Here is a 138,677-nt window from a genome sequence, read left to right as displayed (position 1 = left end):
CTGGGGGTAGGAAATGTCACCCAGCTGTAAACTTCTTAGGGACTTGTGAACTGTCTTTTAGGAATGTTGCTTTCTTTTTTTGTCAGTTATGTAGAAAAAAATTGTATGACTGAAGCTTCATTTAGATTGAATCACCTGCCGGGCGTGGTGGCGCACGCCTTTAATCCCAGCACTCGGGAGGCAGAGGCAGGCGGATCTTTGTGAGTTCGAGGCCAGCCTGGGCTACCAAGTGAGCTCCAGGAAAGGCGCAAAGCTACACAGAGAAACCCTGTCTCGAAAAAACCAAAAAAAAAAAAAAAAAAAAAAATAGATTGAATCACCTGATGTTAAAAATGTTTAGAATTTATGTGAGGGGAAGAAATAAGTTTTAAACATCTCTGTCACTGACTTTATCAGTGAAGGTGGTTTTCTTTCCTAATTGTAAAAATGTAGTAACAATTCAGTTACCATAAAATACCAAATTTTGTGACTTCATAGACTGTTCTCTGTTATTAAATCCCTTTTGTGAGCTTAAGTAGGAGATATAAAAGTAAGGAGATTTAAATTATAATTAGTCCCTAAGGAAAAAATTAAAATAGCTATCGAAGAAAAAAAATGTGATACGCTTTGGTACTCAGGGTATTTAATGAATCATCTGTGAGTCTGCTACAGAAGTTTTCCCCTTAAAACTAACAGAGGAGTTGAAATCCCTTTTACAGAGCTGGGAGGGAGTGCACATCTGTATCCAGGATCTGGACCATGCGTGCATCAGAAGAAACCATACTGGGACTGAAGAGATGGCTCAGTGTTTAAGGACACTTACTGCTCTTGCAGAGAAGCCTGGCTTGGCTCCCAGCACCCATATGAGATGGTTCACAAAGGCCTGTAATTCTAGTTCCAGGGAACCCAACACCCTCTCTACTCTCTGGGAACCTCCAGGCATGTGGTGCACATAAATTCACATAGACACACATATGTACATAAAAGAAATAAATCTTAAAAAAAAAAGTGCATTTGTAGTACTGCTGTAAGAAAAACAAGACAGGTTTGCTCCCCACGCAGCCCAGTGAGTTCATCTTCTGGTCTGATGCTTGGTCAGGTGCCTCTTCCTGCCTGGTCAGCATCTCTGGTCCTAGAGGCGCTCCTCTCAGTGGGGTCGCTTGTTTGTAAGTTAGTGCTGAGCAGAAATCTCTTACTTGGGAGCCATTGTATAAAATATTGATCAACACTTTCAAATTCCCATTAAAAGTTTTTTCTCTAAGGGTTTTCACCTCCATTTCCAGTTTTCAAAGGGAAATGCCAGTTTTTCCTTAGAAATATAAGTGGGTACAGCAGGAACTAGCAAACTGATTATATCGTAACTTGTGTGTGGACAGATAATGATTTGCAATCTGTAGGCCATCCCAGGTATTGGCGGTGTGTGACTTCCCAGTCACCATTGTCTCTCACAATACAATATACTCCTTGTCAGCAACTATAGTATTACTAGATTTCGGTTAAATTAAGGTGATCATCAAAAGCCCAACATTGGCAAACTTCCTCCTCATCTTAGAATAATACAGACATTTCTTAAGAGTTGATGCTTAATTAGAATCTAAATTCTGAGAGAAAAATGCTAGAAAATACACTTATGAAATTGTTTTCAAGTCGTAAATTTTAAATTTTAAACAATATAACTGATAATTATAGAAACAGTTCAGAAAACAATTATCTGTCAATTGAGAGACAGATGTATGTACACTTGGGTATTTGTACTGTAATTTTATAGTAAATACCTGCATTATACTTTTGTTAGATAATGGAAACGTTTTAATTCAGAAATTCTTAACAGTAAAGTGTGTGAACAAAAGTGTTTTGTAAATGCTTAGGATTCTACAAATGATCATTGTTATTCTCATGTATATTTGTAAGATCGTGTCCATTCATAAATACATCATATAAAAGACTTTCTCAGAGTAAATTTGTATTTCAGTATTTTTGTCTATTGTAAAAATATTATCTACTTGTATTTTGTAATGTTTATCTTTAATATATCCTTGTGTTTATTGTAGTAAATTGGAAAAAATGCTGAAAAATCCTAATTTGCTTAAATCAATTTTTCTTTATGTAATTTAAAACCACGTAAATTGAGTAGTTGCAAATTATGTTAACGGTCACCAGAAAGTATCTTGAGTCCTAGAAAATTAACTTTTTAAAGCTGCCCAATTGACTTTTAATTACTTATCTTTCTTATATTTTAACTTCCTTTATTACTTATCTTTCTGTGCTAATTCTTGATAAATAGTGGTGGTAAGGCCTGGTTAAAAGAAATAGTTTTAGGGTATAATTAGTATATTAAAAGGGATGTATCAGCCATCTTGGTGTCATACCATATTCATTCTGTCCTCCCATAATTGGCAGTGTTTCTTTTGGTAGGTGATGCTTATGTGCACCTCTAAGTTATGTGTATGTGTTCATATATAGACTGTATGGTTGTGTACATACATCACAAATACCCAGTGATTTTTGCAGTTTCATTGTCAGAAATAGATGATTAAAAATTAGTTGATCGTGTTCTATTCAATTGCAGAAGACTAAATGTGAACATTTCTGGAGTACTCTTTGTTGTTGAGGCATGATCTCTGTAGCCTGTGCTAGCCTCAAACTCTGGGCAACTCTGCCTTCTGAGTGCTGCAGGCACAAATGGAAGCCAGTAGCAGCTTTCTAGAACAATGATTTCATCTGGAAGCACAGATCTGGTCATGAGGATCTGTGTAACAGCAGTGTTAAGGGCCAGAAAGCAAACTGCTGGTAGAGAAGTCCACAAGAGCCTGTTGAGGTCATCTCAGCTGGAAGAACTTGAAGGTGTGTTTGTGGATCAGCAGAAGATTACACTTGGGTTTTGTGTGCATTTTTTCATGAACTTGAACCCTTTTCCAGCTCTTCTCCATGTGTGTGAAAAGGTGGCCTGAGTTCCTCCTCCTCTTCTCTGTCGTCCCCACTGACTACTAACAGATGAACTGAATTTTCCGTAGCTGTTTTCGTAGACGATTGGGATCCAGGTGTTGACTCCATTGCAATCAGGTTTAAAAATACATAAATGCTCAGGGAGGATGTGAGCTTGTCACTGCTGCCTGTTTGGGGTGTGTGCAAAGTGCTGTCTCGTAAATACTATTCCGTTGACAACTCTAGACTAAAATTCGTTCAGAAGCTTCACACATGGCCGTAGTTGAACATACGGTCTACTTAGGATGACAGTGCTTCGTGAGCTGATACATTCTCTGGTGAGTAGGAACTGTGTGTGTATCTGCCGTCAGACTCCCATTTGGAAAGACAAAGGCTGTCTTTGTACTTTTGTCCATATCCAACCCAGGTGTGTGCCACCTTTTCCTGATCTGACAGTAGATTTTAAAATCACTTAGAGCCCCTGCACTGAGAGAGGAAGGAAGCTGAGTTATCTGTATGTTCCTGTAACATCTCTGGATGTAGATGTGAAAAGGATACATTCTCCAGACTTTTATGTGGCACCACGTGATAAGATCATGTCAAGGGTTTCCTGTGGACTGCCTTGTTTCCTAGTCAGTCCGAGACACCACTAGTTAACATGATTGGCCTTGCTAGCCTTAGTTGTGTTAGCTGAGTACGCCCGAGTCCAGCCTCCAGGAGGTGGGGGCTAGAGGAGCAGGAGAGTTCAAGGACAGCCATGGCTCCATAGTCAGCTTGAGGCCAGACTTTGCCACATGAAATCTCATGTCAGAAATAATCATGGAATGTTTGACATTATGTAGAAAGCTGGAATCCTATCACTTCACCCATTATTTTTGTTAGGTAAATAACAATTCACTACACCACATAACCAGAATGAAGCAGTTTGGCTGATCTGTAAGACAGTAGATGGGACTCTATTCTTACAGCCACATCTAATGCCAGGCATCAGACACCACTCCCAAGAGTGTAAACTGGTAATGCCAGAGATGCTTTCAAAATATTTTAGACATTTTAAAGCATTGTATTTTAAGCAGGCTGGAGAGATGATTCGGCAGTTAGGAGCACCAGCCCTTCTGCTCCTGCAGGGATCTGGGGGTAGGTCCAAGCACCTTCATGGTGGCTCACAAGCGTCTGTAACTCAGGTCCTGGGGTTCCAATACCCTCTGGCCTCCACAGGCACCAGGCACACATACAGTGCACATACATTATGTGCAAACACTCGTAGTACAGACCATTCATGCACATCAAAATAAATGAAAACTTAAAATAGTGTACATGAACCTTTTTACATTTTTGTGATTACCTTAAATATTAAGCTTACATCATGCTAAAGGTGATCCTGAGTTTTAAAAAGTGAAGTCATAACTATGTATCTTTCCAAAGAAGTTTTGTTGGAATGTTTGTGCCTTAAGCTCCCCAGTGCACTTAAGTCTGAGAGAACTGGGCATGCATAAACTGCACATTTGCCTCCTATGCAGTAATGCGTGTCTTTTTTTTTTTTTTTTTCCAGTTTTGTTATTGAAACCGGGTTGGTTTTACCTTTTGAGTCAGGGTCCTCTACAGCTCAGACTGGCCTAGAACCCTGTTTTTGCTAAAGATGCTCTTAAACTCCAGTTGTTCTTTATCTCCCAAGTTCTTGGATTGGGTTCTTGTCTGTGGATTGGTTGGTCGGTCGGTTGATTTAATGTAGCCCCAGCTGGCCTGGAACTCAGTGCATGGCCAGGCTGGCCTTGAGCAGCGGCAATCCTCCTGCCTCTGTCCACCACACCCATCTGTCCTGAAGTGTGTTTGTGAGTTCCAAGTGTGTTTGTTGTTGCTTGGCAGAAAGAATGTTAAATGAGATTGTTGCTTGGTTTACATTTTTAACTCTGGGTACCTAGGTGCTTTTAAAATTCTCAGATAAACACCCATTATGTTCTCATAAAGGTCATTTGAAATATCTAATAGTGAAGAAACTATGTGTAGTTATTTGTTATGTCCTTATATTAGTCATTAGTTCTGCTCTAGACTTTTTTTTTCTTGAGAAAGCACTTCCTCTTCCTTGTCACCCCCTGCAGTGTGAATTTCCAGAGCTCGCTAGGTAAGGCGTTCAGAACTGAACAACCAACCGTAATGTGCTTTACTGTAAAGCCACACGCCTATTGCTTTCAGTTTGAATCTTCACAATGACAAAAGGATGTTTTCTGTGTTCTTCTCGGTTCCGTTGTAGTACATTAATGCTTATGTTTTTGTTTAATGGCACTTCTTCCATAGTTTAAATTTTTAAAAGTTGTATCTAATGTCTTTTAAATATTACTTGACTATATGGTTGCATTAAATTTTGTTTACCAAAAACCTGATTTGTTTTGTTTCAATATACCCAAGTGATTGTGTAAGAAAGGACCAGGGGAAAATCAGACGTTTATATTCACCTTAATAATCATAAAATAAGTGAGGACACAAACAGTAAACTAAAGTAGTGATCTGAGGGAAGGAGATGGTGGCCAACAAGAATGCCAAAGTTGATGTGTTGAGCGCGGTCCCCAATGTAGCGGTGTTAAGCTGTTCATAGGAAGCAGAGCTGGGTTTAATAAAGACATGTTAATACAGCCTACCTAGGAGGCTTAAGAGAAAGGCATTCAGACAGCAGAACACAGACCCACCCAAGGGCATGGGTGTTGACTTAACAGTCAGCCTAGTACCATGGGGGTGGGGGGCAGGAAGGGTACTGGATCCCCTAGAACTTGAGTTACAGATGTGAGCCTGCAGGGAACCAACTCCCAACCCTTGAGTGGTAGAATTTTTCAGAAATGAAGGCTTCTAGCCTGTCCCAGTATTCCTCTCCTTTGCCATCTGAAGCCATGAAGCTCGTTCATGTGGGAGGGTCCTTATGCTTGTTTGCCCATTCGTACTAAAGGAAATACTGTAAACTGTTTGGAACACTGGCTCTCGAGAGTTGTACCGAGGGACCGGCTGCTTTGTGGGCAGAATCCTGCCTGACTTCTTTGAGATCATTTTCCCTCTTACCTGTTGACAGGACATATTTTCCATTCTTGGGGCATTCTCATTAAAAACCCAATCTCCTGGGGCATGATGGTACAGGCCTTAAATCCCACTTGGGAGGCAAAGGCAGGTGAATCTCTGTGTAAGTTCAAGACCAGACTACACTACATATCTAGCTTCCAACCACCCAAGGCTACACATTGAGATCCTGTCTCCAAAAAAAATGATATATGTGTGTACATATGCATACATACATACACACATATGTGTGTATACATATATATATACATACATACACATATGTGTGTGGTGTATGTGTGTGTGTGTGTGTGTGTGTGTGTGTGTGTGTATCAGTAATTTTTGAGTATCAGAGATTGTCCCAAAATTATGTTCTGTTTTCCACCCTTATGGGGGGAAAAAGGAGAAAATGGTAGTTTGTGTGGGGAAACCAAGGACCACTGACAATAAAAACATCTCATGCAGAATTGGAAGTCCAGCCAGGGTGTGAGGCGAGAACACTTGTTCCTCCTAAGTGGAGGACGAGTTCTTCAGGTATTTGGATTAGAGCAGCCTTAATAACTCGATATCAGCTATCTGAGGATGACACCATTTCTTAGAAGCTGGATAAATGGGGAAAGATTGCTTTTACTTTTTTAATGTTTTTAAGTTAGTTTGACCTTCTGTACATGTTTATTAACTGTTTGGATAAGGTAAAAGAAGCTTTCCCAAATTTTTTAAGTTGTAACAAAGGCAATTTTTAAAAATAAAGTTTTGAATCTTTTTTTTTTTTTAAATGGAGCCTAGTGAAAGGCAGATAATTATGTGTCACTGCCCTTGTTAGGGATTGAATGGGTCGGTTCTCACAAGAACAGGTTTATGTTTAACTCTCTCAGTCCATCTCTGGCTTTCTGTGATTCTCAGCTCTCATTCACTCCCCACCATGACACCATCTATGCTATAATCAAGACAGAGCCCCCCCATCCCCCACCCATAAGGGCTAACTGGTCTTCAACCTTTAAAGCCTTGAGCAGAATAAGACTTACTCTGTGTAAGCTACCCAACCAGTTAAGTCTAAATTACCTATCCAGTGTCCAACAAGCGCTGAGCGGGGAGGCACACAGCTTCAATCGCAGCACCCAGAGGCAGAGGCAGGCAGGCAGATTTCTATGAGTTCCAGGCAATACATAAATAAACTAGAACTATAGCGTGGCCCAGCTATACCACTCCTAAGCATATGCCCAGAGGACTCTGTGCCCTGCCACAAATACTCCCACATCCGTGTGCACTGCAGCTCTGCCCACAAAAGCCAGAGTTGTGGGGGGGCGGGGGGGCAATCAAAAACGGAGCACAGCAGTGGACCCCAGATGCTGCAACACTGTCCTGCCAAAGGACATGCACACGATGTCATAGTAGCATGACTGTCCAGGAGTCATCACCTGCTTCTGAGGCCCACCGTAATGGAGGGAATACCCACTTGGTGCTTTAAATCTGGTAAAAAGCTGGTGGTGCCAGACATGGGGGTGCACGCCCTTAATCCTATCATTCGGGAGGCAAAGCCAGGCGGATCTCTGTGGCTTCAAGGCCAGCCTGGTGTACATAGCTAGTTCCAAACCAGCCAGAGTTACATGATGAGACCCTGTCTTTAAAATAAATAGTCTGAGCCAGGGTAGAGGGGGAGTGGCACATGCCTTTAATCCCAGCACTCGGGAGGCAGAGCCAGGTGGATCTCTGTGAGTTCGAGGCCCAGCCTGGGCTACAAAGTGAGTTCCAGGACAGGCACCAAAACTACACAGAGGAACCCTGTCTCGAAAAACACACATAAATAAATAAATAAATAATAGTCTGCAGTGTTTGGGTGGAATATTCTCTAGATATTCAAGTTGGTGCTTTCAATTAATTTATTTCTGGGGTTTGTTGGGAAGACATTAATTGGTGAGCGTATAGTATTAAAGTCACCGCCTGCTGCTGTACTGGGATTATAATGCAACTTCACATTAAAAAGTACTTGGCTGAGCATGATGGCACACACCTTCACCCCAGCACTTGGGAGGCATGGAGACCTCTGACTTTCAAGTCAGCCTTGTCTTCATAGCGAGTTCCAGGTCAGGGCTACATAGTGAGGCACTTTCTCAGGAAAAAAAAAAAGAGAGAGAGAGAGAAAAGAAGGGGGTGGGGGGCGAGATAAGGATGAAAACAGAAAAGTGGGAGAAGTAAAAGGAGTAAATGAGATACAGGTTAGTAGTAAGGAGTGGCTTTAGGTCAAAAGACATGGAACTGGGTGATGATGAAAAGCAAAACCCTCGAGATAAAATGCACAAGTCAGAAATGAAGAGCGCCTATGGAATGGATTGCTGGCGCAGCTGCTCAGGTAGCAGGTCAAGTTCTCAGATCCTTCTGTTTTTAGCCGACTCCACCTGGGGCTGTGTAGGGAAGGGGTGAGCGGGAGCAGTGGTCTGGGCAGCTCCTGTGTTGGGTGGGTTCTGGTTTGTGAGGAGGGGATGTTGCATGGGCCCTTGTGATTAATTCCCTCAGACTCATCAACTCCACCGTGGCCTGTTCTGGTCCTGAAGGTCCAGAGTACGTGGAAGTTCCCCTTCCCCTCGTCCTCACCTGTTGTTTGTTTACTCTCTTTACTCTTCCTCTCTCCTTCCTAGATCTTCCTCTCCTCCCAGATTTCTCCTTCTATTCTCTCTGCCTGCCAGCCACACCTACCCTTTCTCCTGCCTTGCTATTGGCTGTTCAGTTCTTTACCAGATGATCCTGTTTTAGACAAAGTAACACAGCTTCACAGAGTTAAACAAATGCAACATAAACAAAAGTCACACACCTTAAAACAATATTCCCCAACATTTCCCCCTTTTTGTCTAAATAAAAATAAAGGTTTTAATTTTAACATAGTAGCTAACTACATACAACAAAAATAATTAACAAGTAGGAATTGCATTTACAATATTCTGTCCATTTGTAGTTAGCATATTCAAAGAAAATAATGCATTATTTATCCTATTTTAGTGAATCCAAAGTTCCACACCTAACTTACTATCATAATTAAGAAAAACTGCAACTATAACTATCTAATCTTCAACTCCCTCAAAGACCCAGAAGGATGTAATATTATCTGTAATATTATCTAACAACAGAGACATTTGGCTGCCTATGTAACCTAAAGTTCCTCTGCAACGTTGGGGCATTCAGCCTATAGGCCTAGAGTATCTGGCAGACTTTTTAATGAAGCAGGAAATTTGAAGGACTATCTTGCCTTTTATTGGCAAAATTTATCAGTCACTTTCCTCTGTGTCCTGCAGAATATCTGGCAGACTCTTCTGTGAATCAGTAATTTTGAAGGACTGTTCTGCCTTGTTTTGGCAAAGCCCAACAGTCTTTTTTTTTTTTTTTCCCCTATGTGTCCTGCACATCCAGTCTGGACAGCACATAGTCAAGCAGTCAAAGGCTAGAATAGTTTCTTTGCCCAGTGGCTAACCTTGCCAGAATAGAAGCAAACTCTATAAGGAGTTTCTTCAATGCCCATTGTCTTCTCTGAAGTAGATTGGTGCTGCCAGGAGCAGATGTATCTCATTGTCATAAAAAAAAAAAAAAAAAAAAAAAACTTTAAATTGACAAAACATTTTAAATGCCATATTCTATAGGTCTTTGGAGTATTTGAAGACCATCTATCTAAAATATATCCATTTGACCTAGAAAACATATCTAACATATATCTATAGATTTGATTATTTTTTTAATTATTTATTTATTTCAATGCAAATTGGTGTTCTGCCCACATATATGTCTGTGTAAGGGTGTTGGATCTCCTGGAACTAGAATTACAGATAGTTTTGAGATGCAATGTGGGCACTGGGAATTTAACCTGGGTCTTTGGAAGAGCAGCCAGTGCTCTTAACCGCTGAGCCATCTCTCCAACCCCTATAAATTTCTTTTTTTTTTTTTTTTTTTTTTTTTTTTTTTTTGGTTTTTCGAGACAGGGTTTCTCTGTATAGCTTTGCGCCTTTCCTGGAACTCACTTGGTAGCCCAGGCTGGCCTCGAACTCACAGAGATCCGCCTGCCTCTGCCTCCCGAGTGCTGGGATTAAAGGCGTGCGCCACCACCGCCCGGCTATAAATTTCATTCTTATAAATAACTACTGACCTGTGTTTCTTGATTGTCCTATATAGTTTATAATAATAGCTTTCAAAAACTAGAACTTTACATTTTTAAATGAACTGCATAGGTATAATACCTTAAACAAGAGTAGAAACACATATACAATATATTGTAACAAAAATAACCTTAAATTTTTATCAATATAAAAAATTCTCTAGGGGCTGGAGAGATAGCTCAGAGGTTAAGAGCACTGACTGCTCTTCCAGAGGTCCTGAGTTCAAGTCCCAGCAACCACATGGTGGCTCACAACCATCTGTAATGAGATCTGGTGCCCTCTTCTGGTGTGCAGGCTGAACATTGTATACAAGATAAATAAATCTAAAAAAAAAAAAAAAAAAAAAAAAAAAAAGCCAGGCAGTGGTGGCGCACGCCTTTAAAAAAAAAAAATTCTCTAAACAAGAGTAGAAACATATACAGTATACTATAACAAAAATTACCTTAAATCTGTATCAATATACAAAAGTCCTTTAAGCAAGAGTAGAAACATATATACAGTACAATAAAACTAACTTTAAATTTGTATCAATATACTATATTTCCCTAAATGATAACAAACATCCATAACCCATCAAATAACGAAAAGCCTCCCACATCCCTCTTGGGAATGTGGGCATCATTTTCTCCATACTGTTTCCTGCTGTCTATGGATGCACACCAGTTTCTTACGTCTGTTTACTTTATTTCTCTATAACAAACTTCTGTCTACGCAGCTCCAGTTCCATCCTGACACTCAGTTCCTTCTGTCCCTTCTTTTCCTGTCCTCTCATAGTTTTAGTAAGCTCCTATGCTTTCGATCTCATCTTCGTCTTCAGTTCCTCTGTCCATGCTCATTTCTTCTCTTCCTACTCTCTTGACCTGACCCAATCCTTATTCTCTACAAAAGATCTGCCTTGTTCGCCTCTCCTCCGGCCATGAGACTCTGCCCTACCATCTACAGAAACTCAGCCTTGTTCTCTTTTCCACTGGCCACACAACTCTGCTCAGACCAGGAATTCTGCTCCAGTCTTTACTGCACCTGGTTATGTAAAAAGCCCTGTTGTCCTGAGTCAATAGCTCTGCAATGGCTCTAGGCCTGAAGGCAAGGGATGGTCTGAGCTTCATTAGCACAGGAAACAAAGCTATGCATCTACAGACCACCTGTCTCCTAGGCCCTGCAGGGGTGTTACCTAGTCAATCAGAAGTAGGTCTGAGAAGCTTAAACTGTTTGTCATATGGTGTAGTAGTATATGAGCTCACAAGAAAATCATAGCAAGAAACAGCTGAATATTAAAAGCTGAATAACACCAAATATTCCTTGATAAATGGCTTCCCTCTAGAAAAATTCCTTGACCTTTCTAGGTATAGCTTTAATATGTACAGCTGAATCTCTATAATGTATTCTTGCGGCTTGCAGAAATTAATGGTAAAACAGAATGTATTGTTGTTCTATGGATTTACTTCTGAAAGTAAAACTTGCCATAAATTAGAAATAGATTTTCTAAAAAAGACTCATTTTTGTATGATGGTAACAAAATTTTAAAGAACATATACTTCTGTGCCATGTGTGTGCATGGTGCTCATAGACACTGAGTATGTTGGATCCCCTGAAACTTGAGCTGTGGGTGGTTATGAGCAACCATGTGGATACTGCAAAAGCAGCAAGTGCTCTCAACCACTGAGCCAGCCCCCCAACGCCACCAGTCTTTGGGTATTTTCCATCCATGGTGTATGTGTATCAGTGTCTTTGTAAAATCAGCACATTTTCACACACACACACACACACACACACACACACACACACACACACACACACACAAAAAAAAAAAATCTTCTGCCTCACAAGTACACAGCCTGGATATGCAGGCCGTTTCTAAACCCCCCAGCTTACTTTTCCTGCCAACAAGAACCTGACCAAGACAGGTTAGAGGTCTCTGGAGCCCCTGCTGTGCCCTGGGCCTTCCAACCTGCTGCATGCTTATATCACTCATATACACGCTGTCCAGGCAAAGTGGAGAGAGGCCTCTGGACTCTCCACCCAGGGCATAACTTCTGCCCTGAGTACACAGTTGCTGATGAAGCCAAGGCATTTCACAACAACAATTGTAACCCTGACTAAGACACCTTCCTATATACCAAAGACAGACATAGTAAGAAACAAATCAGGGAAATCCCACTCATCATAGCCTCAAAAGTCAACTAAGCAACTAAACAAACAACAACAAAAATCACATATATGCGTGGAAGTAACCTCTGTAGTGAAAATTTTAAAATCCTGAAGAGAGGAAGACACTAGAATATAGAAAGTCCTACATGCTTGTGTATCAGAAAAATTGATATGGTGAATGTTAGACCCCAAAATCTAGGGTCTTGAGTGGATGCCCCAAGAACCCAGACTCCAGTCCAGTTGATGCAACAGCACGAGGATTTTATTGAAGCGACTGTACAGTCGGGCAAACTTTTGTCCTGAGAGCAAGAGTCGCATCTTACTGCAGCCCCATGGGGGCTTTTAAAGGAAAAACCCACAAAAGCCATAAGATTACAATTTCCATACAATTTCGTTTCACAAGATCATGGCCTGATCACAGAGTGGGTACAGTCACGTCCGCATGTACATTCTTCCCGAAACCTCAAGGTGGGTATCAGGGCGGGAGTGGAGTTTACACAAAGGTCACAGTGGTCCTTCCTGGGACACCTGCAACTATTCCAGTCACAGTTGAGCACATGTCTTAACAGAAATCTTTTTACATTGTTACATTGTGGCAGAGGTGGTTGAATAATGGCTGAGTCAGGTTGCCCTTGGAACTAGTTTTTTTTTTTTTTTTTCAGTTTCTTATTCTCCTGGGGCTTGGGTGGGGGGGTGTAAGCCTGAAGGGTTACGGTCTTTCAGTGAACATGGTCATCTATCTTAGGATCTTTTTACTGTGATAAAACACAATGACCAAAAGGAAGTTGGGGAGGAGAGGGTTTATTTTAGCTTACCCCACATCACAGTCCAATCACTGAGAGAAGACAAGGCAGGTACCTGAGTCAATCATGGTGGTGCAGCCTTTAATCCCAGCACTATACAGGCAGAAGCTGGAGGATCTTTGTGAGTCAGGGGTCAGCCTGGTCTACATATAGAGTTCCAAGACAGCCAGAACTAAACAGAGACCTTCTCTTTGAAAAAAAGAAAGAAAGAAAAAGGACAGGTGCGTACAGACAAGAACTAATGCAGAGGCCATGAAGGGGTGCTGCTTCTGGCTTACTCCCAAAGGCTTGTTCAGCCTGCTTCTTACATCACCCTGCAGAACCACCAGTCCAGGAATGGCACCACCCACAGTGAGCTGGGCCCTCCTACATCAATCATCAGGAAAATGCATGATGGGTGTAGCCTGAAGTTTCTGTGGTCCCACCCAGCCCTGCGGGCCAATAGCCACTTATAAAACAATCACTGAGAGGCTTATATTAATTACCAACTGTATGGCCTATGGCAGTCTTCTTGCGAGCTAGCTCTTTCAACTTAAATTAACCCATTTCTATCTAACTATGTAAGGCCACGCGTTCCGTGGTTTTCCCTGCGTCCCATTACATGTTGCTCTTTGGACGGTTCGGTGTTTCCCTCCATTCTCCTTTCTCCTCTCACTATCTCTTGGATTTTCCCGCCTGGCTCCATCCTGCCCTGCCATAGGCCAATGCAGCTTTATTTACTAACCAATGGGAACAGCATGTATTCACAGCATATCCCACAGCCGATAGGCTTGCCCATAGACCAATCTGGTAGGGGCATTTTTTTTCTTCAATTAAGGGTCCCTCTTCGAAAATGACTCTAGCTTGTATCAAGTTGACATAAAACTAGCCAGCACACCATCCTACCAAAAACAACAAGTTCAATGCCAATAAAAAATTCCAGTGACGGGAGCTGGAGAGACAGCTCACCAGTTAAGAGCACTGGCTGCTCTTCCAAAGGACCCAGGTTCAATTCCCAGCACCCACAGTGTAGCTCACAACTGTCTGTAATTCCAGTTCCAGAGGATCTGGCACCCTCACACAGACATACATGCAGGCAAAACACCAGTGCACATGAAATAAAAATAAACTAAAAAATGATTACAGTGACATTCTTCAAAGAAATAGAAAAATAAAAAATAGAAAGTGTAGATAGATGCACAGATCCCAAGGACCCTGCAGATCCCAAGGAATACTTGGTCAGTAGAATAGATCAGAAGTTAGGTTATGCAACTAGGACCGCCTGGTTCTTTACAAAAAGGAGAAGTACAGCCTGGAGAAGACGCCATCGTCAGTGAATGGTACCAACTGGGTGTCCACATGTCCAAAAGTGAAACTAGATCCTGTCTCTGAGCCTGCAAATGATCAACTCCAAATGAGTTAAGGACCTCAACATATAACCTGAAATTCTGAAATAGCTCAAGGAAAAAGCAGGAAGTGCAGACAAAATATTAGCATCAGTAAGGACTTCCCGACTAGGACTCCAGTCCTCAGGAAATACCATCACCTGGCAAAGGGGACCTAGGAGTTCGACTTCCTGCACAGCAAGATGAGTGAAAGGGCATCTACATAATGGGAGAAAACAGAAATCTAATCAAGGGTTAATATTTAGAATGTAAAAAGAATTAAAAAACCTAAACATCAAAACGACAATTAAAAAAAAAAAACTAACCAAGAACTGTGCTTTGGGAATGAATAGAGGGCTCTCAAAACAAGAAATACTAACAGCTAATAAACACTTTAGAAGGTGTTCCACATCATTAGCTAACAGGGAAATGCAATTCAAACAACTTTGAGGACCTATGAGATGGCCTGGTGGTAAAAGGTGCTTGCTGCAAAACCTGAAGAACCAAGTTCAATCCCCGGGACCACAAATTATACAAGGAGAGAACTGGCTCTGGCAAGTTATTCTCTGACCTCCATGCATGTGCAGTGGTATGCATACACCTAGAATAAACACATAAATAAATAGAACCACTTTGAGTCTCTCAACCCAGTCAGAATGGATAATATGAAAATGTCAGATTACAGCAGATGTTGGTGAGGTTGTGGGGGAAGGGAAATATGTCTTCACTGTCAGTGGGAATGCAAACTGGTACAACCACTACAGAAATCAGTGTTGGGATTTCTCAAAAAGTTAGAACTAGGACTAGAACTACCATATGGCCCGGCTGCACCACTCCTGGGCATACCCAAAGGACTCTAGATCCTACCAGAGAGAGAGCTGTACATCCATCTTTATTGCTGCACTGTTCCCAATAACAAGGAAATGGCATCAGCCCAGATGTCCATCAACAGAATAATGAAAACGTGGTTGATATACACAGTGGAATTTCATCCAGCTGTCAAGAAAAATAAAACTATAAAGTCTGAAGATAACTGGATAGAACTAGAAAAAAATTATACTAAGTGAGTGAGGTAACTCAGATCCCAAAAGACAGATACTGTGTGTTCTCTCTTACATGTGAATTTGGCTTTGATCTTTAAATTTGTATGTTTAACTTGGGGTACCTATAGAGGCCAGAACACTGAAATGGGCTCATTCCAGGGGAGTTAGGGAGCTAGTAGAACATAAATGATATGTAAGCAGAGATGGGGTAAATTCTTGGAGTGAAAAGGGTTTTTTGTTTTGTTTCAAGACAAGGTTTCTGTGTTGTCCTGGCTGTCCTGGAACTCATTCTGTAGACCAGGCTGGCCTCAAACTCACAGAGATCTGCCTGCCTCTGCCTCCCAAGAGCTGGGATTAAAGGTGTGCACCATCACCACTCAGACCCTATTGCTGAATATACTATACACTTTGGATACTAGATATAGAGAAATCGAGGTTTTTGACTGAGCTGAAAGTTTCCTCCCTGCTGGCCAGTTTTCATATTCCAGTGCTGGAATGTGCTCTGCAGGACACTGGGAGAAAAAGGCACTGATGGCCTTAGGTGTCTATGAACCTTAGAACTCATACTACCAACCTGCCAGGAAAGATGTGCCTACTGGATCAGGAGTGGCATGATTGTCACAGGAGTGTGTTAGCCAGGGTTTGATAAAGGAACAGAACTGAGGGGTGTGTGTGTGTGTAAGAGATTCATTAGAGTGGCTTATAAGCTGTGGTCTGGGTATCTCAATAATGCCTGTCTCCCGACACAAAGGCCAAGAATCTGGTGGTTATTCAGTCCCCAGGAATGGATATTTTAGCAGTCCCAATCTGGTGCTGAAGCACCAGAGGATTCTTAAAGAGCTGAGGGCCGGACTGGAGAGATGGCTCAGAGGTTAAGAGCATTGGCTGTTCTTCCAGAGGACCTGAGTTCAGTTCCCAGCAACCACATGGTGCTCTCTTCTGGCCTGCAGGCTGAACACTCACTGTATACATAATAAATAAATCTTTAAAAAAAAAAAAAGAGCTGAGGGCCTTTAGACTATGTTAGAATCTCAAAGAAGTAGGTTCGAATACCAGTGAAGGAATGCCTTAGTACAGGCCTAATATACACTAAGAATGTCCTCAGTAACAGGACAGGTAAACTTGTCAGTGAAAGTAAGGGCAAGCAGCAAAAGACAAAAGCTTCCTTCTTCTGTGTCCTTGTATATGGTCTGCCACCGGGTGCAGCCCAGATCTAGGGTGGGTCTTCCCACCTCAAATAGTCCAACTAAGAAAATCCTTCATCTGCGTGGCCAGCTGCTTGGGTTTTAGTTGATTCCAGATATGGTCAAGTTGACAACCAAGGCTTGCCATTACAGGGGGTAGCCGAATGATTTTGGATTGGCAGAAGGAAAGGGACCTGGTACTGTAAAGCCAGTCAAAAAACCATGGCTGGAGAGGATATAAGCCCTACGGGGGGAACTTCCTGTTGTGTAGCTGAATTGACAAGGCACTGAATGGCCTTCTAAACATTCGTGTTTATACTCACAAACGACACAGGCTTAATCAGAGAAACGTGTCTCGCAGTGAACAGCGGGGAACGCAGAATCACGGCTGTTCCAGGTGCTGAGCGTGCAGGGGGGACAGAGCACTCAGTCCGAAGGGGACACTCAGACCACTCCCTCCACAGCTCAGGTAGCATCACAGGAGAATGCAAGAGCCAGAAGGCAGGGAGAAGGGCCACACAACGCTCTTTTCAGAAAAAAATACGGATGCCTCTTGTTGTTTGGGTCCTCAGACCACCATGTATCTGAGGACTATCCTGAATCCCGATCCTACTGCCTCTGCCTTCCAAGTGCTGGGGTTATAGGCGTGCACTACGACATTCTCTCCAAAATCTGGGTTTCTGACGTGCCATCTGCAAGCAATCAAGAGCAGCAGCTCCATCACAGACTCCCCCCTCTCCCAATCACTGTTGGGACTTCTGTACTGGGCAGCTTTCCAACTAGACCAACGCAAGTGGGCTTCTAGCTTCCCAGCGCTGAGATATTTCTATGTGCTTGCCTTGGAGTTTGACCAAAGTGTGAATTAACTCCAACATACTCATCCTGTCCCTACCTTAACCTTTTTCTCCATGTCTCAGTCACTGTTCTATTGCTGTGAACAGACACCATGACCAAGGCAACTTACAGAAGAAAGCATTTATTTATGGGCTTGCAGGGTTGGGGATTTAGCTCAGTGGCAGAGTGCTTGCCTAGCAAGCACAAGGCCCTGGGTTCAGTCCTCAGCTAAAAACAGAAAACAAAACAAAACAATTATCTACTTGCTTATAGTTTCAGGGGGTAAGTCCATGACGGTCACATCGAGAGGCAAAGCAAAAAGCAGGACAGACTGGCACTGGAGCAGTAGCTGAGAGCTTACATCTTATTCAAAAGTTGGAGGCAGAGAGAAAGGGACTGAGCCTGGCCTGGGCTTTTGAAACCTCAAAGCCCACACTCAGTGACACACCTCCTTCAAACAAGGCCACACCTCCTAATCCTTTCCAGAACAGTTCCACCAAGTAGTGACCAAGCACTCCAATATGAGCCAATGGGAGCCATTCTCATTCAAATTTCATGAAATTAATTGATGTCATGGTGCTAAGGATTAAACCTAGGACCTCACACAAGCATTCAGTTGCATACACCTACCCTATGAACCGAATTTTTATCTTCCAAGTGCCTATTCATTTCATGCTCAAGGAAGCGTTTCTTGGCCTAAATTTAGATTAGATCCAGTTTCCCTGTCAAATGATAATTCTGCTGAGGCTGCTGCACGTGCTTATAACCCTAGCATTTGGGGGGCTAGACAGCATGAGTGTGAGCTGAGTGTGAGCTCAAGGCCAACCTGGCTACAAAGCAAGATCCTGTCTCAAAGGATAAAATGATACTTATTAGGGTGTAAATTTTATCAGGGCTAATTCTGCTTTGTGTACTTCTGTATCCTCAGTGCACAATTAACGTGCCTGGAACAGAGTTTCAGAACAATAGAAAAGCAATAAACATTCTTGAGAAAATAGTTAATCTAATTTCACTCCTGATAAACTTTAAAATCAGAAGGTCAGGGTAAGATAAAATGTCTCTAATTTTTTTGTCACTGTTCACAGTTTTTTTTGTTTGTGTTTTGTTTGTTTTTTCAAGACAGGGTTTCAGTATGTAACAGTCCTGGCTGTCCTGGAACTAGGCTGGCTTCGAACCCACAGATCTACCTGCCTCTGCCTCCCAAGAGCTGGGGTTAAAGGTAAGTGCCACGGCTGCCGCGCATTCACAGTTTTTGAGTTTATGTGTCTTGAGTGGACTTATTTTAAGACAGGTGTCATTATTTAGCTCTGGCTATCCTGGAACTCATTATGTAGACCAGGCTGGCTGGCCTTGAACTCAAGAGATCCACCCGCCTCTGCCTCCCAAATGCTGGGATCAAAGGTGTAGGCCACGACCCTGGCCCATGACTGGACTTGTTACTAAGGATATAGGAATAATTCTTAAAATATTTCATATTAAACATAAAATGCATAAAAAGATTGAGAACATTTACGTAAAATATAATACAACTCAGTACCCAGCTCATGTGGCAAATATGTACCTATCAGTGAGGAAGAGCTGGGGAGGGCAGAGGCACCTCCCGGGACAGCCGAGAGGGTGCTGTCGGCAGAAGTAACAGGAAGGTTTGGGTGGGGGGCACAGGAGAAGATGGCCGCTCTCAAGCCACTTTAGAGGGGAAACCCAGGCCGATGGCGATGGCTTTCACTCATTCGCTGCTGCGGTCCACATCAAGTTTTCAACATTTCCAAACCTTCCCTCCTCACTGGTTTCCTTTCCTTGTCGATTTCAGCCTACCCAGTATCTGGGGGGGCAACACACCCCCAGTTTTTGCCATCTAGTAAAATAGGTTCCTAATGATTAATTCCTTCCTCCTGTCTCTGCTTCTCTCTCTCTCTCTCCCTCTCTCCTTCCCTCTCTCTCTCCTCTCTCTCCCCCCTCTCCTCCCTCTCTCTCTCCTCTCTCTCCCCCCTCTCCTCCCTCTCTCTCTCCTCTCTCTCCCCCCTCTCCTCCCTCTCTCTCTCCTCTCTCTCCCCCCTCTCCTCCCTCTCTCTCTCCTCTCCTCTCTCTCCCCCCTCTTCTCCCTCTCTCTCTCCTCTCTCTGTCTCTCTTTTATGGTGCTGGACCCACGGCATTGCCCTGAGCAATTTTCACTTGGAGGCCGGGTCTTGCATTCACGGTGTCGCTAGGCCGGCTTTGCAGTTGCGACGCTCCTGCCGCAGCCCCCAGACTCCACGCACGCCCCACCATGCCAGGCTCCTGCTGCTCCGGACACCCCCGTCCCTGAGCCCAGCGGAGTTGCAAGATGGTACCACGCTGGCCCGTACGGTCACCATAGTTACTATTGCCATGACTACGAGAGAACCCGTCGTCTCCCAAACTTTCAGCGTGGGGACCGCGGAGGACGAGCTCACGACCGGGGGATCGGTCCTCTCGGGGTGCGACGTAGCCCGGGGTCAGAGTTCAGGGGGGCAGCTCCCGCCGCCCGCCGGGGCCGCGCCGGCCCGGGCCCCGCCCCCCGCCGCGCGCGCCCGCGCCGTGCCGCGCCGCCCCCCGAGCTGACGTGCGGGGCGGAGCCGCGCGGCCGGCGGGCGGGCGGGCGAACGGGCGGACAGACGGGCTGCTGCTGTGTCGTGAGCTTCCGCGCGGGCGGGTCCCGGGCCTCGCGCGGCGGCTCCACGAGCTCAGGCCCTTCGCGCCTTCCCTCCGCGTGGCGGGTGGTGGTGGTGGTGGTTCCGGGTCCCCCGCGGGGCCGCGCTGCGGCCGGACGCACCAGGAAGGGTGAGTGTCGGCGCGGGCGCGCGCCGCGCCGCGTGCGGAGCATTGTCTGGCGCGGGCACGTGCGCCCCTCCCCCCTCCCGCGCCGCGGGCGCGCGCGGCCGGGCGCCCCCCCTCCCCGGGGTCCGCGGGGGTGCGAGGTCCGGCGTGGGGAGGGTCCTTCCCGCCGCGCAGCCTCAGAACGGGGCTCCCGTGCAGCCGCGGCGGCTGAGCCTGCGCGGTGACCTGCGGGTGGTCCCGAGACGAGGTCGCCTCGGCAAGTTTGGATTTGCCCGGAGGAATCCGCCGTGCGTGGCTGAGGGAGGTCTGAGGGGCGTCTGCCCGAGGGCGGGCGACGGGGCTGGGTCGCGGTGGAGGCTTCGGAAAGTGAGGACTCGACCGGGACGGCTCGGTGGGCTGCAGCCAGATTGCAGAAGACAATAAGGCTTGGAGCTCTTCTCCATTATGCATGCATTTATGTTAAACAGAGAAAGGCTATGTCCTGTCTGCAGCTCGCTCACATCTTAACTAGTTTTGATCTTGCTAGTCTTTTCTTTATCTAGGCACACTTCTTAATTACTGAAGTAACCCACTTTTAAAGTTCCATTTTCTCATTAACGTAAAATATAACGCAATACTACATATATTCAGCAGTATCGTTGCCCTTAAAAAACGTAGCAAGTATTCATCCTGGAAAAAAATTAAAAATGAAGTCAGGGAAAAAAGAAGAAAGTTTCAGTGTCCAGAAATAATTACTATGGGTGTATATATTTGTTTGTGTAGGCTTTTGCAGAGGTAGGACCAAAACAGAACAGGTGAGGGGGTGGGTGCCTTAACTGTTGTACTTTTTGTTGTTGGTTTGAGACGGGGTTTTCTCTGTGTAGTCCTGGCTGTCCCGGAACTCGCTCTGTAGACCAGGCTGGCTTTGAACTCAGAGAGTCACTTGCCTCTGCCTCCTTAGTACTGGGACTAAAGGCTTGCGCCACCACACCCCGCTGACTTTTACTTTTTATGGGAAGCTTGTGTAAAGGTTTTGGAAGATCGTAGCGCAGTCCAACCGCCACATGGAAGAGGTAAACAGTGCTAGCGGGGAGTCAAGGATGCAGCCGCCGGTGGTAGCCTGGACTGGGTCCTTGGCCGTGGAAGTGGGCAGAGTGAAAAGACAAGATACTTTGGAGATAGAATTAACAAGACTTGGAAATGGATTGGTAAGGGAAAGGGGGAGGTCCCCTGTGGCCCAGGTTGGCCTTGAACTCTTTTCTTTAGCCTTCTCAACTGCTAAGAGCCTGGACTTGCAGGCACCACATGCTGAGGGCTGCTTTTTGATTTGTCTTTTCTTTTTAGGGTGTGTGTGTGTGTTTGGTTATTTTGCTTTTGTTTTGAAATAGGGTCTTGTGTAGCTCAGGCAGACTTCAAACTCAATATGTAGCCCAGGTTGGCCTTGAACTCTGGATCGTTCTGCCCCAGCACACCCCTCTAGTGCTAGGATTAGAGGCTTTTGCCAACGTCCTCTGCATTCCTTTTTTTAATTGCTGTTTTGAGCAGCGGAAGAGACAGATAACCATACCTTTTATTGAGATTATAGATCGATAACCGAACCATTTATTGAGATGGGCGATCTTGAGTTCTATTTTGAATGAAATAAATGTGAGGTACTTATTTGTTGCATGGTCAGTCTGTTGAGAAAACAGTTTGCATGTGACAGTATAAAACTCACAGTTAAAAGATTAATCAAAGGACAGAGAAGAAACAAAATTGTATTTCCTCTCTGGAAACCAAGAGGGCTTTTAAGTTCCTAGAGTAGGAATTGATTGTTTTGGACTGGTAAGATGGTCTTAGTTCCATGGGCAGGACCCACTAGAGAATGGACTCCCCTAAGTTGTTCTCTGACGTCCACCTGATGCTGCTTACCCAGACATGCCTGCAGACACACTTTCCCCTGAGGTTTATCCCCAGCCCTTTTAGGTTACTGGTGTATTTTCACATTTTTTTTGAACATTTAATTTTAAGTGTATGAGTGTTTTTGCCTTCATGTTTGCCTGTACCACAATCACGATACATGCACAGAGGCCAGAAGAGCGAGCGTGTCAGAGCCTCTGGAACTGGAGGTACAGACTGTTATGAGCCACCATTCGAATCAGACCTGGATGGGTTCTGTGAAAGAACAACCAATGCTCTTAGTCACTGAGCCGTCTCTCCATCGTCCTGTTCTGTCAGGAGGACGTTGTCTTCATGCTTGGAGATGAAACCCCAGGGCTTTTTGTGTGCTAGGCAGTCACAAGGCTGAAGTACGCCTCCAGCCTTTTTATTTTTTTGTTTTCTGATTCCTTGTTAAATGTTCTTTAGCGATTATACTCGGCTTGGGAATAGCACTGAAACTTTGTACAGTTTTCCACAGTTTTAAGTGCTGTGTGCTGTGTATCACTTGGCACGCTCTAGTTTGCTGTGCACTGTTTTGGGTTGGTATGTTAGTTATTTGGAACAGGAGCCTTGAGTTCACATAGCCAACGGTAGCCGTCAATGCCTGCCTGGCGCTTCTGCATACGGGATGGGATACAGGTATGTCACCATGCCCAGCTATAAAGGTTTTTCACTATAGACTATAAGAAGAGCCAGACTTGGTGGTGCAGGTCTGTAACCCCAGCTACTTGTGGGCTTAAAGCAGAGGGATCCCGGAGCTGGAGAGGTAGCTCAGCAATTTGAGAGCACTTGCTGCTCTTGAAGAAGTCCCGAGGTAGTTAGTTCCCAGCACCATGTCAGGCTGCTCACAACTGTCTGTAACTCCAGCTCCGAGAGATCCTGTACTTTTTCAGACCTCCAGGGGTACCTGTATGCATATGTACATACATACAGCTTACATGTGTACACATAAATAAAAAATCTTTTTAAGTCTGGAGAAATGGCTCAGTGGTTAAGAACACTTGCTGCGAGCCGGGCGGTGGTGGCGCACGCCTTTAATCCCAGCACTCGGGAGGCAGAGCCAGGCGGATCTCTGTGAGTTCGAGGCCAGCCTGGGCTACCAAGTGAGTTCCAGGAGAGGTGCAAAGCTACACAGAGAAACCCTGTCTCGAAAAACCAAAAAAAAAAAAAAAAAGAACACTTGCTGCTTCTTTCCAGCACCCACATGGTTCCCTACAACCAACCCTTAACTCCAAGTTCAGGGGACCCAGTGCCTTCTTTGGGCCTCTGTGGGTATGAGGCACACATGCATTACACTTACCTACATGCATATACATTTTTAAAAAACAAAATAACAACAACAAAAACCTTAAAAGAATCCCCATGTAGATTTTTTTTTAAAGCAGAAGATCACTAGCTCAAAGCTACAGAGTAAGTTCATGGTCAGCCTAAGCAGCTTAAGCAAAACCATGTCTCAGAGTAAAGTACTAAGTCCGGTGGTGCAGGGATGGGTGGGGGATGTAGAGCTCTGTAGTACAGCGGTTGTATAGCGTATGTGAAGCTCTAGGTCGTGAACGTGCCTAATTGTGTGTGCACATGTAGAGAATTAAGACTTACATCATAGCTCTGTGAATACAGCCCACCTAGGATATAGCTCACCCTCACTTGGGAAAATTTCATTTCCTCTCTGGGATATTCTCAGAAATACTTGGACTGACTATTCTCATTCAACCATGCATTTAAAAAATATTTTTTTTTACTTATTGTGTGTGTGAATGTATGCATGTGGGTGCACACCTGTGTACACCTGTAGGCCAGAAGAGTACGTCAGATCCCTCAGAGCTAGAGTTACAGGTATTTGTGGGACACCTAGGTTATGTGTGTGCTGGGGTCCAAATATGACTCCTGGTCCTAATGGTTATGCAGGAAATGATCCACATCTCCCCAGCCTGCCATTATGGGGTTTTCTTTTCTAGATTTTTTTTTTTTTGAGATTTATTTTTCATGTGTATGAGCATTTGTTGCTCTGTGTGTACCACATGAGTTCCTGGTGCCCATGGAGGTCAGAAGAGGACATTGGATTCCTCTGGAGTTAATTAGGGATGGTGTGAGCCATCGTGTGGGTTCTGGGACTCAATCCTCGGACTTCTCCAAGAACAAGTGCTCTTAACCACTGAGCCAGCTCTCCCGCCCTCCACTGTGGACTTTGGATTTTCTTAGCTGTTGGTTGCCTCTTCTTTAAATTAATTGGCCACTGTGTCTTTAATGCACTCCCTCTTGTCAGTCTGCATACTACTGCCAGTTGGAGGATGGGGTGAGCAGACTTCTCCCTTGCAGACAAACAAGAATGTGTGATTGGTTGTTTTCACACCCTCCAGTCTGTGTGGTAAGGAAAACAGCAGGAGGTGGAGCTTGGGGACAGTGCTGTACCAGGTTCTGGGTTTGCAGTATAACGAGAGAAAAAAGTTGGCTTTTGTTGTTGTTGTTGTTGTTAGTGGTGGTGAGTTTGTGTGGACTTAGAAATTGTATTCATGTGTTTTGAGGGGTTGGAGGTGGGGCAGGTTCATATGCTGTAGCCTGGCCGGCCTAGAGTTCCCTGAGTATGACAGGCAGGCCTCGAACCCTTGACACTCCTTTCTCTCTCCCCGCCTCCCCAGTGCTGAGGTTCAATTGTGAGTCATGACGCCCACCCGGCTCTAGGGGAGAGAGAGAGGGTGGTGGAGGCAGGGTCTGGCTATGCAGCTCAGCCTGGCTTTGAACTCAGGATCCTCACAGTCAGCCTGCCCTATCCCTCTCAGTGCTAGGCTTGGACTCATATGCCACTAGAGTCAACACGGGACCTTGAACCCTTGCTTTGCTTGTCTTGGCATTACATAAATACTCACCCAGGTTTTGGCTAGGCATTGCATGCCTGTAACTGTTTAGGTTAAAACAGGAGGATTGTAAGTTCAAGGTCTGCCTGACCTACAGGGGAGTTTATAAGGCTGGGCTTTACAACATGGGTGAGTTGGATTTTCCTTTGATTCTTGAAGGATGAAGAGTGTTGGAGTCAAATGAAAAGGTCAAGGTAAGATCTGAATCCATTGGAAGGTGGATTGTGTGTTTAGGCACGGGAACGTTAATACTGCAGCGTTAGAATTAGTTTTCACTAGGCAAGGCCTGTGCATGAGAAGAGTGGGTAGAGAGGGAACTGCCAGCTACAGAGTGGTAAAAGAACGCCTGGGCCCAGGGTAGTTGGGTGTGGATGGTCACACCTGTCACCTCAGCACTTGGAAGGCTGGGACGGGCTTCTCACTGCGGGGGTGGGGGTGGGTCTCTCAATTTTATTGTTGTTGTTTTTGATTTTGTTTTGTTTTGTGTTTTTTTAAAGACACGGCCCCACCATGTATCCCTTGCTATCCTGACTCTAGACCAGGTTAGCTTGAACTCAGAGCTGTGTCCGCCTCTGCCTCAGAAGATTAAAGGCTTGTGCCTCCAGGCTCTCTAGTTGTGTTTTTAAGATGGAACACGATAACGATTTGCAAATGTTATAAAGGAACTATGAATGTTACTATGTTTGCTGAGTGAGTTTCTACCTTGGCTGGTAGTTTAGTTAGTGTTGGACCCCAAAATCTGGGGGTCTCGAGTGGACACCCCAAGAACCCAGACTCCAGTCCAGTTGATGCAATAGCAAGAGGTTTTTATTTAAGCTTCTATATAGAAGGGCAAACTCTGCTCCTAAGAGCAAGAGCCGCATCTTACTGCAGCCCCATGATGGCTTTTAAAGGAAAAACCCACAAAACCCACAAGATTACAATTCCCATACAATTTCGTTTCACAGATCATGGTCTGATCACAGTGATCACAGAGGGGGTACAGTTACGTAAAGAGGTACATTCTTCCTGAAACCTCAAGGGGGGTATCAAGGCAGGAGTGGAGTTTACACACAGGTCACGGTGGTCCTTCCTGGAACACCTGCAACTATCCCAGTCACAGTTGAGCACATCTCTTAACAGAAATCTCTTTACATTGTTATATGGTTGCAGGGGAGATTGAACAATGGCTAAGTCAGGTTGCCCTTGGAACTAGAATTTTAGTTTCTCATTTCCTGGTGCTTAAAGTTTCTCTTTTCCTGACGTTTGGGGGTGTAAGCCTGAAGGGCTAGGGTCTTTCAGTTAGCTTTTTGTTGTTGTTGTTGTTTTTCGAGACAGGGTTTCTCTGTGTAGTTTTGGTGCCTGTCCTGGATCTCGCTCTGTAGACCAGGCTGGCCTCGAACTCTGCCTCCCGAGTGCTGGGATTAAAGGCGTGCGTCACCACCGCCCAGCTTAGTTAGCTGCTTTTGAGCAGTTTATTGAATATTTTCATACATTTTGGAGAACGAGTGTGGGGGAAGATATTAGATGAGGTGCTCAGGGAAGACCTTCTCAGATGAGGTGGGTGTTTGAGCTTGGATCTGATAAACGCTAACCCAGAGGATGAACTTCTCAGGCAGAGGGAACCAGAAATACTGAAGTCCAGAACATTTGAGAATATTTGAGGGACAGAGAAGGGCAGCAAGCCTGGATCTGAGATCAAGGATAGAAAGGGGCCAAGACGGGGGTGGAGAGATGGCTCAGAGGTTAAGAACACTGACTGCTCTTCCAGCTTCCAGAGGTCCTGAGTTCAATTCCCAGCACCCACATGGTGGCTCATAGCCATCTGTAATGAGATCTGGTGCCTTCTTCTGTGTACATAGTAAATAAATAAATCTTTAAAAAAAAAAAAGAAAAGAAAGGGGCCAAGACATGGAAGTTTGCAGATCATGTCACAGCATGTGAATTGACCCTCAAGTGTTGTAGGAAGCCATTAACGTGAGGCAAACAGGTAGTGACGTGGTAAGAAAAATCTTTTATAATGCCTTTCTTATTTTTTTTATTTATTTTTTTTTTGGTTTTTCAAGACAGAGTTTCTCTGTGTAGCTTTGTACCTTTCCTGGAACTCCTTTGGAGACTAGGCTGGCCTCGAACTCACAGAGATCCGTCTGCCTCTGCCTCCCGAGTGCTGGGATTAAAGGCGTGCGCCACCACCGCCCGGCTTATAATGCCTTTCTTAACAGGTATAGTTTGCATACAGTGAAACACAGATTTTTAAGTGTACAGTTGGCTGACTTTTCATGTAACTTACACTCTTACTAATATATAAGACACGGTCACCTGAAAGAGCCCTTATTCTCTCCAAGTCAGTCACCACCAGCCACATCCTGGCTGCATTCAAGTTTCTCTGATCAGCCTGTGAGTTCTAGGACAGCCAGGGCTCACAGAGAAACCCTGTATTGGGGGAAAAAAAAAAGAAAAGAAATTTCTTTTCTGACCACGCATGTATTTGTCCGTTGAGGGATTTAAGAAAGAGAATCCTTCAGTGTGTACCCTTGTTCCGTTCCTTTCTCTTGCCGTAAAGACTGAGAGTCATCTTTGTTGCTTGGGTCAGTATTGATTGGCACCCACCCCAGTTTTCCATTCGGTGTGGATGCCTGGAGTGGGCCGTAGATTTCTTGTTGCGATACTTACCACAGGAGTGCCGGTTGTCTTGTTCACAGGGCCTGAAGAACGTGGAAAGGAGGACGTAGGAGCATTGAATCACTGCCTGGGGCTTAGGAAAGTCCTGCTTTCCTAAGACCATCCCATCCCCACATCGCATTAGTTCCAAGATTGACATGCCCTCATGAATATAAAATTACTGACAAAATACTTGGTGTCGTCTATGGTGGAACTTTCCAGGAGCTTAATGTATCAGATTTTATTCACTCTTTGCCCTCACAATTGGCTGCGTTTCATGCGAGATGGCAGGATTCTGTATGGGTTTTAGGGTTCTGGGTGTTCCTGAAATGAGTTTCCAGTAATGGACTTGGTGTGGTAGGCTAGACCTTGAATCTCATCACTTGGGAGGCAGGCAGGTCTCTGAGAATCGAGGCTGGCCTGGTCTACTTAAAGAGTTCCTGTCTCAACAAATAAATAAGTGACCTGTGTGGTAGTGTTATGTAATTAATACATTTTCATTTTTGTTTGTTTAGCTTTGGGTTTCAACGCAGGATCTGGCTGTGCGTCTCTTCATGGCCTAGAGCTCACACTGTAGATAAAGCTGGCCATGAACTTACAGCGGTCCTCTGCCTCCTACGTCTGGGATTACAGGCATGCGCCATTCTGCCCTGCACTTTTTATATTCTAAAGTGTAGACCACTAAATGAATGTTACCATTGTCAGAACTCACTTGTTCCCGTTATTGAAATGAACAGGATAGGGTTAAGTGGTAATGTTTGTTTCATTGTATTGTTTATGAAAAGAATTATTTTTATATTTATTTTTTGAGTTTAAATTGGCAACATTTGCTTTCTATGGTGATGTTGTTTTGGTGAGATTGAAAACTAAGTTGGGGGCCAGGGATGTGTGATAACACACTTAGCCTGCCATGTGAGGCCAGGGCTTGACTCTTTGGAGGTATAGATGACAGAAACGGTTTTGTTTTGGTCCCAGCATTTCATTTATTTGTGTATTTGATTTTGGTTCAGTAAATCCACTTCCACAGACAAACGAGGAGAATGAAAGATTTACATCTCCATCTTAGTATTCCTTCCAGTTTCAACTGATTGAAAGTTTAGGATTAGTAAACACTTTGTTTCTGAGTTGAGCTGACTCGTATCTAAGAACTGTGGGTCTTATGCCTTTAATCCCAGCACTCAGGACGCCAAGGCAGGCAGATTTCAGAGTCCCGGGGCCATCTAGGGCTACATAGTGAGACCTTGCTCAAAAACAAAACAAAGCAAAAACCTGCTTGAATGTCCTTTCCATAAATCCATAATGTAAAAGAAGAACAATACTTAATTACACAATTGTACTCCCATGTAAGGGAATATGCCTCCACAAGTGTGCCTAGCCTTAGCTGTAACTTACTACAGTATTTACAGTTTTTGCTAGACAGAAACAGACCTGAATTATTCTAAAAACTGCAGGATAATTGCTAACTCTTAATGTTTAGCTGAAACTTAAATATACTTTAAAATGAATGTGGAAAGCTTCATTCCAAGGTTTTGGGGGTTTTGTTTGTTGTCGTTTTGTTTTGTTTTTTTGAGACAGGGTTTCTCTGTGTAGCTCTGCCTGTCTTGGATCTCGCTCTATAGACCAGGCTGGCCTCAAACTCAGAGATCCACCTGGCTCTGCCTCCCGAATGCTGGGATTAGAGGTGTGGGCACCACTGCCCGGCTCATTTCAAGTTCTCAGTTTAGCAAATTCCCTGGGTGTAAATGCACTCACTGGTGGGTTCTTCCTTACCAGTCTTCTCTTGGATTGTTCACGTCTTCCTTCTCACCTCAGTTTGTGCAGCAAAGGTGTGGTTTTACCTTATCCTTCGAGAGAGAAGAAAACAACAGTGGTTTGTTTTTGGGGAACTTCCCTGTCCTCTTCACACGGCTTTCTAGGGAGGATTATTTTTGTGATCATTTGGGAAGCGGGAGGACACTAAACACTATGAGCAGGTGAAGATGATACTCTGCCTGGACTTGTCCTCACAGAGAATGCCATGGGCTTTTGGCACACTTCCAGGAGTTAGGTGACCATTGAGGAAATGGTATGGTACAGGAACAGGTTTGAAGATCTGCTGGGATTTACTGACCTCTGTGAGTAGATTTTTGGGTCTTGTTTGGTCTTATTTGTAAGAAATTAGTGACTGGAGAGACTGTTGAACAGTTAGAGTACTGGCTGTTTTTCTAGGGGACCTGGGTTCAGTTTCCAGCACCCACATGGCAGGCAGCCTGTTAACTCCAGGTCCCGAGGATCCAGAGCCTCTGGCTTCTGTCGGCACCTGCACTCATGTGGCTATCCTCCTCCCCACCACGTTTATATGTAATAAAAGTAGATTAGGCATCTTGATTTTTTTTTTTTAAGGTTTGTGTTTTTTTCTTTATATCACCAAAGATACTCTCAGATTGACTAAACTAATCACAAACCAAAGACTTTCTGACTATATGTCTGTCTTTTGAGGCAGGTTCTCAGGGAGTCCAGGCTGGCCTTGAACTCATTGTGTAGCCCAGAATGGCTCTTCTTCACCTGAGTACTGTGATTGCAAGTGTCTGCTGTCTGCTGGTTTGTTTGAATGGACTGCTGGAGGTTGAACCCAGAGCTTCATGCACGCTGGGCAAGCACCCTGCCCCTCCCTAGCCCCTCTTTTTACTAACTTTGAAAAAGTAATAAAAAAAATTCCAGACCTTCCAAAAGTACTTCTGTTCTAAATTACAGCAGGTAACTCATGGTTGTGAAGGAACTTTACATGGTAGGACGTTCATACATGCAGCATGCTTTTTGAATATTTCAAAATTTGGTGTTATTACCCAAGACAGCAATTCTATAAAATACAAATTGTTATCCAGGGTTTATGTATCTGTCATATAATGACTCACTCTGGTCTGGATCAGGTGACTGTCTCTGGAATAAGCTAATTCAGTGCTCTGGGGCACCTCTCTCGGTCTTCTGTTTACTCTGATTTTATTGTTATCTTATGTGCATGAGTGTTTTGTCTGCACGTCTCTGCACTATTTGGGTCCCAGGTGCCAGCAGAGGCCAGAAGGCCTCAGATCCTCGGGACCTGGAGCTACAGACAGTGCAAGCCACCATGTAGGAGCTGGAATGAGACTCAGGTCCTGTGGACCAGCAAGCAGGGCCCTTATCTGCTGAGCCATCTCTCCAGCCCCTCACGGTGTTTGAATCTTAGGTTTGCCCCCAACTTGATAATGTAGCTGAGGCTGGCGTTGAAGTCCTCCACTCCCAGGTGCTGTAATTAGATGCACCACAGCAGACCACAGCAGGCCTTCTGTGTTTTGTTTTGCTCTTCCTGTAAGGACTAAATGAAGAGCTAAGGTGCTTTTAAATTGATGTTTTTGTCTTACCTTTAAATGAACACGGCATTTAAAAAATAGTTTTTGAGTGGAAAAAAGAACTGGGTAAATTTTACTGTCTTGTATTTTAAGGCATTTTCATACAAAATAAGTAGTTTCGAGTTAACAGTTTACTTTTGTTAGGTCTTAGATTGGGGTGGACAGTTCAAGAGGACACTGAGAGGGATTACTGGGGAATAAGGAGTTTATTTGAAAGGTTATCAACACCATGGACAGACAGACAGGGAGTTCAGGCCCCAGCATCGGAGAGTCTCTCTCACATGGTAAAGGAGGGAGGCACGTGGACTTTATTTTTTTAGGTTTAGTGTTGTTTTATGTGTGTGAGCGTTTGCCTGCATGTGTGTTTGTGCAGTGCCTGTGGAGGCCGGAGGAGGACGTTGACCCCTCTGGAACTGGAGTTAGAGACTGGTCAGCCACCACGTGGGTGCAGGTGCTGGGACTCGAAGCCTGGTCTTCTGGAAGAACAGCTAGCTCCCTTAGCCACTGAGCCTGTCTCCTGCACCATCTTACGCTTTTCGGGATGCATGTTGGTTCCTGGCAGGAAGCAAGGGACAGGGTGGGGAACAGGGGGGGACCCTTCTGCTGTCAACTCACCTCCCAGGTGAGATGTGGCACAGGGAGTCTGCTGGCTGGGGCTCAGCAGTGTCCCAGGCGGGTACCTGTCAGTACCTGTGAGACCCGAGCAGTCTGGATTCCAGCCTCATGTTCTTAAGATCCTTATGGGTTTTAAGCCCCCTCCCCTTATTTTTTCTCTTTTGATTCAGAGTCTTATTGTGTTGCCTGGGCTGGCCTTGATCTGGTGATCCACCTCCTTAGTGTTAGGTATATGGATATATTCCACCACACTTGCCTTGGTTTAAAACAGACACCCCAAGAAACAGTGTGTGTTTGGCTCAGTTCATCTTAGTGGTAGAGCACACGATTGGGACACGTTTGGGACTCAGGAATCAGTAGGGATCCACGTGTTCTGCACTTCCTGTCCCCTTTGCCTTGCTCTGCCATTGAGTTCCACCCCACCCCCACCCCCACCCCCCGCACACACACCTGTTTTCTTATTTGTTCATTAGTGATTCAAAATGCCCACTCATGCTGCCAACTGAGTCATTGAAATGTCTAGTGCAAATTAAGACTGGATTTGCACACTCAGAACGATCGGATCTTAAAGACTGGGGGAAAGCACAGCAGTGCGAAGTCGCAGTACTGAGTTGTTTGTGTTGGTTAGGTTAAGTGAGATGGTAGTATTTTGGATATACTAGGTTAGATAAGATCAACTACTTTTACCTATTTTTCTTAAAATGTGGCTACTAAATAATTTAAAAATCTTTATGTGACTGCTACTACGTTTCTGTTGAACAGTACAATATTTCTTAAGCTGGCTCATGTTTTGAAACAATTTAGAAGAGGAACACTGTCCAGCAGATGTTATATCACAGTGCTAGGACCATCCCTGTCTGTGCCGCCCGCTCCAGCAGTGACTAGCTTCCGGTGGCTGTTGAGCACAGGGAATGTCAAAACTGCACTGTGGGAAAAACAACAACAACTAAATTTTGTATTATATTTAATTTTGTTTATTTATGAATGTGTTTAATTTGTGTGTGTGTGTCATCTGTGAACCACATGCGTGCCTGGTGCCTGTGGAGGTCAGAAGAGGGAGTCAGATCCTCTGAAACAGGAGTTTCAGATGGCTGTGAGCTGCCGTCGGCGCTGGGAATCCAACCCAGGTCCCCTGGAAGAGCAGCCAGTGCTCTTAACTGCAGAGCCATCTCCAACCCACTTTATTTAAATTTAATCAAGTTAGTGGTTTTTTTTTGGGGGGGGGGGGGGCGGGTTGAGACAGGGTTTCCCTGTGTAGTTTTGGTGCCTGTCCTGGATCTCTTAATCAATTTAGTTTTAAATTTAAGTAGCCACATGTAGGCTAATATATGAAACATTTGTGGGATTGTTTATTCAAGCATTTATATGGAAGGCTGGCTTATTTACCCATACTGCAAAGTTGTTGAGTAGTTTTATAAGTCCACAGTTGTGTTTATTATAAATAATACTAAAAGATCAGGGATTATTTGAGTAACTGCCATAGCAGGCGCTGTAGAAGTATCAGAGGTGGGGTTTGCATATTGGAATGAGCCCTGAATTATACTGTTCATGCTTTGAAATATGCTTAAAGCTTTGTGAATTACATAGCACTGTAAGCTTAACATTGCTTTTATCACAGTTTGGTTTATTATTTATATATATGACACTTCTGTGAAAGGTAGACTCTTTTTTTTTTTTTTTTTTTTTTTTTTTTTAAGATTTATTTATTTATTATGTATACAGAAGAGGGCACCAGATCTCATTACAGATGGTTGTGAGCCACCACGTGGGTGCTGGGATTTGAACTCAGGACCTCTGGAAGAGCATTCAGTGCTCTTAACCTCTGAGCCATCTCTCCAGCCCCAGGTAGACTCTTTTTGAAAAGTGTCAACAGGGCCAGTCATGGTGGCATATGCCTTTAATCCCAGCACTTGGGAGACAGTGGCAGAGGCATGAAGTACCCTGAGATCAAGGTCAGCCTGTTCTACATTGAGATTCAGGACAGCTAAGGATACATAGACCCTATTTCAAAATAAAGTAAAATAAAAAACAAAGGAAGAAAAAAAGAATTGTGAGCAATGGATCAATGTGCAACTTTGTTAAAGAATTTTTCTCTTGAAAGGGAAATCTGGGCTTTTTTTTTTTTTTTTTTTTTTTTTTTTTTGGGTTTTTCGAGACAGGGTTTCTCTGTGTAGCTTTGGTACCTGTCCCAGATCTCGCTCTGTAGTCCAGGATGGCCTCGAACTCACAGAGATCCGCCTGGCTCTGCCTCCCGAGTGCTGGGATTAAAGGCGTGCGCCACCACCGCCCGGCTGAAATCTGGGCTTTTTAACAAATAACTGTGCTGATAATATTTTTAGAAACTTAATGTTAGATTTAATGTTGGCTGAGTATATACAAACACCAAGAGTTGATTGAGCATCCCTAACCAGAAGATCTAAAATTCATAAGGTTGAAACATTTCTGGATTCAAGCTTTTCAGACCAGGCATGTTTAGCCTGCATGTGCACAGGCTTATAAGTACCAGTATTTTGTAGTGTTTATTTATTAATGCCTTTGTGTATGTACATAAACATTTATACATGCCAGTATTTCACAGTACTATTAATGTGTTTGTTATTGCTTCGCAGTGAAGAATTGAATGTCACCATGTCTGGAATCAAGCGAACCATTAAAGAAACCGACCCTGATTATGAGGATGTGTCTGTGGCCCTTCCAAATAAGCGGCATAAAGCAATTGAGAGTTCAGGTAGACATTGAGTTGCTTTGAGACCCAACTCGCTGACATTTGCCTATGCACAGGATTTACAGAATCTACGTGAATATGTCATCGTAAACAAGCTGAAGGATATGTGAGGGCTAGCCTACTGTACACCATGCAGTACACCATGTGCCACACACAAGGAGGGGGTCCGGCAGGAGCATGTCAACTAGTCTGGAGGGAAAGCAAGCTGTACGTCTTAGCTGTTTGTTGCATATGCCTTAAAATCAGAGTTTCGGCATCTGGAGAGACGGCTTAGTGGTTGAGTGCATACCTCTCTGTGTTTTTTTTTTTTTTTTTTTTTTTAATTTACCCCCTTTGGGTTTTTTGAGACAAGGTCTTTATTATGTAGCCCTGGCTGTCCTGGAACTCACTCTGTAGACCAGGCTGGCCTCGAACTCACAGAGATTGACCTGCCTCTGCCTCCCAAGTGTTGTGATTAAAATTGTGAACTGCTACACCTGATCTTAAGATATTCATTCATTCATTCATTCATTCATTCATTCATTCATTCATTCATTCACTTATTTGTTTGTTTGTTTGTTTGTTTATTTATTTAGAGACAGGGTTTCTCTGTATAGCCCTGGCTGTCCTGGAACTCAATCTCTAGACCAGGATGGCCTTGAACTCAGAGATATGCCTCTGCCTCCCCAGTGCTGGGATAAAAGGTGTGCACCACTGCCCCACTCATTTCTTGGCTTTTTAAAAAATGTTTCATGTATATGGTGTTGTGCTTGCATGTATGTCTGTGTGCCATGCACATGCATTGCCTTTGCATACCAAAGGAGGGTATTGGAGCCCCTGAAACTGGAGTTACAGGAGATGGAGATTGTTAGCTGCCATGTGGGTGCTAGGAATCAAGCTCGGGTCCTCTGCAAAAGTAGTCAGTGCTTTTAACTGCTGAGCCATCGTTCCAGCTCCAAGCTCCTTAAGAGGACCCAAGTTTGGTTCCAGCATCCATGTTGGGTGGCTCACACAACAGCCTATAACTCCAGCTTAGGGAAGTCGATGCCCTCTTTGGCCTCTATGGGCATCTGCACTCACACATAGAAACACATAATTAAAAATAAAATAAATATTTAAAAATAATAATACAAAATCAAAGTTTTTGATGTCTATTATATGGCATAACCACATGAGGTGATTGTAGGTGATACATAGGTGAAGGTTTTTAATAGCTTCATATTTTCATGTATATAGAAATAATAATTATCAGGTTGTCTCATGGGTACTGTTGCTTAAATAGGTAAGACATTAAAGTATTAAATGTGCTCATTAAATGTTTCACTTGTGTGTTAGCTGTCAAATGTCAAAGGAGGAGAGGACTCTTGCCTTGTTTGCAGAAGTTTTAGTCCAAGGGTGGCCGCCGTAGCCCCGGGCCTGATGTCAGGCACAGAGCATGACGTCATTCTTGTAGTAGTGGAGGCTGTTGACTGTCGATAGTTTAGAAGCTGAAAGAGAAAGAGGAGTAAGCCACAGGGCCTTAGGATAAGATATATCCTTCAAGGCATGGACTTCCTTCCTCCAACTAGGCCACACCTAGACTTGCTAAAACCTCCCAATATCGCTGTCAGCTGGGGACCAAGCTTTGAGCACATGGACTCTTGGAAACACTTTCGAACTAGATGTAATAGCAATCTTGAGGGTCATACATGAATCATGGGAATTTGGAAAACACTGATCTAGTCTGACCCTGCTGGTAGCTGCTATGGGAGATTTAAGGTTCAGAAATATTATTATGTAATCTGTTGAAAAGCAAATTGTCAATTATATTAATATTTTGACTCATGATTTATCTCTCTTAATCCGACATAAAAAATTGTGTATATATATTGGAGACTGGAGAGATGGCTCAGCAGTTAAGAGCGTTTGTTGCTCTTCCAGAGGAATAGAGTTCTATTCCAAGCACTTATATTGGGCAACTCATAACCTCCTATAAGTCCAGCTCCAGAGTATCGGACACCCTTTTCTGGCCTCCACAGAGCAAGGGGGAGGGTAGGGGGAGAGACACACACACACAGAACAAATAAAAGTATCTTTTTATTAACTATATTTAAGACCTATCACGTATTTTTTTTTTTTTTTGGCTTACCTCTTGCTTCCCCATTCTACGTAGTTTCGTGCAGATGAAAAGGAACATATTTTTCTTTCAGAACCATTTAAGAACAGATTATACAGCTGTGTACTTCTGTGTGTTTGCTAAAGATACTGTTCCATGAACCCAAAGCAGTTTCTGTCCCTTGCGTTTCTATAACTGCCGATTTAAATCAAGCTAGCTACTGATTAATTTGGTGTCCTTGTGCTCTTTATGTAGCTCGAGATGCAGCTGTGCAGAAAATTGAGACTATTATTAAGGAGCAATTTGCTCTTGAAATGAAGAATAAGGAACATGAGATCGACGTCATTGACCAGGTATAATAATGATAAATTGAAAAAACTGAATTTATGGAGGGAAAAGAGTATTTGAAAAAGTTTCAAAAACTTTCCCATTGCTGGGCATGATGGCACACATCTTTAATCCTGGCACTCCAGAGGCAGAGACAGATGGATCTCTGAGTTCTAGGACAACTTGGTCTCCATACTGAGTTCCAGGACAGCCAAGACTGCATATTGAGACCCTGTCTCGAAACAAACAGAAAGTTACCCTGCTGAGGGCTGAGCACAGACCTGTAATTCCAGGGCGTGGGAGATGGGGACAGGAGGATTATACCTTTAAGGTCATCCTTAGCTGCATAGGGAGCTTGAAGCCAGCCTGGGGTACATGAGTCTTTTTCTCAAAAAAAACAAAACAAAGAAATGAGATTGGATAAAAGATAAGTTCTACTCGAACTTCTGTCCCTAAGATAGTTCTTTTGGATAGTGTTCTCAGTGTTTGATTCTTAATGAATATGTTAGTGAGTGCACACACACACCATGTGTGTCACTGTTTTTGTTTGTCATTTTTTAAGACGTTACTGATTAGGGAAGCACACACTGTCTCCATTCCCATTGTGCTTTGAGATAGAAGCAGAGACTCCAGGGCTTTGCTTATACACATCAGCACTCAAGTCACTGAGCTGCATCTCCAGCCCTTACCTTTGCCAGTTTAGTTAGGAGAAAGTAGTTAGTTATTGATGGGGTTCGAGACGCTGAGTTCCTGCTTCAGTTGTTTGCCTTTATTTTGCGGATTTTAAGTCATCATTACTTTTCTGTGTAAACTCTCACTTGTTTTTAGCGACTGATTGAAGCCCGAAGGATGATGGACAAGCTCCGCGCCTGCATTGTAGCAAACTATTACGCTTCTGCCGGTCTTCTGAAGGTTTCTGAGGTAAGTGTTCCTCATGCTCCAGTCTTTTCTAAGCCTCCATTTTCCTTGTCTCGGGACTTCGGGTCAGTTTGGATTCCCTACCATTTCTTACCTTGACCTTTGGAATTGAATGAGCCTGCCCGTAGATGATCAGCATTGTGTTAACCGTGGTCCTGTCCTGTCCCTGCAGGTTGCTAGTGTTATACTAGGCTATTCAGATCCAGGTGGGAGACAGACCTCACTGCCTGGGAGACCTCCCTGTAGCTCTCCCTCTCTCTTCCTCTTTGCCTCACTCAGCATGTTTTCCAAATGCTACTTCTCTTTGTTCTGTTTGTTTGTTTTTCCAGACTGGGTTTCTCTGTGTACCCCTGTCTTGGAACTCACTCTGTAGAAAAGACTGGCCTCAAATTCAGAGATTCGTCTGCCTCTGTCTCTGGAGTGCTGGGATTAAAGGCTTGTTCCACCAATGCCTGACCCAAATGCTACTTCATAATGAATAGTTTTTCAGTATAAGAGAAATACAAATAAATATGTTTGCATACCATGTAGATTCATCAGTTTAAAATTACATTGTTTTCTTTCTTCTAAAACATTTAAAAGTAAGTTCTAGACATTGTAACATTTCAATGCTCACTATAAAACTTTTTTTTCCTGGTAGCTGTGTATTAAGCTCAGTGAAACACACACACACACACACACACACACACACACACACACACACACACACACACACACACACAAAATTGGAGATTATAATGTATAAGCAAAAGATCAGTAAGATAAAAAAATGTCCAAATAAGCTGGACAGTAGTGTCATATGCCTTTAATCCTAGCACTAAAGAGACAGCTGAGTTCGAGGCCAACCTGTTCTACAGAGTGAGTTTCATGACAGTCACAGGGAAACCCTATGGGGAAGGGCGGGGCAAGCAAAGCATTATCCCTTAGGTGTCTCCCTGGAGTTTTCTCTGTCTAAGGTTCCTTTAAGGATCTTAGTTCTGGGCTGGGGTTGACTTCAGTCTGGTGTGACTTGTTTTAAATTGATTACATCTACAAAGACCCTTGTTGACTCTCCTCTTCTTGTGCATTCGTTAGCCTGTGACTGACCCCAGGGTCTCACATGTGATAGGAATCTGCAATTCAGCAATACCCACAGTCCCTCAGGCTATTTCTGAATAAAGCCACAGAGTCTGGGTGGATATGAATTTGTGGAAGTTGTACTATCCGGTCCAGCAAAAATTCTGATGTTGTGGATTAAATAGCTTAGTATTGGCTTACCATGATAGCTGCTGGGCTTGAAAAACTGGTTAGTGTTTTGTTGATTTACCATTAGCAGTGAGAATCTGGTGTTTGATAGTCTAGAAATGTACAGATTTTATCTCCTGATGTTCTGATCAAGATGTACTAAGGGCTGGGCTGGAGAGATGGTTCAGTTGGTTTTTATTGGGTTCAGTTCCTAGCATCTACACAGTGGCTTGCAAGTCAATAATATCACTTTTAGGGCATCCAGCACCCTCTTTTGTCCTCTGCAACTACCAGGCGTTCACATGGTGCACACGTGTGCATGCAGGCAAAACACTCATATAAATAAAATAAATAAGTAATTCTTTCAAAGTTAAAAAAAACCAACCAAGCATTCAAGGACTTTTTTTTTTTAATTATCTTAAATTTGGAGCACACATTCACAGCTCTGAAAAACCCTGTTACTGAATTAATCAGCACTGTTTCTTATTTTAAAACATTAGTGTCCACACCAGATCTGGTTTGTTTTGTTTTGTTTTTATTGATAATTATGTAGCTTTGTGGTGTGTGCGCGCGCGCGCGCCTTGGATTGAAATCTTTTTTTTTTTTTTTTTTGGTTTTTTCGAGACAGGGTTTCTCTGTGTAGCTTTGTGCCTTTCCTGGATCTCGCTCTGTAGACCAGGCTAGCCTCAAACTCACAAAGATCCGCCTGCCTCTGCCTCCCGTGTGCTGGAACTAAAGGCATGCACCACCACCACCCGGTGAAATCTTGCTATATAGCTCATACTGGCTTAGAAATTACAATCCTCCTGCCTCTTCCTCCCAAGTACTGGGATTATAGGTAGGGCCACCATGCCCTACCTATAATCATGTTGTTTTGTTTTGTTTTTAAGTAATTCATTTTGTAAATTGTGTGTGCTTGTGTCTGGGTGTGTACACATGAGTGCAGGTGGCCATCCCTCTGATGAATTTCCTTGGAGCTAGAGTTGTAAGCTGTCTACATGAGAGCTGGAAGAACACCCAGTAACACCATTTTAAAACAGCTGAACTTAGGCCTCCGTACTAGCCTGAGGGAAAACATTGCATGCTGTTGATTTTAAAGCTTCTAACATTGATTTTTTACTCCTGTGTGGGTGTCACTTTTACATTGTACACTTTCATCTTTGTTTTGAGCTAGAGTCTCACTAAATAAACCAGGCTGACCTTGAACTCAAGGAGATGTTCTCCCCGACTTAGATTCCAAAGGTTCTGGGATTATAAATACAACCACAAGGCCTGGCTCTGTGTACTTTTTATTTTATAAAATTTTTCTATTTTTATTATTATTTCTTTTTTCGTTTTTTAAGACAGGGTTTCTCTGTTTAACAGCCTTGGCAGTCTTGGAAACTCACTCTGTAGAATAAGCTGACCTTGGACTCAGAGAAATCTTCCTGCCTCTGCCTCCCATGCACTGTGACTAAAGATGTGCGACACCACCGCCCTGCCTGTACTTTTTAAATTAAATCTTGCTGGGGATGGTGGCACATATCTTGAACTCCTGAGCTTCTTGCTTCCACCTCCTGGATGCCAGGATTACAGGCACGCTCCTCCATGCTGCATTTATGTGGTGCTAGCTTCGAGCATGCTAAACTCTCAGCCGAGCTACATTATTTAAGTCTTTCAAATGTTTTCTTGTCATGTAGCCCAGAGTGTTCCAGATTTTCCTGTCTCAGCCCCCTGAGTGATGTTTTCACAGGTATGTGCCACCACCACACCTGGCTCATTGTTGGCTTTTGGTGTTAGAATTTTTGTATTATTATTTGTTGCTCTAGTTTTTGTATTGTTGATACAGGCTAGTTATAAGAATTTATGGATATGGGGCAGCACACGCCTTTAATCCCAGCACTCAGGAGGCAGAGCCAGGCGGATCTCTGTGAGTTCGAGGCCATCCTGGACTACAGAGCGAGATCTGGGACAGGTACCAAAGCTACACAGAGAAACCCTGTCTCGGAAAAAAAAAAATTATGATATGGAGAGAATTTCTTTATTTTTTGGTGTGAGTCTAGCCTTTAATGACTGAGGCAGCTCTCCAGCCTGGATTCGGAGAGATTTTTGAAGACTTGATAACATGATCTTAACATCACTTGGAGTTTTCAGGAGTTCAATTTTTCACCAGTTTTGATGGATTTGACTAAGTTTGCTTCTTTCATTTTTCTAGGGATTGAAGACGTTTGATACGATGGCTTTTAACCACCCTGCTATCAAGAAATTTTTGGAATCACCTTCTAGGTCGTCATCTCCTACCAACCAGAGATCAGAAACACCATCTGCCAATCATTCTGAAAGTGACTCACTGTCTCAACAAAATGACTTCCTGTCTGACAAAGACAATAACAGCAACATGGATGTGGAGGAAAGACTCTCCAGCACGGTGGAGCAGAGATCCAGCCGGAACACGGGAAGGGTATAGCGCTGGAAGGGAGCGGGCTGGGCTCCAGGGGAGAAAGGACCTACCGCTTACTAAGTGTGGCACATTTCTCGTTCTTCTCTGGGGACTCTAGGACATTAGTTGTCTGATTTTTTTTTTCTTTCTTTTCTTTTTTTTTTTTTAATAGCAGAGAAATGAATCTTTGGTCCTTTGAGATGGGGTTTTTGTCTGTAGCCTGGTCTGGGGCAGGCTGGCTGAAAACTTGTGGCATCTCTTGCCTCAGCTCCCAAGTAGTGATGTTAAAAGATCAAATCATTGTATAGGGTTGACTAAGAAACTGAGTCCTTTTTTTTTTTAGCATCTTACACTATAGCCAGGCTGGTCTCAAACTAACAGAACCCTCCTTCCCTGGCCTTGTGAGTGCTGGGTTACAGGTGTGAACCATCATACCCAGCTGAGTGTACGTGGTTGTCGTTCTGGGGTGTGTGTGTGTGTGTGTTTTGACATTCTGACTTTAGAGCGTAGTGCTCCAGAGTGCAGCAGAGCTATGGAGGTCCTTCATAGAGATGGAAAAGAACCCTTATGAGTTGCAGTTCCCTATTCGATGATGGTCTGAGTAGTGGCGGGTGCAGTTTGACATACAAAAACTAAAATACACAGCTCTTTCCTTGACAGAGATTTGCTGGGAGGCCCTGGCTGGCCAGGCACTGATTATGTAGACCAAGCTGGTCTGGAACTTGTAGTGATCCCCCTGCCTCTGCCTCCGAGTGCTGGAATCACAGGCCTGCGCTCCACTGTGCCCAACTATGATAGTATGACTGCATAGATTGAAGCCGCTCTGTTCCTTGGTGTTTGTATTTATGTATAGACTCACTATTAAGTCAGACCAGCCATTTCCCAGCCACCGCTTCTGTCATAGAGGCAATCTTCAGTTGTTTTCTCTATATTCAGTCATCCGTATTTGGTTTATTTTTCATAAAAGTGGTTTTTATTGTAAATTTGTTTGTCCGTCATTGAACAAAGTAGAACAGAAAGAAAGGCCTTTTCTAAATTAACCCAGCTTGACACCTTATCATCAGAACTCCTAGCGTTTGGATTTCCTTGTGTTTGGCCAGTATTCTTTCTCCTACCTTTACCTTTGAAGTGCTGGAGACAGAACCCAAGGCTTGGTACAAGCCAGAGAAGCACTCTGCCAACTGAGCTACATCCCTAGACTCACTAAATTCTTTTTCTGAAAAAGAGAAAAGCAGACCAGAGAGATGCTCAGAGGTTTAGAGTGCTGGCTGCTTTTCCAGAGGACCTGAGTTTGGTTCCAGCCTCACGTGTCAGCTCACAGCCATCATGACGCTAGTCACCAGGGATCCTACACCCTCTTGTGGCCTCCGTGGGCACCAGGCACACATGGTGAATAAACACACATGCAAGCAAAAACATTCATAAACTAAAACATAAATTTAGCAAACAAAAATCTGAAACATCCACTCTGCCCGGTGTGGTGACTGAGGCCCATATTCCCAGCACTTGGGGGAGCAGATGAGAGCTATATAGTGGGCCCCAGGCCTGCTGGGCTATAGAAGACCTGTTTTCTAAAAGACAAAGCACTCTGAGTTATTTTATTCAGACCTTCGTTATGTCAGCACCCTCTTGAATGTTGCTTAAATGGATACAAATGTCGATTGTCGTTCCTTTCAGGACACTTCGAGTGTTAATGCCTCCCACAAAAGGGAACTGCGGAACGCCGACCTCACAGGAGATGAGACTTCTCGGCTTTTTGTGAAGAAAACCATAGTAGTAGGCAACGTGTCCAAGTGAGTATCCGTGAAATATCCCCGTCAGCGACTCACTTAAACATGAGTATTTCACTACTTCTTTCCTGTGGTATTACAGTGGGGAGAAAGCTCGGGAATTCTTTCTTCCAGGCTCTTGTTTTAAAAGTAAATGGTGGTCCAGAGGCATTCTCAGGGGAATCTTGCACCTTAGTTAGCAAAATCAGAAACAGAACTGAGAAGTTTCCATCTTACAGTTTCCCTGATCTAGTGATACTCTGTCTTGGACCACATCTGTGACTATCCCTGGTGATAAATAGGTGTTAACAGGGTAATATCCTTTTTACACTTAGCTTTACCTATTTATTTTTACTTAATGTATTTGAGTTGCCTGTGTGTATGTGTTCCACATGAATGCCTGGTTCCTGCTGAGGCCAGAAGAATGTGTCAGATCCCCAAGACTGGAGTCACAGAGTTGTGAGCGGCCGTGTGGGTGCTGGGAGCCAGCCTGGGTTCTCTGGAAGAGCAGCCTGTGCTTTTAACCATGAGCTATCTCCCATCCCCTGCTTATTTATTTTTGAGCCAGTGTCTCACCATTTTGCTAAGCTGGCCTCAAGTTCACGGTCATCCTGCCTCTGCTTCCTGCGTAGCTCATGTTCAAACACACACCACCGTGCCCAGTTGGTTCTTACACTTGTGAAATTTGTGAAGGTATTACTTAGGTATTTGTTTGGTTTTGTTTTTATATTTTGTTTGGCTTTCCTTGTGAAACAGGGCGTCACTAGCCTAGAACTCACTGTGTAGACAAGGCTAGGTTAGAACTCTAGGGATCTGCTGTGTCTGGCTCCGGAATGCTGCGGGGAAAGGTGTGCATTGCTGTGGTTTGAGAGCCACTGAGGCAGGAAGGTTTCATCACTGCCTTCTACTCTGGCTTTCAAAGACATGTTCCCCCATCTCATAATCTCAGCATTTCATACTTATCTGTCATTGTCCCCCCAAAACTGAAACCAAATTCTTTTTTCTGAAAACCCATGTACTTTTGTGAAATGGAGTGATTTAGGAGGCTAAAGAGAAGGCTCAATGGTTAAGAACACTGGATGCTCTTCCAGAGGACTCAGGTTCAATGCCCAGTCGCCATGTGACCACTCACACCTATTTGTAACTAGTTCTAGGGGATACAGCATCCTCTTCTTTCCTCTGCAGGTACTGCACACATGTGATGCACAGACAGACATGCGGTCAAAGCAGCCGTACACATAAATAATAAAATTTAAAGATGGAATGATTTAAGTGTGATAGCATTTTGTAATTTGATTTTTTTTTCCTGTGGTTTGTCTGTGCTCTCTAGTGGCAGTGAGGACTGCAGAACAGTGTCACTCCATCCCACAAAGTCACTTTGTGTGTAAAGGTTAGGATGCAGTGTGTTTAACATCCAGCCAGTTCAAGGACTGCCAGGTCCTTCTCAGTCTACCACTCCTGTGGTGACAAAAACTGTAACTTGTCTGTCATGGTGGTAGTGTTCCCAGAGATTTCTGGGTCCCCCTTGACCTGACCTATTCGTGAAAACGAACTGGCTGTTTGAATCCTCTGTGCTGGTTCCTCGTGCTGGAACCATTTTCTGGAGAGAGCATTTGAAAGTGTAAGTCCGTTCATGTTAGCCAGTTTTCAAGCCCAGGACAGAAAACATGAACCTCCTTACTCAGGCTGCGGAAGCCTGAGAGTCTGCCTAGCAACCCCAGAGTGATCTCTGGGGTTTGTCCAGAGGCTGACGAGGGGCAGGAGCGGGTACACTCGCTCACATCTGTCTCTGGGTGGGATGTCGCTGGGGAAGGCTCCACATTCCTCGGCCTGAACAAAGCCAGCCACACACTGAGGAAAGTGGCAGCTTCTGCCGAAGCCCGTTTGCCATAAACACTTCCTCGCCCTGGCATCACAGTGGGAAGAGGCCTCAAGGAACAGTTTTCCCAAACCTCAGTCATTTCAAAAGGAAATCATGTTCCTAATGAGACTGTATCTTAATGTGTCTACCAACCAGTCTTGGATTTAGAGTAAAATTGTACTTGGCAAAAATTTCTGATATGATCTGTTGCATAAATATTTATTGTCAAGTGTGTAAGTTTGGGGAAACCTTTTAAAATCTTTGTTGTTGTTTGTTTGTTTTTGTTTTTCCAGACAAGGTTTCTCTTTGTAGCCCTGGCTATCCTAGAACTCACTCTGTAGATCAGGCTGGTCTCGAACTCAGAGATCCCCTTGCCTCTTCAGTACTGGGGTCAAAGGTGTGCACCACCACTGCCCAGCTTGGAGAAACCTTTCTTAAGACTGTGTGGACACCTTGTGGAATTAGTCTCTCTTTCCACGTTTACATGGACTCCTGGGATTAAGCTCCGGTCACCAAGCTTAAATGGCAAGTGCTGTACCTGCCAAGCTACCTTTCAGGCTCTAAAGCCAAATTTTTGATGATTTAATTTTAAGATTAATCAGAGTTTAGCAAGGTTATCGACTGTGGTATCATTACACAGTAGTCAGTACTTACATGACAGTTGTTCTTATGTGATAGGAAACATTTAAAAACCACGTTTATATTAGCAATCAGAACGTGCTCAGTCAATCAAACAAAAGACGTGCCAGCCCTTCAAGAAGAACTTTTATGCTTTATGAGAAGAAGTAGAGCAGCGTGTCAGGTGACAGATGAGGAGGCCCAGTACTGCAGATACCGCCTCCCCCCCCCCCTCCCCAATTGAAGCTGATCTGCAGATATTCCAGTGCAGTCTCAGCCAGGCTCACGGAATTCAGAAACTAGTGCTTCCCTCATGGAAGAGCAGAGTGCCAAGACTGGACAGAGCACCTATGAAGCTTCGACGCTTGTCCCTGGTGTCACTAAAGATGATTGGGGGTCTAGATGTCGGGCCATGTCCATGCTTGTCACCAGAGGGGTGCCCCATTCAGTGGTGAAGAGGTAAAGCCCACCAAGGGGAACGAGGCTTTCTGTGCCGTGGTCATGTCGTCAGTGTGCCGTGGTCACGTCGGGGATGGATAGTTGGGGTGTTTAGGGGAGAAGACAGTGGCAAGGAGGGTCCCACACTGCCTACCTGAAACCTGAGACGCCTGAAGCTCCCTAAATGCCAGTTTATTTCCACCTCAGGTACCCACTTAATAAGAAAACAAGTGTGGCCGGGCAGTGGTGGCGCATACCTTTAATCCCAGCACTCGGGAGGCAGAGGCAGGTGGATCTCTGAGTTCAAGGCCAGCCTGGTCTGCAGAGCAAGTTCCAGAATAGCCAGAATGCCAGAGCTGTTACATAGAGAAACCCTGTCTTGGGGGAAAAATGTGATTGATCTCTTTTAATTTGGGATTGATAATCAGAAAACAAACTTTAAGGGCATGGGGTCTGGGGAGGGCTTTAGAAAAAGTAAAGACTGAGACTGGTTAGGTGTGATTTGCCATTTATTACTGCTGGGATTTTAAACTTGTTTTAAGCAGGACCTCATTAGTAGTAGTTGTTAGGATTTTTTTTTAATGTGTATGTGTATTTTGCCTTCACGTATGTATGTGCACCACATGTGTGCCTGGTCCCTATGGAGCTCAGAAGAGGCCTCAGAACAGACAGCTGTGAGCCACGCTGTGGGTACTGGGATTCGAACCTGGATCCTCTGGAAGATCAGCCAGTGATCTTAATTGCTGAGCAATTTTAGGTTATTTTTAGTTTATTACTACTGTTGTTGTGTGGGTATGTGCATCATTTGTGTGTGTATGAACTTGCACACCATGGCACATGTGTGCAGGTCAGGACTCCTTTTTAAGGGATCTTGGGATCAAATTCAGATCGTCAGAATTTTGTGGCAAGTGCCTTCATCCACTGAGCCATCTCACCAGCACAAATGATGAGACTTTTGGAGGAAGACAGTGATCTATCTCTTTCTTCTCCAGGTACATACCTCCAGATAAGCGGGAAGAAAATGACCAGTCAACCCATAAGTGGATGGTGTATGTCCGAGGGTCCCGTCGGGAACCCAGCATTAATCACTTTGTCAAGAAAGTTTGGTTTTTCCTTCATCCGAGCTATAAACCAAATGACCTTGTGGAAGTTAGGTGAGCATGCCTAAGATATACTGAATTCAAGAAAAATGATTAACTTTGTAACATGCCTTAGAAATGTTTGTAGTGTTATTAACTTGCTCAGTCCCTGCTCCTGGCCATTAAGTGGCTTTAGTTGTGGTTTCCTCTGCAATGTTTCACTAACTGGGCCTGTTGTCTCCTGTCATATTGTCACTGCACTGTGTTAGTAGCCTTGAAGCACTGGTGTATATAAAAAAAAATGTTACTGATAATTAACTAGAGTACAGTAATTTAACATTACAGAAATGTTTCAAGTTCCTCATAATTTGACTGTCTCAGATGTAATCCAGTGATAATCTTATGTACGTAGATTTACCTAGTACAGCTCAGAGAGATGGAGTGGTTGTATGTAGTGATGTGAAATTATTCAGATGCATTATTGTAGATGCATTCTGTACATCTTTATATGTTAGCATCTCCTAAACACCCTGACTATACTGTGGTTTATATACTGTGGTCAGTGAAATTCCTGTGTGGTACAGAACATTCTATTCATTCTTAACTCCTAAAACATGACCCTGCTAAACTTCTTAAAGTGACAGACAGATTCTCTCTCTCTCTCTCTCTCTCTCTCTCTCTCTCTCTCTCTCTCTCTCTCTCTCTCTCTCTCTCTGTCACACACACACACACACACACACTTTGGTGTTGGGTCTAGGAAAGAGTGCCTTCCTTTTCATATCTGTAGTTTCTGGATCATTCTTCCTCCTGCCTTAAAAACAACTCAGTCCAGAGCCAGCTGGTGGCGCACGCCTTTCATCCCAGCACTCGGGAGGCAGAGGCAGATGGTGTACAGACTGAGTTCGAGGTTGGCAAAGGCTAAACAGAAAAACCCTGTCTCAAAAAAAACCAAAAAGCCCTGAACACCCGAGTCCTCCTGCAGCCCGCCTGGCCTGGCCTGCCTTCATCATGGTTGTCTATTGATTCCCACAGCAGCTCCTCTTTGAAATCCACCCTTAGAACCTGTTCTACTGATGTTGTAAGTAGAACCTTTTTGAAAAGTTTTATTCATTCTTTTCTCATACAATACATCCCAACCACAGCTTTCCCTCCCTCTAGCCCTCCCCCCACCCATCTCCCCTCTCCTCCAGATCCACCCCACCCCCATCTCCCTACAGAAAAGAGCAGGCCTCCCAGGGACATCAGTCAAACACTGCATAACAAGTCGCAGTTAGACCAGACACAAACCCTCACTCAAGGCTGGGTGAGGCAACCCAGTGGGAGGAAAAGTGCCCCAAGGGCAGGCAGAAGAGTCAGAGACATCCCAACCTCCACTCTCAGGAGTCCCCCAAACCCCAAGCCAGTAACCGTAATATCTATGCAGAGGACCCAGCACAGCCCTGCAGGCCCTGAGATCGCTACTTCTGACTCTGTAGTCCCAGGGTGTCTTGAGCCCCTCCGGCTCCCATGCTTCCTCCTCCCTTCCTTCCATGGGGTTCACCGAACTCTGAGGAGAGGGGCCTGATGGAGACCTCCAACCTAGGCTCCCTGATTGCCTAATGTTTGGCTGTGGGTCTCTGCAACTGTGCCAATCAGCTGCTGGAGGAAGCCTTTCTTATGACAACTGGACAGGGCACCCATCTATGAGTATAGCAGAACATCATTAGGAATCTTTGTGTGTGTGTGTGTGTGTCTGCCTGTCGGGTGTGGGGGTGTGTGTGTGTCACGGTTGGTTTATCCCAGGTCTGTGGACTCTCCAGCTTCCAGGTCCTGGCAGTGTTGGTCATGGGGTCCCTCGGGGGGCGTGGGCCTCAAATTAAACCAGTCCTTGGTTGGCCACTCCACGGTTCTGTGCCCCCATCGCCCCAGCACTTCTTGCAGGCGGGACAGATTGTAGGCTGAAGGTTTTGTGGCTGGGTTGGTGCCACAGTCCACCATTGGGAGCCTTGCCTGCTTACAGAAGATGGCTGGTTCAAGTTCTGTATCCCTTATCACTACGAGTTCTCACTAGGGTCACCCTCATAGGTTCCGGGGAGTTGACACTGCCCTAGATTTCTACATCAATCCCCCTAGACCCCTCCCAATTCCAATTTTTTTCTACCATACTTCCTCCCTGTACCCCCCACCTGATCCCTTTTATTTCCATCCCTGCCCACTCCCCCAGTCTACCTGAAAAATTTATTCTATTTTCCCTTCCCTGGGAGATCCACGCACAGTCCCCAAAGCCCTCCTTGTTACTTAGCATCTCTGGGTCTGTGGATTGTAGCATGGTTATCATTCACTTAACAACTAATAGCCACTTATGAGTACATACCATGTTTGTCTTTTTGGATCTGAGTTACTTCACTCAGGATGATTTTTTTTTTTCCCCTAGTTGCATCCATTTGCCTGTGAATTTCATCATTTTTTTTCTTTTCTTTTTTTTTAAGTCACTGGGTCCATTGTGTAAATGCACCACATTTTCTTCATCCATTCTTCAGTTGAGGGACATCTAGGTTTTTCCAGTTTCTGCCTGTTATGAATAAAGCTTTGATGAACATAGTTGAACAAGTGTCCTTGTGGTAGGATGGTGTGTAGTTTAGGTAGATGCTCAAGAGTGGTATAGCTGGATCTTGAGGTAGATAATTCCCAATTTTCTGAGGAACCACCGTATTGATTTCCATAGTGGAAGTACAAGTTTGCACTCCCACCAGCAATGGAGGTGTGTTCTCCTTGCTCCACATCCTCACTAGCATGAGCTGTCGCTTGTGGTTTTGATCTCAGCCATTCTGACAGGTGTAAGATGAAATAGTTTTGATTTGCATTTTTCTAGGGGCTAAGAATGTTGAACGTTTCTTTAAATGTTTCTCAGCCATTTGAGTTTCCTTTATTAAGAATTCTCTATTTAGACCTGTACCCCATTTTTAATGGGATTATTTGGTCTATTGATGTCTATAGTTTCTTGAGTTCTTTTGTATTTGGTATACTCTGTCAGACATGGAGTTGGTGAAAATCTTCTCCCATTCTGTGGGCTGTGTCTTTGTCCTGTTGACAGTGTCCTTTGACTTACCAAAGCTCTTCAGTTCCACAAGGTCCCATTGATTAAGTGTTCTTAGTACCTGTGCTGTCAGTGTTCTGTTCAGGAAGTTGTCTATGGTGCCAACGTGTTCAAGGCTATTCCCCGCTTTCTCTTCTATTAGGTTCAGTGTATCTGATCTTACATTGAGGTCTTTGATCTGCCTGTCCTGAATCTCGCTCTGTAGACCAGGCTGGCCTTGAACTCACAGAGATCCGCCTGGCTTGGACTTGAGTTTTGTGCAGGGTGATAAATAGGGATCTATTTGCATTCTTCTACATGGAGACATCTGGTTAGACCAGCACCATTTGTTGAAGATACTATTTTTTCCCCATTGTGTATTTCTGGCTTCTTTGTCAAAAATCAGGTGCCATAGGTGTGTGGATTTATATCTGGGCTGTTGTTCCATTGAACAACTATCTATTTTTATGCCAGTACCATGTGATTTTTATTAATGCAGCTCTGAATAGAGCTTGAAATCAGGGATGGTGATACCTCCGGAGGTTCTGCTATTGTTCAGGATTGTTTTAGCTATCTTGGGTTTTTTGTTTTTCCATATGAGGTTAAGTATTGTCCTTTCAAGTTCTGTGAAGAATTATGTTGGAATTTGATGGAGACTATGTTGAACCTGTAGATTGCTTTTGGTAGGATGGCCATTTATACTTTGTTAATCCTTCCGACCCCAGAGCATGGGAGATCTTTCCATTTTCTGGTGTCGTCTACAGTTTCCTTCTTCAAAGACTTGAAGTTTTTGTTATACAAGTCTTTGACTTGCTTGGTTAGAGTTATCCCAAGATATTTTATAGTATTTGTGGCTATCGTGAAGGCCATTGATTCTCTGACTGTTTTTCTGCCCATTTATCATTTATCATTTGTATATAGGAGGGCTATTGATTTTTTTTTTTTGAGTTAATTTTGTATTCAGGCACTTGCTGAAGGTGTTTATCAGCTGTAGGGGTAGAATTTCTGGGTCACTTATGTAGACTATTGTATCATCTGCAAGTAATGATACTTTGACTTCTTCTTTCCAGTTTGTATCCCCTTGGTCTCCTTCAGTTGTCTTATTGCTCTAGCTAGAACTTCGAGTACTACATTGAATAGCTATGGAGAGAGTGGACAACCTTGGCTTGTTCCTTTTTTAGTGGAATTGCTTTGAGTTTCTCTCCATTTAAATTGATGTTGGCTATGGGTTTGCTGTATGTTACCTTTATTAGGTTTAGGTATGTTCATTGTATCCCTAAGCTCTCCAAGACTTATCATGAAGGGGTGTTGGATTTTGTCAAAAGCTTGTTTGGCATCTAATGAGATGATCATGTGAGGTTTTTTTATCCTTCAATTTGTTTATATGGTGGATTACATTGGCTGATTTTCTTTTGTATGTTGAACCATCCCTGTGTCTCTGGGATGAAGCCTACTTGGTCATGGTGGATGATATTTTTGATATGTTCTCGGATCCAGTTTGCAAGTATTTTATGTTCATAAGGAAAATTGGTCTGTAATTCTTTTTCTTTGTTGTGTCTTTGTGTGGTTTAAGTATCACTGTGACTGTGGCCTCATAAAATGAATATGGCAGAGTTCCTTCTGTTTACATGGAATAATTTGATGCTCTTCTTTGAACATCTGGTAGAATTCTGCATTAGAACTGTCTGGCTTGGGCTTTTTTTGGTTGGAACTTTTAATGACTGCTTCTGTTTTCTTAGGGATTGTGTTAGTTTGGGTTTCTATTACTGTGAAGAGACACCATGACCACGACAACTCTTACAATAAGGAAAACATTTAATTGAGGGGGCTTGCTTAAATTTTCAGAGGTTCAGTCCATTATCACGGTGGGGAGCACAGTGAAATGCAGGCAGACATGGTGCTACAGGAGTAGCTGAGAGTCCTACATCTTGCCGGCAATGGGAAGTTGACTGAGACATTGGGCGGTATCCTGAGCATAGGACTCCTCAAACCCCACACCCTGCAGTGGGCCATACCCACTCCAACAAAGCCACACCTATGAGATAATGGGGGCCGGTTTCATTCAAACTACCACATTCCACTCCCTGGCCTCCATGAGTTTGTAACAATATCATGCAAAATGGATTTAGTCTAACTTCAAAAGTTGTCATAGTCTATATCAGTCTCAGTAATGTTCAAAGTCTCTTCTGAGAGTCATACAGTCTCCTAACTGTAATCACTTGTAAAAATCAAATACAAGGGCTGGAGAGATGGCTCAGAGGTTAAGAGCACCGACTGCTCCTCCAGAGGTCCTGAGTTCAAGTCCCAGCAACCACATGGTGGCTCACAACCATCTGTAATGAGATCTGGCGCTCTCTTCTGTATACATAATAAATAAATCTTTAAAAAAAAAATCAAACACAAAAGCAAATCACATACTTCCTACATATAATGTCATTTTATATTTATATATATATAATGTATATATGTATATTATATATATAATAATGTAATAGAATATAAATTGCCATTCCAAAAGGGAGGAAAGGGATCATAGTGAGGAAATACTGGATCAAAGAAAGACCAAAAACCAGCTGGGCAAACTCCAAACTCCGTATCTCCATGTCTGATGTCAGAATGCTCTTCAGATCTCCAACTCTTCTTTTGGTTTTACTGGTGTTGGATTATTTATTTTCTGTGTTTTCATGGGTGTTCTTGACCTCGTTGGGTTGGGGTTTTCCTTCTAATACTTTCTGTAGGGCTGGATTTGTAGATATTGTTTAACTTTGACATTATCATGGAATATCTTGTTTTCTCCCTCTATGGTGATTGAAAGTTTTGTTGGGTATAGTAGTCTGGGATGGCATCTCTTGCCTCTTAAATATCCAGGACATCTGTCTAGGACCTTCTGGTTTTTAGAGTCTCCATTAGAAGTGGGGTATAATTCCCATAGGTCTGCCTTTATATGCTACTTGCTGTTGTTCCTTTTTTTAAAAAAAAAATTTATGTGTATCAGTGTGATTGTGTGCTGTGTGTATGTGGGTACCCATGGAGGCCAGAAGGAGGCATTGGATCCCCTGGAGCTGGACTATAGGCAGTTATGAGCCACCAAACATGGGTTCTGGGAAATAAACTCAAATCTGGAAGAGCAGTGAGTGCTCTCTTAACTGCTAATCCATCTTTCCAGCCCTTGATTATCACCTTTTAAATGACTTTAAATCTCTTACCTGCCAGAGTTAGTATAATGATTTCCTGATGTAAATGAGATCTAATGTAAAATTACCTTTATTTTCTTGACATGTATCACTGAGTAGAAGCTTAGTGTTCTAGTTAGGTTTCTGTATACAATTAATGTTGTTAACTGTGGCTACCAGTCTGGCTTATTTCACTTAGCAGTGTTTTCCAATTTCATCCATAGCGCCAGTTACAGAATCTCCATCTTTTCTTTCAAAGGCTAAGTAACACACACATGCATACTCACCTGCTCATACACGTGCACATATGTACACACCCAAACCCTCACACATGCACACTCACACTCACATAATACAGATGCACACTCACATGCACACAGACTCATTCTCACATGCACACACACTCATACTCTCACACATGCACAAACACAGGTACACACGCGTGCATGCACATGCACACACTCTAAATGTCTGAGAGACAGAAAAGAGAAAAGCAAGCCCACAGGAAGTGGGAGCAGGCTATAAAATCTTAAAGTACACTTCCTACCCACTTCCTCCAGCAACTTCCACCTTCTCGAGGTTCCACAACCTTCCTGAACAGAGCCACCAGGGAGCCACGTGTTCGAGCATGTGAGTCTAGGGAGACGTTTCATGTTCAAACCACAACAGTGACTTTAATTAGGAGATAGACAAGTTTAAGGGCTGGGATGTAGCTCGGGGAGAGAGCATGCATAATGTAGGCGAGATCCAATTCCCAGAACAGCGGGATGGATTTGCTGGTCATGATGGCTAATGCCTATAGTACAGCACTTGGGAGACTAAGACTGGAGTGTCGCTGTCAGCTTTGACTATATATCGATCGAGCCACTGTGTCAGGAAGAGGGAGGTGCTCTTTACCCCCCTCCCCCTTTTCAGCATCCAGATTAACAAAAAATTCTATCTCATACAGTGAAATTAAGTTAATTGTGTTAGGGAAATTTGGGATTTATTTTTCCTGTGTGAATATGTTGTGTGCATGCACACGTGTGTTGTGGTACCCACAGAAGTCAGATGTGAGTGTGATCCCTTGGAGCTGGACCTGCATGTGTTTGTGAGCTACCTGATGTAGGGACCGGACTGAATTCTGGTCCGCTGATAGAGGGTAAGTTTCCTTGGCCACTGAGCTGTCTCTCCAGCCTCTAGGTAAATTATTTAAGAGGGGTAACATTGCTCATTGTGAGCAAGACGCAAAGACCCTTGCCAGGAAACCCTGGCCACCTGAGTTTGCTCCTAGAACCCTGTCGTGGGCAAGGAAAGGAGTGGCTCCACAGACACAACATTTGTTTATAGGAGTAATGTGAGTCGGTCAAACATGGTAATCATTTCTTATTGGTAAACTTCTAATTTACTAAAGTAGATAGATTGCAAATTCTTTACACAAAGTTCTTAATATCCAGTATGCAAAATAATAACTGCTTTATCTCTCCATTCACTCATTGGGCATTGATAATACTTGGAATTTACAAAATGCTACTTCCCTACACATTGCGATTTAAAAATGCCATAATATGCAATATTGTATTTACTGAGAAATCTCAGGTGATCTGATCATGAGAAGCTGCAGTCACTGGGCAGGAGGTAATGGTCCAAGGGAAGAATCTCACTAAACTCACTTTCACAGAAATCCTACTGTGCACTTCTGAAGTGTCTTGTTAAAAGTAAACAGACTCTGTTTTGTGCAATTTAAGGTTTCGTTACTAAAGCAGACACTGGCAGTGGTGTGTAGTCTGATCCCTGTCATTTTGACTATACCTAGAAGGGCACTGTGAAACATCTATCTAGGTAGTTTTTCCTAAAGCAAGTCTTCCTTTATTAACTACAATGGTGGCACACACCTTTAATCCTAGCATTCAAGAGGCAGAGGCAGGTGGAGCTCTTGAGTTTGGGGCCAGTCTGGTCTACAAGAACAAGTGGTAGGACAACCAGAGCTATATAGAAACCCTGTCTCAAAAATAAAATACTGGAGAAATCATTTGCTCTGATGAGTTTTACCTCTGTTTTTCAGCAAGTGATGTATACAAGTTGGTTATTACACTTAATAATTTACATGCATGTCTTCCTTACTAGAATTTGAGCTTGCTTCCTCCCCCCCCCCCCCCCCCATTTTAGATAGAGTTTTTGATCCACTTGCTTCTCTCCCAACTGCTGAGGTGACTGGCTGCATTGCCGTGCCTGGTCTGTGTGGTGCTGGGGCTCAAGCCCGGGGTTTCATGCATGCCGAGCAAGCACCGTACCCACAGCCCTGTCAGCGCCCCGGATTCAGGCTTCGCTTTATTTTTGAGACATAGATTCACTGTGTGGTTGTAACTGGCCTAGAACTCCGAGATCCACCTGCCTCTGCCTCTGCCTCTGGAGTGCTGGAATTAAAGACCCCCCAGGCTTGACTTGGAGCTCCCTAAAGTTTGCGACCTCTTACTAACAGTAGCAACCCCAGAGTCTGACATGATTCCTAGAATAGTCAATACTCAGCTCATGTTGGATGGCAGAATGAGTTACTGAGGTTGTGGGGTGGACCATTCCATTGTAAGTAACTCTGCTTGCCTGGAATTTTTAAATTACACTGAGTAGAAACCTAAATTTCCATGAGTTTTTTTTTCTTTTCAGGGTGTAGGGTTGAGACAGGGTCTTACTGTGTAGACCAAATTGGCCTCTCAATGTGAAGCAGTCCTCCTGACTCAGCCTCCCATTGCTGGGACTGCCGGTGTGCACGTCTCCCTGCTGAAAAGTCCGTTCTCCTGTGCCTTTGATAGGACATAATGCTTCTTCTCTAGCAGATTTCAGATATTCCAGGGAGACTCGTGAGTCTCTTGTGACCTCCAGGATACACTTATTTCAGATATCATTTGTACGACTGTGTTGTTGGTGCTCCTGTCACTAGGCTGGTCCCTGACACACTCCAGCCTAGCTGTCATTTATTCGACTGTGTTGTGCTCCCTGTCACTAGGCTGTGGCCCTGACACACTCCAGCATATCTGTATCCTCTTAAAATATTCTTCTGAGACCTAACATACCATTCCGGATATGGTATTGTGTAAAGCAGGGTAAAAAGAGTTAGCCTGTGTTTTGAACTTAGTATGTTCTCTGTGGGACCTCAAAGCTTGCTAGTGCCTGGTTTCAGGATTACCTTGATGTATATTAATTTGATCAAATTTGATGCAGCTACTGGGGAACTTAAATTTTTTTTTTAAATCAAAGCACACATATATTTCTCATGATCACTGAATCTCCTCATCATTGTACATTACCTGGTGAAGAATACAGGTATTTTCTTCTATAGAAACCACCTTTTTCATACTTGGTTTACTTGTCATGATTACCCTTGACCAACTTCCTAAGAGCTGTGATAGTAAGCGTTATTCATCAGCCAGTCACTAAGTGTGAGCTGGACTCTGGACTTTGTGCAGAGATGACAAAAAGTGCTCACTGTCCCTGCCTTTGGGAGTTACGTGGACTGCCCCTAGCCTTGGTGCACGTGAGACTACAGTGGGCTAGTGTGGCCCCAGCCTGACAGCACTGCACACCTGTGGTCTTGTGCATCCGGAGGAGGACCGGGCAGTGACGTCCGCCACCATGGGCACCTGCACTAGCGCGGTGGTGGGAACATGGGCTCTGTAGCTTAGGGCTGGAGTTTGGGTCCTGGTTTTATTGCTTGCTGCTGTGTGGCCTTGCAAGTTAGTTGTGCAGTTGAACTGTGCCTCTAGATGGTGCTTGGTGAGGTTGTAAACATTGGCAAACTTAATAGATCCAAAAGGTTTAGGGCAGCATTTGTGTTATGGAAATACTCTGAACGTTTGCCACAATCTCCATGGAAATCAGACATGTCCACCCTGGGAAGAGCTTGGAGAAACATTTTAGTTCTTTTGAAGGTCTTCCATGTAGAGGAATGATTTATTTATTCTTTGTGATTCCATATCTAGAACTTTAATGCAGCAGGTAGACCTAGTTGGCATTGAACTCACAATCTGCCTCCCCAGTGCGTCATTTACAGGTATGAGCCGTACCCAGCTGAAACCTTCAGTAAGAGTCACTAGAAGTGGCTGAAAGACTGGCTGGCCACTGCTTGTGACTTTTCCCTGGTCATTGATAGGTTTCAACAGAATGACTGTAAACCTGTAGTGCCTAGGATTAAACCCGTGGAGGAGAGAGCAGATGTAAGGCAGAGACAAAACCAGGCTCAGAGCGTTGTCTGTGTGTACACCAGCTTTCCCCGTAGAAGTTCTGCTGGTTTGGGCAAACACTTCCCAGCCTAGTGGATGGCTAGTTTTGCTGTAGTCCAGGACAGGGAGCAGCTACATAAAGTGGAGTTACTCTGACTCAGAGTAACTGACCTCGTTGTATTATCATCAGTTATTTTCTCTACTTTGCAGGCTGCTCTTAAATTCAGAATATTTCCTGTCTCAGACTCAGTTAATCTGGATCTGCCTGTTAATTCCCATGTTAGGCTCCTCTCGAGCTGTGTTCTGAGACTCTGACCTAACTGACCTAATTCATGTCTCAGTTTTCCAAAAGCACATCCCAGGGAATGTGCCTTTTCCTGCCCAATCTCAGCACCTTGTTACACTAATTCTAACTCAAAGATTCACAGACATTTTCAGTTTTCCTGCCTGTTAACTTAAGCTGTATAGACTGAATACTTCAAGATCTCTCAATTAAAGTTTCTGAATTTTTTTATTATGGAGAATTTTACACATACACAAAAGCAGAGTATCATGAACCTTCACATACCCAAAGTGATTAGTAACAGTTTGCCAGCCTCCTCCATTCATTTCCCTTTATCCTTTCTTCATAAATTATATTGTGACTGAATATTCTTTAGTCCAGTTAGCATTCAAACACACACTCCTGCATTCTGAGATCGCAGCTGCTATGTAGGGAAGATGATATTGTGAGCAACTTGCTTGCTTTTTATGAAGTCCTTTTAGCAGTTAGCACCAATTAAAAAGTTAAATGACGCTTTTAGATTGAACATTATTATGATTTATTTTGGTTTGGGATGTACATCTCACCTCCTGTGCCTGTCAGATGCCAAGCAGGATTTCTGACTCTGTAGTGTAACATTTTTACTCTCGTTCCACTGAAGAAAATGACTTTGGATCATACAGTCTGTACCTCTTAGCTGTAATCATTTAGTAATATAGACTTGAATTACAGTTTTATTATTTAGCATTTGTGTGTGTGTGTGTGTGTGTGTGTGAGAGAGAGAGAGAGAGAGAGGAGAGAGGAGAGAGAAACTCAGCATAAACTCAGCATTGATATGGTAACTCACAAAGAAACCTAGCTGATTATTGGAAAGACATGAATTTCTGTTTTGTCTCTTAGAAAAGCTCCTTTGGAATGTGAGTGTAAACACAGGTAAATCTGTAAAATTTCTGCTTCTCCCTAGAGAGCCCCCTTTTCATCTGACTAGAAGAGGCTGGGGTGAGTTTCCCGTGAGAGTGCAAGTTCACTTTAAGGACAGCCAGAACAAGCGGATAGATATCATACACAATCTGAAGGTACTGTAGCAGAGCATTGCTCCTGGGAAGCACAGTGTCTCTTTTCTTTACCTGCTTAAAGTAGTAGCGTTTATTTCCTGAGGGCCGTGGCTGCAGATGGTGGAAGCAGGGTAATCCCTGAGCATATGATGCTCACCCCTGCAGCGCTTTCTCCCCAAAGCTGGGGAGGTGAACTAACTCCGAGGAAACAAGACTTCACCCCTTCCTTCCCTCCTTCCTTCCCTCCCTCCTTCCTTCCTTCCTTCCTTCCTTCCTTCCTTCCTTCCTTCCTTCCTTCCTTCCTTCCTTCCTTCCTCCCTCCCTCCCTCCCTCCCTCCCTCCCTCCCTCCCTCCCTCCCTCCCTCCCTCCCTCCTTATTGAGACAGGGTTTCTCTGTGTAGCCCTGGCTGTCCTGGAACTCACTCTGTAGACCAAGGCTGACCTTGAACTCAGAGATCCGCCTTCCTCTGCTTCCTGAGTGCTGGGATTAAGGGCACATGCCACCACCACCCAGCAAGACTTCAGTTAATGTGATGCTTGAGACCCTGTTAATCTAGACTTTATTTTTGTATGTGAGGCAAATACTTTGTGATGTTCGATCCCTAACACTGCAGATATAAGCATCACACAAAATACATAGAGATTAGGAGGAGTGAACATGTTTGGGACAAAAATTAATAAGGTTGTAATAGTTTTGAATTGAATATCCTTCACTGGTCTACACGTGTGGCTTGTTATAGAGCCATTATAATTCATATTTATTGAATATTTCCTGTACAAGGAGAAAACTACCTTTATAGTCCATGAAAAGCAGAACATAAAATAGCATGCAGTAAAGGCCGAGTCAGGTACACGCCCTAGATTCAATCCCCAGCACCAATTAAAAATAAGTAAAAATTTTTAGAGTTATGATGTTAGTGGTAGAGCACTTGACCATCATGTGCAAGAAATTCTTAGCTAACACCACATATAAAAAGAAGGATCATCCATGATTTTTAAATGTTAAAAGAAAATAATACCAAAATGTTATATCTTTAAATATTTCTTTGGCCATTGTATGAAACTGTTCCAGTTGGAAGACAAATCATTTTTAAAGTTCCTCTTAGCAGCCGGGTGTGGTAGCACTAGGGAGACAGAGACAGGCAGAGCTCTGTGGGGCAGCCTGCTCTATAGAATGAGTTCCAGGACAGCTAGGAATGTTACAGAGAGAACCCTGTCTCTCGAAACCAATCAGTCGACCAATTAATAAATAATAAATAAGGTCCCTCTTTCCCCAAGTCCCCCTTCCTTTGTGGTAATCATCGGTGGTTCCCAAAAGGGAACTAATAAAATTGAATGCATCGGTGGAGTTTTCTTTTTCATGACCTTTGTTGTATGCATGGACCTCTCTCAGCCCAGACCTGTAGGAACTTTCCTTCTATTGAGGATAGACGGCACTGTTTGTTTCTTTGAGGTTAGAGAAGATGGAAGGCAGCATTAAGAGCAAGAGGGGGCTTGGACCAGAAGGGCAGTTTCTTGGGGAAAGGTCTAAAATAGTTTTTGCTTTTTTTAAACATACTCATTTTTATTTTGCATGTCTGCGTGTATGTATATATACCACATGCCTGCCTGGTGTCCAGAGACCAGAGAGGGCATCTGATCCCCTGAAACTGGAGTCACAGAGAGTTGCAAGCCGCCATGTAGGTGCAGAGAACAGAACCCAGGTCCTCTGCAGGAGCAGCCGGTACTCTGACCATTGAGCTGTCTCTCCAGCCCCAGTCTGTGCTTTCTTTTGGTCACTGCACATACTGTTTTATTTGGGAGTGGACCCAGCCCTAATTCATCAAATAAAGGGCTTGTTTACATAGTTCTTACCTATTACATTTTTTTTTTTCCAGTTCTCAGTGGAAGATTATTTGCGACACAGTTTTTTGGTTGTTTTGTTTGTTCATGTTTGAAACAGGTTGTCACTCTGTAGATCAGACTGGCCTATAACTCACAGAAATAACTGCCTACCTCTACCTCTGAGTGCTGGGATTAAAAGGTTTATACCACCACATCCGGTCATAAAACACAGTACTTTAAAATGATAGTAAAGTACATTTAAAAAGATTGATTATTTTTAAATATGTGTGTGTATGTGCAGAGGTGCATATTCATGCAGGTGTCCTTGGAAGCCAGAGACACTGGATGTCCCTGGAGCTGGAGTTAAAGTGGTTGGGAGCTGCCTCACATGAGTGCTGGAAATCAAACTCGGGGGTCCTCTGCAAGAATAGTATACAGTCTTAACTGCAGAGACCCTTCTGCTTAGCAACTTGCCTTGGAACATGATTGTATTATTTTGTTGCATGTTAGTCTGGTCTCAGACTCCACTGAGGAAATAGGGCAGAGTCTGGTCTTCCCTGGAACCCGCCCCCCAGCACTGGGGAGCCTGGAACAGATCCACAGACCTACTATTCTCAGTAGGGCATTTGTCAGTAGCTGTGAGAAAGTGGCTTGATTGGTTCTTAGCTTAAGTGTAACAGTACAGATCGTAGAGAGACTTATTTCTATCTCCAGGGGACAGAAACATGGATGTAACCTAAAGTTGCCCTGTAGTCTTGGCTAAAAGCTGAAATATTAAAGCTGTAGACGTCAGGATCCAGACAGACCAGTTTTGCTGTGTAGGCCACAGAACCTGCAGCTTTCCCCTCTGCGGGTCCCATAGGCACCCGACTGAGACATTGTGACTCTAGCTAGCAGGCCGCCATGATCTCACACCTGGAGAGGTGGGTTTCTGTCAGAGCACATGTTGGCGGCTGTACGTCTCTTGTGTTCCACTTCCTGTCTCCAGTCTAGAATCGGCCCTGGTAAAGACTTGTGCTGGGAAGCCACTCCCCTCCCCACAGAGATAAAAGGAAAGGCTGTCACCTCTACCCCGTGGGCCCGGGTTCCTCTCTCCAGAGCCCCACCATGCTTCTGTCTGTTTCAGGCTGGGATGGCCAGAGCCGCCGTCCATGCTGTCTGTCTGTCTGTCCGTCCGTCCGTCTGTCCATGGCATCAACAACTCTTAGTGATAAACTTCTGTCTGGGTGTCCCCTTGAAGCCACACCCGAAACCTCTCACCAGCATTACTTGTGTTTTTGTTTTTAATCTCCATAGCACCAAAATATGGCGGGCCATGTTGCCTCGCCTACGTGGGCTACTACACAGCTCCCCCGGTTTGCGCTCCTGTCTCTTAGAAACCCTTAACACCCACGCTTACTGCCCTATCCAGCCTCACCTGTTCCTGGTTAGCTTTTGATTTTTTTTTTTTTTTAACTGTTTTTCCTTTTAGTCTTATGGTACAGTGTTTATACTGATAAGGTGTTAATTTTTTTATTGTGGGGATATAAAGTTGAAATGCTACAATAATAAGAATTACAGTGTAATTATAATTGAATTATAATACTAACTTTTGTTAGTGACTTCATCCCCTTAGTTTATATTCCTTGCTTTAAAAATAAATATTTTGTGGTGCTGTTGTATCTGAAGTATTTAATGTTGGCTGTGCCGCTCACATTTTCATTCATAGTTTTCGGTCGTGCGTCGTAACCACACGCCGTGGAGTGGCATCATGGCATTGCGTGTGCATTTCTGTGGCCTGTCATTTGGAATATTTTCACACCGCTTTTATAAACTGACATTAGTGCCACATAATACCTTAAAACTGGACGTGGTGTGATTTGGTAAAGCATTCTTTATTGATCTGTGTTTATAGATAAGGCTGGGAATTTGGCTTTACTCAGATTTCCCCCAGGATATTGAGGATCGGGTTGCAGTGAAGAGGCGTTAGGTAGATCTGTAACCTCGGTCAGGCTCATGAGCAATGAAATCTGACGTGTCCCTTTGTCTTTGAATAGCTGGATAGGACCTACACTGGCTTACAGACCCTGGGTGCGGAGACGGTAGGTACCGCCCTCAGCCTTGTTTGCGGGGGAGGTAGGGGGAGGTGGTGGTGGGGTGTGTGTGGGTGTGTGTGTGTGTGTGTGTACACGTGTGCGCGATGTGCGTGTGCACTGTGCTCAGCTTACATGTGTGATACAGGATCTCATCCTGTGACCTAGGCTCACCTCAAATCCAAACTTCCTGCCTCAGCCTCTAGAGTGCTAGGGTTACAGGTATTTGCCACCACCCCAGCTGACTTACTGTTTTTATTTAACAGAAAAAGGATGAGTATTGGTCTTTTTTTAAGTTGGATTTTTGCTGCCACCCCACCCATTATTTTTTCCTTTTTTCTAATTGTGGTTTAAAACATGACAAAACTTTTAAGATCTGAACCATTTTAGCATATAGCTCAATGACATGAAAATATGTTCAGGGTGATACCAGCCATCCCCTGAACTTTTCTCCTCTTAGAAGTCCATACCTATTAAGTCACCCCACGACTTGACTCTGTCTCTGTGAACTTGCCTCCGTCACATGATTAGAATCATAGAGCATTTGGCTTCCTGTAACTGCCTGATTGCAGTTCGTGTATCCTCAGGGTTCGTCCATGTTGTAAAATTTATTTTTATTTTTTTATTTGTATGAGTGTTTTACCTGCATGTATGTGTATCCACCTCATGTGTGCCTAGTGGCCATGGAAATCAGGAAAGGATGTCAGATCCCCTGGAGCTAGAGTTAAGGATAGTTGTGAGTCACTATGTGGGTGCTGGGAGCTGAACCCAGGTCCTCTGCAAGAGTGACAAGTGCTCTTTTATTTATTTAAGATTTACTTTTAATCATGTATATATATTGTATCTGAGTGTATGCCACGTGTGTGGGTGTGCCCAAAAGGACCAGAAGATTTCAGCTCTTGGAGCTGAAGTTAATGGGCCCTGGGAATCGAACTCAGGTCCTCTAGAAGAGTAAATACATGCTGTAAGCCACTGAGTCATCTTTCCAGCCCCTACAGAGTTTTAAATTTTTATTTGTATATGTGAGTGTTTTGCCTTCATGTATATGCACCCCGTGTGTACAGTGCCCACAAAGGCCAGAAAAGGGCATCGGATCCCTTGGAACTGGACTTACACACAGTAGTTAACTAACATGTTGAGAGCTGGGAATTGATAGGCCAGCTAAATCTTAACTGTTTAGAGAAGTGCACTTTATGATAGCAGAAGATATTAATTAAGTACCTTCTGTATGCTTTCACTGGTCCAAATATTAGGAGTAAAGAGATGAGTAAGATTTTTTGTTTTGTTTTGTTTTTTGTTTTTTGAGACAGGATTTTCTGTGTAGTTTTGGTGCCTGTCCTGGGTCTTGCTCTGTAGACCAGGCTGGCCTCGAACTCACAGAGATCCACCTGGCTCTGCCTCCCAAGTCCTGGGATTAAAGGCATGCGCCACCACTGCCTGAGTAAGATAATTTTTTTTTTTTTTTTTTTTTTTTGGTTTTTCGAGACAGGGTTTCTCTGTGTAGCTTTGCGCCTTTCCTGGAGCTCACTTGGTAGCCCAGGCTGGCCTCGAACTCACAGAGATCCGCCTGCCTCCGCCTCCCGAGTGCTGGGATTAAAGGCGTGCGCCACCAACGATGTTTTTGAGCATAAGGACAGCAGTCCAGTCTGTTTTCTGTTGCTCTGCTAAAGACCATGACCAAAATGACATGAGGAGGACAGGACTTAGTTCATCTTACAGCTCCCAGGTCATAGCCCATCACTGAAGAAAGTCAGGGCAGGAATTCAAGCAGAGGCCATGGAGGAGTGCTGCTAATTGGCTTGTTCTCCGTAGTGTGCTCAGCCTGTTTTCTTACGTAACTCAGAACTACCAGCCCAGGGGTGGTACTGCCCACAGAGGGCTGGACCCTTTCACATCAATTATTAAGACAATGGTCCACAGGCCTGTCCACAGGCCAGTCTGATGGAAACATTTTCTCAGTTGTGGTTCTTCTTCCCACATGACCCTGGATTGTGTCAGATTACAAAAACTAACCAGCATGGACAGTAACCACTAAACACAGAGGCATAAGACAGTTTCAACTACAGATAAGTGCTGTGAAGAAGAGTGGCTGGTGATTGGGGTCTTACGTGGGTACGTCACAGTGGGTAGGAAAGGTCTTCCTGAGGGGACATTTGACACGTGCTGGTGGGAAGGATGTTGTGAGAAACAATAAAGGGAAAGGAAGGGACTCCACTCTGTGGATTGACATGGCCTGTTGAGATGTGGTTAGAGATTCGTCCCTTAGGGCACGGTTTTCTGAAACGGAACTCGAGCTCTGTAGCACTGATGATGGACGACTCATAAGCCTACTTGTTGCCCAACTGTGTAGGTGGTGGATGTTGAGCTTCATCGGCATTCTCTTGGCGAAGACTACATTTATCCTCAGTCATCTGAGTCAGACATATCTGACGCTCCTCCATCTTTGACCATTCCAGCCCCAGTGAAAGCGTCCCCCGTGGCACGGTCCCCGGAGCCAGCGTCCGCTGCCCCTGTGGGAGAAGGTAATGAATGCAGTGTTCTTGCTTGAGGGAGTCACTTTCTGGGTGTTTTTCTCATGTGTGGATGACACCAGATTTCTGCTTTCAGCAGCGTGAAGTCAGTGGAAAAACACTGTTCTCATAAATGAGCATGCTGCCTCAAGCACAGAGCTCTAGTGTGAAAATAGCTAAACTTCTGCTCTTCTTGGAAACAAGTTTTTCCTCAATTTCTGTATTTTATAAAGGTGAAAAGGCCCCAAAGTCATTGGATTTTTATCCTCTTCAAACATTTTACTTTATGTGTTTAAGTGTTTTGGCTGTGTGTGTGTCTGTGTACCACATGCATGCCCAGTGCCCGTGGAAGCCAGAAGAGGGCATCAGATCCCCTAGAACAGGATGGAGTTCCAGATGGTTGTGAGCCACATGTGGGTGCTAGAAATCAAACCCAGGTCCTCTGGGCAGCCAGTGCTCTTTACAGTTAAGCCATCTCTCCCATCCCTATATTTTTATCCTTTGCTGAAGACTTTCTGGCTCAGATTCTGATTGTGTGACGAGGAGACTTTAATATCAAATATTTAATCCTATATTTTAAAAAAAAAACAAAAATCATTCACCATCAACTAATGTATTTTGACTGTGGCATTTTCTTTTTATCATTTTATAAGACTAAATGTATTAATGTTTGTTCTTTATATATAAATATTTTATCTCTAAATTGTGTTGTTTCCCCCACACACACACAGGGCTTCTCTGTGTAGCTTTGTACCTTTCCTGGAACTCACTCTGTAGACCAGGCTGGCCTCGAACTCACAAAGATCCACCTGCCTCTGCCTCCCTAGTGCTGGGATTAAAGGCGTGTGCCTCCACCTCCCAGCTAAACTGTTATTTTATTGTGATACTATTTTAGTTTTTATATAAAATTTCAACTTAATTTCTCTTTAGATTTCCATTGTATCCTCTATGGATATCATTACATTAAATGAATTGTTGTTTTTGTTTGGTTTGGTTTTTTTAGTTTTTCCTCTCCTCTGGTCTTTAAATTCATACTATAAAACATGAGACAATGGACTTGTATTCTTTTGTATTATGTAGCTCCTGGTTAATGCATTTTCCAGTTTCCTTGTATTAATTGCTTTCTCCTCCTTGTGACCAACTAACCCCACAAACAGCGGCTTACGGGAGGTAGAGTTGATTTTGGCTCACAGGTCAGAGGAATACAATCCACCGCGGCAGGACAAGGATAGCAGTGGGAACAGCTTGGTGCACGCCGCCCAGAAGCACAAAGGAGGCATGCCAGGCCCTTCTCCTTTTCCTTTTGTTCAGCCTTAACCCCGGGCTGTTAGATTGTGTAACTGGCGTATGGAGTGGGGGTGGCGGCTCAGTTCAACCTTTCTGAGGAGGGTAGAGTAGCTGGCTCGGTCGGTCGGTAAGATGCGTGCCGTGCAAACACAAGGACCTGAGTTCGGATGCCTAGCCAATATAAAAGCTAGTGCGGCAGTGTTATCTGTGATCCTGCACTTCAGTGAGAGAGTTCCTCAAAAGATACGGTGGAAAGCAACCAAAGAAGCCCCCCCCCCCCCCCCCCCCCCCGCATCAACCACGCTTGTGTGTACACACACACACACACACGTTCACTCGTGGTCAACTTGATGCCCAGATGCATCAGTTTTAGATTGTTTTATTTTATGTGTATGAGTGTATGTATGTATGTATGTGCACCACGTGTGTGCCTGGTCCCCTCGGAGTTCAGAAGAAAGTATTAGATCCCCTAGAACAGAAGTTATAGATGATTGTGAACCAGGATGCAAGTGCTGGGTACTTAATCTGGGTTGTCTATAAGAGCAGTGAGTGCTGGTAACTGCTAAGTCTCCTCTCCAGCTCCAGCACAGGAGTTTTGAACCGTAACCTTATATCCCTGTTACTCAAAGGCTTATACTCATCTCAGAATGAAAATGCAAGCATGCTCAGAGTATTTCTTAGGATTATTCTTGTTTATGTGTGTGTCTGTGTGTCTGTGTGTCTGCGTGTCTGTGTGTCTGCCACGTGAGCACAGGAGCCTGCTGACACCGGAAGACAGTTTCAGATCCCCTAACAGGAGCTGTGCGCTACCCAGTGGGGGTGTTGGTCTTTTGCAAGAGTAGCAAGTACTCATAACCCTTGAGTGTCCCTCTAAATAAATCTCTGACGTTTTAACAGTTCTGACATTGCTCAAAAACCCAAATTCAGAGTCTCCTGTAAAATTCGAGGCAGTCTCTTAACTGAACCCTGTATAATCAAAAAAGAAGTTATGTATACTTCTAGTATACAGCCATACAAAGGGAACATTCTCACTCCAAAAGGAAGGAATAATGGCCTAGCAAGGAAAGACTGAACCAAAGCAAACACTAAATCCTGCAGCTCCATGTCTGTCATCTGGGCTCCAACAGCCTTGGGTCCGGCCATCCTTGCCCTGTGTCCCCTGACCCTATACCTCTTGGAATTTGCATGGTTGTAAAAATCAGTGCTATGTGGCTACTGCCTGATTTTGCTACCAGTTTATAGCCTGACGTCTCTGGGCCACAGCTCCAGCAGCCTGTGTGGCCTTGAGCAGGAGCCCTGCAAGGCGTTGTCTTTGCAAGTCTTGAGTTTTGCAGTGAGTTTTTCCCTTCAGCTCTCCATGGGTGGAGTCCTGTGTTCTAGGCTGCATTCCTGTCATCAGGTGCAAGAATGAGCTTGCTCCTTCAGGGCGTCAGTCAGCCTCCTCGGTAATGGCCACTGCCTTGAGAGCGCCTGTTCTGTGTGCCCTGTTTACAACTTTAACTGAGCTCAGACACCGAATGAACACAGCCATGGAACGGCCTGAAGGCTGTGCTGCCTTACGGATTCCGCCACCGAACAACTTAGTCTTCCAGGTTCAACCTCACTCACACAACAGGGCAGGGACAGAAAGCAGCCAGGGGTTTTCGTTGGTGGTAGTTTTCGTTTTGGATGTGTGTGGTTTGCTTACTGCAGTATAACACAAAAGACTTCTAATCTAGTTCTCAACAGAGTCCTTAGTCCCCTCTGAAGCCCTGTGAACACAGTCTTCATGCCTGTCATCATCCTGGGTCTCTGTAGCCCACCAGAATTGCCTGTTACACTGTGCTTACCCGAGCCTCACTAGTCACAGATCCAAACTCTTTCACATCCCTCCTAAATGCTAGTCCCAAAGGCCTGTGAACCACATAGTCAGGTTCATCACAGTGACCTACTCCTGGTACACGGTACTCCCAGAACTAATTATTTCTATTAACTGCTTGTCACTGACCAGGGAATGCTACCACTCACTTTCAGAGTTGAGTCTTCTCAGTTAAACACTGGAAATTCCCACAGATACACAGGTGTGTCTTAGTGACTCCAGATCTAGCCAGGTTGTCAAAAAAGATCAGCTATCCCATCCCTAAGATAAATGTCTTACTAAGCAGGAGTCTAAGCACAGGATTTATTTTCTACCGAAAACATATAAAGGAATAATCTTTATTTTATAGCAGCAATTGATCTAGATGGTTTTGAGCTAACACTGAATAGTGGAGTAACAGTTCTGTTCTCTTCCCACAGCCGCAAGGTGTTTCAGAGTAATTGATTTCATCATTTGTCACTAAATTTCAAGCAGGATTCCCAGACAACCCTGAAGCTGAGAGGCACACGACGTTTTACTCTTTGCCGTCTTCGTTGGAAAGAACACCCACCAAGGTGACAGCAGCCCAGAAAGTGACCTTTTGTTCGCACGGCAATTCCGCCTTCCAGCCCATCGCGTCAAGCTGCAAAATCGTGCCGCAGAGCCAGGCGCCCAATCCCGAGTCACCTGGGAAGTCCTTCCAGCCCATCACCATGAGCTGTAAGATTGTCTCAGGTACGCAGTGTGGGTGATGCTCACTGGGTGTTACAATATTTCTCTTGTTGTTTTGGGGTCTCAGACTGGCCTGGAAGTTAGTATACTAGCACAGGCTGGCTTTGAACTCGGGGTGTTCCTCCTGGCTTAGCCTTGCAGACACTGAGATTACAGGTGAGAGCCACCGTTCCCAGCTCAGGTGCGTCCACACAGTCATGTGTATCAGAGCAGCGTTAACCCTGTTGGTTGGCAAAGCTGTCACAAAGAAAAACACAGCTCATTATATATGCGGAGAGAATTTCTGAACAGGGTGAAGAAACAAGGCCCGAGATAGTCCACTGATTTCCTGGTCAAAGTGTGCTCTGCTGTGTGGCTGGGGTTAAGATTGGAATTGAGTTTGCAGAGTCGGTAGAAACCAGAGTAACAAGTGGTAGAATAGTTAGAACCTTTGACTTCAGTTTAAGGGTTGAGTTGGTGTGGAATTGGATTATCTTTTACTTTTCTCTAACCATGCTAGCAAATGGTTCATCTTAGGAACAGTCATTCTGAGCTGTGCTGAGGGCCTTTGTCTAGTGACAGTTTCACTTTCGTGCTAACTCAAGGACTAATGGGAACATCCTTAGGTTGGCTGTACTTTAGGAAGGGACAGTTGAAAACATCTAAGTAGGGAACACTTCTGATTAATTTTGTTTTATGTGTGTGATGCTCTTGGCTGCATGTTTGTGTGCACCATGTGTGTGCCAGTGGAGGCCCAGAGAACGCATTAGCCCCTGGGATTGGAGTTGCAGGCCATTGTGAAACACCATGTATAGACGGGGAACTGAACCCGGGTCTTCTGCAAGAGCAGCCAGTGCTTTTAATTGCTGAGCCGTCTCTCCAGCTCCTCTGTATAAATTTAAAAAAAAAAAAAAAGGAAATGGGAATATTTGCTGCTGTACACGGACAGCTCAGCAAAAATATAATGTGAATCTTTACAGTCAGCAGTGGGTAACAAACCTGTAATTTTATCTGCAGAGTAGGCTGTATGAATTGGTTTGAGGTGTGCAGAAATTTACAGGTGACAGCTTTGAGGTAGGTGATTAAGGGTGTTCAGCAGTACGTGAGTAAAGTTTGAGAATATTCTTTGGGATTCTGTGACATAGTCTTGATAGAGATTTCTGTCTCTGGTAAGTTTCACATTTTCCTATTAAAAATATATTCCAAATCAAAGCACAAAATTCCTCAGTCTAGCTATTCACTTACCAATTGCGGTGTCTTTGAATATGCAATATTCTATGTAGCTCTTCATCTAGGGTGAGGCCCTGTGCAATTCTCCCCACCCATGTTGGCAGATCAACTGTTTTTTTTTTTTGTTTTGTTTTGTTTTGTTTTGTTTCCCCTGGGCCCTGTTTAAGTAGCTGTATTGTTGAAATTTTGTAGCCTAAGCTAATGACTAACTGAAATCTTATTTTAAGTATTCTTCCATGTCTCTGAACCAGTAATGCATGTGTGTTTATATTTTGTTTGTGTGCATGTCGTTATGATCATTTACCAAAACCAAAATACTAGTTGTAAACAATCTCATAAAATGAGTATCCACCTTAAATGCTGAACAAAATATTTGAATCTTCCTTGATAGTGTTTGTTTGTTCTCTGGGTCAGTTGGACTCAGTGACTTAATCCCTTATAAAATAAAACTTGAAGATTTTAGCTAGCTGTGGTGGCTCACGCTTTAATCCCAGAGGCAGGCGGATCTCTCTGAGTTCAAGGCCAGCCTGGTCCACAAAGTGAGTTCCAGGTCGGCCAGAGAAACCCTGTCTCATAAAACAAACACACACTTAAAGATTTCTGTGAAGAATCCCTCATTCCTTCCCCATGTGATGCTTTTGTTCAGGAAAAGAGAGAAAGAAGCCCTTTGCTAGGGACAGACCCCGAGCAGATTCCGACTCCTACAGCAGACAGGGAAAACGGAGGACTGAAAGAGAACTGGAGAGGATTCTGTCAGTGACACAAGGGAGAAGCTTTCTAGATTTCTTTCCTCCATCTCAACAGAAACCCTCTGACTCCTGAGTGCTGTGATTAAGACATACGCTGCCACACCCGGCCTGCTCTTTCGACCTCTGTGTGCACACCAGAGGGTCTTGTTACAATGTAGGTTTATTTTCTATAGGCGTTAAGGATGGGCCCAGAGAATATATCCTTTCTTTTTGAGACAGAGTCTCAGGTGTCTCTGACTGGCCTGGAACTCAATATACAGAGCAAGCTAGCTCTAAATGCAAAGATCTCTCTGCCTCGGCCTCCTAAGTGCTGGATCAAGGCATAGGATACCACACCTGGCCTTAGAATCCATTTCTTTTTTTCTTTCTTATTTTTTATGTGTAGGGGTGTTCTGCCTGAATGTATGTCTGTGATTCACATGTCAGCAGTGCTTTGGAGGCCAGAAGAGAGCTTTAGATTCCCTGGAACTGAAGCTACTGGCAGTTAGTTGTGAGCTGCCGTGTGGGTGCTGAGAAGTGAACCCAGTTCCTCTAGTGATCTTAACCGCTCAGCCATCTCTCCAGCCCCAGAGTCGGTTTCTAATTACCTGCTCAATTAGCTGATCTGGTCATGATTCCAAGTACACAGTACAAGGCAGCAGGACCTGGCCTCGGCTACACTGGCAGCCCAGCCCCTAAAGTGCCTGTTCTCTCGTCTGACTTGCTACCCTTGTCTTGTCGTCCTCCTACTTAAACTATATGTGCACTTTGTCTCTCTCCTTTCTTTAATTAACAAAGGTTCTCCGATATCAACTCCAAGTCCATCACCATTGCCTCGCACCCCAACTTCCACTCCGGTTCATGTGAAGCAAGGCACTACCAGCTCTGGTATAAACAACCCTCACGTTATTGTGGATAAACCTGTACAGGTTATTGGAGCCTCCGCTCAGAATACAGGTATGTATAAGCAATATTCATGCAGTCTAAAGGATTAATCTTTCATTAATGATAAAATCCTCCCATGAGCCCTCCACCCATAAGTAAGTGTGTATAAAAGGAACCTCATACTGTTTCTCTGAGGAAGAGTCTCTGTGTATGAAAGTTCAATGTTTAGTTCGATTAGAAGCCTTTTCTGCAGTCACCACCCTGTCCTGCAGTCCTGCACGGCTACCTGGTGTCTGCAGTCACCACACTGTCCTGCAGTCCAGCACGGCTGCCTGGTGTCTGTAGTCACCACCCTGTCCCTGCAGTCCAGCACAACTGCCTGGTGTCTGTCACAGTCACCACCCTGTCCTGCAGTCCTGCACGGCTGCCTGGTGTCTGTCACAGTCACCACCCTGTCCTGCAGCCCAGCACGGCTGCCTGGTGTCTGCAGTCACCACCCTGTCCCTGCAGTCCTGCACGGGTGCCTGGTGTCTGCAGTCACCACCTTGTCCTGCAGTCCTGCATGGCTGCCTGGTGTCTGTCAGGGTTTCTGGTTCTGATTTTGGTTTTTAATACTCTTTTACTAACACTGTATCCATTTCCTTCATTTAATCCATGTTTACACATGTGCTCTCAAAGTGGGATCTTCCCCTACTCAGGGAAATAGTGAAAAGAGAAATAACAAAATGAATGGTGGTAAGGTAACCAGGCTGGTCCCCACCCCTCACCGCTCCCATGTGTTAGAATGAACACATTTCCATGTGTACCGGGCTTTTCCACATAGGCACTTTGTTGTGAAAATTAGCAATTTAGAGTCGTTTACATGTCGAACTCATTTGAGAAGTATTGCTTTCAGCACATTTGGGTATGCTGAGCAGATGTCTTTGGAGTTAACATATTAGTGTTAAGAATCAGCCACAACTTTGAAGAGGCAAATTTGGTAGGTGAAATAACTTACTGAAAATCACTTTAGGTGTTAACTTAGTATTTACTGTTGATAACTGAAGAACATTGTGTGGCTGTGGGATAATGTCACAGGGCAGCATCTGGAGACAGGTGCAGCAGAAGCTGGCACTCACTGGAGTGCATGCATGTTGGGGCAGCATCTGGAGACAGGTGCAGCAGAAGCTGGCACTCACTGGAATGTGTGCATGTTGGCTCTTTGTTAAGTGACCTGCCCCCTCTGTTGCACTGTCCCTTCTCCGATAGGGAGCAGAGTGGTGTACACATGTCCCCGCTTCTTCATTTTGTCCTTACGAGCTTCTTACAGCTTTCCAGGCTGGGCATGTGATCAGCTTGTAGGGATGAAGTGTGTGTGTGTGTGTGTGTGTGTGTGTGTGTGTGTGTGTGTGTGTGTGTGTGTGCGCGCGCACATGTTTTTGGACTTTTAGAGTTTTGAATTTTTAACCCTTAGAAATGAAAAGTAAGTAATTGAAAACAGGGAAGGGTGGTGGAAAATGATTTTAAAATTACATTTTGTAAACTTTGTTGATACATAATTTTCAAATCTCTCTTGCTTATCAGGAAGTCCTACAAGCAAGCTCCCAGTGGCCTCCCAGGTTCCCCAAGGAACAGGGTCCCCTGTTCCTAAAATTCACGGAAGTAGTTTCTTAACGTCTACAGTCAAGGTAAACTCTTCCTGCTCTGTTGCACTTCGCAGACTCCAAAGGCATACTTGCCGATGACAGTGTTTGATCTGGAAGATCATTTCCTCACTTAGTTCCTTCTGGTGTAAAAGACCATTCTCAGCACGTCCATCAAATGATCTCCCAGTATCAAATTGGAAGCTCAGTGTGGGGATGAGGTGGCCGTACTTATTTTGTGAAGGAGACAGTTTTATTAAAAATACTTCTTTAGAAGTTGAAGAGAAATGGCTCAGCTACTCAGAGCGCTTCCTGCTCTTGCAGAGGACCTGAGTTCAGGTCCCGGCACCTACCTGGCAGCCCACAACGACCTGTAACTCCAGCTTCAAGGGATCCAGTGCCTACTTCTAGCCCCTGTGGGCACTGCGTGCGCGTGCGCGCGCACGCGCGCGTGCGCGCGCGCACACACACACACACACACATGCATGCACACACGTACACACACACACACGCGCGCGCGCGCAGACACACACACACACACACACACACACACACACACACACACACACACACACACACAGATGCTTTTCTGCCAGCATGTTTCCTGGTGGTACAAGGAGCAAACCTTGTCTTCTTTGCACACAGTAGCCTGATAGTTATTTATTTAAAAGTAACTCTTAATCTCTTCAGAGTAGACAGTAGTTCAGAGTTTGACCTTTCTGGACTGTGATCTGACTTCTTACTTGGCTCCTATTTGCTCAGGATGGCTGTCTTAAGCAGAAGCCACGGAGATGACTCCTGTCTGAATGGCTCTGAGAATCTCTTCCTGGCGCACCCAACCCAGCATTCTTCTTACGTAGATAGTTGACAGCCATCCTGGATAGTCCTGACCAAATGAGGTTTTCCTGCAGTAACTTCCTGAAGTTCTACTGTTTATTTCTTAATACTTAATATTTAATCAGACACTCACGGCTTAGGTAGGACTCTGACATTCGTCAGGGCATTTGCTGAGTAGTCCAGGCGAGACTTGAACTAGCAACCCTCCTTTGTCGGCCTCCTGAGTGCTGAGATATTACAGGCACTCAGGTGGGAATGCGTGCCTCACTTTTTATTTGAAGGGAGTCACCGTGACTGCACAGGAGCTTGGAAGATCCATGAACATTGTGGGGTTTTGTTTTCTTTGTCTTTGGTTGTTGGTGTTGGGGTATGGTGGGTTTGCATTACATTGTTTCAGCCTGTCCTATAATCAGTGTGTTTACACACAGCAGGAGGACTCTTGACTTGATCTGAGTTAGTTTTCCACTCTGAAGGCCCAGAGCCACTGTGTTGATCCTGTTCTATAGTGAACGGCTGGAATATCTGGAACAGTTTGTTTAGCCTATTGTATAACCAGTGTTTTTACACAGCAGGAGGACTCTTTATTTGCATCCATGCCGCCTCTTTGCCCAATCGGCAGTCACCCGAAAGTGCAGAGCCCCAAAGCTGTGACTGGAGGACTCGGAGCTTTCACTAAGGTGAGTGTGTGCCACGGCGTTGCCCCGGAGCCTCGGGTGGTTTTCCACGCTTCTGTAGCAGGCCTTAGTTCTGAGGAATGCCTCCGCTCTAATGCTGCCCCCGTCCTAGCAGCGCAGCGCAACGGGACTTGGGGGTCACGGGCTGTCTTGGTCTCCCTGCTGCCCTCTATGACAAGTGACAGAAGCAGCGCAGGGTGCAGCTGAGGTCCTGCTTGGCCCTTCATAGCTGTTAAGGACGCTGTTAAAGCCTATTTACCTTTCTCCTGGAGCATCCTGCAGTGCCAAGTTTCATTCATTAACGTCACTGCAGAGAGACTAGATTCAAAGATTAACAGTAGATCCTTCCTCCTCCTCCCCGACTCGGAAACTTACTCAGTGTCATTGTTTGTTGCAAGGTGATCATCAAACAGGAACCTGGGGAAGCCCCTCATGTGTCCACCACAGGAACTGCCAGCCAGTCACCATTCCCTCAGTATGTGACCGTGAAAGGGGGTCACATGATAGCTGTGTCCCCTCAAAAACAGGTCATAAGTGCCGGAGAAGGGACGACTCAGCCACCAAAGATTCCGCCCTCCAAGGTTTGTATGGCTTTGGGGTGAGGGTGGGGTGTGAAGGTACAAATGTAGGTTATTTATCTAAATAGGTGACAGGTACCAAAATGATGTAGAGTTCCTGATCCCATACAAACCTGTTAGCCCAGTTGGAAAAGACCCAGTCACATACATCTGTACTGTCTCTCCTTGACACGAGTGGGTGCGTTTAAACAGAAGCCCCAGGAACAGTCTAAGAGGCATAGGGACATGGAACCTCTCTCCAGCATCAAAGTAGCAGGCCTTGTGGGCTGTGTATTTGATTCCAGTGTTAGTGGGAGCGCTGTTTTGACCCGTTCATTCCTGGTCAGATCTGGAGCGCTGCGCTTCACACCTCGAATGTCCAGGCCCTGTGATTTGTTTTGTTTTGAGATGACCTCAGACTCAAGGCCACCCTCATACCTCAGTATCCCAAATGCTAGGATTACAAGTGTGTGCCATTTGGTTCATTCCTTCATTTTGTTGATAACTTAGAAGTACCAGAGAGTGTATAAGGAATTGTGAGGTAGCACATAATCCGTCTTCTTCCACACCAGTTACATAGCGAGTCTATTGAGTGCTTATGTACCAGTCCGTATGTACACATTCCTTGTAGTTCTCCGGCTACACCTGCAAGGCAGGTGCTTTTCACTCCCATTTTACAATGTGGAAACCATGAGTTTGAGGGGCGTGGAACCTTCCTGTAGACTATACGAGCAGATAGCATACAGCTAGTGAGCGGTAGGAGGCTTGAAACTCAGGTCTTTTGGCCCCAAATGCACCGTGCCAGAGCTGGTGAGATTGATAAGCTGTTTTCTGTAACCTAAGCATGCTTTGGAACACAGAGTTAACTTAGCCTGGTGTTTTGGCATGTGTGCTCTGGAACTGTTGGGAATGTTTGTGGGTGTTTACATTTCAGCTTCAAAGCCTGGCCTGTCTAGGAGTGTGAATTGTTTTGAGATGAATACTCTAAAATGGAAGATGGTATTGCATAATTTGGGTTAGTTTAGATAAGTAGGTCTCTCTGGGGATAGAGATGAAAATTCAGAAAATTACAGGTTGTTTTTAAATCTTAGGAATCTGTAAGGTTTCCAAAACTTACCTCATCAGACAGTTCATCTTCTGATTTAAAACAGCAATTCCTCATCTGTCTCAAACTTACTGAGTCAGAATTTCCCCCAAGGGCCTGGGAATCAGGTTTTTCATAAGCTGCCCAAAGGTTCAGGTGCCCTGGCTGGTTAGGAACTGCCGCAGCATTGCCCTGGCCTCTGGGTGAGCTCTGCCACTGTCAACAACAGAGGTCGAACCCGGGGCCTCACACGTTAGACAAGGATTTATTCTCCAGCTGAGCTCAGCTTTCTTTTTACTTTTTCTCTTGGGGTCGGGCCAGTCCTGTAGCCAGACAGACCCGAGGTCCTTCTGTCTCAGCCCTGGAGTCACTGGGCGGGCATTCTGTACCACCCGTGCATCTGTGGCTTAACTTCCTGTTCAGCCTTGGCTCACACCTTCTTTTTTTATGAACACAGGTAGATCTTTTGCCTAAGTGTGTATCTATGGTATCATGTTCATGCCATGCCTCAGAGACCAGAAGAGGGTATCAGATTCCCCCAGGGCTAGAGTTACAGACAGCTATGAGCCAACGTTGGGGTGGGGGTGGGGGTAGGGGCTGGGAATCAAACCCTGTGCTCTTAGCTGCTGAGATCTCTCTAGCTCCTTACAAGTTATTTAAAATATATTCTGCTTCATAAAGGGGTATAGGTTTTTTCCCCCTTTTACATTTATTTATATGTCTAGGGACACAGATGTGAGAAAGTCAGAGGACTACTTGCTTAATTCTCTCCATCTTGTGGGTCCCAGGGATCAAAGTCAGATGATCAGGCTTGGTAGATGTTACAGAGGAAACACAGCCTTGACAGAGCAGGGACCAAGGACTGGAACTCACTCTGTAGAGCAGACTGGCCACAGACTCCAGAGATCCTCTTCCCTCTGCCTTCCCCATCCTGGGATTGAGGATGTGAATCACCAAGGCCAAGCCAAGGAGTGACTTGTTTTGTTTTGTTTTTCCAGACAAGGTTTCCTTGTGTAGCTTTGGCTGTCCTCGAAATAGCTCTATAGACCAGGATAGCCTCAGAACTCACAGAGATCTGCCTGCCTCTGCCTCTTGAGTGCTGAGATTAAAATTGTGCACCACCACCCAGCCCAAGGAGTGGCTTTTAAGGAAACAGTTCTACTAAAATAAAGGAACTAGAAGTAATTTAAAATATTCAAGGCATATTAAACAGCTGACTGAGACTCTAGATTGCCGTCTAGTATGCTTTATGTTGTAGGGTATAAAGCCAGCCCCTCTGTGGAGTGTAACACTGACACTCAGGACAGCCACAGCCTCCCATGGTTCACTATCCCATTCTCCAGTGGTTGTACCAGAAACTAAACAACCAGCAAATGACTTCACCTTTCAAAGAGTCCGTGGTAAAGAACACTGGTTCCTCTTCTCAGCACCCACACGGTGCCTAACATCATCAGTTCCAGAGGATCCGGCGCCTTCTCTGACCTCAGTGGGCCTTGCACTACTGTGGTACACAGATGTACGTGCAGGGAAAACACCCCTACACATACAATAAGAATAAATCTTTTTAAAGAATAATTTACACTTAAAAATGGAATGAAGTGGGAGTACACACACCTTTAAAAATGTTTTTAGAGCTACTGCAAATCTTGTGTTTGTGTAGCTGAAGTTTCCTCTGGTCCTGCCCAGCTCCCCAGACCCTGTAGCTGCTTATAAAATAATCACTCAGAAGCTTATATCAATTAAAACTGCTCGGCCATTAGCTCAGGCCTATCACTGACTAGCTCTTACATTTAAACTCTGCCCATTTTTGTTAATTTATATGTTGCCACATGTTCCATGGCTTTACCTGTGTGCTATTACATGCTGCTCCCTGGATGGCAGGCTGGCGTCTCCCCTGACTCAGCCTTCCTCTTCCCAGAATTTCTCCTTGTCTGCTTATCCCTCCTATACTTCCTGTCTGGCTACTAGCCAATCAGCTTTTTACTTATCAACCAATCAGAGCAACACATTCACAGCATACAGACCATCCCACAGCATATTTGGGCTTAGGAGATGGCTCAGTAGTTAAGAGAGCACTTGCTACTCTTCTAGAGGACCCAAGTTCGTTTTCTAGCACCCACATCAAGCGACTCACAACCACCTGTAACTCCAGCTCCAGGGAATTGGATGTGATTTTCTGCTCTCCTCAGATACCAGCACACACATGGAGCACAGGCAGGCAGGCAGACAGACAGACAGACAGACAGACAGGCATGCGCATATACATAAACGAATGAAAGTGAACATTTTAAAAACTCACGTGATCGATGAAAGTATCCCTGTGGACTGTACAGGTGGAGGACGGGAAGTGGAGAGCACTGGCTGGTTAGCATGATAGGTAGGCGTCGGCAGAGGCTTGGCGCTCCTCAGCTCCAGTCTGCCGGCTGCAGGTAGGTCTGTAGTTTCTTGGTGAGCCGTTTCAGCCATGTGGCGGCACACACCTTTAATCCCAACGCTAGGAGACCAAGGCGGGTGGCCCTGAGTTGGAGGCCAGCCTGGTCCACACGGTGAGGCCTTGTCTTAAACAAGAACAGGAGAAAGGGTCTGCCCGTGTTTCCACATTGCCTCACGGTTACCGTTCTTCAGGTGATAGAAGTGAGTTCATGTTAGCTGGACATCTTATACATTTACTCTCTCTTTATGATTCTGTGAGGTAAATATTGCCATTACTTAAGCTAATTTTAAAGTTCAAGGAAGTTAAATGATTTACCCAGTTGCCAACTTGGAACTGAACCAGGAAAACAAGTCTGTCTGGTTGCTCTGTACTTAACAGTGCTTGATTAGGGGACCATTGTCACACTAACCATAGCACCCAAACTCATGGCAAATGTGTTTTTATTTCACAGTCTTTGAAAAGAAACAAGTGGTTTAGTAGACTGTAATGAAAGAGAGCTCATTTGTCTGTTGCTTATTTTATTCTGCCGCTTGAGTGATTGTTTTATTTTGTTGTTGTTTTTTTTTTTTCCTTTTTGGTCCTGCCGGTGCATCTCCAAATGACAGCCCTGAGATTGTAAACATGTGCCACTGTTTCTTAAAAAGGGGGTGGGGGGGACGGGAGTGGCTGGAGAGATGCTCTTCCAGAAGACCCACATTTAATTCCAGGCATCCACACAGCAGCTCACAGCTGTAACTAGTGCCAGGAGACCAGTGCCCTCTTCTGGCCTCTGTGGGAATCACGCGTGCATGCAGGCAAAACACCCATACACATCAAATAAAATTTTCACTAAGTCCGAGAATTTCATACAGTGCAATTTTAACATGTTCATGTCAACTCCTTCCATAATCACGTTCTCCTCCTTACCCACGTGTCTTAGTTTTTTGTGTTTTTTTTTTAATTGCTGTGGTAATATACTGTGATCAGCATGGTGGGGAACAGGCCAGCAGGCGTGAGTATGGAGCGGTAGCTGAGAGCCTACATGTGACCGTAGCGTAAGGCAGAGGACGCCGCTAACCGGGAGTAGAGCTGGCTTTGACACCTCAAAGCCCATACCCGGTGACACTCTCACAGGGCCGCACCTCCTAATCCTTCCCAGTTTTACCAACTGAAAACCACGTGGTCAAATAGATGAGCCTGTGAGTGCCCTTCTCACGCCAACCACCATACCACCCAGCTTGGAGTAGGGTGTCCTCTCCCACCATCACGTCCAGTGTGTGTTGCTCAGCTAGCCGTGGGAGTGAGGCCCCGTTGGCCAACAACTCAAAGGGTAATCCATTCCTGCTGCTGGGGACTTTATTAGCTAGTATGAGGCATCTAGTCGGGTTTGGTGCCTCCGTGGTAGGGTAGCTGTTGGACCTGTGTGTGTTTTAGGAAGCTGCTGCAGTGGTGGTTTGCAGAGGCTTTCTCAGAAGACCTTCAGTGTTAGATATCCTTCCCCGTAGTTTCTTCTCTCCCCACCCTCACATCTCACATCCCAGTTTAACCCTTCCTGGTCCATTATTCCCATTTAATCCTTTATACCTCTGTTCTATCTCCCCTCCCTCGGTGCTCTCGTCTGGTGCTCTACACTGTTCAGCCGTCCTGACATCCTGCCCGCCATTCTTATTTTTTTTTAATTGTGTGTGTGTGGTGTGTGTGTGTGTGTGTGTGTGTGTGTGTGTGTGTGTGTGTGTGTCTCTCTCTGTGGTGTGGGTCTCTATGGTGTGGTGTATATGGGGTGTGTGTGTTGCAGGCAGTATGTCCAAGTGAGTACAGGTGCTGGTGGAGGCAGGGGCCTTGGATCCCCCTGGAGCTGGTGTTCCTGGCAGTTAGGAGCTGCCTTCCTGGGTGCAGTGACCTGAACTTGGTCCTCTGAATGAACAGTACATGGTCTTGGCCTCCGAGTTGTCTTTCCAGCTCCTCTTACTTTTTAATGATTCAAAAAACTCACTGAAATATTGAAAATATTATTAGTATCTACTTCTCTCTCTCTCTCTTTCAGATATAAAGTAGTTGAATACCCTCTGCCCCATGTTAGCATATGCATATTTACTTTAGGGTGGCCTTTTTTCCTCCAAATGAAGTCCATTTTGTTCTTCCTAGAAATAATTCCACCCACGCTTTTTAAATCTTTATTTTGTTTATGTGTCTGGATGTTCTGCCTGCCTGTGTGTCTGCCTAGCCTGTGCTTGCTTGTGCCTGTGGAGGCCAGAAGGAGGGGTCACACCTCCCGCAGCTAGAGTTACAAGGATGTCAGCTGCCCAGCGTGGGTGCTGGGAACTGAACTCGGGTCCTCTACAAGAGCACACTCTTAACCTCTGAGCCAGCTGTCCAGGCCCTGCTTTTGAAGAGCGGGCCTCACGTAGCCCAGGCTGACCTCCAGCTCCTAATTCTCCTGCTTCCACCCCCTGAGTGCTGGAATTGTAGATGAGCGCCAGCACACACAGCCTGCAGCCAGGCTTTTAAACCTCTGGTGGGTGAAAAGTACTGACTTTCTCTATTTTGCCTTAGAAAGCGGGGACCATTGGGATGCTTGTTAGGTAAAGACGCCAGAATCCAAACCTTATGAGGCCCACATGTGGGAGAGCTAACGTGGAAGTTGTCTTCCAGTCCTCTGACCTCCACATGTTAACTATGATTTATTGTTGTGTGTGTGCATGTGGGCACACACGTGGCACAGTGTGCGTGAGTACCCAGCTTTGGAGTTGGTTCTCTGATTCCACCTGTGTGGGCTCCAGGGATCAAACTCAGCTCAGCAAGATTTTGATTCGGTCAAGCCCTTTACCCACTGGAGCGCCTCACCAGCCCTAATTGTCTCTTCTAATGTAACACTTTCCTGCTTATTCTCTTAGAACAAGCTGCTTGTTGTGTTTTTAATTGAAAAGAAATTACTTTTAGAAACAGTTACAATTTAATTTACTTGGATTCTGAAATTTTTTTTTTTTAAAGTAGGGCTGGAGATGTCACTCAGGTGGCAAGAGTATTTGCCTACCATGCACAAAACCCTGGGTTCAATACCCAGCATCAGATAAATTGGACATGATGGCACAACCCTGTAATCCCAGCCCACAGGAAGTAGAACAAGAGGATCAGAATTTCCAGGTCACCCTCAACTTTGAGGCTGACCTGGGATACTTGGAACCCAGCTTTAAAAAGTTCTTTTTTCAATCACATATTTTTGTTTAAATGTTTCCTTTCTATTTTTTTTTTTTAACCACATGTTCATCTTCAGGGAGGGAAAGATGAGGGAAGATAAAATGGTTCCTTTTCCCAGAATCCGGTGGAAAGCTAGCACTTTAAGGAAAAGAGAGGGCACTCAGATGGACAGAGTCCAGAGCTTACAGAATAATCTGAGTGCGGTAGAGTTTGAATTCAAGAGGAAGTTTATTGCAGTTTTTATCATGTGAAGTTTGAAAGCACCTGCCTGTCCAGCAGCAGAGGACGCTTATGTAGACTGTGGTATTCCTGTTCTGGTCTGTACTTGATCAGCTGAAGATGGTTTGAAATATAACACTGGAAAACGCTTGTGTTACCTATTAATGTTGCAAGACTATGTACAGTGTGATCCCAATTCTAATTAAAGTCAACATTAGAAGGAATTAGAAATGAATACATTGGGAATATTTTATTTCTGGATGAGAATTGGGTTTTGTATTTATCTTGCCTAAGTTTGTGTATATATAAAGTTTTCCTATTATGGTGAAGTTTCGGGACGTCACTAAGCTTCTGTTTCATGGCAATACTCAAACCATGAGAGACACTTTTCTCCTGTGTCCAGGCACCCTTGTTTGGGACAGTTAGATTTTTGTGTGACACCACCACCCCACTCCCTCACCCCCCACCAGCCCAGCCCCCAGCCCCCAGCCCCTGCTGTTACTTTGTTCTTGCTGGAGCAGAGTGGCTGACCCCAGAGAACCCCCCAGGCCTGTGCGAAGTAATACTATTGGACTGTCTTTTGTCTCCAACAGGTTGTTGGCGTCCCTGTTGGCTCTACCTTACCTTCCACAGTGAAGCAGGCTGTGGCAATCAGTAGTGGCCAAATCCTTGTCGCCAAGGCCGGCTCTTCTGTCACCAAAGCAGTCGGTCCAAAGCAAGTTGTGACCCAAGGAGTTGCCAAAGCAATCGTGAGTGGAGGCGGCGGGACCATTGTTGCTCAGCCGGTGCAGACCTTAACCAAGACTCCGGTCCCAGCTGCTGGGCCACAGAAGAGTGGATCCCAGGGCTCAGGTAATTGATAGAATTCCGGACCTTTCAGTGCATCACCGTACGGAATTAAATGATTCGGTGTGCTGTTGGTTCTGATTAGGAAAGACTCAGAGGTGGTACTGTTGGTTTCTTCTCATGGAATTCTTTTGGGGGGGTGGTAGGCAGGGGTGAAGACAGGATTTCTTTGTGTAGTCCTGGCTGTCCTGGAACTCTCTCTGTGTAGACTAGGCTGGCCTCGAACTCACAGAGATCTACTGTGTGGGTGAGGAGAATCGAATCCAGGCTATCAGGAAGAGCAGTCAGAGCTCTCAACAGCCAAATCCTGGGATTAAAGGCCTGCACCACCGCGCCTGGCTAGCATGGACTCTTTTATATAGAGATATATAAGTAGCTGAAGTTTTATTTTATGTATGTACTGTAGACGTCTGTGCACGTGCAGTAAAAACCAAAGGTTGCATGGTTCGGGTCTAAAGTCATTTGCAGCCATTCATGTCCCACGATGAGCTGTGCTTCAGACATTCAACCCTGGCACGACCACGTGTTGACAACATCTGAAATGTAACGCTAGTGAACGCTACCAAGCAGAAGTTTGAATACCTTGAATAAGCTTTAGCCCTTGATGTTTCTGAGAGGCATAAAAACAAAATGCCTAAGACATTCCATGTTTACATTGGAGACCTTTTCTTTTGTTTTTAAGGATTATTTATTTTTATTTTATGTGTAAGGATGTTTTACCTGCATGTATATAAAAGTTGATACTTGAAAGCTTTATACAGTCAGTAAGGAAACCTTGTTTTCCTTATGTGGCCACAGTACCTAGCAAGTAGTTAGCATCAGTAAGTATTTGTTAAATGATGTCTACAAATACTTCTCTGGCCACGATGTTTGGGTCTGTTTCTGCTGGTGTTGTGGTAACTGCCCTCTGCTGGTTCCTGTCACTGTTCACATAGGAGTCATGCATGGTACCATTAGTGACAGTGAAAAGTGTCTTCTTCTCTAACAGAAGTCTCGCCAATAAAACTTGTTTTCAGTTCAAAAAAATAATAGGGGGATTATTTATTTTTATTTTATGTGTATGAGTATTTTGTCTACATAATGTCTGTAAACTGTGTACTTGAAGTGTCCTCAGTATTCGGAAGAGGAAGTCAAATTCCCTGGACCAGGCGTTAGAGATGGTTGTGAGCCACTGTGTGGGTGCTGAGAATTGAACCCAGGCCATCAAGAAGAGCAGTCAGTGCTACCGATGATGCATCTCTCCAGCCCCTAAAACAAGTGCACAACAGCCTGGCTTGTTGGTTCATACTTTCAACCCCAGCATGTGGGAGAATCCTGAGTTTCAATCTAGCCTGTTCTCTGTAGTGAGACCTTCTCTTTAAAAAGCAGAGGAGGAAGCAAAGATAGATTAGAAGAAATGGTCAGGACTGGGGAAATGGGCTCATTGCCATGCAAAATTAAGATAAAGACCTGGCCTGTTTATATACATCATTAATTTGTGGAAAGCTTTTCTAGTATGTAAATTATTTTTAGTTTAAAACATCTAGGAAATGAACTATGTTTACTCTTGGTTAGTGTTTTTAAAATGTGTATGTTATTGCTCCATGTTTTGATTTTAGACTATTACCCATAGTTGATTGTCTTCTTGTTTCTCCTCCCCTTGCCTCCTTTTCCTTTTAGTAATGGCAACATTGCAGCTACCAGCCACTAACTTGGCCAACCTGGCAAATTTGCCTCCGGGCACTAAACTGTACCTTACCACGAACAGCAAGAACCCCTCAGGAAAAGGGAAGCTGCTGCTAATTCCTCAAGGAGCCATCCTGCGAGCTACCAACAATGCCAGTTAGTCCATCTTTCCGTCACTTGGTCCCCGGACCTCTGCATGGGTTCGTCTTGTCCAGTGGAGGGGCAGTTCTTAACTGAACTGGAAGGATTTCTGTAATTCTGCTTGATGGTGTGATGGAAGAATTGCCCAAGCGGATTTTAAACATGCACATATTTTAACTAGAAAGTGTGTTTAAGTAGTCATAGTCCTAGGCGGTGACCCTGTTATTTGGGTGTTGTGTTGGAGTTTGGAATCAGATGGGATGTGGAGAGGTCTGGCTACCCAGGCTGTGTTGGGGAAGAGCTGGGAAAGGATCCATCTGCTTGCAGTGGCTGCTGGGTGGTTTTCTGAAGCAGATGTGCTAGGGTAGGAACCCGCTGTCCCTTGACTAGTTTTTAGATGTATTGATAGGTTTGGAGGTGGAATGAGAATTCCCGGTTCAATCTTAAGTGTGTTTCTAAAGCCCCAAGGAAACCAGGTGGTTTATTTAGTTACGTAAAACTTTACTTTGACAATGGCGGTGTGGGTGGTGTTGAAAGGTACATATTCCCCTCTGAATTGAAGTGTAATGTTACAGCAGCCTGGCTCCCTTGTGTGTTGACAAACTGCCTTAAATACGCACAATCCTGGCAGGCCTGGTCAGTGCTTAGATGGGAGAAGTGATGACCCAGTGTACTGTGTGAACCACTTGCCATTTCTGTAGTGGGCCATTGCCACTTACTCTGGTATGTTCTCCTCACACCTTAGTACAGTGTCTACATAAGGAAAAGCCAGCCTCAGTACTCCACAGTTGAAGCAGGACGCACCTCTGGTTTACACTGTCCTCGGGGTCACAGACTATTGAGAAGGATTGTGCTCGCTGTAATCGAGGTGGGGGAGTTTGTATGCTTAGAGTCCTGGGGATCTTACCTGTTACCAACATGGAAGGAAAAGAAAATCCATTGGCTTTGGAGTGAGATCTGAAAGAAAATTGGGAACATAGAGCCAAAGATGGATAATTCGATTTAAAACACTAGTCCAGAAAACATTAGCGTCAGGCTCTCATCTTACACCGCTAAATCAGATGCTGTCAAGGACATTCGTCATTGTAGTCAGAGTGGAAGTACAAGTTAAGTGTCCTCTATCTGGAATGCCTGGGACCAGAGTTTGCAGTTTTGGGAATATTTACATAGACTTTAGAAATCATCTAAAATCCAGAGAAATCTGAAATCTAATATGCTCCATAATCAAGAACTTGGAATGTCACTTAAGTATCCAAAATTTCCCGAATTTAAGTTTCCAGACTACAGGTGCTCACTCAGGGTGTAAATGGATTCAGTCTGGTCTTTAAACTCTGGGGAGTTTTCCTCACTCGGCACAGGAGAAGCAGGTCCCGGAGGAACGGCAGCGTGGGCAAAGCGTCTGCGCGCATCTGTTTCCTGTCGAGCTACTTCCGGTGATGTTCCTGTCCCTCCTTGTGCTTGCAGACCTCCAGTCTGGCTCGGCTGCTGCTGGTGGCGGTGGCAGCAGCAGTGCTGGTGCAGGAGGGGGAGGCGGTGGAGGTGGCGGTGGCGGCGCAGCAGGAGGAGCCCCAGGCACCACTGGCCCAGGAGGGGTGTCCCAGCACCTGACTTACACATCCTACATCCTCAAGCAAACTCCCCAGGTCTGGGAAGTTTACCTGATCTTGTCAACTATTTGATTACCCGATAAATGCCTTTAATTATTGTTGATTTCCCTTTACCACTCTAGGGTCAGGGGTCAGTACCAACATTTTAGCCATGTTATAAATCTATATTATTTTGAGCTTATTTTGTTTTGCAAGGTGAAAAAGATAGATTCAGAAAGATTTAACTAATTGATGTAAGACCTTCCTGCTAAGCTAATGGTAGAGTTTGGATTTGAACCCACATCTTTCTGTCCCAAAGAAAGATTCTGCTATGCTAATTGCCCCTACCCATCTGTAACAAAATAGACAGTATTAATGAACAGTTGAAATTCTGCTCTTAGAGAGGAAAGCCAGAGTCAGCATCAGGCTGTGGTGTTTGGGTTGGATTCAGTGAGGAACAGCTCCATCCCTTCTTTTTCCTTGTTGCTGAAGTCTTGTCCAGACATTGTCATTGAGAAAGATGGGAACAAATCCAGTTGCATTTTTAAACCCATTCAGCAACTGTGCTGTGTTCGAGTAGGGTAGACTTCCTGGTGACACTCAGTTGGCTTCCATTTCAGGTGCTTTGAGTTGTAGAAGGCAGCCGAGACATTGCAGACTGTCGTCGGAGGTGGCCAAGTTCAGTGTATCTCAGTGAATTCTTTTCTCCCAACTTAGGGTACATTCTTAGTTGGCCAACCATCACCCCAGACACCCGGAAAACAACTGACTACTGCATCAGTGGTTCAAGGAACACTGGGAGTCAGCTCACCCTCTGCGCAGGGACAGCAGACACTGAAAGTCATCTCTGGACAGAAAACCACCCTGTTTACACAGGTAAAGACATACACACCTAACACATGGCAATTATGCCATTTAATCTGTTTTTCTTTACACAAACTTTGGGAAATCCTAATGGAGCTAAGGTTACGTAGGCAACTGAGCAAACCGTTCAGAAAAAAACGAGAATAAACCTCAGGTTTAGGAGTGTCTAATTAGAATGGGGAAAATCAAGGCCGAGGGTTGTTCAGATATGTGAGTGATACAGCCTGGGACAGCTGACAGAAGGTAAATTCGGTGGTAGAGGTCAAAGGAGAAGCTCCGCCAGCTACGCAGGCCACGCTTTAGGAGAGGACGGCCATCCGCTTCCATCGAAGACACGGATTGCTTAACTTGAAGATTTCTGTGGAAGGGATTTCATGTGAAAGACCCCGACTAGTGAACGTGATGATCTCAGCCATCACACCAATAGTAAATGTGGTAGATTAGGGACACACTGTCCACAGCGTTCTTTAATGTGAACCAAAGAGACAATGCCAGGATTCTGCCTGGGTGCAGGACTTTATAATCCTCCATGAGAGGCTGTAACCGCAGGAGCAGAGACGTGTGGAGCAGCTGGAGGCTCCTTCCTCAGGACGTGGTGCTGGGTCCTTGCTTTGTCCTTTATGCTGGTAGAAGACTTCCACCTTTCAAGTTTATCACGTCGTTTCTGCTGTCACACCGTTTGTGTACTTCCGGAGCAAGCCACACTTGATTTTCATGTTTCATCCCTTAGCAATATATTTGCAGGGCTTAATTTGATAGACTTTGTTTAGCATTTTTCAAAAGACATTGATCAGTGGTTATTATTATCTGTCTGGTTTGCTCAACTGTTATTTTAATTTATTTAACAGAGCTGCCATTCAGGTTGTTTCTTCTTGAAGTTTTAGGGGTTTGTTTGGTTTGGTTTTCATAATTACTTGTTCATTAAGTAGCCTTTGAACACAGTCAGTTGACTGTATTTATTTTTTCTCTCATTGCCATAATTTTGATACTGGGAAGAATGGGGAAATGTGGTGGATTGTGTGTAGTTCACTGTTGTTAATTTGTGCACTTATTTCTTGCTGTGACAGAATGGCCACAAGTGCAGCGTAAGGAAGGGAAGGAGGGAGAGGGCTTTATTTTAGCTCACAGTTCTGGAGTACAGTCCACCTCGGTAGGAAGTCACAGCAGCCAGAGGGGACACCACTGGTTGTGTTGCCTCCCAGGTCAGGAAGCAGAGACATGAATAAATGCTGGTGTTCCGGTCACTTGCTCTTTCTTATGCAGCCTGGGACCCCAGCCCAGGGGATGGTATCACTCACATTTGAAGTAGGTTATCTCACCTCAGCATCATTTAAATCCGTCATAAACATTCCCAGCGGTTTGTTTCCATGGTAACTAAATCCCATCAAGTTGACAATCAAGATTGACCACATTATGAAACAAATTTTTTAGGGATCAAAGCAAAGATCTGCAATGAAGATTGAGTGGCGTAAATACTTATTCATCAAACTGTATGATGGCAGAAATGTGTAAGGTACAAAAACCAGTAGCTGTATAAAGGGAACTTAAGGGGCTGGAGAGATGGCTCAGCAGTTAAGAGCTTGGCTGTTCTTGCAGGGGACCTGGGTTTTGTTCTCGGCACCCACATGGAAGCTTCCAACTGTCTCTCAGCCCAGGTCAGGGGATCCAGTTCCCTCTCCTGGCTTCCATGGGCACTGCATGTACGTGGTACACATCTGTACGTGACAGGCAGAACATTCAGACACATAAATAAAAATAAATATTTAATAAAATAAAGGGAACTTAGACTTATGGAAGGGGAAACTTGCTTTTCTTTTTTTTAGACTAGGCTAACCTTGAACTCACAGAGATCCTCCTGCTTCTGCCTCCTGAGTGCTGGAATTAAAGGCGTACACCACCATGCCTAGCTTGTGGGGGAACCTGTTAAGATGTCTCAGAATTTAGGCGATCAATTGGATAAATCTTATTATTCAGTTTGAGGGGCTGAGGTTATGTGTGGCTCAGTGTTAGAACCTTGCCTGGCATACCCAGAACCCGAGTTCGATCCTCAGCACCCAACCTAAAAGTGATAATAATTGTACTTACTGAGGAGTTGAGCTAGGTGCGCTGTTTGTGGCATTTCTGTAATGCTGGCACATGGGAGAGGAAGGCAGGAAGACAGTGAGCTCATGACTAACCGTACATAGTTAGCCACTTGGTCCAAAAAAAGAAGCTGAGTTGGTGTGTGTGGCATTTATTAGTGGTTTCTGTTTCACTTTTGTAAGAAGTTAAGGTGCTGGATGCTCAGTCACATGAAACATGACTGAGTCAGTGGCCTCTATATTCTTGTTTTAAGGAATTCAAAGAGGGAAATTTGTAGGCCACAGAGGGTAAGTTTTTCGAAAGAAGTATTTTGTTAGACTGGATGTGATGACACGTGTGTTTAATCACAGATCTTTGTGAGTTTGAAGCCATCTAGGGCTAAAAGAGAGACTGTCTCCCCAAGAAGAATGAATGAATGAAGGAATGAATGAAGGAATGCATGCATGCATGCTGGCGCTGTGTCTGTCCCAGAGCACCATTAGCTTACCTGAGTGAATCTTGCCCTACCCAGGTTTAATTTCTCCTATTTAAAGCCTCCATGTGGGGCTGGGGAGGTGGGTAAGAGCATGCAACCAGGAGAACTCGAGTTCAAATCCCCAGCACCCATGTAAAAAGAGGTAGAGACACTTAGCGTAGCAACCTGTTCAGTCCTCAGCCCATGTGCACAGCTGCCCCCACCCAAAACAATAGCAATTAAAATTATTTTTACATTGGGTGTGGCCGTGCAGACATCACCCCAGTGCTGGGGTGGGGGGTACGGGCAGACGCTGGGGAATCACTGGGTGCTGGCCACTAGCTTAGCTCCAGGGTCAGTGAGAGACCCTATCTCTAGGAACACCTGAGGTCCTCCTCCAGCCTCCTCATGTGCATAAGCATGTGCACATGCTCACATATATGCACATACATCAGTCACATCACACACAAGTAAACCACAGTACTCCATGAGGTTTAAGGAAACTTTGACTCAGTTATTTTGAAAACAGGGCCTGCTAGCTCTGAAGACACTAGTTACAGAGAACGATCTGCAAACGCACTCGTTTATTTGTTCCATTTTAGCGTAAGGGACCTCAGAGGTCGTAGAGTTCATCCAGCTCGTTGGAAGGTTCCTTCGGACCTCCCACAGTGCTGCGGGGCAAGGCTTGCGGAAGTACGTTTAGTGCAGATGGGGAACAAGGTGTGCACTGTTGTCTCCTGGCCTTCTGACTGCTGCAGGCAGCCGCTGCGGGGCAGGCCTCGCTGGTGAAGTTACCTGACAACACGCTCAAGTCTGTGCCGGCGGCGGCGGTGGCGACTGCGGCGTCACAGCTTGCCAAGCCTGGGACCACGATGCTGCGAGTGGCAGGAGGGGTGATCACAGCGGCACCGTCCCCCGCGGTGACCTTCTCCACGAACGGTGCTGCACACCAGGTGAGGAGGGCACGGGAGCCGGGGGTCCATCGGGTGAGGACACGGGAGCCGGGGGTCCATCGGGTGGGGACACGGGAGCCGGGGGGCCGTCGGGTGGGGACACGGGAGCCGGGGGGCCGTCGGGTGGGGACACGGGAGCCGGGGGGCCGTCGGGTGAGGGCGCGGGAGCCGGGGGTCCATCGGGTGGGGAGGGCCCAGCAGCAGAGCTGCGGTGAGAGAGAGAGAGAGGGAGGCGGGGAGAGAGGGAGAGAGAGACCTCAGATGTTGGTCCTTTTTAAAATTGCAGTGTAGAATTCACATAGCATGAAAGGTACTGAGTCTAATACGTAGTTCAGTGGTTTTTATTCTATCTTCAGGGCTGGCTAACTTTCATCGTCTAGTTCCAGAACATGTTCATTGTCCCCAAAGCTACCCCGAACCAATCCCCTTTCCCTCCATCCCTACACAAAACACTGAGCTTCCACTTCTGTGTTGTTTTTTATTTTAGGTGTGTGTTTGTGGTGGGGTGGGGAAGGGGGGGGGGCGTTAGGGATCCAAGGCAGCTTGGAGGAGTCTGTTCTCTCCCTCCACCGTGGGATCCTGGCATCAACCTCCAGTTGTTACTCATGAGCCATCTTGACCGCCCAAATCTTTCTAAATGGATTTTCCTGTTTGGAGATTTTTTTTTTTTCTTTTTTTTTCGAGACAGGGTTTCTCTGTGTAGCTTTGCGACTTTCCTGGAACTCACTTGGTAGCCCAGGCTGGCCTCGAACTCACAGAGATCCGCCTGGCTCTGCCTCCCGAGTGCTGGGATTAAAGGCGTGCGCCACCACCGCCCGGCATGGAGATTTTTATAGAAATGCAGCAACACATGTGGCCTTCCATATCTGTCTGCTTCTGTTCAGTGTGTTTTGACACAGTCTCTCTGTAGCTCAGGCTGGCCCTTGCCTCTGCCTCACGGAGTTACAGGCATGCACCACCACACCCATCCACATAACATTTTCAAGGTTTATCTTTATTCTAACATTTATCAATCTTCCATTTTTTGTATCTGAATAATGCTTAGATTTATGGATATCTGTTTTTTTTTTGTCCATCACTTAATGGAGCATCTGTATTTCCTACTGTTGACTGTTAGGGACGCGTCTATAAACATGTATGTACACATTTCGTTTTTCCTGTTTACAGAGCTAGGAGTAGACTTGCTGGCTTGTATAGTGACTCCTAATTTGAGGAGCTGACAAAGTAGATGTGCCGTTCCTTGTTCCTGCCAGCTAACTAGAAGAGTTACACTTCCTATGTCCTTTATGTGTGATGTGTGGACGAATGTGCTCTCTTGTGTGCAGGTTGGTTCTCTCCCCTGTGGGTTCTGGGACTTGAACTCAGGTCAGCAGGCTCGTGTGGCAAGCACCTTTACCCACCAGGCCATCTGAGCAGCCCACGCTCTCTCGGGAGCATCCTGGGAACCACGGACAGCATTTCTTTGGATGACGTCCTGGTTACTTGTTTTCTGTCGTTGCTTCTGTGACGCCATGTCTAAGAAGCTGGGGCTAATCTACGGTCCTCCTCTCTTAATTGGGTCCATCTTGAGTTGACTCTAGTTGGTGGTGTCAGATTTTAGAACCAAGCTTCGTTCCTTATGTGTAAAGACCTAGCTGATCCGACATGACTTGTCGGGAGATTTGTTTTCCCTTTAAACTATTCTCAAGCCTCTGGTAGACCCTTCTCTGTGCCTGATCATGGCTGTGCCGCTCTACCTAGCAGCCCTTGTATGCCGTATGCTCCATGCCGCTTTCTCTGCATGTTCCCTGTCTGGTACAAAGAAGTCCTTTGTCTGCTGTGGCTCTTAGAGGGGCCTGCAGTGTACAGTCGTCCTAGCAGGAGCTTCTCGCAGCATCCTCCCTTTTAAGTCTCCATGGTACTGTCAGCCTCCCTCTCGCTTGTTTTAATAAAGCTCATTTTATTCCATTTATACATTCTGAAAACATGCCCTGCTTTTTTGGTATTGAATGGCCTTTCATAAAGTTATATAAGGCTGGCTAGATGGCTCAGCAGGTAAAGGCTGTGTGGGTGAGCAAGGCTGGAAGCCTGAGTTGGATCCCGAGGTAAAGGAGAAAGCCAGCTTGTTTTCTGTTCTCCACATGCTCACACGCACACACACACATACACTCTAATAATAATTCTTATGATTAAAAAAAGTGTATCTCATCTAGTGAACCTTTTTTTATTTAATAACTGCAAAACTAATTTTCCTGGCCTGTGAAATGTAAAAATAGAGTAACTGCTAAATCAGAGAAACCATCCTCTGTGTGTGTAAGTGTGAGATTACAGCCATGTGCCACACCCAGTTTATGCCATGTGAGCAATCAGAACTGGGGCTTTGTGCACAGTAGGTAAGTGTTCTGACCTACATCAGTTGAGAACACTTGCTGCTCTTCCAGGGGACCTGAGTTCAGTACCCAGCACCCATACAAGGGGCTCACAACCATCCGTAACTACTTCTAGGGGATCTGATGCCCTCTCTTGAATTCTGCAGGCACCTGCACAAGCATGACACATGAATACACACACACACACACACACAAAATACATGTAAAAAAATTCTTAAACTATTCTTTTTAAAATAGCATGACATGGGCAAGGAGGAAGTTTAGCTTTAGGGGCGTCTGCCAGCAACCTGAATTTAATTCTCAGGACCCGCATGGTGGGAAGAGAGAACTGACTCCTACAGGTTGTCCTCTCGGACCTTCGCCAGTGCCGCGGTACACGTGCCTACATATGTAAACAGGCATCTTTTATAAACAAGATAGCATGACATTTAGTAGGTGGTGGTGGTTACAGAGTTGCTGTTTGTTAGTGTGCTGTGTGTGAGCCAGTGCTCTGTGTAAGTTACATGCTCTCTTCCTAATTCCCCTGACTCCACGTGTTTCTCTATGACTGAACAGTCGGAAGGGTCAGTGCCTGTTTCATCCTCTGTCGGCTCTATAATCAAAACTCCCGGGCAGCCACAAGTGTGTGTAAGCCAGGCCACCGTGGGCACGTGCAAGGGCACAGCTCCCTCGGTCAGCGCAGCATCCCTGGTGTCCACACCAAGCTCCATCTCTGGGAAAGCCACGGTGTCGGGTAAGTGACATTCCTTCCGTTAGACAGAACGTGTTTGGAAGGTATTCATGTTGGTACTACATGTCATTAAATAATCCAGAAATAGTTCCAGATAGCTACATTTAACGTGGGGGTGAGAGGGTGACCGGACAACTTGAAGGGTTGGTTCTTAGGTCGTCGGGCTTGGCAGCAGGCACCCTTACTCTCTCTGTAGTCCTGGCTGTCCTGGACCCATGTAGACCAGGTTGGCCCAAACTTACAGAAATCTTCCCGCCTCTGCCTCCTGGCGGCTGGGATTAAAGGCATGCTCCACTGCTCCCATCACTGAGACAAGCCTTCTGAGGTACTTCCTTTTCCTCTTCCCTACATTCCAAGTCCTGGCTCAAAAAAAAAGGCTTTTCGCCCTCGCATGGGCCCCAGAAGGTTCAGGAAGCCAGGCCTGCGGTGTGTACATTCTCTTCTGTAAACACTGACATAATGAAAAACAAATGCTGAGGTGATTCATCAAAAGGGTTGCAGGCGGCGACACCAGGCACTGGGTTAGACTGTTCAGTCAGAAACTCTGTCCTCTTACAGCCCTCCAGCTGCTTAGCGTACAGTATTTGGATAAAAATAGAAATTTGGAAACTAAAACGCCAGGGCGTTGTTTTCCCCAGAGGACACGTCTGGGCAGCAATTGCTGTTTGGAGGCTTTTGCTCCCCTCTGCACCTTTCTGTTAGCTTTGCAGAATTTTGTTCTCTTCTGTGTGTTTGCGGAATTCTCTTTCCTGTTTCTTGTTTTTTTGGTTTAGGGCAAGGACACTTGAAAAATAAATGATTTTATTATATCAGAGTTTCATTGTAAAATCTCCACTGTCCATTGCCCCCTGCACCAGACTGTTTTTTTAACTAAAGGGTGATTGTCCTGGGAACTTCCTTGTGGGAGAAACCCAGAGTGGCAGAGAGGGCAGGAGCTTGAAGGAAGTGTCTGATCTTTGCTCGGCTTTGTCTTCCCACTCACTGCAGGATTGTTGAAGATTCATTCCGGTCAGTCCAGTCCCCAGCAGGCTGTCCTGACAATCCCCAGTCAGCTCAAGCCACTGGGCATCAACACCTCCGGGGGCGTGCAGACCGTCCTGATGCCTGTGAATAAAGGTGCGTCCCACCCTCGAGCCCCCACAGCTCGTCTCAGAGGACTCCTCCTCCTGCCAGGTCCGGAGGTCTCGGCTTTGTACATATATATATATATATATATATATATATATATATATATATATATACACACATATACATATACATATACATATACATATACATATACATATACATATACATATACATATACATATATATATATATATATATATATATATATATATATATATATATATGAGCTGTCAGTTAGCCCTTAAATTACATTGTGCGTGCGTGCATGCAGCCAGGCCATTGCAGTGCCTGGTGACCAGCATCTGTGTGCCCTGAGCCATCTTGCTACCCATTTTTAAAGATAAGTCAAAAGGGAACACTTTGTGAGAGTTGGGTTATTGTTTTCTTAGTTTCCTGATGTGCCCTCCCCCCCCTCCCGTGACCATAGTGGAGGATGTAGCTCAGTTACCCTGCCATTAGCAGACAGCACAGCTAAGCATGGGCGCTAGGTCCTTTATCAGTTTCCGTCTTGCAAGGAAGCCACGGGTTGGGGAGTAGGGCCGTGGGACTCTGTCTTCTGGACACACCATAGCCTTGCACTCAGGAACTTGCAGTCACTGTGGCTGCCTACACAGGGCTGGGTCTGTCAACATTCAGTCATGGATTGGAGAGTGCCTCATAAGCCCAGCCCTTGCAGGGGGAGGGAGCACTGATTAGCAGTTGATGGCTACCGGAGACGGGGAGTTGTGTCTTGTGGTTCAACCACTGGGGAATTGCCCATGCTCCAGTAGATAGATAGCTCCACACCAGTGTCTGTGTGTGCAGTGCTGGCTAGACTCTGGGTCTCAAAACAAAAAGATGAGATAGTGGGAGGCCTTGCTGGAAGAAAGGGGAGCGGGTGGGGATGTAAAGTCGTGGAGAAGGGGCAGTGAGTGTGACTGGAGTGTATGATACACATGGATAAGGTTGTTGAAGACAAGTACTAATTTCTGTCACTATTCTATCTCCCTTTTCTGTCTTAGTGGTTCAGTCCTTTTCTACCAGCAAATTCCCTACCGTCCTGCCCATCGGTGTCCCAAATCCAGCTCCCCCCAGCTCTGCTCCAGTAGCTATAGCAAAAGGTATGTGGGACTTCACAGTGTGCGTCTCTGTCCCAGAATTTCATGCAGGACGTCCTATAGTCTGAATGTTTTGAATTTCAGCATCTGTTGTCAGCCGCTTGACAAATACACGACAAATAAATAAATACTTATGTCATAGACTGAGGGAAATAGACATTGAGGGGCATCAGGCATCATTTTGCCCTCCAGTTTATAACCAGGTTGAGGAAAGGTGCATAAATAGCAAACTGGTTGCTAAGTGTTTTTTTTTTTTTTGTTGTTGTTGTTGTTTTGTTTTGTTTTTTGAGACAGGGTTTCTCTGTGTAGCTTTGCGCCTTTCCTGGAACTCACTTGGTGGCCCAGGCTGGCCTCGAACTCACAGAGATCCGCCTGGCTCTGCCTCCCGAGTGCTGGGATTAAAGGCGTGCGCCACCACCGCCTGGCTGCTAAGTGTAAGATCTAGAAAGTGATTGCCGACATACTGCGGTCCAGGATGTCTGGTCAGGGCTCTTGGGGACAGGATTTTGTGGGGGTTTTCTTATTGTTTGTTTGTGTCGTTGGTTGGTTGGTGGTTGATTTTTTTGAGACAGGGTTTCTCTGTGTTGCCCTGGCTGTCCTAGAACTCACTCTGTAGACCAGGCTGGCCTCGAACTCACAGAGATAGGCCTGCCTCTGTCTCTCAAGTGCTGGGAGTAAAGGCGTGCATCACCTCCACCTTGACTGGGGACAGACTTTCTTGGGCATGTATAAACCGGACTTTTGAAGAGTAGAGAGCCCTTCGACTGTAAGGAGGTTAAGGGGTGTGCTGGATTAAGGGAATAGTAGAGATAAGACTTGAAGGGCTAATTTATGGAAATTGACCACTTGGGGATGCTTTGGGGCAGCATAGTTGTGAGGAAGGAGCTTTAGTAGGGAGCAGACTGAGCTAGCAGAGCATCTTAAGACTTTAAGAATAGATGATTAGAAGGTGGAATACAGTGGATCAGAGCAAACCTTCATCATCTATAGCACCTCTAGCAATGACAGGCTCCATGTGTTCTGGTACCTGCTGTTATGTGCATATAACACTATCACTAATTCTTAGATCAGTCCTTCAGGATAGCTGTCATGCCCTGGATTGTGTTCAGAGATGCATACACTTCCCAAATCCAGAAAGCAGTGAAGTTGAAATTTGTGCTAGGCTGCTTTTCAGGCATTCTGGGATCCCATTGTCTTAGGAGGTGGATTTGTGATTTGCTAAATGCTTGCTTAAAGCAGAGTGTAGCTGACAGGGATCCAGGACCTGATTTTGTTAATAAGTCTTTATTGCCCCGAGTTTGGTTCCTTTAGAGACCGTGTGACTCACAAAGCCTCCAGTAATTAAGGATTATCCTGTGTAGCTATGAAAGCATTGATACCACTCTGCACCGATTGATGATCATTTAATTTCAGGCCAGGACAGATCATCTCTTAGTTTTGGTTTTTATTACATTAACTAACTATATGTGTGCACACTTACATACACACACTGGTGTGCATATCGAAGTTTATGGACAACTTGTTGGGGTTGTTTCTCTGCTCCCACCATGTGAATCCCAGGAACGGAACTCAGGCTTGGCAGCAAGCACCTTTGCCCACTGAGCCCTCTCGCCAGCCCTCTGTTTTGATTTTAAGCAAAGTAAAATGTGCCGTGAAGTGCAGAGATAATAAACGTGCCATCTGATGGTCAGTAAATATAAAGAATGTACCATCCGAGACAGGGAGATATCCATGGCCCTTATCCTTTTTTTTTTCCAACCCTTACTCAGTTTCCAGCCTCTGGTCAGCCAGTATTGTAATTTCTGTCACTGTAGGTTGTTTCTGTTTGAAACGGATAAAATGAAAGCATACACATCTTCTGGGCTTGATTTTCTTCATCGCTTTTGAGGTTTGTTTATATTGTTTATGAAAACCGCTGAGCAGTATGGTGATATTTTATTTGTACTGAAATGTGATTTTATTTGTATGTTAATAAATAAAGTTGCCTGGGGGTCAGAGCTAATAACAAGCCATCGCAGAAGCTGGGCGGGCGGTGGTAGTGCACTTCTTTAATCCCAGCACTTGGGAGGCAGAGCTAGGCGGATCTCTGTGTGTTCAAGGATACAGCCAGCATTGGAGACACACGCCTTTAATCTCAATACCAACCATAGAAGACCTGGAGGTCTGTACAGACAGGCTGTGACGAGGAGGTCATGTGGTTGGGTTTACAACCAATGAGAAGGCAGAACAGGAAGTCTTTATAAAGACAAACACACAGGAAGTAGTTTTCTTGGCGGAAGAGGATAGCTGTAACAGTGAAGGGTAAGGCTCTTAGCTCTGACCTCTTGGGCTTTCATCTCTGCATTGGCTCTGTGTTTCTTATTGAATAAGGCGGTTACTTCTACAGAGCAGTGGTTTACATTGGAGGCGTATATTGTAATTTTTGTTTTCTTCATTGAGGGCATTCAGTGGCTCCCAGTTAGCACTGCTTATTATAAATCTTAAAGAACACATTTTCATTTGTGTTGTGGAACAGTTTCCTTCACCTGAAAATGCTTTGGTTGGTTATCAGGTGTGGTGGCACCCACCTGAAGTCCCAGCATTGTGAGGTGGAAGCAGAACCATTGGGCCAGAGAGATGGCTTAGTGGTTAAGAGTGGTTGGTGGTTCTTCTGAGTGTACCAGGCTCTGCTGACTCCCACGGGAGGCCTTGCCTTGGAGCAGGTGGATTGGGGGGTGGGGGGGCTGGGGGAGAGGAAGGAGGGGAGGGGGACCTGTGGTTGGTATTAAAATGAATAGAAAATTTCTTAATAATTAAAAAAAAAGAGTGGTTGTTCTTCCAGGGGACCCAGGTTCATTTCCCAGCACCCACATGGCAGCTCACAACTGCCTGTAACTCCAGTTCCAGAGGACCCAATGCCCTCTTCTGGCCTCTGCAGGAACTCACACACGACTGCACAGACTACTCACAAGCAAAATATCCATACACATGCAAGTAAATGAATGGATAAGTAAAGAAATAAGAGAGCCAGGGGTTTAAGGTGTTCCGCAGCTACATAGCAAGTTTAAGGCCCGCTTGGGATGCTTGATACCTTCACTGAAAAATGAAAAGATTTTAAAAGCTGTGGCTATGTAATTCTATGAGTATTCAAATGACAGATTCGTGGGGTTGGAGAGTTGGCTCAGTAGTTAAGAGAACATGCTATTCTTCCAGGGGACTTAGGTTCAAGTCTCAGCACCTACCTACATGGCACTTTAACAGCTGTCTCTGTAAACTCCAGGTCCAGGGGATCCATTGCCCCCTGCTGGCCACTGCAGGCGTGTAATACACATGCATGCAGGCAAAACACTGAAACACAAAGTATTTTTAATTTGTTAAAAGATGAATTCAAGGCCGGGCGTGGTAGCGCACGCCTTTAATCCCAGCACTCGGGAGGCAGAGCCAGGCGGATCTCTGTGAGTTCGAGGCCAGCCTGGGCTACCAAGTGAGCTCCAGGAAAGGCACAAAGCTACACAGAGAAACCCTGTCTCGAAAAAACCAAAAAAAAAAAAAAAAAAAAAAAAAAGATGAATTCAAGAGACTGCTCTTAAGCCTGTAGAACTGGGGGTCTGAACTCTGTGAGGACCTCTTCCTGTTTCTTGAAGTTTCAGAATGGCTGGGGGGTTGGGGAAATATGCATGGTTAACTGTGGCATTGCCAAAGTCACTCAGTATGAGTCAGTATACATGGAGAAATGGTTTTAATTTCTACATTCTAACCACAGTAATTCAGAAATTAGAGGCAAGGCCTGGAGAGATGGCTCAGCAGTTAGAGCACCTGTTTTAGATAGGGCCTGAGTTCAGTTCCAGGCACTCAGCATGGCAGCTCCCAGCTGCCTCCGACTCCCATCTTAGGTGATCTAGGGCCCTCTTCTGAGAGCACTGTACACGTGCATGCATGCAGACAAAATGTTCATACACGTGAAATAAAACAAATCTTAAAAAGTAAAATTAAAACATTTTATAAGGAATGGTAGCTCACCTTGGTAACACCAGCATTCAGAAGGCTGAGACAGGAAGACTGTGGCAAGTTCAAGGCCAGTCTGGGCTGCATAGCAAGACCCTTTCTCCATAAACTAAAGAGGAGGGAGGGAGGACTCAACATCCAAATATCAGTTAATGAAGAGAGGGAAAGATGGGGCAGGACAGCGGTTTGGGGCCATTGTTGGCGTAGTGGGCGAGGATGCTTTCCCCAAGGCTGAGGGACCTGAGTTTGAGCCCCAGGAGAGAACCCATCTCCCCAAGTGTCCTCTGACCTCCCATATGCCATGACATGTAGACCCACACATATATGTACACACATACTAAACAAGGATAGAATAAAGGGCAGATGTGGCAGCCAGAGAGATGGCTCAGCAGTTAAGAGCTCTTTGTGTTCTTGCAGAGGACCCAAGTTTGAATCCCAGCCCCTGTATCCTTAGCTCATAGCAACCTACAGCTCCAGCTCTGGGGGAATCTAAGTATGATGCCCTCTTCTGGCTTCAGTGGGAGCCCTCACAGTCCTGGTGGTATCTACATGCATACACATAAGTTAAAAAAGAGTAGAAAACTATTAGATTTGTAGGAACAGCCCTAAACATCTCAAGAGAAGTTAAGAGGAGATAAATGGAAATGTATGTTATAGTTCAGAGTGCAAACACCTAAAATAAAATGGTCAAAGTCAGACATAGGGGTATACCCCTATAACCTCAGCATTCTGGAAGCAAAGGCTGGCCTTGACCTTTAGTGAGACAGTCAAGAGGTAATTTATTAATCAGGTTTTTCAATAACAGAACAATCTTGAACAAAAATGAGGAAAACTTAGGGAAGCAGATATGAATACCAAGGAGCCTCCGCCTTTGAAATAGTCAAAGATTAGAGAGACTCATGGAACACAAAAGAACACCTATGATACTGTCCACGGGGGAGGGGTGGTCTTTTCTTTGACTAGCATGAGAAGTGTCTGAAAGCAGGAAAGATCCTGCTTTACATCAGAGGTAACAACTAATTTGAGGTAGACTATAAACCCAAATGTGAAAGGTTTAGAACCTTTTTTTCCTGGAAGAAAATGTGAGACACAGGATGTAGGAGCAATGTTAGACTTTATTATGGGAACCTTGCTCCATCCGAGAATATTAAAAGAGCAAAAAGTCCAGCCATAGGCCATTCATTCAAAATCAGTGTGAAAAACGGGATAAACACTTCACAGAAGAAGGCATCCAGATAGCACAAAGCCTGTGAGAATTATTCAGCTTTATTAGTTATGAAGGAAATACAAATTAAAACCCTAGCAACGATGCAGAATCACCAGGAATTCCAGTTTTCGCAATACAGAGGCTGCCAGGGACATCAAACAGTGGGCACCTGGGTTGGCCGTAGTGGAGCTACAGAATGATACAAGCTCTTTGGAAACCAGCGAGCAGTTTTTAACAAAATTAAACAATATGCATCCTGTGTTCTAGGGGATCCACTTGTGGGAAAGATTGCAAATGTCTGTCAAGAAACATGGATGACCCGTGTTCATGATAACTAACAGTGGTGGCGTTGACTGAAAGTGTGTGGTGCGACTCCACCTCAAACCAGGCTTGTCAGGGAGGGAGGGGCAAGCTTGAGGGACCCTGATAGAAACAGACAGGGTGACTGAGTGATGGAAACATGAGTGTAGGACTAGGAAACATTTATCAGATAATGTTTGCTGGCTGCCAGTTGTATGTCAGTGAAAAAGGAGAGGAGAGATACTGTCGTGTAAGACTGTGGACAGTACTGAGTAGGAAAATGGCAGCGATAAAGGCTTTTGGTGGCGGTGTACAGGACAGACATCAGTCTAGAGAGACAGCTCAGCTCTGGAAAAGCGAGCACTTCTTCCAGAGAACCTGAGTTTGGTTCCCAGCACTCACAGTGGGGGCTCACAGCCCCCCATAACTGCTGCTTCTGGGGATCCAGTGCCCTCTTCTGATGGCCTCAGACACCTGCACTCAGGTGCGCATGCCCCACAGACACACACCGGTGTGCTTACATGAGGAAAGACCGTCCGAGAGCCGAGGCAGGGAGGCCGTGCCGCACAGGAGCTGTGGCAGCGTAGGTCGTTGGTTAAAGAAGACTAAGGGAAGAGAGGCGTGTCCCCGAGACATTAATGTTTACGTAGTAGAGTTAAAACAGTTTGAATGTCTCCTGTCGAGGACAGAAGTGTTGTGAATTTTATAGTATTTACATAAATATGTAAGCATATGCATGTAAATAAATATGTCATGAAATAACTCCAATCTAAAGATTTTAATTTATGCCTCATATACACCTTAGGACATATAACCTGAAGATAATTTTATACGATATTTCTGACTAATTTTGTATATATTATAGCCAGGTATAATGACTCACACCTGTAATTCCAGTACTTGAGAGGCTGAAGCAGGAGGGTTTGTGTGAGTTCCAGGCCAGCTGGGCCAACCTGGCTAATGAGACCCTGTCTCAAAATACCAAAAATAATATATAATAGTAACAGTTTTATAAAATGAACAGTTCACCTGTGCGGGAGCATGTTGGCATCTGAGCAGCTTTGGTTGTTGAAATGCTTCAAATTGAGGATATTCATTCGGCCTGTGGTGTTGAAAGCCGGATACAATCAACTTGAAAGTCGCCAAGCACAAAGGATCTGCTGTTGACTCTCTGTCCTGTGTCTCAGGACAGGTCGGAAAGCTTAGCTGGAAAGGTGACACCAGATTAGACACACGGTGTGCTACTCTCAGTCCAGAGCAGCGTGGTGTGACGGGCGGGCCACCGAGAGTCGCCCACCCGGAGACCTAAGCTAACCATTCTCTGGGTGCGCAGACTGAGGACAGGCGCCATCCGGGTCCCTTGTATCCTCACACCTCAGTTGGCAGGGCCCTCAACCGAGGACAGTTGTTTGGCTGGCACAGCCAGCCCCCGACAGTCCCTGTTGATCTTCCTTTGTAGTGAAGACCGAGCCTGAAACTCCTGCACCCAACTGCCTCTCCCAGGAGGGCCAGACAGCAGTGAAAACCGAAGAGAGCTCTGAGCTGGGCACCTACGTCATTAAGTAAGTGGTCTCTTCTGAGGGGGCTCTGCTTTTGATGTCTCTGTGACAGCCGAGTGTGTGTGGACATGGTGAGTTAAGCCTCCGGGTTGGGAGGCAGTGTCCTTGCAGGGCTGAAGAGTTTAATATTTTTTAAGTGTATGAGTATTTTGTCTGCACGTGTGTCTGTGCACTTCTTGTGGACCTGGTGTCCAAAGAGGCCAGAAGGTGTCAGATCCCCTGAGACTAGAGTTTCATTTCAGATGGTGAGTGAACCACCATGTCAGTGCTGGGAATTGAACTTGGGTCCTCAGGAAGAACAGCCAGTGCTCTTAATTAGCCACTGAGCCATCTTCCCAGCCCTGAAGGGTTTATTTTAGCCAGTGGTATAGCTTAGGGGTGGCACCTGACCCGTCGTCATGGAGGCCCCAGAGCTCACTAGAGCTTGCTGATGTACGGGCGAGTGGGGATAGCACACTCTAGTGTAATCAGCCCGTGTGGGGATAGCACACTCTAGTGAAATCAGCCCGTGTGGGGATAGCACACTCGAGTGAAATCAGCCCGTGTGTGCTTTTTGTTTTCCTGCCTGTGCTCCGAAGCTGCCTCTGCAGAGCCATGTTTCTCTTGCTTCCTAGAAGGTAGTTCATTAGGTTTTACATCTCCAAACCAGGAACCTCCCTCTGACGTGCACTTTGAATTGCCAGGAGCCTCTAGAGACATAGAAACATGATGTCTCTTAGCGTGACAGATGGAGGCATCAGTCAGTAACCCTGAGACAGGCATGTGTGTAACAGCAGTCACCTTGCAGAGAGGTTCTTGCTCATTTTCAAATGTAGATAAAATGTCTGAGATAGTTGTATAATTTGCCAAAATCTGTTTGTTCTTGACATTTCTGTTTAAGCATAAAATGCTTTATAAAGAAGATCTGGAACCTTTTATGGTGGTTCCCAGCCATAATCCCAGCATTGGGTGTGGGGGAGGGTGCATCAGTAGGAAGATCAGGAATTCATGAGCATCTGCAAATTTGAGGCCATCCAGGGCTACATGAGACCCTGTCTTTAAAAACAAAGGATGCAGAGGGAGAGAGAGAGTGTATGTGTGCACGCGCGTGCGTGCGTGCGTGCGTGTGTTCATGTTTGACAAACCTGTACAGTTCTCAGGATTGAGCATTTCGGGGGGGTGTGTGTGCACACCTGTGTTTATTGCCTTTGGTCCCTTCGCAGGGTAGACCATTTGGAGACCATCCAGCAACTCCTGACAGCAGTGGTCAAGAAGATTCCCCTAATTACCGCGAAAGGTAAGACAATTGTTCTCAGCCTGCTCGTGTGTTTTGTTAATCCGAACTCCTTGGGATATGGGATGTTGCAGTGATGGTGACTTTTAGCCGGCCCCCTGCAGGGGTCTCAGTGTCTTGGTCACATCTGTCTCACTACTCAGCCGCTTTACCCCCGACCCCATAGTCTTCAGTCACTTATGGTCTGATCAGCAGAAGGGACTTTTTACATTTGTTTTCATATGTAAGTTATGAATATTAAACATACATGATTAAGGCACAGTGTGCCCGGCCTGCTGTCTGCTGTGGGTCCTTGACATACACATGTCACTAGCCAGTCTGGTGTGGTGGTGTCACCTCCTGCTCACAGGAAACAGCGGTGCGGCAGGGTTAATTGATTCACACAGCTCTGGGTGACAAGGTGGGTACACGCCCAGCTCTGCGAGACTTTTAGACCGCCAATCTTTCTCTAAAATTTAAGATCACATACTGTTTGGAAATAATAATTTTCAAGACACCCGAAAGCAAAGTCCTCTGTATCTCAGTGGGATGAACGGCTTACGTGTTTATTATCTGAGTTGTTCCGACAGCAGAGACAATACTTACTAAGGGGACAGGTGTTTGCTCGTGGGTGAGGTCACCATTGGAGTCAGCGGGGAGGTGTGCAGCGGTCTCTGCCACTCACGTGACAGGCTGAGCACTGACCACCGGGCTTGGTTTTTCCACCTATGGCGGCAAAGAAATTGCTGGGCCTTGTGGTACAAGTTTGTAATCTCAGCTCTTGGTGGGGATCCTGGAGAACAACCTTGAGTTTAAGGCCTGCTAGAACTTAGTAAGACCCTGTCTCAGATTTTTAAAACTAAAAGAAAGAGGGATTGGAGTGGAGCTCCACGGTAGAACTTTATCTAGCATGTACAGGGTCCTGGGTTCGAGCTCCAGCATTGACCCTTAAGAGAAAATATTATCTCCTTTTCTCATTTGAACTTGAGAGAAGTTTGGGATCGTTTTTAGATAGTTAAAAATGTTCTTTCAATGACGGTTTTCCACCCTAGCAGAAAAGATTTGAAGACGTGAGTCTCAAACTTGCACACACCCACCACCGTGTGCATGCACATGCGCGTGTGCGTGTGTGTTTCCTTTCCCTCCCTCTGTCCACTTACATAAAAATGCAGAAGGTTGGAGCTAGAACTGGGCAGTTTAAAACCATCTTTCATAGTTGCAGGGACGAACACTGAAGCCGAGATGTCCTGTGGCTGACCCTGGGCTGTTTAGTAAGCCGATGGCCAGGCAAGGCCCCCGGCTGGCACCCTGTACTCCTTCATCTCTTTCGTTTATCTGTGATGGAGGTGTGTTCAGTGAGAATCATTTGTCACATGAAGAAACTGGGGGGCTAATGAGATGGCCCGGTGGGTAAAAGCTCCCGAGCTGCCTGGAACCCGCATAAAAAGCCAGATGGCAGGGCCAGGTGTGTTGGCGCACACCTTAATAAGGAGGCAGACAGACCTCAGAGTTTACACTACATCGACCGTGTATCAAAAAAATAAATAAAAGTATAAAAATTAATCAGTCCGTAAGCAGAAGTAAGGCAGATGACAGTGGCACTCGCATCTGTAATGCTGGCGCATCCTTACTGGAAAATGGGAGACAGCCGCAAGAGTTGGCCAGAACCTTGTGGCCAGCCAGCCTGCAGCCCACAGCTTAGCAGAAATGGGGGTCTCAGTAAGGTGGAAGACGAGAACAGAGCCACCCCTCCCCGGGAGGTCATGCACATGGCACAGAAACACCCACACCTGCACACGGGCATCACACACGCAGAGAAATAAAATCTTTCTGTCTTAGAAAAGAAATAAACGAGCTGCGCACTGGTCGCGCACACCTTTAATCCCAGCACTCAGGAGACAGAGACACCGATTTTCTGAGTGTGAGGCCATCCTGGTCCAGGACTGCCAGGGCTACAGAGAGAAACCGTATCTCGAAAACCCTTAAAAAAAAAAAAAAAAAAAAAAAAGGAAATATAGGATCTTGGGGAGCTACCTCCTGTAGTTGTGGGGGGGGGTTGTTTTTTTTAACTCTCTGCTCTTTGTGAGGTCTACCACCCAGCTCCCAAATAAATACTGGGAGGCTTATTCTTACATATGAATGCCCAGCCTTAGCTTGGCTTGTTTCTAGCCAGCTTTCCCTTTTTCATTTTTTAAATTTTATTTAACGTTTTTTTCCACTTATTTTATATACCGACCATAGTTTCCCATTCCTCTCCCCCCACCCTCCTCTCTCCCCCTCCATACACTCCAGAAAGGGGCAGGCCTCCCATGGCTTTGAACAAATCATGGCACATCAAGTTGAGGCAGGACCAAGCTCCTCCCCCTGCATAAAGGCTGGCCAGGGTGATCCAGCATGGCAAACAGGTTCCCAAAAGCCAGCTAAGCATCAGGGACAGGTCCTGATCTCCCTGCTAGGAGCCTTACAAACAGACCAAGATACACAACTGTCACACACATGCAGAGGGCCTACGTTGATCCCATGCAGGCTCCCTAACTGTTGGTCCAGAGTCCATGAGTTCCCAGGAGCCCAGGTTAGCTGTCTCTGTGGGTTCCCCTGTCGTGACCTTGACACACACACACACACCCCTTACAATCCCCCTCCCTTTCTTCAGCAGGACTCCCAGCCAGCAGAGTCCCAGTGATGGGCTGTGATCTCTGCATCTGCTTCCACAGTTACTGGTAAAGGCTTTCTGAGACAATTAGGGTCGTTGTAGGGCGTTTACCCACCAACCCCACAGCTCCCCAGGGTTTTCTTGAGTGCGAGCAGCAGGAAATATTAGATAGAAGGATTTATTGCGGAGAATATCGCGGAGATAAACAGATAGAAAATAAAGGATAGCCTCGAGAGGGCCTGGAACCTAGTCCAACGGGCCCCCGACTGTCTCTTGCCCAGGGTTTTTATAGAGATGCCAAGGGTTGGAGCAAAAGACACCCCCCCCCCCCAGCACAGCCAAGTGCAGACCATCTCAGACACCTGCACTCAAGCCCGTGGTCCTAATCATCCTCTATGTGGACCTGCTGGGTAAAGCCACGAGGAACCCAAAATCAGGCTCCCGTAGGTAGTCACCAATCTGATTACAGTAGATGGCCAGTTCAGGCACCCACTCCATTATTGCTAGGAGTCTTAGCTGGGGGTCATCCTTGTGAATTCCTTGGGGTTTCTCTGGCACCAGGTTTCTCCCTAACCCTGAAACCCCCCATCAAGATGTCTCTTTTGTTACTCTCCCCCTCCATCCTGCCCCCATCCTGCCCCCCACACCCAGCCCTGCCCAATCTGCTCCCTCCAGGTCCCATCTCCCCACCCCCTCCCCCTCCCCCTCCCCCTCCCCCTAGTTTACCCAGGAGATCTCTTTTATTTCTCCTTTCTAGGGAAATCCATGCATCCCTCTTTGGGCCCTCCATGTTGTCTAGTCTCTCCGGGGCTGTGGTTTTGGGTTGGTTATCCTATACTTTATTCCTAATAAGTGAGTACATTCCATGTTTGTCTTTCTGGGTCTGGATTATCTCACTCAGAATCATTTTTTTCTAGTTCCATCCATTTGCCTGCAAATTTCATAATGTCATTTTTATTTTTATTTATTTTATTTATTTATTTTTTTACAGCTGAGTAATACTCCATTGTATAAATGAACCACATTTTCCATATCCATTCTCTGGTTGAGGGATATCTAGGTTGTTTCCAGGTTCTTAGCCAGCTTTTCTAAATTATCCCATCTACGTTTTGCCTCTGAATATCTTTCTGTATTCTATATACCTTTCATTCTTTATTACTCTGTGGCTAGCTGGGTGGCTGGTCCCTGATGTCCTCCTCTCCTCCTTTTGCTCCCTGATTTTCTCTTCCCAAATTCCTCCTATTTATTCTCTCTGCCTGCCAGCTACGCTTATCCTTTCTCCTGCCTAGCTATTGGCCGTTCAACTCTTTTTTAGACCAATCAGGTGTTTTAGGCAGGCAAAGTAACCCAGCTTCGCAGAGTTAAACAAATGCAACATAAAAGAATGCAACACATCTTTGCATCATTAAACAAATATTCCACAGCGTAAACAAATGTAACACATCTGCACTAATATTCCAAGGCAGCCTCCAATAAACAAAATTTTGGTCTAAACTGTAGCAACCTTTCTTCAGAGTCAGTCTGTGGTCTGTTCCAGGTGACGATGCCAGCTGCTTTTCTGCAAAGTCTGTGGAGCAGTATTACGGCTGGAACATTGGGAAAAGGAGAGCTGCTGAGGTAAGGCTGTTTGCCGGCTGCAGACAGCAAGCAGAGCTCAGCATCTGTGTGCTCTACCTGAAGGAAAAAGGAGACCAATTTGCCATGTGTCTCTTTAAGGTACTCGGTGGTAGACTGTTTCTAGTCACAAATGTCACTCTCTGGATCTCAGGTGTCTCTGGAAAGGCCTGCCCTCCTGTACCACTGGAAGCAGCTCATGTTCTCTTTGAAAATGTTATATATTCCGGGCTGGGAGAGCCAGCTCAGCAGCAAGATGGCTGTCCTCACAGAGGACTTGGGTTCATTTCCCAGCATCCTCATGGCAGCTCACAGTGGTCTGTAACTCCATTTCCAAGAGACCCAGTGTCCTTTTCTGGCCTCTTCAGATACCAGGCCTGCAAGTGGTACACACATGTACATGAAGTTAAATTTGCAAAATTCAAAATAGCAATAAATTCAGATTTTTATGGTGTGCTTACAACAGTGTTGCCAGATACAGTTGAATCAGATACAGCGTGGCCAGGCAACAGTGGAAGGTGGGTCATCGTGATTGGTCTGGAGAAAACGAAAAGCTGGTTCGTGACCCGATGAAAAGTGGTGAATAGAAACCTAGGAGTTTCTCTTGTATTTTGTAAGCATTAAGACCAATAGAGGTTGTTTTTATTACATTTTAAATTTTTACTCTGTGGATGCGTGCGTGCGCGCGCGCGTGCGCATACCTGTGCATGTGCATACACATACACACCACCGCACACTGGTGAAGACTGGAGGACATAGGGAGTCAGTCATCTAACTTCTGCCATTCTGGTCCTGGGCACCAAGTTCGGTCATGTGACTTGGTGGCAGGCACCTTTCCTGAGCATCTCACCGGTCCCCAAAGAAGCTCTTTCAAAATCCTTCCTTTGTGGCTACAGAGGGATGGAATCTGGCGCTTCAGTTGCTGGGTTTATTTTACTGCATGGCGGTTGGTTTTGAAGTTTCATGATTTGATTTTGGTCCAACACCTTCCTCAGTGGCAAAGAGCGATGACGGTTCGAAAAGTGTTACAGGAGATCCTGGAGAAGACCCCGAGATTCCACCACCTGACGCCCCTAAAGACCAAGCACATCGCTCACTGGTGCCGCTGCCATGGCTACACCCCGCCAGACCCCGAGAGCCTGCACCATGACGGGGACTCCATTGAGGATGTGCTGACCCAGATCGACAGTGAGCCAGGTGAGCCTTCGCGGGCTGCTCTGCTGTTAGGTGTGCTCGCCCCCCTCAGCCCTGCAGCTCACTTCAGTGGCTGCAGTGTTTTCCCCTGCAGTTAGGGGCGAGGGAGAGCTGCTCTAGGTGACAAGACCCTTTTTCTTACCGCGACACCCCAGACCACATGGCCCTGCAGAACTGTTTACACCCAAGTGCCCAGCCAGGAATGTTCACTTCATGCCGTCTGGTAGCCATGTGCTCTTCCCGTGAGTCTCCTCGGTGTTACTTTGAAGACTTTTTTTTTTTAAAGGAAGCCACATGGAGGCTTCCTCACTTTTTTTTTTTTTTTTTTTTAACATTTTATTTATTATGTACACAGAAGAGGGCGCCAGATCTCATTACACATGGTTGTGAGCCATCATGTGGTTGCTGGGAATTGAACTCAGGACCTCTGAAAGAGCAGTCGGTGCTCTTAACCTCTGAGCCATCTCTCCAGCCCCGACTTTGAAGACTCTTAACCCACCCTCTTCCCTCAGATAGGAGTGACTTCCCTTTCTGTGTGGCTTTAGGAACCCCTGGTAGGGAAGTCTGCCTGTTTCCATGAAGAAAGGCCAGTATCTTGGGTGCTGCTGTACCCTCAAACCCGGGGAGGGTGTTGGAGGCACATGAGAACAATCAACAGTGTTGTAGGAAAGAAACAGTATATATGTTATATAACATGTATATAAACGGTATATCCAGTAAAGAAACGGACCACATTAGCATCAGGGCAGCATCTGACTGTGCCTTAGAGAACAGGAAGGGTTCAGCTGACTTCCCCACTCCTGAGGGAACCTGGAGCCCAGAGGTCTGGATAACTCTTGTGCTCTACAGAAAACTTCCTGGGAGCCTGGTGCTCAGTGGCCTTTTCTCTCATCTCCTGTGGCATGTAGTATCTGTGCTGAGAGTTTGTCAGCTTCTAGATCTAGGTCCTTGGTGAGCAGAGACCGTGTGATAAACCTCCGGGTTTCACTGGTGCTCTGTATACAGCGTGGCACATCAGCGACTCCTGGAGTCAGTAAACCAGAGAGCCAGGAGCGGGTGAGCCACCACCACCCTGTCCTTCATAAAGGCCCACCTATACCTGCCTGGACCTCACATCCTCCTTCCTGAAGGAGGATGCGCATATGGCTTTATTGTCCTGATGCTCTTCCTGTACATTACGATGTCAAGAGTACAGTACTTCCCTACAGCAGTGAGACAGGGATGACTTTTTAAATCACATTTCTCAGGTAGCCCAGGCTGGCCCTGAACTCACTGTGTATCTACAGATGAACTTGTACTTCTGGTCCTCCTGCCTCTACCTCCCGGGGGGGTTCTGGAATTACAGGTGTGTGCCACCACACTCAGTGCGGTCTGGTAATTAGACCTGGGACTCCTGATCCCACGACGACCTGCTTGCTAGGGCAGGCACTCTGACCAGCTGAATAGGAGTGACTTTTTGTTCTTCACTGTTGCTCAGGTTTCTACGGCCCCACATTGGAACGCCAAAATGTTGTTGGTTGTTCTTGCTCTTTGGGGGCGCCCACTACACAGCTCCCAAATAAATCACACACAGGGGCTCACTCTTAACTGTAAATGCCTGGCCTTAGCTTGGCTTGTTTCTTACCAGCTTTTAACTTGGATTTATCCCATCTACCTTTTGCCTCAGGGCTTTTATCTTTCTCTATTCCTGTATACCTTTTCTTTCCTTCTTACTCCGGGTCTGGCTGTGTGCCTGGGTGGCTAACCCCTGAAGGCCTCCTCCTTCCTCTCTCGTTCCTAGATCTTTCTTCCTTTTTTTCCCCAGATTTTTCCTTCCCTTTGTCCTCTCAGCCTGCCAGCCCACCTATCCTTTCTCCTGCCTCGCTATTGGCCATTCAGCTCTTTATTAGACCATCAGGTGTTTTAGACAGGCACAGTAACACAGCTTCACAGAGTTAAACAAATGCAACACATCTTAAAATAATATTCTACAACACTTTACTGTACATTTCTAAGTTTTCCAGATTTTAAAAAATGAATAAAATTAATTTATTGACTCAGGAAGTGTGGCAATGGTCTGGTTTCCAATGGAGTGAACTACGTACTATCTTTTTGGCCTTAATGGCAGAGAGAGTGCATTTAGAACAGGACGCCTGTCTGCATTTGTACTTCGTGAGGCTCTGGGTCTCGTGAGGGAGTCATAGAACTGGAACTGGAGAACGGTTAGCGGCCTGCAGACTCCGCCTTCAGGGGTCCTGCAGAGTCGGAGCGCAGCCTGCTTCCTCCCCTCAGAGTGCCTGTCGTCCTTCTCCACTGCCGACGACCTCTGCCGGAAGCTGGAGGATCTGCAGCAGTTTCAGAAAAGGGAGCCCGAGAACGAGGAAGAAGTGGATGTCCTCAGCCTGTCGGAGCCTCTGAAGACGAACATTAAGAAGGAGCAGGAAGAGAAGCAGGAAGAGATGAGATTCTACCTGCCGCCGACTCCAGGCTCGGGCTTCGTTGGTGACATCACGCAGAAGGTAGGAGGCCGACGCTGTGCTGCTGCCCGCTCTCAGGCCAGGCGCGTGGGGTCCAGACACCCCAGCTCAGGAGCTCAGACAGCAGTCTGCCGGGTGACGTCTGGTTGGCTTCTGCCCAAAGCTTAGGGGTGCTCCCGCTCTCCCACGTCAGAGCCTTCTGCAAGAGCCGTAAGTGCACGGGAAAGGCTGCGTGTTGAACATGGCCGCGCAGCCGAGGGCTAGACGCAGCTTTGTCCCGGGTTCTTCCCTCACCTCCTTCACGGGGCGTACAGTATTTCAGTCCCTGCCTGGGCGAGCACTCTGCTGCAGTTGGGGAGCACATCTCCCTCGGTACCTGGGAGAGGACTCAGCCCCGAGACACTGGCAGCTTTAAGTGTCGCTTGCACTATTCTGAATTCTTCGGGGATTCCAGTCATGTTGTTCCATGATGAGAGGTTTAGGGGTGAAAGCGGGGTCCCGTGTTCAGAGTGGTTAGAGAGCCCTCCTCCCAGCCAGAGGGTCGCCTGCTGGGGCGAGAGAGGCCTGCTGCTAACGCTGATGGAGTCAATGCTTTCTTCCGCCCCTCCAGATCGGCATCACCCTGCAGCCCGTGGCACTGCACCGGAACATGTACGCCTCGGTGGTGGAAGACATGATCCTCAAGGTGGGTGCCTGCCTGCGGGCGGCAGACCGGGTTGGGTTCTCGGACCCGTGAGTGAGGGTCAGCAGGGGAGCAGAGAGGTCGGCTTTGAAATCCCTCATCTTCCTTAGGCTTTAAGTTTCCTTTCTCTTCTGTTTTTCCTCCTCCTCCTTAGGTAAACTGAGTCATGTCCCTCTAAGAGCTGAGGGTTTGTTGTGTCCAGGGTAGACCCCAGGCTCGTGCAGGCCCCGGGCTCCCACGGGTGTCTGTGCCTCCTTAGTGCCATTTCTTATTCCCATTAAGAAGTGCCCTAGCGGCTGGAGAGATGGCTCAGCGGTTAAGAGCACCGGCTGTTCTTCCACAGGTCCTGAGTTCAATTCCCAGCAACCACATGGTGGCTCACAACCATCTATAACAAGATCTGGTGCCCTCTTCTGGCCTGCAGTCATACATGCTGTAAACACAATAAATAAATAAATCTTAAAAAAAAAAAAAAAAAAAAAAGTACCCTAGTGGCTAGAGAGATGGCTCAGAGGTTAAGAGCACCGGCTACTCTCCCAGAGGTCCTGAGTTCAATTCCCGGCACCCACATGGTGGCTCACAGCCATCTATGGTGGGATCTGATGCCCTCTACTGACGTAAAGTTGTACGTGCAGAGAGAGCACTGTATACATAAAATAGATAAAATCTTTTTTGAAGAGATTTAAGAGAAGTATCCTAGTGTGAGAAGTATCCATGCTCCTTTTAGAGAGGGGAAGGCCTTGGGTTTCCCGCCTGTGACAGCAGAGAAGCGGCCACAGCCGTCCTGCCCCCGGGCAAAGGGTGAGAAAAGCGACCGCTTCCACGCCGGCCCGGTCCTCCCCCAGCTGCTCTTCCCCACTCCGCTTCCCTCCAAGTGGGGGGCTTCGGGAGCAGCCCTCACTCAGCGCTCTGTTTTCCTTAGAAAACAACGTCTGCTTAATGAAAACCCCTTCATCCAGTTTATAATTTCTCTGCGTCGTGGCCTCTAACCAAAAGTTCGGTTTTTCCTGAGCCCTTGTCACACTGAGTTGGCAGTTCCTTCAGAAGTTAGGTAGACGCCGCCGCCGAGGTCGGCCGCACCCCACCCCCCCACCCCCCGCTAGCCGGCAGGGGCTCTTTTGTCAATGCAGTCTTCTGTTGTAGGCCACGGAGCAGCTGGTGAGTGACATCCTGAGACAGGCACTGGCGGTGGGATACCAGACAGCGTCTCCCAACAGGTACTGTTGCCCGGCTGACAGCACAGGCTTGCAGTTACTCTCTCTCGGAGAGCTTTTGTTTACTCAGAACGCAGTGCGGTCGGAGATGGGGTTGCCGTGCTTGGGTCCGTTCTGTAGTTCTGAGCGAGTCTCTTGGTGGAAGAAAGTCTAGCTGTGCCCTCCCAGCCTACTTCATAGACACCCAGCTCTGTTGTGTCACAGGATAGAGCAGGCAGCAGGGTCTCCATGAAGACGGGAACCTCTCGAGTGGCAGACTCTAGGATCGAGTTGATAAATATCACCTACGGTGTTTGTCATTGCAGACACATCATTTCTCTTAGGAACTGGGAAATTAAGCTCTGAAAGGGAGTCGTCTCCAGTGTCCCAGATCACAGGCCCTAGATTCAGACTCATCTCACTGGCTGGGGACCCTGGAGCTCACTGCCACTTCTCTCCTGATACATTCATCTCTCTCTTGAGTGGGATGTAGAGTTCCTAGCCTTAGAAGAACAATAGTCCACATCCTCTTCTCCTTCTATTCTGCTGAAGGCCGTCATAAAATCCTGACACTATAATATAGTACCTGCAGTGATGAGGTCCCAACTGAGAATATTAGGTCAAACATACATAGACAACATAGAGGTCTTGAGTTTTAAAAAAAAAAAAGAACTGGGGATAAAAATTTCCAGATCTGCTCTCCGTTGCCCTGCTTGGAAAGCAGGGGGAGCCGTGTTTTCCATGTTCCGGACTGGAGATGTGGCAGCCTGGGTGGTTTGAATGAGAGCCTGGAACCTCACACTTGGCTGGCCAGGACTCTGCCTCCCGTCTTCTGAGATAAGAGAGACGGTCCCTATTTTCATGGTGCTCTGAAGCACACTTGAGTCTGCTGAGACTTAGAAGACTTGAAAACATTCTCTTCTGCTGTCCACTTTACTGTCTTTCTTTTCTCTGCCGGCTAATCATTGAGCCAACATGAAGTCCTCATTGCTGTGACGGGGGGGGGGGGGGGGGGGGGGGGGGGTAAGATTTGAGCCCTGGCTAGGACTGTAACTGGAGTTACAGCTTTCATCAGAAAGGAGAAGAATTCATAAAAAGTGGGAGAGTCCTGAGTCATTGCATGTACTCTTTGCCGTCACCTTCTCTAAGCGAATGGTCCCTCTAGTGAGTTAACTGACTAAATTATTGCTGAGTGCATTTGACAAATTGTACCTAATTATACTTTCGGGGTTTTTTTTGGACTAGGGTTCCCAAAGAAATCACAGTGAGTAATATTCACCAGGCCATTTGCAGCATTCCTTTTCTGGATTTTCTCACGAACAAGCACATGGGGAGACTGAACGAGGATCAGTGAAGACAGTGAAGAGGATCCCCAAAAGCAGGCTGGGGAGCTGTGTCTGAAGTACGCACACGTGGTGGCCCTGGTGTTTGGAGAAAGGCGGTTGGTTCTGTGCGTTGGGATGCCCCGGCTCCCTACCATCCCTTCAGTCTAACTGCGTGTTCTCGAGAGGGCACGGAGTCCCCGGTGCAGCCCTTTTAAGACTGTGTTGTTTCCCGATTCTGGAGGGAAGCTGAATGGGCACAGCTTTGTCAGCTTGCATTTCTTTACTCTGTACCAGCTCTGGAGGTGTCTGAGTGTGAGACAAGGCACACAAGGTGCTCCCTCTTTGGAGTGGGCTGGGGTTCACCTGGGGCCCGCTCTCCAGAGGGCGGAGATAAATCTGGGCTACTCTAAAGAAGAACAGAGCAAGCAAGTACCTTTTCCTACCTTGCCTCGGTGGGCAGGGCTGCACTCTTGGCCAGCGTGAGTCAGCTACAGAAGGGTAATACGCCATGTGGAAAACTAGACACCAAGGAGGCTGTAGCCTGAGACTTTTTCATGGAGCCCCGATGCCCGTGCTTCTGTGACAGCCAATGTCAAAGCGTCGAGGTTCCCAGCAGAGCTAGAAGGCATCAGGCCTGTGCCCGTGTAACCCAGGAGACTATCACTGTTAGTGTAAGCCTGATCCAGAGTCCGGCACGTGGCCTGCAGAGGTCTCAGCACGGGGTCCTCAAGCCCAGTGAGCTGCCGAAGCTCCTGTTGTCTGGGGGCCGGGGAGGCAGCCCGGGGCAAACCTTCCTGGAGTGTCCTCAGTGGACCTGAGGTCCTGTCCTTCTCTGCCAAAGAGTCCTGCCGCGATGGGAAGGGTTGAAACACCTGTGAGTGCCTTACTTTCGAGAACTGCTCCGACCCGCTGTGCCAGCGCTCAGGAGCGGAGCCGCTCCCTGAGGGGGCAGATAGGCGGTTGGTAGCGCCAGCACAGACTGGGCAGACACTGGGGACTCTCCAGTCCTCCTCACTGTTGTGGGCAAATGGAAGATCTTCGTTTCAGTTGCAAACCTTCTCTCACTCTGCTCAAAGCGAACTTGAAAGGTCTGAGTCAGAGTCAGACTTACTAAGCAGCAGAAAGCCTGTTCTCCCCGGTCCCGCAGGTGGGAGTGTGAGCCAGGAAACAGCGGGCTGCAGGTACAGAAGGGTTCCTCCCAGCAGGGACAGGGCGAGCATGGCTTACAGTATGTATAGTGGGTGTACAAGACTTAAGAATTGGGTCTGTAGGCCACACAGCAGATTGGTAGGCCCACACACAGATTTGTTCAGAAGTGGACGGACACCTGCGAGGTAGAATATCCAAATGAGAACAGATTCATTTGTTGTGATGAAAAACCTAAAGAAATTGCTTTTTGCTAAAGAAATATCAAATGATTTAAGAGTCTCCATGTATGTTAATGTTTCAAGTGTTTTTCTATCGTAATGTGTAACATAATTGTGTATCATTTTGTCTACAATAAAACTTTTAGTATTTGTGATGGGTTTTCTGAGCTGGAAGCGCCATACTTGGATGGGTTCATTGGGATGCAGCTGTGGTATAGGTCTTTATGAGTTTAAATTACTCTCTCTCCTTCCATCAAAAAAGATCTGCAATCGTGTAATGTAAAAGGATCACCGTTACAGTCAGGTCACATACAAAACAGAAGACACTTCACTTGGTGGCCATGGACATAATTATTTCATACAAGCAATTTAGGGTAAAGGAAAATGCATAAGTGGGTTTAAAACATTTCTCAAAAAAAAGCGGGGGGGGGGGGGATTTAGTCTAATAAACTGGTTTATCTGGTGAGATAAAGTTGGCTTGTGCTGAGGTCTGAAATCCACTCCTGGACACAGTCCTTTCATTCTCGTATGCTGTCGTGGGTTTCTAAAAAATTACCAAAAGGTGGAGACTACAGTACAGAACTAGAGGTTCTCAAATCTGCGACTTTTGAGGGGATCCAGGCCACAGAGCTAGCTTGCTGGGAAGCAACTTTACAAAGTCAGAAAGCTGAGCCTTGGAGCGTAGGGTTAGCGGGGGCATAGATCAGGATGGGTGCCGACGGCCCGTCCCTGGGCCTCAGGAGGGTGGCATAGCCCAGCCAACGGAAGCCTGGAGTCCTGGAAGTTCTGTCCCGTATAGCACGGAGAGGTAAGGCCTTCTTCCTTCAGCTGTGAAAGGACCTCCTAATGTACACACAGCAGACTGAGGCAGTTCCCACATCGGTCACTGTGGTCATGGGGTAATCAATATTGAACACTCTTTGCTCAAATTAACAGATTCAACTGCTTTATTTTTAAAAACTTACAGAATATAAAAATTATTAAACTTTATAGGAATTTTAAGCAGGTACGATAAAGTATTTTTAAAAATTAGGACTGGAGAGATGGCTCAGTTGGTGGCGTGTGCAGTACCTGAGTTCAGTCACCAGAACCCACGTAAACAAGGCGGGCTTGGTGGTGCACACTTAGGGTCAGAGCACTGGACAGGCAGAGGCAGGTCCCTGGAGGCCTGCTGTGGAGCCCGCTAGCCTACTTGGTGACCTTCAGACCAATGAGGAAAGAGAAAGATACCTGAAAAACACTTTGGGTTGTCTTCTGTCCTCTACACGTGTATCCGCACACACAGGAACACACACATGTACCCGCACATACAGGAACACACACATGTACCCGCACATACAGGAACACACATGTACCTGCACATACAGAAACACACATGTACCCAAACATACAGGAACACACAGAGATACCTGCACATACAGGAATACACACATGTACCCAGACATACAGGAACACATGTACCCAAACATGAGCACACACATGAACCTGCACACACAGGAATGCACCAACAGCCACACATAAAGGAACACACGTTACCTGCACATACAGGAATACTATCCACATATACAGGAACACACACACATGTACCTGCACATGCTGGAACACACACACACTCAGAGGTGAGCCCTGCTGGTCCTCCAGTGCATTTCTCTGGTCTTTGTGCACGTGTGTGTGAGGTGGACTCAGGACTGGGAGAACATGGCTGACTCTTGTCTTGCTTCTTGGGTTGCTCACGGAGCTTTGTGGCCTTTCTCGGATCTGGAACGAGGAGGGACTTCTGAAGAGCAGAGGGCTGGTGGGAAGAGCTGTGTGGCACATTGCTGAGGTTCCGAACAACCTGTGACCTAGCAGAGGTCAGCTCCACTCCGTGGCCACTGCAGTGCTACAGTGCCAGAAAGGGACAGGTGTGCTCTATGCCGGCCGAATGCAGCAGGGTCATGCATCTCTACACTGAGAATGAATGAACGGGGTGGGGTGGGGGGGTGCCGGGCATGTGGTGTGGTCATTGGCAGCACGCAGCCAGGGGCTCTTCTTAGTTGGGGCCTGCCCGTGGCCGCAGCAGGGCCCAGAGGCGCCGGGAAGAGAGTTAAGCGGGAAAGGACAATTGAGGAGCCATGCTTGGCTGACTTGACTGCTGAGCATGGGATGTGCCTAGCAAGTCAGCAGGGTGTTAGGCGACAGCAGCCTCCCTTGCAGACGCAGAAATGGAAGCTCCCATTGTCCCCGCAAGTGTGGAAGCAGCAGTGGTCCAGACGGTCCCTTTTCCCACTTAAGGGTGCAGGAGAGCTGAGGTGGGCAGAAGGTACCACCGGCCACGCTGGAGCCAGCTGCAGCCCTCTGCAAGAAGGGCACACAGTTCGTAAGTGTCAGGGATACTCGCGCCGTCACGCTCTGTTAAAGCCATTATTGAGAGACCAGATGAATGGGAAGGTACTTGAGTTTATAACTTAAGTTGCCCAGCACATTTTTTGCATTTTAGTAAATTGTTAATCTGCTCACTGCCTACATTTAGGTGCCCAGCAGGCAGTCTCTTCCCTCTTGGGAACACTGAGCATGCACACTGGCAAATCTAGAGTGACAGGACCCTTGGTATATGCACATGGTTCCAATTTTCCCTTCAGAATGACTCAACAGCGTTTCCTCGGCCAGCAAGGGGGAGGCTGGGCCTGCTAGCACCTCTGAGGGGATGCTGTGTGGGAGGCCTGAGCTGCCTCCCCTGCCTTGGCTTCGAAGGAAACCCTTACGGTTCTTACCGAACACTACCGAGCCTCTTAGACATAGTCCTTCCTGGTGTTTGAGAGGTGGTTGTGCAAAGGGAATGGACTTGTTCTACACGGCCATACTGGCTGCAACCATGAGAACAAGTTTTCCAAAGACGGAGGGGGTTGTCCCCACAGCGGGGTAGTGAGTACCTAACCAGAGTTGGGGAGCCAGCAGGCCGGAGCTAAAGGCCCCTCTAGGGGATGCTTTCCAGACATGCACCCAGCTCCTCATGGATGTGCATGGTAGTCCCTTCTGGTCCTTGTGTCGAGGGGAGACAACAGAAATTAGGACAGGGCTCAGCCCCTAGAAACATGGGGTGAATGCTATTCATGCTGTCAACATGTCACTCATCCTGTGGGAATTGTTTTCCTGAAACATGATCATCCTGGCTATAAAGAAATTACGTTTGAAATTGAAAACATGTGGATGATCTCCCTGGATAGATATGACCTGTGTGTGTGTGTGTGTGTGTGTGTGTATTCCACATATATATGGAATTTCTACTTGGATACATAGCACCACCATGAGAGTCGTGTGCAGGTGGTTTTATATGTATTTAAACTTAAGGTTTTGTTATTGTTTTGAAACAGGGTCCCTCTATGTGGACCAGGCTGTCCTGGAACTTGCTATGTAGACCAGGCTGGCATTGAGCTCATAGACATAGAGATCCTCCTGCCTCTGCCTCTAAAGTGCTGGCATTGAAGGCATCAGTTCTGACAACCTAAGTTGTTTTTGTTTTTGGTGTGTGTGTGTGTGTGTGTGTGTGTGTGTGTGTGTGTGTGTGTGTGTGTGTGTGTGTGTGTGTGTTGAGACAGGTTTTCTCTGTGTAGCCCTGGCTGTCATGGAACTAACTCTAGACCATGCTGGCCTCAAGATCACAGAGATCTGCCTGCCTCTGCCCCCACTGGGATTAAAGGTGTGTGCCTACCACTGCCTGGGTAAGATTTCTTGATGTAAGCATGTGGGCCACTGCAGAAAGAGATGAGAAAACTGCCTGGGCCTACCATAGGTTATCAAATAGAATTAACATGCATCTTGGGAAACCATCCAAAGTGAGTAACTGGTCTGTCAAGGACTTGATAGATTTCTCAGTCTGGAGCAGTTCAGGTCACAGCTGAATTGATCCTCAGATTTAAAAATTGAAAGGTGCCAAATGGCAATTTAAAAGTTCAAGTCTCCTTCCCCCTGTTTGAGGAGGAGGGTGGGAGGGGCCGAGTGTGGCTGGTGGTGGTCTACCCGCCTGCCTCCACTCCACACCACGGCCAGGGCCGGCAGCCATGCTGCTCCAGTCAGCAAAGGACCAAGTCAGGCCCCCTTCGGGGAGGTCTGGAGGTGTCCGTCAGCTTTCCCAGCAGCCACGATCTCCACTGCTCTCCACTGCTCTCCACTGCTCTCCACTGGTCACACATTGAGAGTCCGGGGAGCTGATGTCTGAAAGATGGCTGAGGGGTTGGGTGTGAATTTCCTCACCTCTGGAACCTAAAAAAGAAGTGTGGCCACATCAGTGGGCTCTTTCCTCCATCCACCCCAACCCCTGGCTCTGAGAAAAGAATTCCTTGGCAGTGGAAATTAGCTAAGGAAGTTATGTCACTACTGTGGCGGGTCACATAGGGAACATGAGCTCCCTCTGCCCTTTAGTTGGGGTAAAGATGCTAACTAGCCCTGCAGTCCAGGGAGGGAACCCCAAACCTCACATGTGGCATGCCTCTGTTGTACCACAGAGTGATGCCTAGGTCACTTAGGTTTTAGTATTTTTGCAGGGAGCAGGGCTGGAACTCAGGGCTTCATGTATGCTGGGCATGCAGTCTACCACTGAGCTACATACACTCCCACCCTTCAAAGTCACTAGCCCTCTTAGTAGTCAAGGGGACATGCTGGGGCTTGGGAGGCAGACAGATGCTGCTCACCAGAGAGGGCAGTGCCAGAGAAGCCACCTAGCCAGGGGCTGGGTAGCTTTTCTGTTGGTGGGTACAGTTGGTTGGGCACTGCTATCCTTAACCATCATGCCATTGCGTGCCACCAAAATCTGTCTCCTGACCCCTATCCCGGAGAACAAGTGAGTCTATCTTCCCTGCCCTAGAGGCACCACCCCAAGGCTGACCTGGAAGCTGGCCCCAGGGCTGGGGTCCCACCCAGAGCTGTGAGTTGTGATGACTCTGGCAGATCTTGCCTTTGTGGATCTTGAGGGCTTCACTCCAGTCCACGCTTGGAATTCCTGCCTGCAACAGAATGCAATCAAAACCTGGCACAGGGTCCGTCATACCCTGGACCCCAAGCCCTGATCACTGCTGGGCCTGCTTCAGTGCCTAATGATCCTTTATTCTCCTGCACAAGCAGGACCAGAGCACCAGGTGCTCCGGGAAGATGAGCCAGCTCAGTAAGGGAGCTCTGAGCTAGTCCGCCCTACCATTCTGAAAGTTCCACCACGAAACCTCGGCCACGTAGGCTGGGGACAGCAGTGGCGGGAAATTCTCACGCAGGGGAACATCAGGCAGCATTTGGCACACACACACACACTTGTCTTAGAGACAGACAAGCAAGCACCAGTACCCAAAGCCCCCCTGAGACCCGAGGCTGCCCTTCTGGATGCCAGGCCTCTTAGGAGGGCGCCCAGAGCCAGTGAAGGCTGTCACCTCCTTCATGCCCACTTAGGGCATGAAGAAATGCCATCTTAGACAGTGCCCAGCACAGCAAAGGTACATCTGCTTACATTTTGGAAGAGAAGGCTCAGCCATACCTGACGACCTGAATTCAATTCCCAGGACCCACATGGTGGAGGTAAAGAACCAACTCCCACAGGTCTTCTGACCTCCACGTGAGTGTTGTGATGTGTGCACATGCATGTACATACACACAACAAGTGTAAAGAAAAAATGAAGGAAAACCACGGGGCTGTGGGATGACAGCAGTTGTGTGTATACCCCTCTGGCGAAGGATGGTAAGTGAGTGCCCAGCACCCACCTCAGGAGTCTCACAACCACCAGGCACTCGAGCTCCAGGGGACCTGTCGCCCCTCTCTTGGCCTGGCAGGCAGCTGCGCTCATGTGCTCAGACACAACTACACATGATTTTAAAGAATAAAACAAAATCTCATAAAAATGTGTTTTTAAAAGAATCAATTACAGTAACAATCTCAAAAAAAAAAGAAAGAAAGAAAAGAAAAGAGCCGGGCGGTGGTGGCGCACGCCTTTAATCCCAGCACTCGGGAGGCAGAGCCAGGCGGATCTCTGTGAGTTCGAGGCCAGCCTGGGCTACCAAGAGAGCTCCAGGAAAGGCGCAAAGCTACGCAGAGAAACCCTGTCTCGAAAAAAAAAAAAAAAAAAAAAAAAAAAAAAAACCAAAAAAAAAAAAAAAAAACCAAAAAAAAAAAAAAAAAAAAAAAAAGAAAAGAAAAGAAAGCCTCCAAGCTGGTCTGCAGTCTGAGCTCCCATGAGCCATTTCCCTGGAGGGAAAGGACAGGCTAACCTAGCCCCATTCCTCTCACTGAAAAGGCTCGATCCCTCTATCCCTGGAGTCAGCCAGATCTCTTAATCTTGTCCATGTCTCTACTAAATGGTAACCTCAGGAAGGCAGTTCCCCCCAACCCCGACCATAGGCGTGGGGCTCACCCAGCCAGGGCCAGTGCCTGCCTGTGCTAGGCCCCCCCCCCCCCCCCCCCCCCCCCCCCGCACTGGCCCAGCTCATGCCCTGATGTCAACAAAGGAATCTTTTCTTGGCAGCATCAGAGGCTCGCCTCGCTGGGCAGGCAGATGGCTCGGGCAAGGGGAGCCGGTGTCCGCTGTGGCCAGCACTCAGCCTTGTGTGTGAGGAAGAGCTGAGCCACGGCCTGTCGGATAATTTCTGCGTCGGAAGCGCCAAGGTGCCGAAGACCAGCTGTCTAAATCATGCTGTTCTCTTCCTCCTGGGAAGGCAGGGCCTCCCCCTGAGCATGCCCTTCTGTCCCCAACTACCCCCAAGCTCTGTACCAGGCAGCCTGCCAGCTGCCCTGAGGGGGCAACAGGGGACTCGAAGCAGGAAGAACCTAGAGCAGTCCCTGGGGTGGCCGCAGGAAGTGCTCCCGCAGAGAGCTTGTGATGGACCAGAGCAAGGACAGAAATGGACTCATCAGAGCCCAGCTACTCTTGGAGGAGAAAGGTGCACTGTGGCTTACACCAAGATTAAGAAAAAATACAAACCGCACTATGCTCCTTCTGAAAAATCATCAGCCACATTTGTTTGTTTGTTTCTTTTTTTTTTTTTTTTTTTTAAGCAAATCCTCAATATGCAGCCTTAGCTGGCCTGGAACTTGCTGTGCAGAGCAGAGATGGCCTTGAATTCACAGAGATCCACCTGCCTCTGCCTCCCAAGTCTTGGGATTAAAGGTGTGTGCACGGGTCCTCTTTTCTTTTTTTTTTTAAACCACATCTTTCATGGACCCGACCAGCCTAGAAGGAACTATGGAAGCAAGATGAGTCTCTGGGAGGAGCTAGCCGGTTGAGAGCTCCAAGCTGGCTGTAGAGGGCTCCTATGCCCATCTGGCCAGACAAACAATGCAGAGCAGTCCTTTCAAGGAGACCAGAAGCCAAGTGAAGCAGGACCAGTTAGCAGGGAGAGGCAGAGGCCTAGAGGGTCCATGCCACTTATGATCAGAAGTGACCGCAGACTTGCTCTGGTATCTTTAGGGTCCCTGGATCTGTTTTCTGAAGGCCTATAGCAATTTTCTTGGATGAAGTACATCTTAGAAGATGCTGAAGGCAGGATGGGATTACTCCAGCCTGGTCTGAGAGAGGACCACCTCTGGGGGTCCCAGAGGCCAGACGATTTGGTGCTGGGGAAAATCAGTAGTGCTCCTGGGCTTTGAGGGGAGTGAGGACCGGCAGCAGCCAGGCTCGTGCTATTCCAGCTCTCCGGGAAAGGAAAAGGTTCCAAAGGGAGAGTTTACACTTGGAAAGACAAGCCCCCATCTGCCAGTGCTTTTCCGCGGCTGGCTTTGAGAAACTGGCTCCAGGGAGGTGGCCAGAGACCAGCTGTCTCCGCCTGTGGGGACCACGAAACGGGTGCCCGAGTCCCGCTCGCTCCGTTCTGTGCCGTCCGGAGCCGCGCGCTCCTGCACCACCAGCTCAGTCCCTCGTTTGTAGAGGGACAGCGATGACAGGCCTCGGGGAGTGGAGCCATGTGTGCCGAGTGGAGACAACAGCTAGCGCCGCGCTACCCACAGCGCTTGGAGGACCCTGAGGGACACTCAGGCCCGCCCTGCGCTCGGTGTGGGTTAGACAGCCTCTCCTACCCAGCCTTTCCTGGAATGTTCCCCGTGAAGAGGGGCTTGCACCGGCACCCCCGAGCTGCTCTCTGGCTGTGGAGCGTGGCTTCCGTTCTTTCTCTGTAAGTCCCACCAGTTGTTTGACCCCAGAATCTCAAGCCCTTGCAAGGTGCCACACACCGAGGACCTCGGAAGAACCGTGAACCAGTGAGGCCTCTCCTGCTATGGACTCAGGTTCCCAACACCAGCAGTCAGTTCTGTCCACGACCCCAGCGAGGGCCTGAGAGCAGAAGGCCCTGTCTGTCTGTCTGTCTGGCCGCCAGCTACGACATTCAACTTCTGACAGCTCAGCTTGAGTCAGAGAGCGCAAGGCCTGCCCTGCACGCACGCCCATTAAGTACCTTAAAGAGCGTGGCCTTTAGGGGAACCTGTCCTGAGCTTTGCTTCTTTGGCTTGTATACATTTGAGATCTGTACTTGGAATGCTTCGCAGTACCCCATCCTACGACAGCCCCATAACTAGTGCATCCCGATTGTTAGGACAGAGGGGCTGCGGCCATCTCCAGGTGCCCCATGTGCCATCTGTTTTAAACTTGATTTTTAATTATGTACATGTGTGTGCATCTGTGTGTGGGTATGTGCAGAGAGCATGGATGCCCCGGATGCCAGAGGTGCCAGCTCTCCTTGAAGCTGGAGTTACCGGCCATTGTAAGATGCCTGGCCGGAGCGCTGGAATTGAACCCCCAGCCTCTGGAAGAGCAGTGTGCTCTCTTCATCGGTGAGACACCTCTCCAGCCCCCATGTACCTTTTAGTCCCAGGTTTCCATCCTACCGTCAAGGAATCTAGAGGACAAATTTCCTAAAAGCAAACACCTGTGACAAAGGTAGTGGTGGTGCTTTAAACAGTTCTAAACTAGGGATCCCAAGTGAGACAAAAAGTAATCGGGATATACAGCAGTATGCCTAAGAAAAGGCTAACAACACACAGCAGTTATTAACATTCAGAATTATCTATTTATGGTCAAACATCACATCAGTTTTTTTTTAAAAAAAAGTAATATGCGTGTCAGAGATGGTTCAGAGGGTGAACACCAGGCACAAGCTGGCAACCCGAGTTGGATCCCTGGAACCCTAAAGTTGTTCTCTCTCTCTCTCTCTCTCTCTCTCTCTCTCTCTCTCTCTCTCTCTCTCTCTCTCTGTGTGTGTGTGTGTGTGTGTGTGTGTGTGTGTCTGTGTGTGTGTCTGTCTGTCTGTCTCTGTCATATATATTAAAGATTTTAAACATCGTGACAGCAAAAATGGTACCATGGAAGAAACCGAGTGTGTGTGCGTTCATTGTACATTAACCATTAGAAAAGATCCATCTGTCTGGGAGGGGTGGCGTGAGGGTGTTAAGGCGGTATCTGTTATTTTTGTCATTTCTAATTTTCTCACTATGAGCATGCATTACTCTTCTGAGTAGAAAGAGGATGCACGAAGTCCTTAGTAGTCCAAAGCTGAGCTGCTAAGGGAGCCAAGGACCTTTTGTGCAGTGGGATCTTGATCAGAGCGGGCACTGGCCCTGGGCACTGGCCCTGGGCACTGGGGGGGTGGGAGGGTGGCCTGTGCACAGCCCTCTGCGCTCACCTGACCCAAGTTAAAGGGCAGCAATCTTGGGAGGGAAGGAGGAGGAACCGGGGGAGGGGGAGGGACTCCTTTTGAGGTGCCATTCACCTTGGATCCCGGGGTAGGGAGCAGCAGAGAAGGCCCCCGGCAGTGTCAGACCAAAGAGATGACCAAAAGGCTCCTTTGCCGCTCTTCAGACCCTGTGGTATCCAGGCTACTAGCCGTCCCCTCCCCCAGCCCGCTTTGGGACTCAGTTTCCTCCCACCACCGGTCGAGATGCGAAGCGTCCCCCCGCCGCAGCCAGAGACCCACCTATAAGACGTGGTCGCTACCGCAGCTGCGTCCGCGTCCCCGACGGGCAGCACGTAGACCTGCCGGGCGGGGGGCGCCGAAGACTGGCCCCTGCGGCCGCCCGGCCCGGGCACGCGCTCCGGCGCCGCATCCCGGGTCCCCGCGCGCGCGGTCCGCACGCCGAAGTCGCGCTGGTACTGGGTGAGCGGCACAGCGCGGCTGGGCTCCCGCGCGCCGGCAACGGCCGGGCTCCCGCGCGAGGCGGTGCAGTCGCCGCCGGGCCCCTCGCTCCCGGGGTCCGAGTAGCCGTGCAGAGTCAGCGGCACCGCTACGTCCGAGCGGTCCAGCTGGTTCCAGCGCCGGGCCAGGCAGCACAGCCGGCTGATGCAGGGCCACGCCATGCCGCTCGGCCACGCGCCCGCGCCGCCGCGCGCGCCCGCCCGCCCGCTGCCCCCGCAGCCCGGCGCCCCGCGAGCCCGGCCTCCGGGCACTCCCAAACTGCCCGCGGCCTCGGGTGGTTGAACCCCCAAATTCCCCGAATGTGATCTCCTAAATCAGACCCGGGTTTCGCAGAGGGCGAGGCCGGAGGGAAGGAGGCTGTTCTTCGCCGTCACGCTGCCTGCAGCGGGGCGCAGGAGGCAGGGACAGAGGACTCTGTTGGGGACTGTGGACACGGGTGGCTGCGGAGCAGAGCTGGGCTGTGCTGGGGGACTCCGCGGTCACCCAGGGTGGAAGTGGGGTGGGGGACGACAAGGAGGGTGATGCAGAGAAGACTTGGGGCCATGTTTCCCGAAAAAAAAAACACGTTTGAGTCATCCCTTGAATCGGTGTAGGACAACCAATCCAGTTTTCATTAAGAACTGCCATTAGCTTCCAATCGGCCTCTGTCTGGGTTCTAAAACCCCCAAACGCCCTCCCCTGCTGTACACTGAGTGCCGTATTCCAAGCTGAAGATCAGTTTAACCCAGCTGTCCTGGAAAGGCTTTCTGAGTGTATCAGCTCTGCCCTCAACCACACAAGCTGTTCTGGCTGAACTTGGAAGGGATCCATCTCAGGGAACTGCCCCGCCCCGGCCAGTTGGTCAGTTCATCTCCCTAAAGATGGAAGTGGCATACCACTGCCAGTTTAACAGCCCAAGCCTGCCTATGGCCCCATATTGACAAAAGTTAAGCCTGGAGCTCAGAAAGCCTTTTGCCAAAGGCACATTCACGGGGACCCCAGAAATATCTCTTCTCACCCAGAGCAAACTGACTTTGTGAACTGGGAGCTGGGCCCTGGGTGAGTCAACCTGGCAGATGAAGGTTAGTAGTAACGAAATAATCCACGGGAGAAAGCTACAGACCACCGGCCGCTCTTCCCAAGCCAATGAATGTCTAGTGAGTCCTTTGATTAGCAGGCTGATCGAGAGTCAGAAAGGCTCCTGGTATGGAAGCAGGGCAGGGTAGGGTTTTTGTTTTTGTTTTTGTTTGTTTTGTTTGGTTTGGTTGGTTTTAGACAGGGTTTCTCTGTGTAACAGTCCTGGCTGTCATGGAACTCGCTCTGTAGACCAGGCTGGCTTCAAACTTACAGAGATCCTCCTGCCTCTGCCCCTCAACTGCTGGGATTAAAGGCGTGTGCCACCACCACTGTGGAGCAAGGGTAGAGTTTTTTTTTGTTTTTTGTTTTTTGTTTTTTTAATGTCAAAAAGAAGAAATCACATCATACCAGGGGCAGGTTGAGCATGGGGTGTTTTGTTTGTTTGTTTACAATACACTGTTTCATTGCAGGGAAGGAACGATCCTTTAATCAAATAAGATCATTTTTCTGGAGGAACATTTTGTATACGTCCAAAATACTTTCCCAGCAGGAAAAGAAGAATCCCCTTCCTTCCTTCCTTCCTTCCTTCCTTCCTTCCTTCCTTCCTTCCTTCCTTCCTTCCTTCCTTCCTTCCTTCCTTCCCTTCCTCCCTCCCTCCCTCCCTCCTTCCTTCTTTCTCTCTTTCTTTCTTTTCAGAAGATAAAATATTGTTTACAAGATGGGTGAGAGTCCGGAGGGGAGAAGTGTAATGTCGGGACTACCTAACTTCTAGGTCATTTCCATTAAAATACTGGTTCACGGGCCAGAGAGAGGGCTCAGTGGGTAAAGACATTTCCCACCAAGCCCAGCTTCCTGGGTTCGTCAGGACCCACAGACGGAAGGAGTACTGACTCCCCACATTGTCCCGTGACCTCTGGGTGAATTATGGTGCATGCACCTACATACAACTACATACAAAGGCAAGGTTAACAAGCAGATGCAATAAAACATATGAAAGATGTGTTTATTTTATGTGTGTGAGTGCATGTATGTACGTACACCAAGTGCAGAGGCCAGAAGAGGGAGTCAGGTCCCCCAGACTGGACTTAGAGCTGGTTATGAGCTACCATGTGGATGATGGGAACTAGAACAGAGTCCTCTGCCGGGGTAGCAAGTGCTCTTACCAACAGAGCCATCTCTCCAGCCACGGAAAACATTTTAAATCAAAATTTTAAAATAAATAGTTTTACAGAAAAGATAATGCTGGGAATTAGTGGTGCGTGTCTATAACCTCAGCACGTGAGAGGTGGAGATGGGGATCAGAAGCAAGTTCAAGGCCCACCTAGGCTACATAAGATCGTGTCAACACACACACACACAACACACACACACACACACACACACACACACACACACACACACACTCACAATCTTTTAAATTCTGTTTGTCAGTGCCAGAGATTGAACTGAGGACTCTGTGCATCCCTGAGCTACCTCCATAGACCCCTTTACTTGTTCATCCGTCAAACTTACTTCATGCTAGGGCCGATGTTGAGTGCCCTCGAGATTCAGTGTGCTGGATGAGAGAAGTGTTAGCTCAGATGCTGTTTTGAATGGGAGGGTTAAGGCCAGGCTCCCCTGTCCAAGGGAGGAAGGCTGGGCCTGGGGAGGAGTCAGGGAAGGGTGGGGAGAGCAGAGGCCAGAGCAGAGCGGGCCTTGTCAGACACACAAGGAGTTAAATTTTTCCTAGGTGACAGTAGGGGGTGACTTGTATTCCTGGCACTCTGTCCGTCACATGGAGCAGTATGACATTTTCAGTGCCAGCTGGAGAAGTAGCCTGGGACCAGCGAGATCAGGGACCGCACGAGAGCCTTGGCGTGAGGAGTGAAGAGGAAGGGCTGGGATCTGGGAGTAAGAAACGAGGCGGGAAATCCGGGATGGTGAGATGGCACTTGGACGGTAAAGGCACTTGCTACCAAGCCTGATATAGCTTGAATCGGAGCCCCAGACCCCTTGTGGGGAAAAGAGAGAGCCAGCTCTTACAAATTCTCTTCTGACCTCCACACATATGACGTGGATGCCTCCCACACAACCAATAAAGTGCAAAGTGTTTTACAGATGGAATTTTTATTTAATTTATGTGTATGAGTATTTTGCGTGTGTGTGTGTGTGTGTGTGTGTGTGTGTGTGTGTGTGTGTGTGCCACATGTGTGTAGTGCCAGAGGAGGCCAGGAGGTTGTTGGAGCTCCTGGAACTGGAATTATAGACAGCTGTGAGCCAGCATGTGGGTGCTGGGAACCTAAACCAGGTCCTCAGGAAGGGCAGTCCTAACCACTGGGCCACCTCTCCAGCCCCCAAAGATGGAAGCCTGGCATAGCTCTGGGGCCTCGGCTTCAGATGACCTCACTTCCTCGGCCAGCAGTGCTGGGGTGCACTGCAGTGGGGGCCCCATAACCTGTAACTATCACTGTGCCTCAACAGACGCATTGTCTAGATGAGGGCACAGGATGTCTGGAACTCAGAAGACCCACACCACACCAGGAGCCACGAGGTTCCGGTTAAGAAATGCGTGTAGAGGCATGTGAGTCAGTAGCCAGGGGACCCTTCCCTTCAGGGACAGCACAGCCAAGCAGCACCCAGGGAGGAAATGGTCTTGGAGGCAGAGATCAAACCTCAGCAGAGAGGCCGAGCTAGGGTGCGGAATACCCACAGTGTGTGCTTAGGAGAGGAGCCACGACGGGCCTCATGGAGGCTTGTGTGGGCAGCGTGAGACTGTAGCCTCCAGGATATCTGTGGCGAGCATGGCCTTCTCAACGCTCTAGTGCTGAACTTGAAAGGATCCATCCTGAGCATCACAGAACTCGTTTAATGTTTAAACTGTGTTTTACTCAGAGGGCCAGCAGTCTGGGAAACAGGGCAAAATCGGCCTTCAAAGCTCAGTCTCATCCTTTTGGTCTTATGTTCCTTCATTGTCAAAGCCTCCTCCACCCCTGTGTGTGTGTGTGTGTGTGTGTGTGTGTGTGTGTGTGTGCTGGGGGGAAGTGTCACGCCACTGAGTCTTGTATTCCTTCTCGGTACCAGTTGGAGAGCATCGAGGTTAACGTTGACTGGGAGCAAATAGCGGTGTGCATGTGCTGAGGAACTTCCACAGTGTGGTGCTACCTGCCAGCGGCTGTTAGCACCCACCTGTCGTCTTCCAGCTCTTGAGCAAGGCTTGGGCTACAGACGTGCACAGCCAGGCCCAGCTGTCTACGTGGGTGCTAGGGACTGGAACCCCCTCCTCACTCTGTCAGAGCACGCGGTCTTTCCCACTGACTCATCTCCTCCATCCAGAATGTGGTCTTGTAAAGCACCCCTTTTCCTCCCTACGAAAGTAAGGAAAACACACTCTTACAGAACATGGGGCCAGTGAGAAGGCCCAGTGGATGACGGTTCCTGCCACCAAGGCCAACGACCTGAGCCAGATCGCTGAGACCCACATGCTGGAAAGAGAGAACTGATTCCCACAAGTTGTCTTCCGACCTCCCATGTGCGTGTCATAGAATGTGTGCTCGCTCCCCAATGATAAATAAAGGCGAGAACACCCAAACCCTAATAATAGAGACTATACAGTGTCCTTATCATCCCCCATTATGAGTCATAGGAGCTGTTTCCCATTCACACAGAGCTGACACCTTGCCCCTGGATCATCCAGACGGTTGTTCTGCTCCTTAAACCTAATGGGACTCTTGGGCCCAAAGCTGCAGACAAAGCTGGGAGCACAGCATATAGAGCAACAGGAAGTTGTGTCCACAGATGGGTAAGTCGGGAAGGTTTCCCCAAGGCCAGCAATGCTTGGGGCCCAGCCTCCCTCCTCTTTATGACTGCAGAGACAATGTCATGAACTGTTTGGTTTTTGTTTTTGTCTTTTCCAACCGAGCCTTGTCTGACAAGTTAGAACAACACATCTCTTTGAATGTTTCCACCCACGGTCACATGTCGGTAATAAATGACGCGTGGTCCTGTTTTCCAGTCCCGCTTTCCTGCCTTGCCCTAGATCCTGTCCGGTGCCCCAGGAGCCTGGGCTACTGCATTTAAGGCTTTCACAGAGCAGAAGAGGCCATGAACAGAGCATTCCACCTTGTTTTGCTTGGTTGTTTGGTGGGTTTTTTGGTTTCTTTTTTTTTTTTTTTTTGTTTTGTTTTGTTTTTTTTTTGGTTTTTCGCGACAGGGTTTCTCTGCGTAGCTTTGCGCCTTTCCTGGAGCTCACTTGGTAGCCCAGGCTGGCCTCGAACTCACAGGGATCCGCCTGGCTCTGCCTCCCGAGTGCTGGGATTAAAGGCGTGCGCCACCACCGCCCGGCCTGGTGGGTTTTTTGTTAAGACAAGATCTTGCTATGGTATCCTTGCCTATTTTCAAGCTCATAGGGACTGACCTGTCTTCTTGGCTGAAGTTAAAAGTGTACATCATCACACCCGGCAGCGTTCCACTTAGTGTTTAGAAGTCCGGCCATCAGCGAGCGGCATTACAAAGACCACCATAGAGGCAGGTGCACCTTATCCTCACAGGTCGGGGAGGACACTGCCCTATGCATTCTCACTCCTTGGATCAGGCAGGTACATTGTGAGTCTTCCCAGGCTGTGATTCTGTGCGCTGCATAGGCAGGCACAAAAGAGTAAGTCACTTCATCTGACCACACAGCAGGAACTACCCACGCGGCTGCCTCAGATGGCCCACAGCTGGGACTCCAGACGTCACATTATTTCTCCCTACCAGATTTAGATAATTCTCAACACATCCCCGTGAAAAGCAAGGGACTTGCTAATCCCAAGGTAGACACCCCCCCCTTCGTTTCTATTCATAAGTCCCCAGTTAGTGATATCAAAGTTGGCCACAAGCTTTTTAAACCCGGAGATACAGTTTCGTTTTGTAGGCTCAGGGAAGCACAAACTCCCACAAGCACAGTAAAAGGGTCTGCTCAGCAGACATTTAAAGCCGTCTTTGCAGGGGATGAAGAGGTGGTTCTGTAGTTAGAAGCATTTGCTGTTCTTGCAGAATACCCGAGTTTTGTTCCCAGTATCCACATGACATCTCCTGAGCCGCCGTGACTCCAGGACTCTGATGCCCTCCTTTGACTTCTGGGGGCTCCTTTTTGCACACAGTGCATAGGCACACACACTGGCAATACACATAACAAAGTACAAATAAATATTAACATAAATTATATTATTATAAAAATAATAAATATTAAAATAGTCACATGGGGCCGGGTGGCGCACGCCTTTAATTCCAGCACTCAGGAGGCAGAGCCAGGCGGATCTCTGTGAGTTCAAAGCCAGCCTGGTCTACAAAGCAAGTTCCAGGGCAGCCTGAACACCTCTCTCTCTCTCTCTCTCTCTCTCTCTCTCTCTCTCTCTCTCTCTCTCTGTGTGTGTGTGTGTGTGTGTGTGTGTGTGTGTGTAGGCTTGTATACAAGCATACGTGTGCTGGATTATGCCCGAATGCCTGCTGGCAGCTGCCTGCCCAGCGGTTTACCTGGCAGCTTTAGGCCAGAGTGAAATAAAGTGTGTCTTGTGTACTGGTGCCTGCCTCCTCATGATCCCTTCCACTTCCCATGATCCTCTTCCTTCCCTGACATTGGAGCATGGACCTCGCAGCCACTGTCCTGGATGGGACAAAGCCCTGTTATTAGTGAGAACACAGACACCACTGTGTCCTTAAAGACAGCTTTAAACCTCTGATTTGTTTGGCTGGCTGTTGGTCTTAAGATGCCTTTTTCGTCCGGGTGAAGGCTGAACGCAGGCAATCCTTACTGGTGTCATGAGAAACACTTTCCATGGGGTCAGTCCACCTCTCTCTAAGTTGATCTGGGGATCTGCTGTCCAGGTTTTCAGAAGCACCCAGTCATAGGCTTAAACCAGTGTCTAGAACCCATAAGGGCCAAATCTAGCACAGTGAGATATTTTACACAAGTTTAAAATCTGTTTTAAATATATATGTGAATATATAATATATAAATATATATATACACTATATATAGTGTATATAACCTTCAGTTTTTAAGATTTATTTTTATTGATGTGGATGTGCGTGTGTGGATTGGTTTCTTTTCTATTGCTGTGAAAAAACACCATGACCAAGGCAGCTGACAGCAGGAAGGGTTTATATGGGCTTAGAGTTCCAGAGGACAGAGCCCATCACTGTACAGTGGGAGGCCTGGCAGCCAGCGGCAAGCTGAGAGCTCACATTTGGAATTGAAAACAAGAAGCAGAGAGAACAAACTGGAAAATGTCACACGTCTTTAAATCTGAAAGCCTGCCTCCAGTGACGTACTTCTTCCAACAAGGCCACCCCCCTAAACCTCACCAAACAGCACCACCAACTGAGAACCCAGTGTTCAAATGCATGAGCCTGGACGGTTGTGGAGGCGCATGCCTCTGATCCCTACACTGAGGAGGCAGGTGCGGGCTGATCTCTGTGAGCTCAAAGCCAGCCTGGGCTACATGGTGACTTCCAGGCCAGCAAAGGCCACGGACACATGGATTTCCTGTAGGACCTAACAACTAAACTGCACACTTTTTAATCCTTGCTTCTGGAAAAAGAAAGCAGGTCAGTACTAGAGACCATCCCTGAGTCCTTACAAACCGGGTGATGAGATGACTGCTCTCCCAGGCTGGCAGAGAGGTCGAGGCACACGGTCACCTGGAAGGACTACAGTGAGATAGCCCCCTTCCTTCACCAAGAAACAGGGAATGCTTTGCTGGTAAAGTTTAAGCACTTCACCCAAGAACTGGATTTTGAATGTTTAGTAGGAAATGCTTTCCCAGGCTGAATTAGACACTGTCCACCTTCAACTTAAAAGTCAGAAACACCGCACATCCACTGCTATTTGGGCAGTCCGAGAAGGTCCTGATGAGTGTCTTTAAAATGGACACAAAGTTGGAGGTTGAGTAAGGGTGGCAGAAATGGGAAGAGAGATGAAGAGTTTCTGCAATCAAGGCATGTACTAAATCCTCAAAGAACCAACAACTGTTTTTAATTTAAAAGCTCTATTATAGCAATGCAGACTCATTAGCTACTGTTCTTCTTCTGAGACAGTATACAGGCGAAAACAAAGTTCAGGGAGTAAGGGTGTCTTTCATCCAGTAGTTTCTGGGGACACAGCCCCTAGGGAGGGAACGCGTGGTGATGAAGCTGAGGTGCTCTGCTCAGAATGAGGTACGAAAGCACAGAGAAGAGCTCAGCCACCTGGGACTAGAGGGCGGACTATTGGACTAACTGGGCATTGGCAACCGAAGATTCCTACCTGCATCAGCTTTCGTGTTCACTGGACCCTAAGCAATGCAATTAAGTTTTTCTGCCCCCAACTATTAACAATTCCTCTGCTGTAGACAATGTCTATTCAAAATGTCCAGGTATGAGACTGAAAAGGCCAATCCAGCCAGGACTCATTGAATGTGCACTGAGACAATAGTCCTCGGAGTGTCCACTTCCTGAGAACCGCCTCGTTACTAACTGATGCATGAAGTCACATGTATTCTTGGTAGAGACTTGTGCGATCAGGAATGGCTCACCGGGTCCAGTCAGCTGTCAATCAGAACTGCAGTGGCGTCACCCCACTTCACAAGCTAACGCCTCTTTTCCGCTCCAGGGAATAACCAGGACTCGAGCATCCTCTCACTCGGGTGGAGCAATGCCCCTCTTGGTAGTGCATCAGCTCGTCACTGTCACTTTGATCTGGAGCAGTTCCCTCGTCACTTTGCAGTTGTTACACTCTTTTCAAAACACATCCTTTGAATTAGATGTAGAACCGAGAAGCGGCGGTCCAGACGGAGACAACCGCAACAACATGTGTTTGCAGTCTCAGAGCAAACAGATTCAACCTGGTGCTTAGGAGGCCTCTGTGTTTTTATCCTTTTTTCTTTTATTAAAATATTTTCTCGCCGGGCGTTGGTGGCGCACGCCTTTAATCCCAGCACTCGGGAGGCAGAGCCAGGCGGATCTCTGTGAGTTCGAGGCCAGCCTGGGCTACCAAGTGAGCTCCAGGAAAGGCGCAAAGCTACACAGAGAAACCCTGTCTCGAAAAACCAAAAAAAAAAAAAAAAAAAAAATATTTTCTCTTTTCTTTTTTGTTTTGTTTTGTTGTTGTTTATGGAGACAGGATTTCTCTGTGTAGCCCTGGATGTCCTGGAACTGGCTCTGTAGACCAAGGTGACCTTGAAATCAGAGATCCACCTGCCTCTGCCCCATGTACCACCGTGCCTGGGTGCTTACATGCTTTCTTAGCTCAATCTTTCTTCTAGGTTTTTTTTTGTTTGTTTGTTTTTTGTTTTTGTTTTTGTTTTTGTTTTTTGAGAAAGGGGCTCCCTATGTAGTCCTGACTGTCTCAGAGCTCTCTATGTAGACCAGGCTTGAACTCACAGAGATCTGCCTGTTTCTGCCTCCGAGTGCTGGGGTTAAAAACATGTTCCACCACTGCCCGGCTAAAACATGTTTTCAGACAATATATTTTCATCATGTTCTTTCCTCTCCTCCTCTTATTCAATCTGGAACATGCTTCGATGGGATTGTGTACCCAGGTTCAAGGGAACTCTTCTGTCCTTGTTTGAGAGTTTCTGGAAACATCCAATGCATCCGTGTGTGTGTGTGTGTGTGTGTGTGTGTGTGTGTGTGTGTGTGTGTGTTCGCCAGATGTGAATTACGAATGTCCACAAAGACTGGAGACACAGATCACAGTGAAGATCACACACTCTTGCAGAGGAACCAAGTTTGAAACCCTGCATTTCAAGTCTGGAGGCTCACATCTGCCTGCAACTCCATCTCCAGGGCATGGGATCCCCTGTTTTGGCTTTAACAGGCACATACACCCATGTGAACACACACACACACACACACACACACACACACACACACACACACACACAATTAGCCATCACAGTGAGAATACTTATTGAATTGCATTCTACTATTATATTATTAAATACATGCTCTCCATACTCTTGAAAATTACTTAGTCTTTCATAAGAATAATCAGGATCATATCTTTCCATAGAAAATACATTTCTCTCAGAATTCTGGAGATTTTTCTTCATTTCAAAACTGAGATGTCATATGGGAGTTTTTAGTTGTGCTGAATGACAAAGCCTGATGTATGCTTGCCCTTTGGTGTTTCAGATTTCTCTGGTACAATTTCTCCTTGGAAACTGTCTGAAATGTTTGGAGCCGACATCAGGACATTCTCTAAGGATAGCTCACAGAGTCTCTGTAACCCTGGGAGAGCTCCAGGTTCCCTGGATAATTCTACTGACTTTGGTGGTCTGCAGGCTGCCAGGCATGACTGACGTCAGCGGCTGTCAGAGTGCAGGATAACGATGCCTCTGGTCCTCTTCACGAAGAACGGCCCCCAAGGACGGCACCGGCTCCCTAATTTCACAAAGTTGCCAATGCCATGAGTAGGCACCCTGTTAAGACAGTGTGGGGGAAACATTTCAGACGACACTGTAATGGAAACTATGCAAGTATATGGCGTGTGCTCCACGGAAAGCCTGTATGTGGAGCCCGACACACTGCCTGTTGTATCTCTTTCTTCCCCGTCGTCCATGACATGAGCAGGATACCTGGGTTCTAAGAAATCTTGCTTGCCTGCTTTTCCTCCCTCCTTCCCCCTCGCTTTCTTTCTTTCTTTCTTTGGTTCATTAAAAACAATGACTTGACTTAACACCCAGGACCATGAAGGACAAAGCCATGCTCCAGTTTCTATGAGCTGTGTTATTATTATTTTTTAATTAATTAATTTATTTATTATGTATGCAGAAGTGGGTGCCAGATCTCATTACAGATGGTTGTGAGCCACCATGTGGTTGCTGGGACTTGAACTCAGGACCTCTGGAAGAGCAGTCAGTGTGCTCTTAACCTCTGAACCATCTCTCCAGCCTGAGCTGTATTATTATTGTACAGTTTGTTCAACAATAGCATTATTGGTTTTATGTCTCAATGATGGATGCTATCTTATCAAAAGATTAGCATTACCAAATGGATTAAAACTGACAGGATTTACTACCACAAATATGTGAAAAATAAAAAAGAGGCTAGAACATACTTAATCAACAAAGATTTATATTCTTGACAGCCCTTGACTTGATAATCTTTTCCTCATTGATCCCAGAAAATCTTCAGAAAAATCCATTTTATCTGAGTTAAGATAAATCTATACTTTAAGAAAGTTTATATCAATATGACAAATTTATGTTTTATTCTTCAGTGAGTACAGAACACCCTACTGATCCAAGCATCAATGTGTCCTACAGAACCAA

At 46.2% G+C, this 138,677-nt stretch overlaps 2 protein-coding genes across 8 annotated transcripts; one reads left to right on the top strand and one right to left on the bottom strand.

Annotated features, from left to right (window-relative positions):
• The first annotated feature begins 20,045 nt into the window (after positions 1–20,045).
• On the top strand, positions 20,046–117,368 carry Yeats2 (YEATS domain containing 2). 7 transcript variants are annotated; one of them, XM_076548580.1, is made up of 31 exons: positions 20,046–20,260; positions 34,241–34,359; positions 36,686–36,783; positions 37,586–37,678; positions 41,094–41,339; positions 42,996–43,111; positions 46,997–47,158; positions 58,734–58,845; positions 62,685–62,729; positions 65,071–65,242; positions 68,850–69,089; positions 71,822–71,980; positions 73,472–73,575; positions 74,940–75,044; positions 75,440–75,622; positions 83,106–83,364; positions 85,018–85,179; positions 86,629–86,807; positions 87,468–87,626; positions 90,909–91,103; positions 94,028–94,205; positions 95,190–95,318; positions 96,332–96,430; positions 103,378–103,480; positions 104,680–104,753; positions 108,920–108,999; positions 109,992–110,193; positions 112,462–112,688; positions 113,257–113,331; positions 114,472–114,545; positions 115,767–117,368. In XM_076548580.1, the coding sequence occupies exons 2-31, from the start codon at positions 34,260–34,262 to the stop codon at positions 115,873–115,875; spliced, it is 4,239 nt and encodes a 1,412-aa protein (XP_076404695.1). In that variant the 5' UTR covers positions 20,046–20,260; positions 34,241–34,259; the 3' UTR covers positions 115,876–117,368. The 7 variants fall into 7 exon arrangements, with proteins under 7 accessions (XP_076404695.1, XP_076404694.1, XP_076404697.1 ...); XM_076548579.1 differs by having other exon boundaries at positions 20,058–20,260; positions 74,937–75,044; XM_076548582.1 differs by having other exon boundaries at positions 20,071–20,260; positions 68,847–69,089; positions 74,937–75,044.
• A 3,386-nt stretch (positions 117,369–120,754) lies between these two features.
• Positions 120,755–127,529, bottom strand: Map6d1 (MAP6 domain containing 1). Its single transcript, XM_076548584.1, has 3 exons — positions 127,132–127,529; positions 122,078–122,195; positions 120,755–121,455 (listed from the first exon to the last, which is right to left on the bottom strand). The coding sequence occupies exons 1-3, from the start codon at positions 127,509–127,511 to the stop codon at positions 121,378–121,380; spliced, it is 576 nt and encodes a 191-aa protein (XP_076404699.1). The 5' UTR covers positions 127,512–127,529; the 3' UTR covers positions 120,755–121,377.
• Positions 127,530–138,677: the final 11,148 nt, after the last annotated feature.

This window comes from Peromyscus maniculatus, chromosome 12 (assembly GCF_049852395.1).
Source record: "Peromyscus maniculatus bairdii isolate BWxNUB_F1_BW_parent chromosome 12, HU_Pman_BW_mat_3.1, whole genome shotgun sequence".
Lineage (NCBI taxonomy): Eukaryota > Metazoa > Chordata > Mammalia > Rodentia > Cricetidae > Peromyscus > Peromyscus maniculatus.
Note: the sequence above shows the minus strand (reverse complement) of the source record. Positions and strands in the feature narration are given on the sequence as shown.

Bases quoted from the DNA above. Each gene is read 5' to 3' on its own strand.
- Map6d1 (XM_076548584.1), bottom strand. From the start codon at position 127,511: ATGGCGTGGCCCTGCATCAGCCGGCTGTGCTGCCTGGCCCGGCGCTGG. The intron at 122,196-127,131 runs GTGGGTCTCTGG...ATTCTGTTGCAG, and splicing joins GTAGCGACCACGTCTTATAG to GCAGGAATTCCAAGCGTGGA. The intron at 121,456-122,077 runs GTCAGCCTTGGG...CTTCTTTTTTAG, and splicing joins GCCCTGGGGCCAGCTTCCAG to GTTCCAGAGGTGAGGAAATT.
- Yeats2 (XM_076548582.1), top strand. From the start codon at position 34,260: ATGTCTGGAATCAAGCGAACCATTAAAGAAACCGACCCTGATTATGAG. The intron at 104,754-108,919 runs GTAAGACAATTG...GGTCTGTTCCAG, and splicing joins TCCCCTAATTACCGCGAAAG to GTGACGATGCCAGCTGCTTT. The intron at 109,000-109,991 runs GTAAGGCTGTTT...CACCTTCCTCAG, and splicing joins GGAAAAGGAGAGCTGCTGAG to TGGCAAAGAGCGATGACGGT.